The sequence below is a fragment of the Scardinius erythrophthalmus genome (genome assembly GCF_964197995.2).
Source record: "Scardinius erythrophthalmus genome assembly, chromosome: 21".
NCBI classification, from domain to species: domain Eukaryota; kingdom Metazoa; phylum Chordata; class Actinopteri; order Cypriniformes; family Leuciscidae; genus Scardinius; species Scardinius erythrophthalmus.
In genome coordinates this window covers 18,240,790-18,364,568 of record NC_138241.1, presented here as the reverse complement: position 1 = coordinate 18,364,568, position 123,779 = coordinate 18,240,790, and the positions used below count along the sequence as shown (strand labels likewise).

The 123,779-nt window shown below is 38.1% G+C and overlaps 10 protein-coding genes and 1 pseudogene across 14 annotated transcripts; 2 read left to right on the top strand and 9 right to left on the bottom strand.

Annotated features, from left to right (window-relative positions):
• The first annotated feature begins 33,932 nt into the window (after positions 1–33,932).
• Positions 33,933–37,141, top strand: cfl1l (cofilin 1 (non-muscle), like). Its single transcript, XM_081350712.1, has 4 exons — positions 33,933–34,293; positions 35,596–35,894; positions 36,449–36,525; positions 36,692–37,141. The coding sequence occupies exons 1-4, from the start codon at positions 34,291–34,293 to the stop codon at positions 36,802–36,804; spliced, it is 492 nt and encodes a 163-aa protein (XP_081206838.1). The 5' UTR covers positions 33,933–34,290; the 3' UTR covers positions 36,805–37,141.
• A 522-nt stretch (positions 37,142–37,663) lies between these two features.
• Positions 37,664–38,256, bottom strand: LOC308681633 (ribosome-binding protein 1-like). Its single transcript, XM_081350711.1, has 3 exons — positions 38,170–38,256; positions 37,857–37,994; positions 37,664–37,769 (listed from the first exon to the last, which is right to left on the bottom strand). Exons 1-3 carry the CDS (start codon positions 38,191–38,193, stop codon positions 37,698–37,700), a joined length of 234 nt encoding a protein of 77 aa, XP_081206837.1. The 5' UTR covers positions 38,194–38,256; the 3' UTR covers positions 37,664–37,697.
• An 11,017-nt stretch (positions 38,257–49,273) lies between these two features.
• Positions 49,274–72,693, bottom strand: rrbp1a (ribosome binding protein 1a). 2 transcript variants are annotated; one of them, XM_081351667.1, is made up of 29 exons: positions 72,479–72,693; positions 69,321–70,829; positions 65,881–66,035; positions 65,632–65,754; positions 63,407–63,559; positions 62,917–63,035; positions 62,048–62,201; positions 59,907–60,039; positions 59,499–59,650; positions 57,847–57,881; positions 57,542–57,617; positions 57,397–57,434; positions 57,210–57,291; positions 57,079–57,116; positions 56,902–56,977; positions 55,977–56,017; positions 55,786–55,873; positions 55,228–55,320; positions 54,465–54,557; positions 54,259–54,348; positions 54,088–54,180; positions 53,789–53,860; positions 52,615–52,710; positions 52,290–52,373; positions 52,069–52,149; positions 50,369–50,452; positions 50,190–50,285; positions 49,861–50,004; positions 49,274–49,773 (listed from the first exon to the last, which is right to left on the bottom strand). In XM_081351667.1, exons 2-29 carry the CDS (start codon positions 70,810–70,812, stop codon positions 49,735–49,737), a joined length of 4,020 nt encoding a protein of 1,339 aa, XP_081207793.1. In that variant the 5' UTR covers positions 70,813–70,829; positions 72,479–72,693; the 3' UTR covers positions 49,274–49,734. The 2 variants fall into 2 exon arrangements, with proteins under 2 accessions (XP_081207793.1, XP_081207794.1); XM_081351668.1 differs by lacking the exon at positions 52,069–52,149.
• A 4,298-nt stretch (positions 72,694–76,991) lies between these two features.
• snx5 (sorting nexin 5) lies at positions 76,992–84,357 on the bottom strand. The gene is made up of 13 exons (XM_081351450.1): positions 83,815–84,357; positions 83,040–83,144; positions 82,728–82,838; positions 82,432–82,553; positions 82,216–82,339; positions 81,563–81,658; positions 81,375–81,480; positions 81,191–81,266; positions 80,819–80,858; positions 80,631–80,717; positions 80,090–80,249; positions 79,374–79,459; positions 76,992–78,698 (listed from the first exon to the last, which is right to left on the bottom strand). The coding sequence occupies exons 1-13, from the start codon at positions 83,848–83,850 to the stop codon at positions 78,648–78,650; spliced, it is 1,200 nt and encodes a 399-aa protein (XP_081207576.1). The 5' UTR covers positions 83,851–84,357; the 3' UTR covers positions 76,992–78,647.
• On the top strand, positions 82,749–87,433 carry mgme1 (mitochondrial genome maintenance exonuclease 1). The gene is made up of 4 exons (XM_081351451.1): positions 82,749–85,147; positions 85,221–85,443; positions 85,665–85,797; positions 87,034–87,433. The coding sequence occupies exons 1-4, from the start codon at positions 84,625–84,627 to the stop codon at positions 87,163–87,165; spliced, it is 1,011 nt and encodes a 336-aa protein (XP_081207577.1). The 5' UTR covers positions 82,749–84,624; the 3' UTR covers positions 87,166–87,433.
• Positions 87,113–90,448, bottom strand: LOC308682026 (glycine N-acyltransferase-like). The gene is made up of 5 exons (XM_081351452.1): positions 90,278–90,448; positions 89,962–90,078; positions 89,763–89,871; positions 89,543–89,669; positions 87,113–87,832 (listed from the first exon to the last, which is right to left on the bottom strand). The coding sequence occupies exons 1-5, from the start codon at positions 90,395–90,397 to the stop codon at positions 87,436–87,438; spliced, it is 870 nt and encodes a 289-aa protein (XP_081207578.1). The 5' UTR covers positions 90,398–90,448; the 3' UTR covers positions 87,113–87,435.
• A 2,982-nt stretch (positions 90,449–93,430) lies between these two features.
• LOC308682027 (glycine N-acyltransferase-like protein 3) lies at positions 93,431–94,728 on the bottom strand (the record flags this gene model as incomplete). Its single annotated transcript, XM_081351453.1, has 5 exons — positions 94,593–94,728; positions 94,393–94,497; positions 94,178–94,298; positions 93,974–94,097; positions 93,431–93,830 (listed from the first exon to the last, which is right to left on the bottom strand). The coding sequence occupies exons 1-5, from the start codon at positions 94,665–94,667 to the stop codon at positions 93,431–93,433; spliced, it is 825 nt and encodes a 274-aa protein (XP_081207579.1). The 5' UTR covers positions 94,668–94,728.
• A 4,456-nt stretch (positions 94,729–99,184) lies between these two features.
• On the bottom strand, positions 99,185–102,732 carry LOC308682320 (glycine N-acyltransferase-like). Of its 2 annotated transcripts, XM_081351984.1 has the most exons (6): positions 102,550–102,720; positions 102,234–102,350; positions 102,035–102,143; positions 101,815–101,941; positions 99,727–100,101; positions 99,185–99,410 (listed from the first exon to the last, which is right to left on the bottom strand). In XM_081351984.1, exons 1-6 carry the CDS (start codon positions 102,667–102,669, stop codon positions 99,356–99,358), a joined length of 903 nt encoding a protein of 300 aa, XP_081208110.1. In that variant the 5' UTR covers positions 102,670–102,720; the 3' UTR covers positions 99,185–99,355. The 2 variants fall into 2 exon arrangements, with proteins under 2 accessions (XP_081208110.1, XP_081208109.1); XM_081351983.1 differs by lacking the exon at positions 99,185–99,410 and having other exon boundaries at positions 99,522–100,101; positions 102,550–102,732.
• Positions 102,733–104,497: 1,765 nt separating this feature from the next.
• On the bottom strand, positions 104,498–105,700 carry LOC308682113 (glycine N-acyltransferase-like protein 3; annotated as a pseudogene). Its single transcript has 5 exons — positions 105,671–105,700; positions 105,468–105,527; positions 105,259–105,379; positions 105,055–105,178; positions 104,498–104,909 (listed from the first exon to the last, which is right to left on the bottom strand). The product of its transcript is annotated as a glycine N-acyltransferase-like protein 3 (transcript).
• A 7,281-nt stretch (positions 105,701–112,981) lies between these two features.
• On the bottom strand, positions 112,982–117,468 carry LOC308682112 (glycine N-acyltransferase-like; the record flags this gene model as incomplete). The annotated part of the gene is made up of 6 exons (XM_081351603.1): positions 112,982–113,418; positions 115,134–115,260; positions 115,354–115,462; positions 115,554–115,670; positions 115,852–115,957; positions 117,434–117,468. The coding sequence occupies 6 exons, from the start codon at positions 117,466–117,468 to the stop codon at positions 113,022–113,024; spliced, it is 891 nt and encodes a 296-aa protein (XP_081207729.1). The 3' UTR covers positions 112,982–113,021.
• A 1,896-nt stretch (positions 117,469–119,364) lies between these two features.
• LOC308681625 (glycine N-acyltransferase-like protein 3) lies at positions 119,365–122,843 on the bottom strand. 2 transcript variants are annotated; one of them, XM_081350697.1, is made up of 6 exons: positions 122,740–122,843; positions 121,350–121,721; positions 121,153–121,257; positions 120,942–121,062; positions 120,732–120,861; positions 119,365–120,540 (listed from the first exon to the last, which is right to left on the bottom strand). In XM_081350697.1, the coding sequence occupies exons 2-6, from the start codon at positions 121,422–121,424 to the stop codon at positions 120,141–120,143; spliced, it is 831 nt and encodes a 276-aa protein (XP_081206823.1). In that variant the 5' UTR covers positions 121,425–121,721; positions 122,740–122,843; the 3' UTR covers positions 119,365–120,140. The 2 variants fall into 2 exon arrangements, with proteins under 2 accessions (XP_081206823.1, XP_081206822.1); XM_081350696.1 differs by lacking the exon at positions 122,740–122,843 and having other exon boundaries at positions 121,350–121,778.
• Positions 122,844–123,779: the final 936 nt, after the last annotated feature.

Below are 123,779 nucleotides of genomic sequence, written 5' to 3'. Positions count from 1 at the left end.
TTTCCAAGTCTCTTGGTGCTATTTTTGGTCTATTCGTCACACAAAAATGGCGAAAAAACAAAATGGAAAAAGGTCATAATTAACTAATATCTTACATTATGTTGGGCTGTTAACTGTTCAGTGAGTTTGAGACCACCAGATCAGTCCAATTAATGAACAAATCTTTCAGAGAAGTTTGTGAACAAGATCAACCGATTTACTGGAAAGATCAAACTCAAAACATGAATCGGACAATCTCTACCTCTCTCACCATGGAGATCTAGGGCGGATGTCAAGATATTCTTTGAATAACAACTGAAGTTTGTCCCTGACACAAATCTATTGTAGACTTTTCAAAGATGCATTTATTTTTAAGATACTTGACAGCCTCAGTACTTAATCACTTTCGATAAACAGAAAAAAGAAAGATTGATATTTGGAATGACATAAGGGTGACTAAATAATGACCGAATTTTCATTTTTTGATGAATTATCCCTTTTAGACTGTTAAGAAAAAAGGTTTACTTTTTCTATTATTGTTATTGAAAATAACCGTCTTTGGGAATTGGTACTCGTAGTCCAGACAGTAAAAGAGTATTCTGACTGATACATTCTCATTCAGCTTTTGATAGGTGAATTTATAGCTCATTTTTTGTTCTTTAACATGACAGCCATATAAACAGAACAGTCAAAGTGTAAAATTGAGGGCCACTTCACTCAACGCACTATTGTGTTGTCCCAAAACACTTGGCCTTTTGGTCACACAGTATGGGAAAATTATTTTAGTTCTTTAATTACAAAGAGATATAGACAAAATAGACAAAATATGCATATGTACATATGTAAATAGTGAAAAAACACAGCTGTGTATATTTGAGTTTAGTAAGTTATGTGACCTTTTTATTATTGTCATTCTTAGAATTATTACTTTTTCTTATTCTCTCCTTCAGTCGCTCTCTTTTTCAACAATGTCATTCCTTTTATTTATGTTGGTCAGAAAATGTTTTATATATAAATATGTAAAATGGCCACAGGCTGTAAGTCTGTGGGGACTTTTTAAGAAATACTCTAAACATTACATGATCTGTCTTCATCTTAGAATAGATTATCTGTTATTTTTTGTGACTTTCCTAATGAATGTCAACTAGGGATTGGACACATTGACCATGCTGAAAGTAAAAATCACTACTTCTGAAGGTCTAAAGTACTTCATTGGAGAAAGATATGCTGCGTGTCCGAGTGGCACTCGTCTCCTTGGAGAAGTCCAACACCTGCATTTTCAAGCCAATGTCAGTCATGATATAATTATGTGTTTCTATTAGTGTCCCAGACTGTCTGGTTTTTAAGTTGGATATTGGAAGACTTTGAAAGATGTTTCATTATTATTATTCTTAAATGTTTGCAGAACATCATTGCTTGGTATTATGCTACAATTCAAACTGAACCACAAACGGACCAGAGTCTCTTCATGAAATGACCCAAGTCAAGAACTTAAAACACTTGAGTTTTAAGTGTATCTTCTGTCTAAGTATAGTGTTGAATATCAGATTTTATATTAAAAAAATGGTACTATAATACCATTTTACAAAAGAATACTATGAGTAAAGATTTAATTATGTTTTCTGAAATCCTCCCTTGTTTTGAGGTAGCTGGGGTAATTTTTTTCCTCCTTTATTTATGAGCTGTTCTGTTAAATTTGATTGGGCTCAAATCAAATACAATTATTCAAGCTTCAAGGTTTCTGGAAGGTCAGGAAATTTGTATCAGTGCATGTTGCTGTGGCTGAATGAAGGGAATTTTTTTTTTTTTCATTTGGTGTCTTTAGTGCAGAGAAAATATTACAGATGAATATAGAAATAATTGGATAATGCAAAATGTGACCGTAATTCAGATTTATTCACGTTTTGAATCATGCTACTCCTTAAAGGGTTTGTTCACCCAAAAATGAAAATTCTGTCATTAATTACTCACCCTTATGTCGTAGCAAACCCATAAGACCTTTATTCATCTTTGCAACACAAATTAAGATATTAATTAAGATATTAATTTGTAGGCTGCAACATATACTATCAAGGCCCAGGCCCTTTCAAGCCCCAGAAAGGTAGTAAAGACATTGTTAAAATAGTCCATGTGACAGTAGTTCAACCTTAATTTTATGAGGCGACGAGAATACTATCAGTCTCTGACGCTGTTCAGGTTGTAAACACAGTGCAGCGATTCCATGTCAGAACGCCGGCTCAGAGTCAGTAATGGCTCCTTATTGGCCGGCTCCTGCATCAGCATCACACGCGTGCATCGTGGTGCTCACGTGAACAGCGTCGGAGACTGACACGGAGAAGAATTTGTTGAATTAAGACTTTTTGGGGTAATTTGGTGCTCAAAAAGTATTCTCATTGCTTCATAACATTAAGGTTGAATCACTGTAGTCACATGGACTATTTTAACGATGTCTTTACTACCTTTCTGGGCATTGAAAGTGGAAATAACTTTGCAGTCTAAGTTGGGTCAGAAAGCTCTCGGATTTCATCAAAAATATCTTAATTTGTGTACCGAAGATGAACGACATGAGGGTGAGTATAACGACATTATTAACGAAGTTTCATTATTGTTTAAAAAACCTCCAAAAATCCATTACATTACTGGCTGTGATTATTCTACATGCACTGATGCTCATACTGAATCTGAATTTGTTACATCTGTTTGATTTTCCCAACAAGTATTTATTAAAGAATTTTGTACCTATGAGGTTTACACTTTCATTTCAATTGTAGAATTTTTCCATTTCCAGACCCAAAATTCAAGCTTAGGTCTCATCTGTCAGCTGCTGACATCATGCATGAGAGTGAAATCCAAAGCTGGAGAAGAATCCTCAAAGTTGAAGAGGCTGATAACAAGAGTTTTGTTTTGACTCAGTCAGAGTAACGATGTGTATCACCTCTTTTAAAGATTAACCTGCTCTAACTCATCCTAGGACTCGTGGCTTTAATTTCCAAGAAAAAAGAAGAAGTGGGACACACCCACATTTCTTTTCAGAAACCTTGCCCTCGGATTATCAAATCCTTCTGGAGGATGAAGATGTAAAGGGGGACTTCAAAGATTTGGAATATGTAGCATTAGGAGTTATGATTCAGAAAATCCGTAAAGATACACCATTTAAAGGCTCAGAAAGGATGTATTAAATCAATCAAAAGTGACAGTAAAGACTTTAACATTGTTTTAAAATATTTTATTTTAAAACAATTTGATTTTAATTAAATATTGTTCATTTCAACTTTATATTCTTCAAAGAATCCTGAAAAAAATAAATATATCAGTTTTTCAACACTGAAGACTGGATCTGCTGAAAAAAAAACGCTTTGCCATTGCATGGATAAATTACATAGGCTATTAACATAAAAATTCCATATAGTTTTTAACTGTATATTTCTTGAATAAATGTGCAGCCTTCGTGAGCATAAGAGACTTTCTTTCAAAAACATTACAAATTTGAATGACCAACTTTTGAATGGTAGTTCACCCAAAAAAAATTTATTTTGCCATTTACTCACCCTCATATTGTTTCTATATGATCTCTTCCATGGGGAAAATGAAGTTGTTTATGCTAGTTTATATAATGAAAGGAACTGGGGTGGTTGAAAGTTGAGAGCTATTTTAATTTTGGAGCCTGTATTGGGAAACAGCATGTTTCAGCTCAGACATTTGTTTGTTTTTATTAATTAAATTATATTTATATTTTATTTTCCTTTAACTCTTAATGGACAGTCAGAGTGTTTAGATTATACCCACTTACAAAGTAGACCCTCAAACCCTTGAAAATCTCATTCTTATTTTTATTTCCAATTTACCAATAATCCTCTACATCAAGGCTTTTAAACCCCAGTCCTGGAGGGCCAGTGTCTTTCTGAGTTTAGCTCGGACCCTAACCAAACACAGCCCAAAAAGTTGATCAAAGTGTTCAGAATGGATTGCAAATTACAGACAGGTGGGTTAAATTGAGATATTAAAGTCTGCAGGACACTGGCTCTCCAGGACTGGAGTTGAAGAGCCCTGCTCTATAAATCTATGATATCAAACACCACAAATGGCTACAATCAACCATTCAGTAGTTAATCAAAAGACCCTTGGTCTGAACTCTGGGAGTGTTTTTCTCTGTGTACTTTATTGGGAGAGCAGGTGCTGGTAAGCTTACTGTATGGTGGGACAGTAAGTGTACTTGACTTCTAATGTCAACAGTAGTAGGTTTACGTGTACTATACGTAGCCTACTTCGGCGTTACTTGTGCATTATTTCAGCGAGCTTTGATTTGTTGGATGCTTGCTCCGTGCTAAGCTGTTGTAGCCTATTATTGCTGAGTCAGCAGTGGTATCAGATTCACAATCCGAGCTGCATGCACAGACATAAAGAAAAGAATTTAGCGAACAAATTTGTTCTGCCAACAGAGGAAGCTGCCAACAGGCATCTGGCAGCTCGGACTTCAGTACGTGAAACCTGAGGTAAACCTCACATTCTGGTTTTATAAGCAGAGACAATGACAGAGAGAGAAAAAAAGAGTAAAAAGTGATCTTGCTCTTTTAGTTGTCTGCACTGCAATGAATTTCAATATTAAACAGTCAGTGAAGTTGTTGAGAGAACATGAATGATAAGCTTCAGAGTCAACGGATCTAAAAGGCTACAAAGGAGGAGAAACACTGCATATTTAACTTATTTATACAGTAGGCTACACTGTAAAAATTCAACATTATGCATTCAGATGTTTAAGTTCTCTTAGCCTAATTGTTGTCTTAAAGGGTTAGTTCAAAATATCAAAAATAAAAATAGTTCAAAAATAAAAATGGTCCTATAATTTACTCGCCCTCAAGCCATCCAAGGTGTATATGTTCTAGATGTTTCTTCTTTCAGCCAAACACAATCGGAGGAATATTAAAAAATATCCTGGCTCATCCAAGCTTTATAGGAATTGGAGTGAATGGTACCCAGTTTGAAGCCCAAAAAAGCGCATCCATTCATCATTAAAGTAATCCATACAGATCCAGGGGGTTAATAAAGGCCTTCTGAAGTGGACCGGTAACGTCTGTCAGCGCGTTAAAAAGAATCGAGGTCCTGCATATGATGTAGGATAGGAGTATCGTAAGCTTAGGTGAGAGTAGACGTCTCTCATGGTTCAAAGGGCAGGGCAACAAACTCAAGCTCCTTCGACATTTCTTTTTAAAAATTCTAATTTTTGACTTCTAATTAGTGAACGATGTTTTGTTTTGCTCTATCCTCTGCGTTTCTGTGTTCGTCAATACATCATGCGTCGGGTCAGGGGTTACTCTTCAGCGGAACTAGACTCGCATTATGGTCGTTACTAAGGCCCCGTCCACACTACTGCGTTTTAGTTTAAAAACGGAGACCTTTTGCTACGTTTGCACCTCCCGTCCACACTAAAACCGCAAAAACGGAGACCCAAAACGGAGAAGTTTAGAAACGCTGCCGACCCGTTTTTCGTTTTGAATCTCCGGAGGGCGTTTTAGTGTGGACGGGTCAAAACGGACGACTTTAGAAACGATGACGTAGTAGAGGCTCACGCTCGGCTCTATGATTGGGTGTCATCAGTCATGGAGTAGCCTACACAGGTAATATTCAGTAAACTTCACCCGCTGGAACAGTTTCTTACAGTAATAAACTGCCGCGTCTCAGGCGCGGCTCGCGGGGTAAACGCGTGCATATGTTATAAATAGAACCGACGCCTATTTTTCATGCGATACGTGTTGGAAGCGTTTCCAGGCAAAATAGAATAGGAAAATATGTAATTTTGACACAAATACATATTAATAAATGACATTTTGATGTTTGAAAGCATTTTTTTACAGTCTATGTCTGAAAGTCTCTATGTTTACACTGGCACGCGCATGCCCAGTGTTGGTGAATAGTCACGTGATCCGCGTTTTCAGTCGTTTTAATGTGGACGGAGATCAATTCTAATACGCAGCTAAAACGCTGGTGTGGACGGAGATCGTATTCGTTTTAATTCTCCGTTTCTAAACGAAAACGCAGTAGTGTGGACGGGGCCTAAGCCAGTGATTATAGTTTAAAAATTATAAATATGGATATTTTTCTTTAAAAAATGCATCGCTTCGTCTAAAAGGGCCTTTATTAACCCCTTGGAGCCGTAGGCTATGGATTATTTTTTATGATGGATCGGTTGCCTTTTTTGGGCTTCAAAATCTCAGGCTCTACTCATTCCATTTAACTTCCAAAGTTTAGAAGAGCCAGGATATTTTTAATATAAGTCCGATTGTGTTTTTCTGAAAGAAGAAAGTAATATAGACCTATGGCTTGAGACTGAGTAAATTATGGGATCATTTACATTTATTTCATTTCTTCTAAATGAAATTCTTTAAGACTAACTGTATGTTTGACTAGTTGGGACAACATTTTGGCAAATTCTGTACGTCTAACAGGGTTTTTCATAGTTTCAAATAATTCATGTTTCTTGTTTGTGACTCAAAAGGTCCCATATGCTGGAAAATGTGTTGTTTACTGTGTACAAAAAACTTGAACCACCTCTAAAAATGGTGTTGCCATATTTGTATATGTTGAAATTGTTTAGTTTACAGGCATGCAATCTTTTTTATTTTATGGCTAATCCTAACCTAGTCTGCTGCATTTAATATAATAAAAAAAATGTATATAAAACACAAATACATAGTACATAAACATTTCACATCAAGTCAGTGCAAATCTCTGTAAGTGGAAGGAACCGATCACCTTTTACAGAGTACTTTTATCAGTTGAGGCTGTTAAAATGTTGGACGTTTTACATGCAGACGAGTTCATGAAACACCAAGGGATCCATGCTTGGATTTCCAATGGGAGACTAAAGATGTGTCAAAGCCTGTACTTCACTTATCTCAATACCTTAATTGTTTGTGGGAACAGCTGCTGAAGACCCTCTGTGGGTTTAAGACTTCGTGCTGGCATTGAGCACATCCCAGAATTCCTCTTGGTCTCAAATGAACTTCATTCATTTAGTGCTGGCAAAAAAACTACAGCAGCTGCCAATCGAAACTCTTCTTGTCCTAAAACGTTCATTCCTATCTGTGGTGTAAAACCACATGATGAAACACTGCAAAACTTTTGAATATCATCCCCCCCAAAAAACAAAACACTATTTGCTTCAAGCACAAATAGTTGGGCATTTTAAGGCGTGAGTTTCTGAGAAACTGAATGGACAATGATTGTATTATTATGCTGATTAATCATTAAATTCCTGCTCTGCATTCTTGGGCATGTTTTGATCTGCCCTCTTAACTTGTGCCATATATGAAGAGCTGTGCGGGTCTACATTAAACATGATTTAGGACTATTAGAGAAGACACTACCAACATTTCTACCATATCTCATCACTTTATCATGTCACAGAGTTCAGAGATTTACAAGCGGCCCAAGCCGCTGGCAAAAAGCAAGACATACTGTATGAAAGTTTTAGATTTACAGAACGGGTGCACACACTCAGATCTCGAAATATAGAGATATCTTAAAACCGAATAACAGCATCTGTGAATTAAATCTTTCAAACCTCAAAGGTTTTATCAGGTTGAGATATGAGCTTAAACTTAGCAAACGCATCTGAGAATGTGTGTGTGTTCAGATGATCTCTGCTTACAAAAGTCATGTAGCAGCATGGATCACATTTTACACAGGCACACACATACACGCCCCACCCAAAATTAAATCTCTATTTGGGAAAAAGGCTGCTGGAGTGATTTTCATTTGATGTTAGGACAAGAAAAGACCTGTGTTATTCCAGGCCCTGACACAGAGGGTGTTACGTTTACCGCTCTACTGACGCGATTAAGATCTCATGTCCAGTGTTATCCCAGATAATAAATATGAGCTAAGCAACTCTTCCTTTCCTTTTCTCCATTTTAGGGTGGAACCATGTTTACGGTAATGAAGAAAAGAAAAGCCAGGTAAACAGTATGCTATTTGACACTTATGTGCGCGCCCACACACACACACACACACACACACACACACACACACACACACACACACACACACACACACACACACACACACACACACACACACACACACACACACACACACACACACACACACACACACACACACACACACACACACACACTTTTACCGACTTGGCTATTCCTCCATCTCTTTTTCAAGGAGAAATTTTTCTGAACCTGCAACCAATTTTGGAAACAGGATATGATGTCACATTCTTGGGATTTTAAAGTACCGTCTAATCCACTTTCTTGCAAGACTGCCAAATGCAGCTTTATATTCTTTGTAGACGTAACCTGCGATACTTTGAGCCTCCATTGGACAAACGTTGTTTCGCTATGTATAAATATGTATGTATATAAATCAGCAAACTTTTAAATGTAGCAAAAGCCATTTATTTAAATGTATGCATAACCTGGTCGGCCACTTACCTAAACACCATCTTCAACCAGTCGAGACCATCATGCAGGTATTTTCAATAGTATTAATAACAGAATAGAAACGAAATCCTAACATAATTGGACATCTTGCTCAAAAACATAAAACAACACATGGTAAACATTTGCACTCCCTATCAAGAAGTCCCATGCAAAGCATGCTGGGAACTAGAAATCCCCAACCTAGTTTCAACCACAAACGTTATTAATGTAGTCCCATAATTAAGTAGATTGAACACAATGAAATGAAATGTGACAAATGATCATAAAAGTAAATTGAACAACCATCATTTGTGTACCATCTCTGGCCCTGCTTATCTCCACTTGTCTCCACATAATTACTTTGAGTGCTGATAGCACAACTACAACAGAGTCTCCAACACAGGTCATTTCCATCAAAGGTCACTTACTAAATGAGGCCTGCACAGTTGCCATTTGTGTAATGGAGAAGATTAGCTACATAATGGGAAAAACTGATCCAAGATCAGCTCTTAATTGAAGGTCTACTCATAACAGATTGTTCAACATAGACCACTGTATCTTCACTCTATCAGCGGGCTGTGTCTGAATCTGTGTGATTCAAGGCCAGGTGTAGAAGTTACTCACAGATGATGTTGTGTAGTGGGTAACGCTCAAGGTTGGTGATATTTATGGAACATGCCCTTGTCCCGAGAACACAATTCAAACTATCAGATAAAGCCTATCTTTAGTATACACTGTTCAATGTAATAATATTGTCTCAATATTTGCATTAGCCTAGCTATTGTTCATTAGGTCAAGCAACATCACCACAGTTGTCATTCATGTAGCCACTCAGAACCTAAACACAAGCTGCACACTTCAGCACAATGGTAACTAAACAAATAAATGAATCCAACATACAGTAAACTCTACTAAATCTCCAACAAACCTGCACATTCAACTCTAGCATGTCTTTCCCCTTTACTCATAAGAACATAAAATAACACTTAACTTTGACATTTACTATCCAAATGCCTTATTGTATGATAAGGTGCATGTTTGTTTTTGTAAACCCAACGCAGTAAAAAGCAGCGTGTGTCCATGAGCACATACATGTGTCTGAGCGATCGTTCAGCTGTCTTTCCTAACGCAGCTGTCCGTTGTCATACAGGCAGCTGCCACCGTCCACCTATCAATGAATCATTACTCCTTTACATAAACAAACCATGGGAGTGTGTGCTTTTTCAAATACAAGTATTGTGTTACAGCAAATGTTAAGATTGCCTGTTCTCCTTCCTTTGGTCTATGTGTCTGTATGCGAGTTAGTTGAACATATTTATGGATAATGATGGATGCATTGTAGTGTAACTGTGTATGGGCTGCAGGGTCAGTGTCAAAAATGAGTTTGAGAAGCTATCCTGCATCTCAATTGCCTTTGTGAGAAGTACTGAACTACTGAATCCTTTTAGTGTCAAGTGTGAAGCAGGGTGGATGGTTTCTCGCAGATACAAGGTGCTCGGGGACACTTTGCACTTGCCTTTGTGTAAACTGAATTCACCAGAAAAGAGACAGACCAGTGATTTAATCAGTGGTACATCTCATTACACACTAGCAGCTTTGCCTTTGTGCACCTACTGTGCACGCACAAGCATCTGTGGTAAGAGGTCTCTCTGAAACTGAAATCAGATGCGTACAGTAACCCCACCAATGCTGAACATTTTGCTTCGGCCTTGAAGCCGTAACTGTGCTGTTCTAATAAGATATTTGAAATTAAGAAAATATATTTTCAAAATAAGTGTGCATGTTGTAGATCTATAACCTTACAGTGTCATATTTAAGTGTGTAGTGTTAGTGTTCTCTCATATCTCTGGCGATAGTTAAGTTGCAGCTGTTACTCTCAGATGAGTCCAGTCATTCCTCAGCTGTCCCACTTCAGATCACTGGACATGTGCATGTGTCCGTTTCTTCAAAGGAAACTCACTAACCTCACTAAACCACTGAAATGTAGGTAAAGTTACATTACGTAACTGATATTACAGAAACATTATGTTTATTCTACACACTCAAGCAGGTTCCATATAGTGTCAAGCTGATTGCCCACTATATGGAATAGATTGTTCTGGGGGAAAAATGGGTATGTTTGATTGTATGTGTCTGTATGTGCCATGCACTGTGATTAGAACAAATTACTACAAAACATTTTTTTTTTTTTGAAATGTTGCCTAACTGAAACCAAATAAGTTAAAGTACTAAAATGACTAAAACTTAAAGCCAATGGAAATATTAATTTTAAATATTATTTGAAAAATTACTTATGAAATAAATTTTACTGTAATTAAAACTAAATGGAAGCAAAAGTAAATATTTAAAAACAATAATAATAATAAAATATGCAAAAGTACATAACAGATTTTCCAAAACTTAAAAATAACATTTAAAATGTGCAAAGTTGTACAGTTCAATGAACCCACATTGAAGGTAGTAGAATCATATCAAACACTGTACAATCTAATGTGTGCATGCAGACACACACACACTCCACTGATACTGAATCCACTTCAGTGATGTCATAGTTTACACAATATATTTTTCCCTGCAGTCGTGGAAGTGTGTGGAAGGCGTGTGATTGTGCATCTCAGATGAGAGTATTATAGTGGTTTATTGATTTATTGTGAGTCTTCAGTTAGTCAAGTCTTTATTAGGGTCTGTCATTAACCAGCTTCTGTAAGATGGAAACACACTGGCAGAGTCTGGGAACTGGCCCTAGGCTGTGGGGTGTAGCCTGGGATTGTGTGTGTGTGTGTGTGTGTGTGTGTGTGTGTGTGTGTGTGTGTGTGTGTGTGTGTGTGTGTGTGTGTGTGTGTGTGTGTGTGTGTGTGTGTGTGTGTGTCTGTTAATGGGTGTGGCAGACTACTGTCTCCCTCAATGAGACGCAGACTTTTCTCAGCCTTGGTAATGGAGCCAGTCCTAAAATAAACCATCCAACACACACAGATAAACACACACTGCAGCGTGCATTATTACTAGTAACTGCAGAATGCGTCACCTGAGACTGGATCCTTAGAGGACACAGATCAGTTCAAAGGAAACTGACCCATTAAAGTGACCACTAATGGTTGGCCACTGTGACATTAATATAGTGTCACACTGACTGTTCCATCTGAAATGTTGCCACTCCTCACTTGTGTCTGTTACGTTTTACAATGCCACATTTTGCCATCCAATAAACATTTAGCTAACTAAAATAAGAAAACGAGCATCGTGTGAACATTGCGTGCAATATATATGCCCATGCAAATGTTTGGGGGTCATGGACAATACATTTTCAGCACACATCGGAGATCACTGCCAAGGACATAAACTAACCCCACTCGACAAGTCACCAAGACAATTCATTCATTGTTCCCAGAGGGTGCGAAGAAAGTTGGTAAGGCCATTAACTCAGCAGGGGGTTAAGCTGGCGGTCAACAACTGACAGATGTGATAGCACACACCATCATCATTTTTCAAAAGGATCATGTAAATGAGGCTAATGACTGAAGATGCATAAAAAAATGTGTTATCTTAATTTAAATTAAAGCTATTAATTTGTGACTCATTGTCCATATTCTAAGACTAATACAAAAAATAACAAAAGACATTTGTGATTTTGTAAACACTTTGCTTGCAAGTGGGGAGTGTATGAGACAGAGAACAAGCGTGTTTTTATTTATAATGCGTCATGAGAGGAACTTTACCTTAAGATGACTGGTACTCAAGGGTGTGACGTTCCATCGGAACTGTATTCATGACAATAAGTGAGAGACGGCAAATAAATAGGGGTTATGAATGCATCTATAAAATAAAAAAACAAGATAAGGAATTTTATTAAATATGTTCACCAAACAAATAAAACAGAATAATAAAGAAAACTGTATTTGATTCAAAAGTTAAATAACACAAATGTATGTTTTCTCTAGCTGTGGGAAAATACTTAAAGGGACACTTCACCTCTGGAAAGATGAATGTGTATTTAAAATAGGTCATTTATGTAGAAGAAATGTGAAGGACTGTTTTAATTTGGAGCTTTCTAGACTGAGAAAAACAAGAAAATGTATTTTTGGCTTATGTGGATGAAAGACAACAACTCCCAGAATGCGCTTGCTTCGCTGCCCTAGGAGGCCACGCCTACCGGTTAGAGAGCGCAGTTGAAAACAACAAGGTTAGGCTACCAGTGAGTCTCCGTGACGAGTCTGCCTGGGATTTCGAGATCGCCCAAAATGTCCGGGATTCGGCTTTTGCGTTCTACAGTCGCCATTCATCATGTTTACTGTGGCGAGCAGGACGAGGCTGACGGCCGCGGGAGAACGGCGCGAGGCCGGTGGCGTCATTACTGAGACGCGCCGGTCTCGTATCTCTCTCGGAGGTGCGGGAATTTTCTTAGCAATGTTAAAACGCACATCAATCGATCACTTGTTTAGCGTTCATTTAAACACTACATTCAGATTCACCAATCGGAATGAATTCAGTTAGATTGAAACAAGAGGTGTGCATGTAAACAATGATTGGCGACCGCGGAAAGCAAAAGCTGAATCCCGGACATTTTGAACGATCTCGCCCGCCAGACAAGTCCGGGAAAAGGAGGATGGTAACCCCTACTACTCAGCTTTCTCCTACTACTCAGCTTTCTCCTACTACTCAGCTTTCTTCACAGAACAAGAGCCTGCTAGCTTAGCTTCCAAAGAAAGACGGCTGACTGTGTGTACATTATGTGAGTGAGATCCCACCCTCTATGGGCGGGTTGAACACATGCGGGACAGCCCCTACTACTGGCTGTAGTCTTTAGCCTCTGGCCAGAAAATCCTCAGATGACGCAAAATGACGATTTTTGCGTCATCTGAGGTTTTTTTTCCAGACAAAAAATACATAAATCTCTCCTCTCAGAGGGATATGAGGGTGGAAAGCACGGTAATTCGAAAATACTACAGGTTTTCTACTAATACAAAGCTTAATGCTAAATCCTGAAGTATCCCTTTAATTCAGAGAGCATTTACAATTAGCCCAATATATAAACATTAAACTCAAGCTCCTTCAAGCAACAGTGAAGTGAGCAACATAAATCTGGACCTAGCAATACAATAGCAATGTTTTCTGATTTGTTCCTTTTGCCATGAGGAAGGGCAAGGATTATCCCTTCAGACTAATGCAGTCTTTGGCAATGAGCCGATCATCAAGACTAAAACATGACATTGATGAATTTCACTGCTTAGGTTTTCAAATCAGCACCTGATATTATCAAAGAATGCATTGATTCTTTCATTCCCTTCCAGTTTTTTTCAGAGAACTATGCAACTTGAAAAACATGCATATTTAAGTAGAAATGTTTAGTTGGTTGGAAGGCTCACATGTGCATCCTTCACAGTGCAGGGTGAGTTTTTGGTGAAATTGCTGCAAAGTCAATGTGGCTTTTGTCTACTTGAGGGGTCTTTTTATATTTAAAAGCAGAGGGATCTATCATGCCTCACCAGCATTCAGATTATGTGTGTTGTACTGCTTTGCATTATAAAGTATGAGAAAATGGGTTTGACGTGACTCATATGGCTGTATTATCACAATACTTGAATCTAATCAAGAATTGTGTCATACCATAATCCATATGCATAACCCTTCCTGTCAATTCCCACCCACCGTGAGTCTTACCACTGCATAAACGGCAGCATAAAGCTTTTTTACATCAGCAACTGCTGGATCGTTTTCTTTGAGATCGACCCAAGCACAAAACACCTGGAGTCTTTCAAAGAGCTATGCACTCTCATCTCAAATCCATTCAATATGACCGAGGGCTTCTTTAGAGCCCTCAAAATATCTATTTGTATCTAGGGCACATCTGCAATGCAGCTGTGATGATGCTTCATTCAACACTAGTCTATTGGATAAATCTAGAAAAGCAGGTGACAGTTGGTCGGACATCACTGAAAGACTGACTGACACGAACACTGACCTTTTGCCGTTTGGATTTACACATTCCATATTTTCATAGTCCTCCCCACCCACAGCCTGGCCAGTAATATTTTTCAGGCATTGTTTCTCAGTGCTCTAGGTTCGGTAGATCATTAGCTGCAAAATAGTATAAGGGCAGAATGTCAGTATATCTTTTTTTCTTCTCTCTTTTTACATCTTACAGTTTTCTTTTTACGTACAGTACTTGATGGGTTTCTAGGCAAACTTAAGCACTAACCTCGGGCTTAACCTTTATATTGCCTCAATCCGACCAACATGCATCTACTGTAGCTGTAAAAATTTGCCGACAAGTTTAGTTTTTACTAGGCCTACAGAAGTGAATAGATAATGGGCTGACAGCTGTCAGATTGATAGTCTATAAAATGTTCATGTAACACTATAATTGCATAATTAGACGTTTTAATATTGACTAACTTACATTACAGAAACAGTATTTCCAGTTTATGTTCCCTCTGTCAACGAAAATAGCTCCAAACGAAGCTGCGACCGCTGAACATGTGTCAGTTGTGTTTCCTTTCAGAATAAATCAGTGTTGTTAAACGGATCGGTCGAGTAAAGATTCAATGATTGACTTGCAAATACAGACGCTTGAGACAGTCCGGCATAGCTCGGCAATGTAAACTGTGGAAGTCATTGACAAATCCCCACCACTATGCATGGAAAGTTTAGTGTTAACTAAAAGTTCATTTAAAAATATATATGTATACATTAAATTAACTTTAAAATCATTTTAAGTTTACTAAAGCACTAAATTGACTAAAACTGAAATAAAAATATACTAAAGGTAAATCGGATAAAAAAAAAAAAACGGTAATTCTTTTTAAAGGTAATTCAAAATATTAGTAAATACTATAATTATTATAGTAAAGAATGAATACTATAATAACACTGGTGGAGGGAGACAAACAGTGAAAAGTATGTACTAAAGATCAAACAGACCAGAACTACTTGGCATTATGCGTAGCATAATTGAGGCTAGTTGACACAATGAAGTTGTCGCAAGGTTTTGATTCTACTTACTCAAATATTTGTTTTCTAATCAGATGTTAAAGAAATTCTAATTTCAGATGTAAAAGAAATGGATGCTTTATTCACTCAAATCAAACCATTTCTCATGTCAGTTAATACAGAAAATTCTATGTGAATCTCTGCATGAATTAGTAAGTGTGCAATTATTTGAAAATGTTTTTTAAATGTTTGAAAATAATTTGCCGTTTTTTTAATATAATGTCCTGAACATTGCTGGATCTATTTATAACTGCAATACAACTAGACCATGTTGTACACTCACTCACTCACACACACACACACACACACACACACACACACACACACACACACACACACACACACACACACTCATACTCGGTTTCGCTATCTTTGTGGGGACTCTCCATAGGCGTAATCATTTTTATACTGTACAAACTGTATATTCTATCCCGTAACTGTGTGTGTGTGTGTGTGTGTGTGTGTGTGTGTGTGTGTGTGTGTGTGTGTGTGTGTGTGTGTATGTGTGTGTGTGTGTGTGTGTGTGTGTGTGTGTGTGTGTGTGTGTGTGTGTGTGTGTGTGTCAATTACAGAGAAATAAAGAAATAGAGGGGTTGTGTAGACCTCTTCTCATGGTCAACTTTAACCCCTTCTCAAACAAGCAGCAGAACCCTAAAATAATAGATGGCAGAGACAGACAGAGATAATTACACCTTTACTGATTACTACTGTAACGATTCAGTAGCTACTGAAAACTCTGAGAGATGTGTGTGTTTGTGTGTGGCCTGGTAAACCCTACATAATGGGGACAAAATGTCCCCACAAAGATGGCAATATTCGAACAATATTGTCCTTGTGGAGACATTTTTGGTCCCCATGAGGAAAACAGCTTATAAATCATACTAAGTGTTATTTTTTGAAAATGTAATGCAGAAAGTTTTCTGTAATGGGTATAGGGGTAGGGTTAGTGTAAAGATGGGGATAGAATATACTGTATACGGAGTGTTGAAGTGTAAAAAATCATTATGTCTATGGAAACTTCCCATAAAACATGAAACTCCTCATAAAACGTCTTTGTGTGTGTGTGTGTGTGTGTGTGTGTGTGTGTGTGTGTGTGTGTGTGTGTGTGTGTGTGTGTGTGTGTGCGCGCGTGTGCGTGTGTGTGTGTTTGTGTGTTTGTGTGTGTGTGTGTGTGTGTGTGTGTGTGTGTGTCAACAGCTGTTTTCAGCAGTTGCTTGTCACTTTGTCTTTGTTTTGTTTTTTATAGTGATTTTCTCTCAGGACCGTGACCATGAATATGACACACAAGCAGTCACTTCACACAACTATAAAAACACTAACTGCATGTGTGTGTACAGCATACATAAACTGAAGTTCCTGTTTAGCAATTCCTCTGTAAAAAATTAATCTAATGAAACACGTTGTGACCTAAAGACTCACAATACTCATGTTTATGCTGGTTTTAAATGAGCATATATATATATATACTGTATATATATATTTATCACTCACCATAGTCATGTGCAAAGAGTGACAACCTACAATTTTTATTCAGTGATAATTTTACCATTTTTGGTTACCACCAGTGTGGCTTTTTTCACTCCACTCTGGAAATTTTAAGGCCTTATGGTTCAAACGAGTCTTGACCAATTGTTTTTAACAATCCTGTCACTAATGATGGATTGCTTTATATTTTATTTTATGTCTAATTATTATTACTATTATGTAATTATATTTGTTTATACATTTTAATACCATTGGGGCAAAAAAAAAAAAAAAATGGTGCAGATGCAAAATGGAGACTTTTTGGAATATCACTCCATTTGCTTTCACCAAATCAGCTTTACTTGTCCTGAATTGTTCTGTTGAATCACATTTCTGCTTTTAATAATGCCGCAAGGTTGAAACAACTTTCCAGTGAATCAAAAGACATATCCGCTTTGTGTTTCATGCATTCCTTGAGATTTCTGACCTGGGTCAGCCAGCAAGTCTGGACATGCACTTCTTCTCAGATCACACAAGCGCACACACATGTATGCACTTACACTAAAAGCACCCATAAAAAAGAAGTACCTGTCCTTTGCCTGTTTCCTGCACATGAACCCTGCAGGTGACCAATCAGAGTCTATATGGGCTCCTTCGGTGAAATTTATGTGAATATAAAACATCAGGAAAATCCCATCAAGCACATCTGCGTGGGGAACACAGAGCCTGCATGGAGTTTTAGAAATGTGTTTTCTAATTGGTCATTGCATTAGGTTGCTTTGTTTCCTCTGTTTGTATCTTTATCTTTAAATGTACACCCTGTGATATACGGGATTGGATCAGTGTTTCTTAGCCAGTGTGAATCCATGCATGATCTCTCTCTCTGGGAACTCTTCAGTCTGTGTGTGTTCGTGACTGTCTGCCCGTCTGCACTCTGTTAAGGTATATTGTAATGGAAGCTTGGCCATTAATCTGAGTCTCAGACACTCTGTCATAAACACGTATTACTTAGCCAGAGGCTATACTTATTGAATGGGCAGTGTGTACAAATGTGTATCTGCATGAGAGTGTGTGTGTGTGTGTATGTGTGTCACGCCCAGTCATAAACTCTGACTTTGGGTGCCTTCAGGCTATGCTTTTTTGTCTTTTTAATCCCAGTGTGGCGTCTTCTTGTTATTCCCTGCGTCTGCACCTGCACAATTTCTCTGGCAACACTGCCTCCCGCTGGACAGGAGGGGTTTGAACGGCCTTTGCTTAATGAGATTACTTATCCCATTAGACCCCGGGCCTCACAACACTGGCACGTTAAAGGACACAGACATCTTATACACCTGTTGTGTGGTCCCAGGGAGAAGTTGGCTTGGTTTATTTATTTTACTCATGGCCAGACGAACGAGTGTCGCACATGTGTGCCTGTGTCCATACAGAAGTGCTCTCTGTTTCTAAATGATTTCCGATCCACACAGCTGTCTAAAGACGGCTCTAAAATCTCAAGAATTTATTATCAACTTCTAATGCACATTAGGGGTCCTGCAGGGGATAATGTTTATCTGCTGTATTTATTCACTTTTGTATTTGCTGCTGTCCAGTAAATTCAGTTCTTGAGTGAATGTTATTGAGGTTGTTTATAACATGTATGTTTTTTTTGGGGTTTTTTTGTGCTGAGATAAAATATTAAGGTGACTCCATGGAAAAATTGCCAGTAAAAAGGTATGATAACCTGTCAGCGCCAATGGACTCGTGGTCAGTGCGCCAACATGTAGCGCCTTTGCGCTCGGGTGGCCCGAGTTTGAGTCCCGGCTCGTGGACTTTTCCCAGTCCCATCCCCCGTCTCTCTCCCACCTTGTTTCCTGTCATCTCTCTACTGTCCTGTCCCAATAAAAGGAAGATCACCAAAAAAAAAACAATATACAAAAAAAAAAAAACCTACTCTTCTGAAGGTTTCATGTTCCCCAACATCATTGTTCACTCAGAACTCACAAGGAGTCTTTTGTCTTCAATAAAAGCTGAATGGTTTGGTGTAGTCTCTATAGCCAACCCATAAGAGACAGTAGAACACAGAACTCTGTTTTGTCGCAGAGTAACAGGGTGGGGATGCAAAATTCAGTCCGACATGTACCGAAGGAACAAATCCTCAGAAGGGGAACTATGTCGCTTACAAGAATCCCCACAATGCATCAGTCAACGGAGGCCGCCACACTCTGAAATGATCTCCTGCTATCAAGATAAGATTTTAATTTTAAGATGCACTATTTTAGAGTTTTGTTTGCACTGCCAGTGAGCGATGGTGTTTGATAAACAGTTTACAGTATTTTTCAAATGGATTTATGCATTATTGGATGCACGGAATTATATAATCTATCATTCTCGCCAAACATTTTTTAAATTGTATAACCTTCTAAATATAAAATAGGGGTTAGGGTTATGCTTCTTTTATTTTTGTCTATGTTTTTGCAATGCATTTCCTATTTTTTACATGATAAATGTTTTATTCTTTTTGTGATTTATATAATTTTAATACAGTTTTTCTCGATTGCTTAAACACTATAACCAGGCTTTTGAACTAAAATTTCAAAACCATAACGCCATTTATCAAAAAGCACACCCATTTCACTAAACTATAAACACTATTCCCTGTTTTGACACGAGTCAGATTTGACGAACTTTCACTGCAAAACTCTACACACAAATCCCTTAATTTCTCATTGCCTTGACCATGTTGTCATGTATAAAGCACTAGCATTCAATATTGTTCACTCAAGTCAGCACAGCTTCAGCTCAGTTAGCACACAATTACCCAGGTGGAAACACTAAGAGTCAAAATTTAACACACATCAATCAGAACCTTCAATAGATAAAAGGGCCCAAATCAGTTTATTGCGTTTTGGAACAATGGATCCAGAAAGACATGAAGGAAGAGGGATAAGAATGAGGAGGAGGAAGGGCAAGGACAAGAAGACAAGCAGTCTCAGATGAAATTCAAGCCACTCTAGTTGCCCATGTCTTTATCAATGGTTTGACTATGAGGGAGGCTGGGCTACGAGTAAGGCCAAATTTGAGTCGCTTTACCGTCGCCTCGAGAGCCTTCAGGGAGGAGTGGTGGCAAACAAAATCACTGAATAAGAGACAAACATTTCCAATAGTCTTTGATGAGGTGTATTTTCTTGCAAAAAAAGGCCAGCAGTCGTACAGTCACACAGAGTGGCTGCAGAGTGTGACAGTGAAGGGAGGGCATCCTTTCTCCTTTATAGTCTTGACTACAAGAATGTTATCTTTCTAGGCAAATGATGGTATTTCAACCATATGTGGAACATTCTTAGACGTGTTCATCATATTGTATCCTTGAGTGGAGGCCCTCCTGTCACGTCCAACACTCTTTACCAGTCCAAAACAATTCGAATTCCATATTAGAATATGGTTTGTGTGTGCTCTTTTACTGTCATATGTTGGTCACACACATCTTACTGTAAGTAAATATAAATAAAAAAAATAGAGGAGAGAGTAAAAAAAAGAGTAAAAAAAAAAAAAAAAGAGTAAACCAGTAAAAAAAAATATTTTTGTGTGTGTGTTTTCTGTGTATGAATAAAAATGTGCCAATGTATCCACTGGTTGTGTCTTTTGTGTTCATCATGTGAAAAGGTTTGTGAGGGGGGAACCACAAGCAACATAACTTACCAGTTTTGGAAATGTTGTTTTGAATTTATTGCACCAGTGTGTTAGACTATGTTGTAGTGTGTGTGATTTTGAGGGCTTGTGTGTCCTGTCTGAGGGCAAAGTTTGGTTTTTCAGCAAGAGTGAATGGTTTTGAGTGTAGAGCTTCATTTTGACCTGAAAATAGGATGTTTGGGGAATTGGGTGAGACGTTATGGATTTGTGTTTATAGTTTTGAGAATACGAGGCATAGTTTCAAGAAATGTGTTTAAGCAATCGAGAAAAACTGTAATATCATTGAAAACTTTATACATAGCCCTCAAAACCAAACTATGTGGCACAGTTGCATGATTTATTAATGCCTTGCTGTGTTGAATCGCTATGTATGCATTCAACTGAAAAAAAATAAGAGCTTTAAAAGAGCTTCAGATGGTAAATGAGATTATGCCATCACTGGAAAATTGACAGTACCGGAAAAAGAGGAAAGAGATGTGACAGAAACGTAGCCATAAAAAGCGTCAGGTTATTTTATGAAGATCTATGATACTCAGCACAGCACTCAGATCTCTGAAGCTGTACAGGATGCATGTAAAGATCCCCATGCTTTGCCCTCATCCTTTCTGTGTGTATATATGTGTGTGTTTATATCCTGGGGGCTTGTTACCACATCAAGGTTCAGGAACAATGGACCCAGAGCGGATATCCTCCATATGGACAGGTGTGGTGAGAAAAACCTCATACCCTCTTTTTCTCTCTTCCTCTTTCGGTCTTTCTATCCATCTTTCCCTTTTGTATCTCTTTATTTCTCAGTGCATCATATCTTGCCTAATAGTCCTTTATCACTCATGTCCGACCAGCAATTCTGTACGCCCTTTTGCTAAAGTGGCCTTATTAGGATCAATGTGTTTTATTATTCTATTTGTTCAATAATCTACTTGTGGAAGACTAAGGGAGGGGTAAGACAGAGCCGGTGGACAGAGTTTGATTTTGAAGTCAGACAGGTGGGATGTAAACTGATATTTTTGTGCCCTCAACTGCTCTCAACAGTTTCTTATCAGTTGCTGTTTTGTGGGGGAGAGGAGTGTGTGTGAGCACATTTGCATGAAATAAAGGAGAATGTGTTTGGCTTACTCAGAAGTCTGAGGGCAATTTTGTGAGTTAAATCTGATGCAACTTCCTTTGGGAATTGAAATGGTTGATTTAGATATACGATTAGGGTAACTTTTAATAGTTCCAGTCCTCCTCGAGTATTGTTAGGTAACATAATTAGACCAGTAGATGGTAACTAAATGATCTTCTTAATTTCATTAATTTAACTGATTCTTTCAAAAACACTGACCCATTCTGGAACTAAACAAGACTGTTCTCATGAGTAAATCATTGAATCAATCTCTCATCCGATTGGTACAACCAAATCCCATGAAAAACCCATGTGTTGTTTTAACCCACACTATTTTCCCAAACCAGGCTGTTCATCTCAAGACGACTTTTGTAAATTTTTATGTCACTCTGCATCAAAATGATTTGATTTAAAGCTTTGTGAACTGCTTTCATTGGCAACTAGGATGTTTTCACCTTGAAAAGAGCTGACTGGTGAACTCCAACATTATTACAGACCTTTATAACAACATTTAAAAGGACCACTGATTTTATACTCACAGAGTTTATTTTCAAAATCTTTATTTATAGAGTTAGAAGTGAAAGAAGAAAAGAACGAGAGAGAGAGAGAGAGAGAGAGAGAGAGAGAGAGAGAGAGAGAGAGAGAGAGAGAGAGAGAGAGAGAAAGAAGTGGAATTACTTGGGGTTCATAGGTGGCACCAGCGTCCCTTCATTTTGTTTTCCATGACACTCTTTAATCAGCTCTCTGTTCTCCTTTTATGAAGTCATAAATGATTATCTGACTGCAGAGAAATAATGTCACCGCCTTTCTGCTTTGTAACCATAGCAGCTGGTCAATAAACTGCAACTTAAACACACTGTGTGTGTGTGTGTGTGTGTGTGTGTGTGTGTGTGTGTGTGTGTGTGTGTGTGTGTGTGTGTGTGTGTGTGTGTATTCTTCATGGCAACTTGAGATTCACTCATTCACAGCTTTAAAAGTGAGGCTGTTTTTCCTTTTAACAACCTAAATTCAAATGCGTGCAGCATTAATAATATATGCTTGGATTTAGAGGCTGAAAGTTACTCATGCAGACTCATTCTGTGTAATCTTCATCTTCAAAACTGACATTGTTAAACAACACTGCCATTTCATTTAGGGATTTTCAGCCACAAGACTGACTTCATATAACCACAACCACCAAAGAATGTGTAAGCACTGCCATTTTCAGAATAATACCATAACATAATACAGTTACAGTGTGTACACTGTAGGGGGGAGATGTTTCCAAAGCCATCTGAAGCCAGAAATGTTCTCAAAAGGGCCTGGATATTTGTCATCATCTTTAGTTGTTGCATGTGTTGGAAATGATTTGGGAGGGGCAAAAACAGTTGTGTTGAAATAACCTTTAACCTCTTCTCCCCTAGCTCAGGTTATGGGGTTCATAGAAGCAGATCTGTCCATAAACACACACACACACACACACACACACACACACACACACACACACACACACACACACACACACACACACACACACACACACACACACACACACACAGACACAGACACATATATACACACACACAGAGAGAGAGAGAGAGAGAGAGAATGAAATGAATGTACAGAGCTGAGGTCGATTTTGCTGGCAGATTAACTCACACATGCACACACTAGTACACATAGGAACTTTTGATTTGGAAAATGTGGTGGTCATGTCCAGTAGGACCCAGTGGACATCAAGCCTGTTGTGTAAGCTCACAAGAGACCCCTGAACTAACAGGGTTCAAAGAGAACATCTCTTTCTGCTCCAGATGAGTAACCGCCCCCTTCTCAGCAGCCAATCAGACATCGACTATCTCTTTTGTACCAACGATCCAAACGCTTCTACACAGTCTTTTGAGCAATCGCTACGCTTGCTTCATCAGCACGCTGTGTGTAATTCTATTTTAACAGTCACTTCGGCACAGATCTACAGAGCAACGGTTCCGTAACATAAAGACATTTTAAATTAGCATTGCAAAACTGCATAACCACACACTTACATAAGTGCACAACTGGAGAACAATTACAGTGCTGAAACTTTGGCATGATGCACAGCAAAAAAGGATTGCTTGATAGTAAACTCAAAAACAGTTTACAACGGGTTTCTCTGAAATAAGTTTCTCTGTCCATGTTTACATGCATATAATTTTTTGATTAAGGTTCATATTCTGGTTAAACCTCTATCATGAAAAATACTTCATGCTCCACATGTGTACTAAGCATAATCCACAGAAACAGACTTGTCTTTTCTTGCTATCCTGTTTCAGAAGTGATTGCTTTTGCCATTTATTTATTCATTTTTAGTAATTTTGCACAGCAAATCATTTCTGACTCTGACAACAGCCCACAAAAACAAATTATTTGCAAAAGGACGTGGTGCTTACGGTGATTCACCGAGTAGGACATTTTCCTGGATCAACATCCTTGTTCCAAACAACCAACCAGATCTGAGGGACAAGTTTACAGTTAATGTCAAGTTTAGCCTTTCAACAAGGGTTAGGTGTAGGGATGAGCGAGTACAGCATTATCTGTATCTTTAAACCATATGAATTATCTGTATCTGTATCTGTACTCGGACTGGGCGGGGCCTAACCCGGAAGTGAGTTGGGTTTTCTTGAAATGGGCGGGGCTTTAACCGGTATGTTATTTTAAAGGGGTGGTTCGGGATTTTTGACATCTGACCTCATTTTTAAGTCAGCCTGGTTGTTATTCATCAGTGGAGACATTTTAAAAAAAAAATTATCCAGTCCTTATATTTGGATAGTTAGCCGATGCTAGGCTAGCGCGAGTCAATGGGTATATGTTAGCCAGCCATTAAAAACCGTTTTACCCACTCCACAGTGCACCAAATGCAAATCAATTATAACACTAGACTATCGATGTATATGTCCGTTGAGAGAATAATGTTAGAAATCAAACATTACCTTTCATCTCAATGATCCCAAAGGAACTAGTTTCTCAGCAACTGCGGAATTTTACTATGCTCCGGTTAGTAATGCGGCAAAAAGTAAACACACAGTGTGCCTGCGGCAGGTAAATGCCGGTACTCTTGCATCATGTGTGGACCGGCTCACTCGGTTGCCTAGGTAATCAATATAACTCCGCTGCTGCTGTAGACAAAGGCTTATGATTACAGGGAACAAATTATAACTAATGCAATATGATGAAAGGCAAGTTTGATTTCTAACATTATTCTCTCAACGGACATATACATCGATAGTCTAGTGTTATAATTGATTTGCGTTTGGTGCACTGTGGAGTGGGTAAAACGGTTTTTAATGGCTGGCTAACATATACCTATTGACTCGCGCTAGCCTAGCATCGGCTAACTATCCAAATATAAGGACTGGATAATTTTTTAAAAAAATGTCTCCACTGATATATAACAACCAGGCTGACTTAAAAATGAGGTCCGATGTCAAAAATCCCGAACCACCCCTTTAAGCATGTTATTTGAAACATGGAAACTGCTCCTGGTGAATAGAATGAAAATCATACCTTCATTACTTTTATTTCGTGTAATTTACAACGTAACGGTGTTGCATGCTCGTAGTTTCTTTTGCTCTTTATATACAGTGAGGCGATACACAGCGCGCCCCGCCGCATTTGCGCGTGCAATTGAGTGTGCGCTACGACTACAGTATAACGGCTGACAGGACAAGAAAGTCCGTTTTTCTGAGGTGAAAGAAAAAAACTTTTTTCCGTTTTTCAAACAGTTTTTTTCCGTTTTTCGAGCAGTGCAGAGAGCTCCGGGTCAGCTTGCTTGGAGCAAGGATCACAGCGCAAATTTGAACTATATGCGATATGGTCTAATTCCAAAAAATATATATATAATATAGTCTATTTATATATATATATATATATATATATATATATATATATATATATATATATATATATATATTCTTTATATCGATATATCGCCCAGCCCTAATCTCAACATAACTTTTTTTTTTTTTTTTATCCGAGCACAGATATTGACTCGTATTACTCGTATAATACTCGTACTCGACAAAAGTGCTTTATCCGTACCGGATACTCGTTTCAGCCGAGTAGTTAGGGTTAGTTTAGGGGTAGGGATAGGGTTAGGGCTATGTTTTTGAACAGGAATGTCATTCCAGGATCAACAAAAGATGTTAATCCAGGAGCTAAATCAAGGCGACTGGTGTTTACACCAATCATATATTCACTTCTTCTAATGTTTGATATGAGAAATGAGAAATTAGTTTCTTCAATAGATTGAGTCTACACAACTGCCTGTATAACATATAATTGCTTGAAAATACAGAGATATAAATAAATATTGTTACAGTGGATATTCCAAATATCAAAACATCTGATTAATACAGATATAGACCACCAATTCTAAATTTAAATCTACCCTGCTGAAAAATCCAACATTGGTCACCAGGTATGTTTTGCATGCACAATGATGGCAATATCCAAAATCCTTGCCCTTTTTGGGACACATTTTTTTGGTGATGTTATTTGAAAATATAAAAATACAGAAAGTTTTCTGTGATGGGTAGAGATAGGGTTAGGGGACAGAATATAGTTTGTACTGTATACAAATCATAGTGCCTATATGGAATGTCCCCATTAAACAAAAACCCATGTGTGTGTGTGTTCAGGTTGTCTGACCATATGTCCCCACAAGTATAAAACCTGCGATCACCAACATTGTGGGGGCCAGCCAGCGGTCCCCATGAGGGAAATGGATTAATAAACATTTAATAATGGATTTTTTTGTTTTTTTGTTGAAAATGTAAAAATGCTAACATTTTCCTGTGATGGGTAGGTTTAGGGATAGGAGATAGAATATACAGTTTGTACAGTATAAAAATTATTACGCCTATGGAGAGTCCCCACAAAGATAGTGAAACAGAGGATGAGTGTGTGTGCGTGTACACTGGAATCCCTCTGTACAACACTGATGTTATGGTTTCACACTTCTTGTCTCCTGTTTCTATCTCTCCCCCTCTTTTTTATTTGCATTTATCTTTTCCTTCAGTGGCTGACCTAATACCATTTTATTGGTCTCTTGGGTAACCTCAAGAAAATCCCTGTCACGGTGGGTTGCCAGAAGGCAGACCAAGAAGATAATTTCCAATACAATGCTTTAATAATCCAGAAGACAGGTAAACAGGCTGAGCAACACAAACACTTACAAATAACGAAGATCGGACAAAGACAGAGTGAACAGGAGGAACTAAATAGCAAACACAGATGATGGTAATTAATAGCACACAGGTGATACAGATGAACTAATGATGGTAACCAGGGAGACAGACTAGTGGCGGGAAACTGAAAAAAGGAACATGTGACAAATGACAACTAACTGAAAAGTCCATGAACACAGTGGTGACAGAACACCCCCTCCCACAAGGCGCGGCCTTGCGCCGTAATAGAGACACGCAGGGAGGAAAAAGAGGAGGGATGGTGGCAGGATGAGGCAAAGGGATGGTGATGGTAGGACGACTGGATACTGGTGTGGTAAAGACCGGATGGTGAGACACCGGGATGGTGATGATGGGACGACAATCCCCTGGCGGCGATGGTGCTTGGCCGATGACACAGACCCAGAGCTCCCCAGTGCAGACAGCCCACGGAGGAGACGAGGGAGGGAGGAGTCCAGGTGGTGACGAGGCTGGCAACAGCTGGGGAACGACCGACAGAGGCGTGGTAGATGGATCCGCAGGCGCAGACGGAGAGCCGATGAACTCCAGCGGCATCGCTGGCTCTGGAGATCTCGGTGATGTCGTGGCAACGACCGTCGAAGGCGGAGCCAGAGTACCCGAGGGCAGAGCTGGAGCCGGTGTGATGGAGGACAGGGGTGGGGAAGGGGACGATGAGGGGAAGGAGGAACCCGCTGCAGTTGTAGGGGTGGAGGGACAGAGTGCAGTGGACAGACCGCAAGTCCGTGACGGAAGTGGTGTTACAACTGACCAAGGGGGGGCCGGCAGGACGAGGGAGCACGGTGGAACCGCAAGTCCAAGGGTCTCCGCTGGAGCTGAAGTTGGGAGGAGCCAATACGGAGCCGACAGGCTGAGATGGAGCGAAGAGGTCGAAGGCGGGAGCCGTAGGATCCTCTCGCACTGATGCTGCTGGTGGTAACAGGACCTGCGGCTCGACGTCATAGCAGGGCTGGAAGCAGGGCTGGGCATAGATGACACAGGGCTGTTGACATCCGGCAGCGGCTAGGCTGGAGGACTGACTGAGTTCTGGGGTGATGGAGGTGGTAAGGACCTTGACGGAATGACGGTGAGTAATACACAGTCTGTAGAGTCATTATTACTGTTCAGGAACAGTGATGATGAAGATACCGGGTGGGATAGGGTGGGAGTTGTTAATTCCTCACTGAAGTTGATCAGCCAGTCCTCATTCGCCTTATTCATGACTCCCTCGTCCGCTGTTGTCGTTGGCTCACACCCCTGGTCGCGATATTTTTTTTCCCAGGATGGTAGGGGAAGACTCGTGAATATTCATTAGGGAAGTCATCCCTGATTGGTCTGATGACCTACCCCTAAACCTACCTACCTACCCACCCCTAACCCCGCCCTAAACCTGCCCGTCACTGGGGTTAAGACCAATCAGGGATGACTTCCCTAATGAATATTCATGAGTCTTCCCCTACCATCCTGGGAAAAAAAATATCGCCCCCTGGTCCGACTTGCCATGAGGCTCCACTTCTGGGGCGAGGGTCTGCTCTGTCCTCTTCTCCTCAGGCTCTGGCTGACTTGTCACGGCGAGTGGTAGCTCTCCGTCTGCAGGGGGCATGCATGAGTACTCCGCGGTCGAAGGTGAAATTGGCTCTGGGTCTGGCTGTGTTCTGAATTGGGGCGCGACGCTCTCCAGGCACCTGATGACGGTCTCTTTCCAGTCCAATCCTGTGGTGTCTGGGAGGTCGATATGGAGGTGGAACGTTGCCCCGATCCAGAACAGGGTCCTTAGGGTTTCGCTGTCCAGGGAGCTGGTGGCGGCAAGACACATAAAGTCCTAAACAAAAGAAAAAAGGTTAGGGATCTCCTGAGCCAGGATGATCATTAGTGATGTGACGTTCGGCACCGAGGCTTCGAAGCTTGTATCAAAAAACAAAACATCACACATTGAAGCAGTGTATCGGAGCTTGATTTGTTTTGCCATAACCACGAGATCTGTGACGTCCGAAGTTTCGTTTCCACACACATGACTGTGTGTCACGTGACTGCTTCGGATTCAGATTCAAAAATAGCGCGAACCCCTTGAGCAGGTTTCAAATGTCATACCCTTCGGTAGTAGTAAAATAAAAGAAATAGACTTAGCCTTCACACTGTTGAACAAGTCCTGTTCCTTAATAAAACACATTAATTTATTAAATTACCCACAAAATAAAATGTCAGCTCTCCAGTTCACAAGCACTTTCACTACCCAGTTCACAAGCACGTCACCATTCCACAATTTTTATTTTATTTTGATTATATATGCCTACATGAGCCTTGCCTATGAACTCGTAGGATTAGGACTGAGGCAAAAGTTTATGTGAATAAGGCTGCATTTGTAGATCAAAGCAGATTCATAAGAATTGTTTCTGTACAAGTGAATTAGTCCCATTTATTATTATTATTTTTTCATAAATTCAGTTGTTTGTTCATACATTGTATAAGAACTACATCAACACTAACACTTGAATTACGAGGATTAATTGTATTGCTTTGTGGTTTACAGAGCAGAAAGTGATTTATTAAACTAAAATAAAAAGAAAAGAAAAAGGTCTTCTGGGACAGAAAGGCAGCTTTTCCACCTTTTGACCACAAGATGTCGTTAGTGTGCAACGTGTTGAAAAGCTTCGAGTAATGGACCATTTTAGATACAGTCGAGGAGGAAAGCCCCAGTCTTCACAAAGCTTCATTTCACCATCACTAATGATCATTCTTGCCCTATTGTCCATATTGGGCAGTCTGATGTTCTGTCTCGGTGGGTTGCAGGAAGGCAGACAAAGAAGAAAATTTCCAATACAATGTTTTAATAATGATCCAGAAGACAAACAGGCTGAGCAACACAATCTTTCAAATAACAGAAATCAGACAAAGACAGAATGAACAGGAGGAACTAAATAGCAACACAGATGATGGTAATTAATAAGACACAGGTGATACAGATGAACTAATGATGGTAACCAGGAGACAAACTAGTGGCGGGAAACTGAACAAAGGAACATGTGACAAATGACAACTAACTGAAAAGTCCATGAACACAGTGGTGACAATCCCTTGGTACAATCTGGTATTATAGGTCAATAATTCTGAATTAAATTCCCAGTGAAGTACCTTGAAAAGCACAGCGTTTCGTTCACGTCACTAGGCAAAGCTGCATTTGACAGTTTGTGAAAGCCATAGTTGTATTAAAAATACAGTCTAATAGATACCATTCATTCAACTTTAGATTTAATATGAAACTGTTATTTATAAAACAAGATTATTTTAGTAAAGGTGATTATGTGTCATTTGAAAAGCTTGTAATTTATATCGGTGCATTATATCTTGTGTTTGATCTCCTCCATAACGCTTTAAAATACATTATTTTGTGTAGATTTCGAATAAGTCTACTATTCGTTGTGCTCTGTGCCAACTCACGCATATATGATCCACTTTCTGTGCTTCTGTCTCTGCTGAGATTCGTGTGGCACTGCCGCAAAACCTTAGCCTGGAAATCCAGACCTAAATCTAAAAGATTAATGGTCTGGCGTCGACTAATGAAAATCGCTCAGCTCGAGGGGCGGCACCAAGCATGCATTTGAAAATCTCACTGCACGCAATTGGACAACACTCTACGACCAATCACAACAATAAACCCAGTACGCTTAGCTACCAGCGGAGCTAACTGGTAGATTATACTCTTACCGTATCCGGTCGGCAAAACAGCAAAAACGCTGTTTCAAAAAAGCCGTTTCAAACAAATGGTATTCATCCATAGCCATCTTGCAATGTTTACTAATGACTTCGATGTCACAGCGCTGTCGTCATCTGTTTAGCTCGCCTCTGGCCCGCCTATATCAGATAACCCAATGTGATTGGTGCACCTCAGATCGAGGGGCATATTTAATGAGCATCATTACTCCACACCAGAGTAACTCGCTGAGCAAATTCAACTTGTGCTCTCGTGAGAACTCTGGATTACCAGGGTAGCAATACCTGGTTTTGTTCACCCAAACTGAAAGCATATTTACACTGCTTCAATCATTCACTGTTGCCTATATAGTGCACTGCCATTCAGAAAATAGAAAACAGTAAAAAATGTAGGGGGTTGGATGCTTTAGATTCAATAGAGTATTTGATTGGACAGAAAATCTGATGAAAAGCTGAGGTGTGGAAGTGGAATGATGTAATCAAAATCGTTTATCCGTATTGGTGGCAGAGAGAAACTGCGTATATCTTTCAAATGCAAATTTTGTCATTGTTTTGGAGCACACTATTATACACTAGATAACATTAAGGCTAACATAATCAAACTAACAGCCAAAAACTTCCATTTTTATTTCATGGGGACTTTAATGCACTGCAATTAAAGGCTTATTGGGTAGGCTACACTGTTCTATTCTAACTATGTGTCATAATTTCCCCCCACATTCAAAAGACATGCAGCATAGGTGACTTGGACACAGTAGATTGTCTGTGTAATAGATAGGTAATTGAAGAGAAACCAGTTCAATGCCGTTTTTATGGCGGTGTAATAGCGCCATCTAGTGAATAAAACTTTACTATTGATTTTTATTATTAATTTGAGTGACTTTCCATGTACCTATTGCCAAACGGTTAACGTCATCACTGTCTGTATCCCCTGAAAAGTTTCCCAAAGAAAATGCTGATATCAAATCTCAGTAGTAACATGCATTAACAATATCAGAAAAAGCTATTGTCACATAGATATTTTCAACCAGCTACTGACATCTGCATTTCCATACAGCATGAAGTATCACAACTTACTGAGTGTAATTTAATCAGACTACATCTCAAGAGCAAGAGTGCTGTATAGGCCTAATAAAAAGCAGCATGGATGTGAATCACCAGTAAACAAGAGGCTGCAGAGAGGAGCGATACAAGAAGTCTCAGTGCAGTAATTCTATATCAGCCATGCTGTTTCTCCAATCAAATTAGATAAATAGAGCTAACATGTTATAATAAATGTAATATTAGTTAATGTGCACCTTTACAGCAAGAGTGTAGAGAATATGTCTTTATCAGGACTGCACATGCATACACATTCCTCCATGAGCAGAGAACCTGTCCCATCATGCTCAGCTGGACCAACGGAGCTTCCAACTTTAAAACAATAATAGGTGTGCCGTAAGTTACTCTAAACTTACAGAGCAAAAGTGTCTACTAATGAAATACAGGCTATATCCAATGAGTGAAAAATGAATGAATGTCCACACTTTGTCAAAATGGAACAACAGATAAATAATGCAACAAAACAGACACGTTTTCTTAAAAGGTTTAAAGTGAAAGTGAAATAATCATGGATTATAATAAAACATAAAACCAAAGAAAAGCAAGACAGCACTGAGTGCAATTTTCCAACAATAGGCATATTATTCTTCAGTTGGGTAAACTTGGGTTTGGGGGGGACTAATTATTCTATAAAAAACTTTTAAAGTCATTCTATTTTTAAAGAATAGATTCTCTAATTATGTTTCTCAATTTTGAGTGTTGAAATCACTATTTTGGCCTCTTCCTCTCCAACATAAATAAATGAATGCATTAATCAATGAATCCTCCAAACGGCTTCATTCTTTACAGGAATGCAGGAGCAGCATCTTGGGCCACTGGCACAAGAAACACCCTGGAGAGATGGCCAGTTCATTGCAGGGCTCATACAAAGATGCACACATTCACAACAACATGCAGTTTAGTGTTCAGTGTCTCCAATTCACCATCTAATTGCATGTCTTTTGGTTGAGGAAAACAGATAAGGAAACCCAGAACAACACAGAGAGAACATTCAAACTCATCAAACCAAGGACCTTCTTGCGGTCAGGCAACTGTGCCACCCTTAGATAGATAGATAGATAGATAGATAGATAGATAGATAGATAGATAGATAGATAGATAGATAGATAGATAGATAGATAGATAGATAGATAGATAGATAGATAGATAGATAGATAGATAGATAGATAGATAGATAGATCTTATTTATATGTACAATTTGTTTGCTGTTTATCTATCTATTTTTTATCCTTTTTTTATCATGCAAACTTTTGCAAACTGCTATGTAATTTTTATTTGGGCCCATTTGAAAAATATAACTTTTAATTGTTAAGGATTAAGGAGTTAGCAATGTTCTAAGCAAGAAAAATAGGCTGCTGTTTGTTTGTGGTGCTCGTTGACTGTCTGTCTACAACTCTGTATAGCCTTATGGAACGTGCTGATGTGGATGTGGTGTGATACCTGTGCGAGCAGGTGCGTGGAGGTATGGAAATACATACACTGACAGGCAGGACATGACCGAATGCAATAATTGGATGAAAAAAAAATTTGTCCTGAGACTTTCACAGATGAGATATGTTTTTTTATGATATATATATATATTATATATATAGACCACTTCTGTGATTGATTGCTATCAGGATGGTCAGGGTGAAGAAAAATAAAATGAGGACTCTCATGAAATATTTAGCTGAAAAGGGAAAAACTAACCAATTTATACATTCAAAAATGGTTTCAAAACTTTCAGTGTCAGGCAGAAAATGTTGTTTTTGGTCTTTTGACTATGGGTGTTACACTGTTATTCATAACTCAATGTCAACTCTTGTGTCATAGTTGTGTCATAGGCATACCGGTAGTTGTGTCATAACTAACATTCTTACTACATGACATTTCAAAGCATTTCATTTATTTTTAAAGCTATATACAGACGAAATTACATTTGTTGACTATAAATTTGACCTAATTTGTCTATAACAAAGTTGAATTTTTCCCCTGAAATCTTTTATATCTTACAGGTTTAAGATCAGCAAATATTGTAAATTTAAAGTGTTCTATGAGTTTTGATGTATAAATAGTTAAATATAAACTTGGCAATTCTGGAATGGGCCATATATGGTTAAAAAAAACATCACTGCCCCTGAAGAATCACGCCATGAGTAACTACGCAGAAATAAACTCAATCATTAACATGAAACATTAAAAACAATTAGCTGGTCTATAATAATCATCGTGATTATCCTACGTCAAGTGTGCATTTTTACACCTGGATCCTCTCATCAATGCAAATGTAATATTTGTGCCCCTCTCGCCAAATAAGGGGTTTTGTCAGGCTTTCTGTCAAGATTCTGTCTTCCTTATAAGGGCGTTTTGTTCAGTCTCCACCTTCAAACTGCTCTGACTCACCTGAAATCTTTCATGTCATAAACATATCACTTTTATGTGACTTTCTTATCACAGCTACAAAATATAAATAACAGGACCGAACAGGATATATCACAACACAATCATTTTGTAATTAAAGGTGTTTGCATTTGCAGACAACAGGTGGAAAGTCAGAAGTCATTCAGGACTGATCTGTTGCTGCTCTGAAGAGGGCGTGTTCATATCCGAGTCGCTTCCTTGATGTTTAGGCAACTACGCACTTCTCTCTACCATCTCAGAACAAGCGGCAGGAATGGTAAGTCTTCACACCGGGACAGTTTTCTTTCAGTATGCGTTTTGCATGTCGTTAAACCATTTGGTAAAAACGGTCTCGCGTTGATGCAATGCAGTTATTTGAATTGCAACTGTTCAAAACCGTAGGCTACATGTGCTACAGTGTGATAGCCTGCTAAACTCAATCTATAACTATTTGAAACTGCATTCTGCTAATTCCTGCTTGTGATTTTCATGGTCTCTCATTGATTAACGAACTACATGGAATATTTATTTATTTACTGAAAAACCTAATCTGAACGAACTAGTGAATGAAAAGTGATGCTTTATAAATTAATTTTTTAGTTAATAACAATAATAACTTATTGGCATGTTGGTGAAACTGGGTGGAAAAGTCATTTCTATAGGCTGATTTTCTTGTATTTATTTGTTGATTGTAATGATTCTATAGAGAATTATTTGGAGAGGACAGAAATTATTGGGCCACACCTAACATCAAGGTGTTCATATGTCATAAGGTCTGAGTAATGCTTGTGAATTACTTGCAAGACCTACTTAATGTGTTGTTATTTTGTGATTGAGCAGATTAGAATTACATATTATTGCTATTATTAGTGTTTTCAACAAGGGGTCTGTGGTCCCTTGGGTGTCCACCAAGTTACTCCACTGGGCCTGTGGAGAAGATATAGCATACAGATATTAAGATTTCATGACATTTAGAACTATATCCTGACTTTCAAACTAGTAATCATTTGACCATTATATAATGTAGTAATAATGGTAGTTAAAGAAAGTTGATTATATTTATACTAGTGGTTGGTTCCTGGGTGAGCTGAAAGTCTGACTGGGTCTAGTAAGGTGGAAAACTTGTACTATTGTTGTATATAAAATTATAGACATGGACACTGTAATGGAAAGTGTTTCCAAAATAATATTCAGATACATTCCTGAGTTTACTTAACCCACAGCGTCTTGAGGTGTAACTCGGCTTCTTGTTTCAACTTGTTTGTAAAGGAATGGAATGTGAAGGCCGCAAACTGGTTCAGATCTCATACCTTAAACTAAAGCATATATAAAGATAAAGGGTAATGCCTATGGAATGAAGATTAAAAAGAATAAAAATTGTTTAGTTGTAGTCCTGTGTCTGCCTAATCTAATACAGACCATTTTATGAGGTTCATACAATGATCTGCTATGTGTTTGAATTGTGTCTTCCTCAAAGTCATCTGGAAGGAAATGCCATCTTACTTAATAGTGCATAGTTCAGTTGTATAGTTATCATTTCTACATGTTTTATCATTATTCTTTCCCTTATTTCACCCAGGCCTCAGGTGTAGCCATCAGTGATGAGGTGGTAACCCACTATGAAGCAATCAAGGTGCGCTTCCAAGGTGCCAACGAGAAAGAAAGGTTTAAATTAGTAATCATGCGTTTGAGTGAAGACCAAAAGAGCATCATAGTGGACCACGAAAACTGCCTGAGAGTCAAAGATGTGGAGAACACAGGGGACGTCTTTAAGACAGTCATCAGTAAGCTTCCTTCCAAAGAGTGCCGCTACGCCCTGTACGACTGCACCTATATGAACAAGGAGAGTGTGAAGGAGGACCTGGTCTTCATCTTTTCGTAAGAGGCACTTGTAACTCTCTGATTATTCTACTTTTGCAGGCTTGTGTTCTGTGTGGCTGTTTGCTTGTGATATTAATATTAGTGATATTAGTAAGAATAGTTAATCATGCCACTTATCTTACAATAAGTGCACATATTTTGGCTGTAACTTTGTCAGGTGTCAAGAATGTCTCTTATTGTTGACATTTGAAAGTGAGTTTTGGTGGGAACTTGAGCACCCAGCTGAAAAACAGAAATATAACATCAGCTCATAGGGGCCTTTTACACAGAATGGCTGAATTAGTTTTTTGCTTTTAAAACGATGAGCCCCTGCTCAATTGTATTAAACTGCTAATTATATGAAAGTAAGTCTGAGTTTTTAAATATATTTAAATATATAAAATGTAGGGCTGGTGCGGGACATCTATTTAGCACATGTTTTTATATAAAAACAATAAAAAAGCAACAGTGGAACACCGTGCATTTGGTATGAAGCAGCCATAAGGACAGCACATTTTCCTAACTTTTTACGAATTTTCACCATCTTGTTTTTGTGTCTCTTTATTGTACAGCGCCCCTGAGGACGCCCCCATGAGGAATAAAATGGTCTATGCGAGTTCAAAGTCTGCTGTCAAGGCCAAAATGCCAGGTTGGTTATTGTCCTTTTAATGTTATAATTAATATTTCAGTTTATTTTATATTAATATTTCAGTAAGTGTTTCTTACCGTACACATGGTTCCAAAGCAGTTTTACAGAAAAAGGAAAACTAAAAAGTTTAAAATAACATATGGTGTTTTTTTTTTTCTCTCCACAGGTTTGAAATTTGAGTGGCAAATTAATGACCACGCAGACAAAGAAGCATCAAGTCTTGTGGAGAAACTTGGTGGGCGGGATGTAGTAAAGTCTTTGGAGGGGAAAAGTGTGTAAAATTTCACCAATGAGACCACTGACCCAACACCCCACTAACAGCCTTTTGGTCAAAACGAAAGATTTTTACGAAAGAAATGTGTTTTTGGGTTATAATTAATAATAAACTTTGTATTTCATTGGAACCAGTATTTGTATGTCATTTGATCAAGTAAGAAAAACCCATATTTATCCATTTACATTTATGATCATTATTAAAAAAATAACACTGTTTACAGTAACAAACCATCAAATATAGTATAGTGACATCCAAAATCCCATGCCTGAAATTACAATAGGACTGTTACCTAAAGCAGCAATGTGTACTTGAAAAATAAAATCAAGTGATTTTCAAAAACTTTGAATGTGTGTCTCAACTCATAATGTTTTACAAAAGATACCAAAAACTTTAACACAGTTTGTGTCATATTGGGCATTATAAAATATTAATCCAAAGTATTTTTTGAATTCTAAATCCAGATGCATCTTTGCAGAAATGAACAGCCTTTTTGAAACATTGAGAGCCAGATTGCTGTTTATTTATTAATTATCAAACTTATACAGTGGTGTTGAAGCCAGCTACAGAGAGGGCATTCCAAATGCTGTTCCCATGTACCATACAACTATGCATACTCATTCACTTACAAGTAATTAATTGCACTAGTTGATGTACATACAACGTACATACAGTTTCCCTTCTAACACTGACATCAGGAGGAGATGCGAGAACACTAAAAAATATCAGGCAGTTGATGAATCATTTCTGACATAGAAGGTTTAAACTGGAATGTAAATGTGAAAATAGTTCCAGCACACGTCCTAAATAAAAATGTTTGCACAAGTTAGATTTCTCGAAAGTCTTCATACAATTTCTACCAAGGCAAAAAAACAAATTCAGGAATGCTTCATTTTGGTCATCTTAAGGCAATTTTTTGCAAAAAGTTTTTGCAAACAGAAGTGCCTTGCTTCATCTCCCCATCACCCTCCTGGAAATCGAAGCACATAAACAACATTAACAAAGACATGCAGCTATTCATGCTACTATATAAACTTTTTATGTATAATGTTTTTACCTTGTCTTGCAATTTATCCTGCAGGGTTCTGACTTTCTCTTTGGCAAGTTGGTCCTGACTGTTTCTCAGCAGCTGCTGGAGTTTGGTGGCTGCCTGGCCCAAATCTTTGGTCATCTTTCGCTCCTTCTCTAGACACTCCTAAGACACAAAGTCACGAGAATTATTGTCATGTCAGCATTGAAGGCTATATTCAAAATTAAATCGTTCCATCCTTTGAGAGTGATTTCACATGCAACATCAAATTCTAGAACTTGTGAACATAAAAAAGGCACAACAAACTGATCATACTGTTTATCATCTAGTCAAAATGTACCTTCAGCTGAACAACATCACCCATGAAGTGTCTTCAGCTGCCTTCATCTGTTCTAGATGGCTCTAAAGCTGTTTTTTGATGGCCTCCTGAGCCTAAAAAGGATGGAATTAAAGAATAATGGGCTTTTTAAAATGATTTCTGAAGGATCATGTGACACTAAAGACTAGAGTAATGACTGATGAAAATTCAGCTTTGCATCACAGAAATAAATAATATTTTAAAGTACATTAAATAGAAAAACATTATTTTAAATTGTAATAATATTTCACAATATTACTGTTTCCATGTATTTTTGATCAAATAAACTGATAGTCCTCTGCTTCAGGCTTCCCATTCTCCGCCACTCCCTGAGCTCACTTTGTCACGTCACTCAGTTGCTGCCTGACCTGGAAAACTTTTATCTTCGGCAAAGCCTCATGTCTGGCACAGGATTGTGAGTAAACAAAGTAAAAAACCCTCCTGTTCGCAGGAGGGATGAGATACTTAGTAGACTGTGCTCACTCAATGGCTGGCTGTCTAAATGGTGTCCGCAAAATAATATAGGGTAAACGTACCTATTAAGCTCAAGTACCCATTAAGCACACTACCATCTTGGAGCTCAGATTATAAAAAGAAACAGCAATGTATTATCCTATTTGATGTATTAACCAATTGATGTGTTTGTTACTATATACCTCCTGTAATTTTAAACCAATCAGACCATTGCACACTGAGATATGTGTGTCCATGTGTTCACACTGTCTGGCGGCTATTTTCAAAGCTGTCTGAAAACTTTCACCAGAAGAGGAGCCCCTCAGATGTGCATTTTTTATATGTTTAAGCCTTTATTTTGAAGAAGTACATCTTCTTATTGCAAAATTAAGAGATTAATGTTTAGACTTTTGAATATTATAACCTGGAACCTGGATGTGGGAAATAATTACAGTTAGATCTAAAAGATAGTTTTAGCAACATAGCCCAGATGCTACGAACATAGCTAGCTTACTAGCTGTATAAGATTGTGTGCTACATTAATATATTACTTCACAGGAATTAATGGCTTGTACTTTTAAATCCATAATATTATAATTTTACATTTTATTGATAGTCTGTGGTTTTAAACTGCTGTAATTTTTAAAGAATTCATATTATTGTTAGGTGAGCTTAAAGGGTGCACTACTATGACAATCACACAGCTTCAGTGTGACATCAATTAGAAAAAGCATAATTTCATAGATATTGTCTATAATAGTTGTTCATATTAAAATTGGTATAAACTTAATACATTACCTAGATTATTAATTTAGCTAAATATTTTCCTTTAAATTTTAATTTAATATTTATTAATTAAAAAATGTTTTTGCTCCAATTAAGCACAGTGTGTGCTCCCTTTAAGCTCACCCACATTAAACGTCTATGTAAATACTTAATAATCAGAATTTAAATATTAACTGATGGTTGTCACTATGTTAATCTTCAAAAAAATGATTAATAAACTTATTTTCACAGTCTTAAGATGACAAAAGCTAGACGAAACTATAGTGTATGCCCAAAGATGAAAGAGGCATGTCATACAAAGAAGGAGCCATCAGAAACCTGTCGTATCTGTCCAAGAAGTTTGGAGTAGACAGGAAAGCTCTGACCCAGAGAGTTAAAGGGATACTCCACTTTTTTTGAAATAAGCTCATTTTACAACTCCCCCAGAGTTAAACAGTTGAGTTTTACCGTTTTCGAATCCATTCAGCCGATCTCCGGGTCTGGCGGTACCACTTTTAGCATAGCTTAGCAAATGAATTGAACCGGACAAGACCATTAGCATCTCTCTCAAAAAAATTACCAAAGAGTTTCGATATTTTTCCTATTTAAAACTTGACTCTTCTGTAGTTACATCGTGTACTAAGACGGACGGAAAATGAAAAGGTGCGATTTTGAGAGTATAGTTCCTAGCCATATCAGCCTAGAAAATTTAAACTTTACATTTTCTGTCGGTCTTATTACACGATGTAACTACAGAAGAGTCGAGTTTTAAATAGGAAAAATATCGAAACTCTTTGGTCATTTTTTTGAGAGAGATGCTAATGGTCTTGTCCGGTTCAATTCATTATGCTAAGCTATGCTAAAAGTGGTACCGCCAGACCCGGAGATCGGCTGAATGGATTCGAAAACGGTAAAACTCAACTGTTTAACTCTGGGGGAGTTGTAAAATGAGCCTATTTCCAAAAAAAGTGGAGTATCCCTTTAAGGAGCACATTGGTTTGTTTTGTTATTTGATTTTTCAATATGGGTTACATAGCTGAACGTGGACTAGTCTAGATGTTGCAATGAGTTTGAATGACACATCACTATGAATAGGATAGGCTACCTGATCAAATTGAATGCCTTGTTGCTTGATTTTAGTGTTCTGTTTTTTTGTGATTGACTCTGTACCTTCAAATAAAACTTTTTTCAATTATTCCTTAAAAAGGTTGTTTAAAATAAACAAGATTTTTTAATAAAACTTGTTGTGAGCTTATTGGGAACAGGGGTGTGCTTAAAGGGTACAAAATGTACCCATTAAGCACAGCCAGACTTTTTATATTTAATGATGTACATCTTAATTGAAATACTTTTGTCATTTAAAATAAAATGAAATATTATAGTGTGAGAGATTAATATTTTATTTTAAAATAACTTCTTGTACTAAAACCAATATCTTGTGCACTAAAAATGTCTCAATGTAGATTTTGGTGAGCTTAATAGGTACGTTTACCCTACAATTCATAGACAATTGGAAAAGTTTTTGGGGCAGACCAGACCTGTTGGTCTGACCTCCCAGGACGGTGCTGCTCTTCCCTTTAGTAATATGGCTCATAGTCTTAGAGCTCAAACATGAACTGGGGCTGAGGTCAGGAAGCAGACAGACTGGCTAAACCGACCATCTGCTAGCTGTCTCACATCACTGAGGTCAGATAAATCTCATCACATAAAGACTCTTTCTCCTAGATATCATCATATAGAGACTGTGTCTGTTCCCTGAATTAGGACATACAAAAAACTCCTAAACCCATTTAAGGGAAAAAATGTAATTGATGTTCAACAAATAAAGCATATATAATATGGATAAACAATTTCACATCTCATGGAAAGAGCACGATTGTGTACAGAGGCCTTAAAAGCTGCTAGATCTGTTTATTTTTCAACCCTATTAGAAGAAAATAAACAAAACCCTAGGTATTGATTTGAAACAGTGGCTAAATTAAAGAAAAATAAAGCTTCAGCCCCAGACGTTTCCAAGCAGCACAGCAGTAATGACTTTATGAACTTCTTTACTTACAAGATTGATAATATCAGGGAGAAAATTATAACTATGCAACCGTCTACTACAGTATCGCATCAGGCAGTGCATTGTAGTCTCCCTGAGGAAAAATTAGATTCATTCATTGCTATAGGAGAGGAAGAATTTTCTAAACTTTCTTGTTAAATCATCTAAATCAACAACATGTATGTTAGACCCTATACCGACTAAGCTATAGAAAGAGATGCTTCCAGAGGTCATAGATCCTCTTCTTCATATCATTAATTCATCTTTGTCATTAGGATCCGTACCAAAAACTTTTAAGCTGGCTATGATTAAACAGCTTATTAAAAAAACACAACTTGATCCAGCAGAATTAGTCAATTACAGGCAGATCTCGAATCTGCCTTTTCTGTCAAAGATACTAGAAAAGGCAGTATCCTCACAACTTGGTTTCTTTTTAGAATTACATTTAGGTATCTGCAAGGATTTTCAGTCAGGATTTAGATCGTACCATAGTACTGAGACAGCTCTCATTAGAGTCACAAATGACTTGCTCTTATCATCCGATCGTGGTTGTATCTCTCTATTAGTGTTACTTGATTTTAGTGCTGCATTTGATACCATTAATCAGAACATTCTTTTAAATAGACTCTAAAATTATGTTGGCATTAGTGGAATTGCATTAGCATGGTTTAAATCATACTTATCTGACCATTATCAGTTTGTAGCAGTAAATGAAGAGATGTCTTTTCAAAAGTTCAGTATGGCGTACCACAAGGCTCAGTACTAGGACTGTTGCTGTTCACTCTGTACATGCTATCCTTAGGAGATATCATTTGGAAGTATGGCATTAGTTTTCAATGTTATGCTGATGATACTCAGCTCTATGTTTCTTCACGCCCAGACGAAACTTACCAATTCACAAAATTAACGGAATGCATAGCTGATATAAAAAATTGGATGACTAATAATTTCCTATTACTTAATTCAGAAAAAACAGAGATTCTAATTATTGGACAAAAAAACTTCCTCACGTAATAATCTAGAATACTGTCTAACACTTGATGGCTGCTCTGTCAAGTCTTCGTCGTCGTTTAGGAACCTGGGTGTGCTCTTTGATACCAATCTTTCATTTGAAAGTCACGTGTCTAGTATCTGTAAAACCGCATTTTCCATCTTAAAAATATATCTAAATGACATCATATGCTCTCAATGACAAATGCGGAACAGTTAGTTCATGCGTTCATGACATCAAGACTAGATTATTGTAATGCGTTTATGGGTAGTTGCCCTGCACGCTTACTAAACAAACTACAGCTGGTTCAAAGCGCAGCAGCTCGAGTTCTTACCAGAACCAGGAAGTATGACCATATTAGCCCAGTTCTGTCAACACTGCATTGGCTCCCTATTAAACATCGTATACATTTTAAAATATTGCTGATTACGTACAAAGAACTAAATGGTTTAGCTCCCCAGTACTTGAGCAAGCTCTTAACACATTATAGTCTGTCACGTCTATTGCGATCTCAAAATTCCGGCCAGTTGATAATACCTAGAATATCAAAATTGACTGCTGGCGGTAGATCCTTTTCCCATTTAGCACCAAAACTTTGGAACAGTCTTCCTAACATTGTTTGTCCGGGAAACAGACACACTCTGTCAGTTCAAATCTCGACTAAAAACACATTTCTTTGACCTAGCATAAACATAACACTTTATAGACTTCTATAATTCATAGTTAGGCTGCATAGATTAGCTCAGCCGGAACCGGGAACACTTCCCATAAATCCTGATGTACTTGTTACATCATAAGAAGGCGTCTACGCTAATATTAGTCTCTCTGTTTATCCCGAGGTTTACCGCAGTCCGTCAGATCCAGGCCGTATCCGATCTGATGTAGGACCTGCGCCTGGACACGACAACAATGCGGTCCTGAAGTGTCAACTAGTCTCTCCCCTGTGAAGGCCTCCTTCCCTTCCCTTTACCTCTGTACAGATAAAACGTTTGTCGGGATATTTCCAGTTCACGTGGCTACGTGGAAGTGATACAAAAATTCTGTATTATAAATTTTTCAAGGCTTGTACCTTGGATCCTATTTCATAATTTGCGTTCTCGAGCCATCAGGCACTGTTTTGTGCAAATGAGTGGCCGGATCGCATTAAGGGTTTTCTGTTAGAACGGTGTCGCGTTAGCGGACCCTAAGTTAATAACTAATGATCGTTGCGATGGAAGTGAATCAATCAAAACTACCTTAAGATGGACAATAACTTTATTCTAGAGCTGCTATAAAGTCAAAACAATCTCTGTTACTTCTATTACCTATTATACCTATTTCTTTCCTATTATCAATGTAAAGCTGCTTTGAAACAATCTATATTGTTAAAAGTGCTATATAAATTATGGTGACTTGACTTGATAAAGGATAATGGGTGTAAACCCTTAGCAAATGGAAACCAACTTGTGAAAGTTCCTCATCATGTGTTACGTATCAGAAGCTCAAGACCTATTCACGTCAGATGAAATTAAACTGCATGCATATCAACCCATCAAACTCTTATTTATAAAACATTTAATAATGGATTGAATGACTAAGATGGCTTTGTTTTGCTTTTGTATCTCATATTGTGTTTTAGTGAATAGGCCTTTAGGCAGGAGTGTGCGCTCACATGCGTCATCTCTTCAGATTGGCTCTGACTGTCAGTGGAAGCTGACTGCAGCTGTTTCTCCACCTGGGCCTCAAGCAGCGTTATGATGTGACCTACGACGTTATCACAAGTGCAACAACTTCAAAGATATGAGCGACGGGTTTAACTCATCTAACTTATCTGTAATATCTATTGATGAAACTTGCTCATTGTGGTCGTGTTGAAGAAACAGCTGCCCATTTATTTTGTGATTGTAGTATAACCAATAAATTATGGGTTGATTTTAAGTTTTTAACCCACAGTTTTATCCTTAAGATAAGATATATACCCTAATACCCTAAGACAGTGGTTCCCAAACCTGTCCTGAAGGACCCCCAACACTGCACGTTTTCTTTGTCTCCCTAATCAAACACACCTGATTCAACTCATCAGCTCATTAACCTATGTGTGGCGACGCGACAAAGTTGAGAAATGTTTAACTTTATGCAAATGAAGAGCGACTTTCGCGAGCGACAACCAATAGGAGTGAAGTCAGTGGAGCAAACGTGATCCGTCAAGCCGCTTGTCCACCAGCGTCTCGATTTCTGACGCGACGCCAAAGCCCATTCATTTCCTATGGAACTACGTCAGGCAGCAAAAACGCCCCCGCAAAGCATGATGGGTCGGGTCGCGTCGCGTCGATTTGGTCAACAGCGGTGCTGCAAAAAAGTATCTCGGTGGATACTTTATGCAAATGAGAGCGTCAAAACGCGGGGCAGCAGCCAATGGAAACTCGGCGGCGAGAATTTGTGTATGGGCGTTGCTATGGTTTCATATTTAAGCAAGCAGCGAAAACGTCACAGGCGTCGCGTCGGAACAAAAATTGATCGGACGCTGGTGGACAAGCGGCTTCACTCTTCAGTGCAGCGTCTGACCGAGGCAAGATGAATGAGAAGTTTATTTTAGCAGTCAGAAACTGTCCAATAGTTTATGATATGTCTCTGTGTACATACAGTGGTACTCGCCGTGCTGACTCCGAGCCCGAATGGTTTTGTGAACTCAGAAAGACCAGTATTTGCCCATTTTCTGCAGTTAAATAGCCGCGATAGCACAGGGCACTCGCTGTTTCTCATTCATCTTTAATATTATGCATTATGTACTGATTCCATTTATATTTAGACTTTTTCCTTCCAAAATGTTAGCTTGTAGCGGCAAGAAAACAGATTTGTTGTCTACAACACGTAACATCCGTGAATGTCACTCACAAACATTACTAGGCAACCAGAAGTGAGAACGCCCACTAACGACCTCACCGCCAGCCACTGGCGACATGCAGCGATAAAGTCGCTTGTAGTGTGAACGGGGCTTGAGTCGTGTCGCAAAAGTGGATCCGTACCGTAACGAAATGTGTTTTTAAAACATTTGCTCGAAACCAACCTAACTTCTTCCCTCTCGAATTGTGAAATTTGGAGGGAAAAGTGATGTGCATAAATATGAATTTCGTTGAGCAGTAACGAATCAAAACCAGAGAGGGATCATTGTAGCTGCTCTGCTCTACCTCCGGAGGAAGAAGCTACGTCGTCTCGCCACTGGGTTTACCCTATCCGGAGTGAAGTTGTTGCCCGGCGAGAGACTTCCCCTGGTCTCCATCTGCTCTTCTTCTCTTGGATAGTCGCATTCAACTGATTCATTTGCATAAAGATGGGCATCGGCCAGCTTTTTGAAGCGCAGTGCCGCCTTCCCGGGATGCTTTGCGGGCACGTTAAAGTTGCTTGATGTCACCCATAGGAATAAAGTGAAGTGCGGCACAACAGAAGTGTTGCACAGACAAGTGGATCCGTAAACACGGAGAGCTCTCAACAAAGTGACGGCGAGTCGTGCCCCTCACACTAGTGTTTACTGTGCGTCAAAGATTCATTGGTTCGTTTCACTGGGATGAACTAAAACAGTGCGCTTTACGGACTGCTTGACAGAGCGAAACTCAAGCGCTAGTGAAAATATATGTCTGTACCAGTTCCAGATTGTAGAGGTATTCCTCATTTAGCGATAAACTCCGGCTCAGCTTGACAGCTTCATGTCCGCCTTCCGCTATAGTTGTTTTCACTTTGCACACGAGCTGTGAATGGGTCCCAAACAGAAATACGTCATCAGTGCGGCTTTACCATTGTTATCGCGGGAAGACTAATTCTTATCGTGAGGACAATTTTTACCGGTATAAATCGCAAACGTCTCCAGTTACTATCGAAACCTCGGTTCCCTGAGAGGCGGGAGCGAAACATTGCATCAGCTATGACACTGTGGGAACTCTTCCTTTCTGCACTTTTGGCTAGTTTGGCCACTTTTGGCTAACACCAGCTTGGAACAGCTGGCCAATTGTCGCGAAGTATGTAAATACTGATAGGCTCGCGGGCAGTATAAAATGCATGGGCGTGACAATTGGCCTATCGGTAAGCCCCACCCACCTTAGTTATTGTTGCGAACTCGGACAAACAAACGGAGTTGCTAACTGTCTTACAATGACAGCCGTCAGTGTGAAAACCTTGTCCCAATATGTTTTTGATACATTTTGGACACAGAAGGACCACCTCTCGTTAAGGAGATTTCAAATGGGACTTAAATATGCCATGGAGGGATATAATGTATATAAAATATTTTATAAAGAGTAAAAAGATTAATTTGGAAGCGAGGGTTTACATATCACAATGCAAGTGGGAGAAGCCGCATGTTACGGTCATCACGATCGCAGATGACAACATCCAGGATCAACACTGTTCATGTGCCATTGAATGTCTTTATTTGGATTGGGGTTGAATCCTTAGGGAAACAGGTTACTGCGCCCACATCAGTGGTAAATTAACATGGCTTCAGTTGCAGATAGTTCGTCCATTCGCGCAAATCTTATCACACTTTTGAAAGGCGCTGGTGAACGTGCGCGCAGTACGGTAATTAAAACATGAATACCCATACCCATCCTCTCAGGATACCTGGAATCAGTGTTACAAGTACCCCAGACACCTTGTTTTACCATTTTTGTAGCATAAACAATCAAAACGATAAAAGCATCAGATCTTCCAATGTTTCTCTATGGCGCTAGAACCTAAAGTTGTCAGAGTTCCGGTCCCCTTGCAACTGTTACTTAACTGCCATTGGCTCATCTGTGTTCGAGGGGAGGAGCTTACCGACAGGTCAATTTCGTCGGAATCACGACTGAGCGCTTGCACAGCTTATCGAACAGCGAACACGGCGGCTAATGCAATGTCTCGTTCCCGCCTCTCAGGGAATGAGAGGTAACCGGTGACGGTTCCCTTTCGAGAGCGGTAACTCAACATTGCGTCAGCTATGACGCTGTGGGAACTGTATTAAATCCCGCCGTGAGAGTAGTGAAGATAAGCACGAAGAAAATGGGGCCAAGCTACACCAGCCAAGAAAGAAAACAACAGTCGCCAATAGCCGCACCGCTAGGAGTGTTCTCAACTGAGAGGCGAAGCTAGACCAGTGAAACATCAGCTCCGACCCCATCAAACTTTGCATATCCAACACAATGAAAGTGAAGGCTGCTCTGAAACCAGGGCAGACACAACACAATTAGCACTCAATGTAGAGTTCTCAACGGGTCGGGAACAGAATCGGGAACAGAATCCATCCTGCCGTGCGAGAGCTGAGGATCAGGCCGAAGATACCGGGCTAAGGCTACACCAATCACAGAGTAGAACAACAGCCAAAAACATCGTTCCTCTAGGAGTGCTCACAACTGATAGGCAGGGCCAGACCAATGAGTAGCACAGCTCAAGTACACCAGAACGTGGTGGTGGTGGTGTGGGGGGGGGGGGGTCTTTCCTCCTGAAGACCCATCAACCGAGCTTGTGAAGTGCTCGGTTGATGGGTCTTAGGTCCAGTATCGGATTGAGTCCTCAATCCCTCTTGGGCACCACGAAATAGCAGCTGTAAAACTACTCTCCTGCTGTGAACTTCCTGTCTCAGAACAGGGTGTTTTGAGGCAAAGTAAGTGACGGACCCATGCCTGAAGCGGGGTGGTCTGCGTCTGAACTGAAGAGAATACCCGTGTTGAATTATCCCCAGCAGCCACGGTGAAATGCCCGGAATAGCCCTCCACGCGTCTAGAAAATGAAACAGCGGCTGTAATAATTCTATGGCCGCTGTTGCCAGTGGCGATGTGTGTAGACTGGAGCCTTGCCCCAGCGAGGCTAAACGCACTGGCGGCGGGACGGCATGTGAAGGGCAGGCTGGCTGCCAAACAGGCACGAGCGGTGACGTGCACTGTGGGGGAACATTGGCACTCTTGTGTTTTTCCATCGGGAGGCCACTATAGGCATGGACTGCGACTCCGCACTGCTCTGGGGCAGGGCGGGTGACACAGTGTTGAGTGTACGAGGAGGAAAAGGCTCTTTGTGTGAAGGGATGTGTGTTTTAATTGTGGAACTCACACAAACATTGGAAATGTTGCCTGCAGGAACAGAGGGGACATGACGCAGAAAAAGGCGCTTGGGGGCAGGGCCTTCAACGAACTCTCCACCCCCTTTTGGATGGTCCGTAGGACGAAGGCTTGGCAGCAGAGGACGGCGTGCCATAGCGATGCGGACTTCTCCTCAGTCCGTGACACTTCTTTTCCGGTCCCGCCCACTGCCTACAGCGAACAGCCACAACGCCGCCATCCAGGGACCGCAGAAGCTTTGCCACTTCGCCTGCAGAAGCATAGGCCTCGTCAGCCAGATGAGCTGTGAACTTTCACGGTTTGGACGGCAGGCTGAGATCCGCGCCCAGAGACGAAAAGTATGGGCACAGGTGCACGGCGGCGGTCTCCTCAACGAAGGGTATGCGCACATAGCCGTGGGCTTCCGCCCTGTCCATGTGGAAGAAGATGGCCTGGGTGGAAGCATGGACGCGCAGCGATTGGTGTGCAGATCACGACTTCACCACGTGCTCGTGGACGTCGAGGAAGAATGGAGTCCTCCTCCTTTAAGCAGCCTGGCAGCGGCCCGACTGGAGATTCCTGGGAGGAGTTCCTGCAGTGTCATGTTGAGTTACCAAAATGTTGATTCTCAAAAACATTGAATGTGTCTCAACTTGTAATTTTTTACAAAAGATACCAAAAACTTTAACACAGTTTGTGTCATGTTGGACATTATAAAACGTTTATCCAAAGTATTTTTTGAATTCTAAATCCAGATGCATCTTTGCAGAAATGAACAGCCTTTTTGAAACATTGAAAGCCATATTGCTGTTTATTTATTAATTATCAAACTTATACAGTGGTGTTGAAGCCAGCTACAGAGAGGGCATTCCAAATGCTGTTCCCATGTACCATACAATTATGCATACTCATTCACTTACAAGTAATTAATTGCACTAGTTGATGTACGAATAACGTACATACAGTTTCCCTTTTAACACTGACATCAGGAGGAGATGCAAGAACACTAAGAATATATAAGGCAGTTGATGAATCATTTCTGACATAGTCAGAAGGTTTAAACTGGAATGTAAAGTGAAAATAGTTCCAGCACACCTCCTAAATAAAAGTTTTTGCACTAGTTAGATTTCTCGAAAGTCTTCATACAATTTCTACCAAGACTATAGACCAAGGAAAAGAAGAAAAAAAAAATCAGGAATGCTTCATTTTGGTCATCTTAAGGCAATTTTTGGCAAAACGTTTTGTTTTCCACCTCAAACAGAAGTGCCTTGCTTCATCTCTCCATCACCCTCCTGGAAATCAAAGCACATAAACAACATTAACAAAGACATGCAGCTATTCATGCTACTATATCAACTTTTTATGTATAATGTTTTTACCTTGTCTTGCAATTTATCCTGCAGGGTTCTGACTTTCTCTTTCTCTTTGGCAAGTTGGTCCTGACTGTTTCTCAGCAGCTGCTGGAGTTTGGTGGCTGCCTGGCCCAAATCTTTGGTCATCTTTCGCTCCTTCTCTAGACACTCCTAAGACACAAAGTCACGAGCATTATTGTCATGTCAGCATTAAAGGCTATATTAAAAATTTAAAAAACACTAAATCGTTCCACCCTTTGAGAGTGATCTCACATGCAACATCAAATTCTAGAACTTGTGAACATAAAAAAGGTACAAAAACTGAGCATACTGTTTATCATCTAGTCAAAATGTACCTTCAGCTGAACAACATCACCCATGGCTGCAGTGTCTTCAGTTGCCTTCATCTGTTCTAGATGGCTCTGAAGCTGTCTTTTGAGGGCCTCCTGAGCCTAAAAAGGATGGAATTAAAGAGTTTAATGAATAATGGGCTTTTAAAAATCAAGAAGAAACAAGGTCATGGACACTGTTGTACCTGCTCCACTTCTGCAGAGAGCTGCTGGTTTAGAGTCTGTTCACCCTGCAGTTTTTCCAATGTCTGTTCCAGCTGAGCCTGGACCTGACCAAGCAAACAAAACAGTACCACATCAGCTATAAGAGCTACTGCAAAACCTTTCTATCCCATCCAACACAAGAGCTGCATTAGTGCACTCAACTGCATTGCACACACTGCATTCAAAATACAAGCATAAAAAAGAAGTGCGAGTTTCAAATACAAAATACACATGTTAGTGGTTAAAAAGGTGAATATGAGAGAAAATCCAAGAGTGGATGAGATATTCAGAGGTGAAAACAGGCACCTAGGTTAACAGAAGCCGCTGAAACAAAAATTCTGAAATATGAACGGTTAGAATTATGAGAAAAAGGTCTCCTCATTGGCAGCACTGGATAAGGAAAAAAAGATGTGTATGGTACATAATTATGGCCTCTAATATAGGAAATTATCCTCAAAAAATAAAATTAATATATGGTCAAGTAATTTAAACAAAATATGACCAAATTTAAGACATTGTAACACTGACTTTTTTTGTAAATAATAACAATAGTATATCCAGTCAAAAGTTTGGAAACATTATTTTATTTTTTTGAAAGAAGTCTCTTATGCTCATAAAGCCTGCATTTATTTAAATCAAAAATACAGTAAAAACAGTATTATTGTGAAATATTACTACAATTTAAAATAATGTTTTTTTATTTTAATATACTTTAAAATATAGATATAAAAATAAATATTTCAGCATCATTACTCCAGTCTTCAGTGTCACATGATCCTTCAGAAATCATTCTTTTATGCTGATTTATCATCAATGTTCGAAACAGTTGTGCTGCTTAATATTTTTTTATAACCTGTAATACTTTATTTAGGATTCTTTGAAGAATAAAAAGTTAAAAAAGAACAGCATTTAATTAAAATAGAAATCTTTGGTAACAATATACACTACCGTTCAAAAGCTTGGGGTCAGGATTTTTTTTTTAAAAGAAATTAATACTTTTATTCAGCAAGGATGAGATAAATTGATCAAAATTTATAGTAAATATTTATATTGTTAGAAAATATTTATATTTTGAATATTCTGTTCTTTTTAACTTTTGTATCAATAAATCCTTAAAAAAAGTACCACAGGTTCCAAAAATATTAAGCAGCACAACTGTTTCCAACACTGATTATAACCGAGTATCAAATAAGCATATTAAAATGATTTCTGAAGGATCATGTGACACTGAAGACTAGAGTAATGGCTGATGAAAATTCAGCTTTGCATCACAAAAATAAATAATATTTTAAAGTATATTTTAAAGTCAAATGTAAAAGATATTTCACAATATTACTGTTTTCATTGTATTTTTGTTCTAATAAATGCAGGCTTGATGAGCATAAGCAACTCCTTTCAAAAACATTAAAAATAGTAATTTTCCAAAATTTGACCGGTACTGTATGTATGTGTGTATATATATGTATATATATGTGTATATATATATGTATATATATATATTTGGCAATTAATACAGACTGTCTCAAAACTTAGTCGGCAAATCATTTTTTGTCAGCAACCATTTTTTTCAAAGACTTCTTCTGTATACAATGCTTCGCTTTGAGACACAGCCATAGTGCTAAATAATCTATCTAATGCTGCCAAGTGAGATGCAGGGTGCCTTTCTGCGTCGCACCCTAACCTGACACTCCTCTGCTTCAGGCTGCCCATTCTCCGCCACTCCCTGAGCTCGCTTTGTCACGTCACTCAGTTGCTGCCTGACCTGGAAAAGGAAGCTGTCACTCAACAAACCCAACAACTTTTTTCTTTGGCAAAGCCTCATGTCTGGCACAGGATTGAGAGTAAACAAAGGATAATGGGTGTAAACCCTTAGCAAATGTTTGGATTTCAAAGGAAACCAACCTGTGAAAGTTCCTCCCTCTGTTTCTGTGCCTCCATCATGGCCACACTCAGCTGACTTTCAGATTCTGCTAAAACCTGCTTCAACTGAAAACAAACAAACCAACTGTTAAATGGCAGAGCAGAACGAGCCACAAGTAAGTCATGTGTTACGTATCAGAAGCTCAAGACCTATTCACAACATCAGATGAAATAAAACTGCATGTATGTCAACCCATCAAACTCTTATTTATAAGATATTTTATAATGGATTGAATGACTTTGTTTTGCTTTTGTATCTCATATTGTGTTTTAGTGAATAGGCCTTTAGGCAGGAGTGTGCGCTCACATGCGTCATCTCTTCAGATTGGCTCTGACTGTCAGTGGAAGCTGACTGCAGCTGTTTCTCCACCTGGGCCTCAAGCAGCAACACTTTCTCCTCCAGCTGCACTCAGGGAAAAACCATGGAAAGATAAGGGAACAGATTCACTGAGAAATATTGAGAGCTGTCATAAATGTAATTCTTTACATACACTTGGTTCAAACTACTTAAGAAGAATGAAACAAAACATTAGCTTGTTGTGTATAAATGCAGGTTATCTGAAGTGTTTTTCAAATCAAATTTACCAGCACAAATAAAATACCATTTGTCCATCCAGAACAAACCGATACATTTCAAAATAAATCATGCATCTCAGTATCATGTAATCCTATAAGGACGTAATGCTGCTTATCAAAAAAGGGTAACTGCAGTTTTAAAATACTAAATATCAATTTTGTATTGATATTGGTTTATGTACTAATATAACAATACATACAAATTAGTGATATTAGATTTTGCTGATACAATAATAATGTTTTTTTTTAAAAAGACACCAAACATTATTGTGCTTATACTAGTTAAATCTATATGCTAAATTTGTTAAAAAAGTTCTTAGTCTAAGTCGAATAGGGTGGCCTTGAAGCTACAAGAGTTTATGTTGAATTAAATAACAGATTAAGTTTGTGTGTAACCAAAATACCAATAATAACCAGGATAAAGAAGATTTTATGCATGATGCTGGACTTTTAATTCTAAACAAGCCTGAAATTCACTGAGGCTATTTTAAATGTCTAAGCTTCACTACTCATTTACTACTCATTCAAATAGATGAGGGAGATAAAATATGCACTCTTACAACCATCTTCAACATATTACAATGTAAACACCATAATGTAAACAATGTCAAAAGTCATCAACAGTAGATCATAAGAAATCGCTTTGCATTAATGTGTGGTATTCACCGATTGTGAACTGCACTGAAGCCGCGAGCCTGTAGAATGTGCAACAGCGACGCAATGTTATTTTGTAAAGTGCAGTGCTCACATTTAATTCAATCATAAAATTCTGAAGATTAATAATCAAGTTTTACATTAAATAGGCTGTATCGTGCCAGGATTTCTTAATATGATTAAGATACTCATCTTTTGTATTCTTAGTGTCCTACAGTGCAAAAACTAATTTCCACTGATGAAATCTATACCTGTTGGGTGCTCTGGTTTGCCGCTCTCAAGCTCTCTGTTGTCTCTTCTACTTCCTGCACCTTTTTGAGTGCCTATGAAAACACATTATGACAGATTGAAACTTTCACACTGTTCCTTGGTGGTAGTGATCTTCCAAATTTCACCCAAAAAGTCATCCATAAACACAGCTTGTCCAAAAAAACTTGAATAACAAAACCATAACCAAATCTAAAAGATATTTTCTATAATCAAAGAAAACACTTTTTCTATGTGTCTGCAGGAATGTATGTGTGTGTGTGTTAACAGTGTATAGACCCACCATCTTCAGTTTGTCCTCTGACTCTATTATCTGGGTCCTCCACACCGTCTCTTCCTCCTCTACACTCTTCTGAAGTGTTTTCAGCATCCCCTCCTACAGAATAAGATTAAACATATATGGCTCAATGTCATTCCCATTCAAATGTAACAGATTATTAGTGTATAATCTCACCGTCTCAGCCAGTACGCTCCTGTACTGTTCACACTCGGACTGTAGTGTGCACTGACTCTCCTGGGCTGCCTGTAGTTTCCCCATTAACTCCTATATGATAAAACGACATTGTAATAACTACAAATATGCCTTCCATGCCCACTAGGGAGCGATGAAGAGCCACAAAGATAATAATAGCACAAGGCCAGAAACTGCAGCATGCTCACATCCATCTCTGTGCTTTGCTGGGATTCTTGGCTCTGTTGCTTCTGATTTAGCACCTCTTGTGCATTCACAGCAAAGTCCTGAAGCCATTTGGTCTGAAGGAAAACAAAGAGAGACTCCGAAAGATTAGACCGCATTTAAGGATGTGAATAGAGGAAGTGATGGAAGATATATGTACATCCATTTATTAATAAAGTGACTCCATTTAATATTCGTGACAATATCAAGTACACTACCATTTGGGGTAACTAAGATTTTTTTGTTAGAAATACTTTAAGCAACGATGCATTTAATTGCTCAAAAGTGACAGTAAAGACATTAATGACATTACATATTTCTAATGTAAATAAATACTGAAACAAAAAATGTATCATGGTTTCCACAAAATATATTAACGTTGATAAGAAATGCTTCTTGAGCACCAAATCAGAATATTTGAATTATTTCTGAAAGATCATGTGACTGGAGTAATTGTGGTTAAAATTAATTTGTCATCAAAGGAATAGATTACATTTTAAAAGATATTAAAATAGAAAACCGTAATTTTAAATTGTAATAATATTTCACATGACCGTTTTTACTGTATTTTGATCAAATAAATGCAGCCTTGGTGAGCATAAGAGACTTTCAAAAACATTTTTGTAGTGTACGTATAGAGGGACTGATGTTACATGTATTTGCATTTCAGAAACAAGCCAACATTACAAGTGAATCCAAAAACAAAACTGAGAAATGAAAATACAAGAAAACTGAAATCCTAGACACCTGTGCTGTCTCTATGTTGATGTGTGGGAAAAGAGAGTGAAGAACTTCTTTGGTCTCGGCCTGGAAAGATTTCAGCATGCCCTCCAAACTCTCCTGTAATGACATTATATGCTCAGAGACAATTGAACACACTATTTACACATTAACAGCACAAAACCTCTTAAACTTGACATTCTATTTTCTGTCTTAGGTAATAGCTGAGACTCTTAGCACAACTAAACACAGACTAATCCAAAAGAAACTTTCAAATAGTGAAACAAAGTGAAAAAAAGATTTGAGTAAGATTTGAGAACTGCAGCGTAAAATAACACTTCCTTGATCCTTGATATGGTGTCACCATTTTCAATACCAGTAGTACCGGTCACATTTTACACACACAGAAAGACCTAAATGGTTTCTTTATATCAACACTCCTGAAATGGAAATGCAAGAGCTCTGCAAAATCTGCATTTTACAGCAACGCCATTTACCCAGCTAACATGATGATGTGTGCTGCCTACACATATTTTTATGAATCACTGTGTGCATGCAAGATCCACAATTGTCTCGGCTACTTACGTAACTCTTGCCTTGTGACTGATTTAGTTCCTTGAGCTGCTGCACTTCCTGTTGTAGTGATGTCACAAGGCTCTCTTTTTCAGATACACTGAAAAACATCACGAAAAATCACTCAACAAAGAAAGATCTTAATGTGGGTGGCTGACAGGAACATAAAAATGCAGTGGCCTTCAGTAGTACTGAATATGTACCTTTTATGTAGTGACTCCAGTTTGGCGGTGCTGTCTTCCAGCTGTAAATGAAGAGTGCATTTATAGAAATGGTCCAAAACACTTTTTTTAAAGGGGACCCATTATGCCCTTAAGTCTTGATTTAGTTTTTGGGGTCTACTAGAATAGGTTTTTATGCTTGAATGTTCAAAAAATAAATTTACATTGTTACAGCACCTCGCTTCCCAGTCTATCTGTAACGCTCTGGCTGCATCTGAAATCGCATTCTCTTGAGCAAGTTCTTAAAAAAAAGTATGTTATATATAGTATGAATGCGTGTATTATGAATGTAATCTGGACGCACTACATTCACCATGTTGACTATGTAATGTGACCTACCAGGGTCAGTTATGTTGCTTCACTGCCATTCACAAATCCTCTCCTGTGGCCTCATGGGATAGTAGTGTTCATCATATGCACACTTCAGAATCTCGCCAGAAGTAGTAAGTCATCTGGGTACTTTGACTACTCTTTTATGAGTACTGTGAATTTGTACGTACTTCTTTCGTCACATTGTTTTTCGCCTTCTATATAGTAGGGAAGTATGTGATTTAGGATGTAGCCTTTGCTTAGTTCCAGTCTCTATGAAGCCCATCCTTCCAAAAGCAAAATGTGCTCTGATTGGTCGGTTGGACCAGTGTGCTGTGATTGGACCACCGCTTCGAGTGCGTTTTGGAAATGTTTCAGGGAGTTCAGAAACAGTGCTTACTGATATAGAAGATAACTCTCTTTGAAATGGACTTTGTGCTTTGTAACTTTGCAGAGTGGTAACTTTTTCTTATTCAAACAGAAACATTGCGCACTAAAGAAAGTTGAAAATATAAAAAAGCATAATAGGACCCCCTTTAAACAAACAAATTATACACTTTAGCTTTAAAAAAACTGAATAATAACAGCAAAGTCTCACTTTAGTGTTGTACTGTTCTTTACACTGCCTTATCTCTTCTTCAAACGAAACCACCTGAGACTCTTTTTCTTTCAAACTACAAGAACAGGAAAGAGAGAACACGTGGCATTAAATAGCAGAATGTGAAAAAAAAAACATGAATTTGAAGCTGTTACTTGGATCACAAATGACGCATACCTGTTTTGTAGCTTTTCCAGCATTTCTGTGTTTTCAAGCTATAAATAATACATAAATAAAAACGGCATAAATGGTTAAGAATGAATTTAATTGTTGTTTGAGGTTTGCAAGTTTGCATATGATAAACTTACTGCGTTGAGGTCTGAACTTTTTTCTTTAACCTGTTGGAGTTCTCCCTGAAGAGTTGCAATTTGCTCATCCTTTTCTTTTATGCTTTAATTCAAATGAAGAGATAAAATAAACAAATTAAAATCATTCAAATGATCTAAGCACTACTGAACTATACTAGTAAAGCAGCAGAAAACATCCTCATTGTACCTGTGCTGCAGTTGCTGCATCTCTGTTGTGTTATCCACCTGAAGAGGACATGTGATTGGTTCAAATAAGGTAGTACAATAAAAAAAAAAATAAAAAAAAAAACGTGTTACACACTACAAGTTAAATTTAGTAATGAAACTGGCACCTGATTGGCGATGGTGTTTTTGAGTTGGGTCAGCTCTTCTTCAAGAGTTGAAACTCTACTTTCTTTCTCTTTCAGGCTAGAGATTAAACAGTTAATGCAAATTCATGGTCAACAAACGTTGAGAGTGCAAAGCTGTTTCAAATGTATTAATGTACAAAAATATTGTGAAGTTTATGCTAAATACAAGAATACTGCATCTCAAGTAAATGTCCTGTTTTAAGTTAAAGTCATGTTTTAAGGATATATAGATATTTTCATTGGAAAACATAAAAAAAAACGCAGCATACAGAAACAGTAGATCGTACCTGTTTTTTGCTTGCTCCAGTTCAGCCATGAAAGCCTGTAATGACGATAAATGCAAATGCTTATGAAATTACTGCTCCACCATATATTATGTTCATACATTTGTATCTCACTTGTTGTATACCCCATCTGTAAGTTGCTTTAGATCAGGGGTGTCCAAACTTGTCCTGGGGGGCGACTGTCCTGAAGAGTTTAGCTCCAACTTGCCTTAAAGGTTTCTAGTATGCCTAGTAATACCTTGATTAGCTAGATGTGTTTAATTAGGGTTGGAGATAAACTTTGCAGGACAGTGGCCCTCCAGAGGCAGGGACACCCCAGCTTTAGATAAAAGCCTCTGATAAATTAATCAATGTAAATGAAAATGTATAGACTGATACAGATTAACAGTTATTTTAAGGAATATGGGTGTAAATCAGACAGTTCATCACAATACGATAAAATATCGACTCTCTCAGCCAGCGATACGATATTTGCCGATACCTCAAAAAATTCTGCGATACATTTACGGTTCGATATTTAGATATTATGTGCCTAGTTTACACAACCAGTTTCGTTTATTAACTCACAAATGCAACCAAAATAAATAACACGAATGTTTAATTAAACTCTTTGAAAATTGCACACCCTCTTTCAATTGGGACATTTACAACACAAGAGTTCATTTGCAAAAACAGATTACTCCGTTCTTGTTCATTTTCATAAATCATGTTTTTTTTGTGCATTCCAAGTAATATCAATCAAAATGCAGCTGGGTTGTTTTGATTAAGTAATAACTCAAAATATACAGGTAACTTACAAAATGAAAGTACATTGAAAGTATGTTTTTTATATATTAAAAGTATTATTTTGTGTTTTTAGCAAAAGCAGATTAACTCCACGTTTCATGTATCAGAGTTAAACAAAACCAAGTTATTGCTATGATACATAATATAACACTCGGTTAATCTTTGTAACGTTAATCTCCTCAGCTGACATAGATGCCTGACAAACTTTATTGTTGTGATTACATGCAATACAGGGAGCTTTTCCCTTACCACTAACTTTAGCAAGGTTGCGTGAAAAAGTTTCAGCTTTTAGATATCACAGGTTCATCACTTTTAGTCACTGACTTTGTCAGCTTTGATGAAACTGCTCTTAGCTAGTGCGTCTTTTCGAAGTGACTAACAGCCTTGTCACCTGACCTGAATACTGTGCGCTGATTTGCTAAAACTGATTTTTCGGGTTGTGTTCACAACCGCAAGCAAAGGGTGCTTGTCGGGTTCTGCTGTAAAACATGAACTCACGATGCCTTGACAGTGGACAATACCGGCTTTTGTAACAAAACGTGTTTGGGTTCAGTCAATCTTGTCAGGCGTCTATTTCAGCTGAGAAAAGTGAGGGTGTGGAGAGTCAAAATAAAGGTTATTGATATTTTATGTGGCATCGATCCAAACCGATGTATTGTTACACGCCTAATTAGGAATGTAAAAAGTTAACATGCAAATAAATGTTTAATAAACTTCAACCCATTTATTCAATTTGACAGCTACAAATTATTTTATGAGACTTTTATATAAGGTGAAATTGAATGGTTGATACACACATAACATATAATTCATGACTATTATTATGTGACACAGATCAATGTATTGGGACATAGAAAGTGGAGTCTCACCTCTGAATTGTGGTTTTGTTCTTTGTTCTGACTCGCCTCCAGTTGCTGCTCTCTCTCTGCCAGTATATATTTCAGCTGGCTTTGCAGACTCTCCAACTGTTCGTTCCGCTCTTTTAATTCCGCTTCCACACTGGCCACACGAGCTTGAGCCTCTGAAACAGTGCAGTAAGGAAGAGAACACTTATTTCTTATTATTAATTCATCATATAAGTGATCTTTTGTCCAAAGCAACACAAGCAACCTGAGGTTAAGTGTTTTGCTCAAGGGCACTTTCTTGCAGGATTTAAAGCCCACATTAAACCATTATCTTGCTTTCCCCATTATACAGAAATGATTTGAAGCAATCTGGATCCACCTTGTGATTCTACAATGTGCTTCCTTGCACAAGTGAACCAAGTGAGTGCTGACCTGCATGAGCAGTGGTGTCTTTCTGCTCAAGTTGTGTCTGAAAGCTGTTTCTGCTGCTCTGGGTCTGTCTGAGCTCCTCACTCACTTCCTCCAGATGCTTCTGCAGGGCCTGTTCGCTGCTTATCCAGTTCGCCTACAGGGGACAAACCATAACACAGAAAACACCTGTCAAGTTTGATAGCGCAACTTCGCTGAATTCAAAGTCTTAATGAACAAAGCAAGTTTGAACATGTTAAAATCCCACTAAGTGGATCCACAAAAATGTTAGTACATTTACATTACATTTTATAACAAAACATCAAACCAAGACGTGAAATCTGGGTCATTCCTTGTCAACTCAACCAAAGGTCCATGGCTAAAATTTTTGATTTATTTCTGGTGAAAGCAATACATAAATTAAAAAGAAAGCCAAATATTAAATGTAATGGATGTATATTTACTGAGTAATCCACTAATTTGTAGAGGGGGGTAAAAATGACAATTGTGTTGATAGAAAAAAGTTGATAGCAAGATACATTTCTGGTTTTAATATTATTTGTTCTTCAGATATTCCTATTTAAAAGAAAGGGGGGAAAAAGTGTCAGATGTATGCAAAGTGACCCACATTTGGTGTTTGACCACTGAAAATGTGTACAAATTACCAATTTCCTCATGGAGCCACATTGAGATCCCCATATCTCTGGGAATGAACCATATTGGGTCTTAAATTAAGATATCAAAAGAAAAGTTTGTTAAGAATCAGAATCTAAAAGGATATTAAGAGACCTTTAATACTTCTTGAGTTACAGGCATGCAAACTTGGGGCAAAAACACAAGTGCTTTTTTGAAGTGTCATTGTTGGTATAAAATGCAACAAAGATGGCTAAAGTCAACAGACTGTACTAATAGACCTACCAATCTCTGTAAAAATAAAATAATGATGCTGCCATCTTTAAGATTTAAGTCATAAGTCATTTTTACCACCCTGTAAGTTGGTTCCAATGTCATTTTGAACCCCCTCTACAAAATAGTGGATTACTCAGTCAATATACATACATAACATTTAATATTTTGGCTTTCTTCTTCATTTATATTTGTCTTTCTTCAGAAAAAAATATTATCAAAATTTAAAATTTGACCTGGATAAATGTCCAAAAGTTGGTTGATTTTACATGCAATGACCCATCTGCAAACAAATGATCCTAATATTTTTATTCTAATAAAATAAGAAAAAAACATTATATACATCTTTTTAAATGTAAAATGTAAGTTGGTAATATAATATATACAATGCAATTTGATATTTTGATATATTGTGAAAAAGGCATTCATATAGTTTTAAGGGTGGCTTAGACATCCAATTACTTTTTGGAGCCACTGTACATTAAATTCATTTATTTTAGGTCCTGATGTTCATTTAGACTAAATTCTAAACAAGGACTATGCAAACGTAACATGGGAGCATTGACTCTCCAGACATTACTCATGTCCCTGACATGCAGTACACCATCTAGATGCTCAAAATGAGCTCAGTAAACACTTCAACAAAAGGCAGCTTTCTATCCGGTGGCCTTTTATTTGTAGCAGTGGATCAGCGAGTTTGTTCTCAAAGCTAAAGCCATTTGATCTGGGCTTCCAGTATGAATAATCAGATACTTCTGTCTGAAACTGTACTACTTAGGCAGGCTCACATTCCAAATTGCTCGAAGAAGCACTTTCTTGTAGCTCTGGCCATGTTCCAACTCACGGAGCACTGCTGAGCGATCAAACTGGCAATCAAATGTTCTGCCAGCATGTGAAAAATCCCATTAGTAGAGGCACCAGCACTGGGGGGTCAAAGTCTGAGCTGAGCTTTACCAGCAAGCCTAATCAAGCTTCTTTAATACACACACAGATTGCAAGAAACTATGCTTCATACCTGCCGATGTGCAAGGCTAAACAGCACAGCAAGTGGTAGCAGAATGCTCTAATGAGGCTGGTGCTCATGCTGGGAGAGGTTTTATAAGAATTAGAGTGGCATTTTGAACTCTTTCATAAGAAGCACTGCTTGGGCTATTGTTGTTCAGCTCTTTGGTACAAAACTAACTACAATTCAGCAAACTATACAATAATGATTGGTGTCTGTGGTGCACAGAATGGTTTAAGAAGGATGTGCTTCTGACCTGCAGCTGGGTCAGCTGTTTCTCAGCTGTGGCAGCTTTAGATTCCAGATTTTTCCTGAGTTGTTCTTCAGCCTGCAAGGCATCATTCTTCTCTACCAGTTCCTTATTCAGCCGAATGCAGTCCTGATGCAGTTTGGCCAATTCAGCATTTTGTCTGATGCACCAAAAAATAATAATAACAATTAAATGGAGAGAAAAAAACAAACAAAAAAAAAACATTCTGAACACACCAGTGTAGTATTAAAGTCAACATGACACACCATTCGCAACACATTTTGCTATTGTAATTTATATACATCCAAGTGAAATTCAATTGAAAATCTGCTTTCCATCTTAATGTATGTTACGTATCAGAATGGTGCCAGGGGATGTAAAAACTAAAAAAAAAAAAAAAAAAAAAAAAAAAAAAATAAAGAAGAAAAGAAAAGAATTTTTTTTTTAATATTAATCACTGAAGAATCCCGTTAAAAAAAAAATCTGGAACACAAGCAAAAATAAATAAATAAATAAATAAATAAAACAGTTTGGCCTATTCACCGTTTTGTCTGGACCAGTAAAGAAACAAACAAATAAAAAATTTAAATGGAGGCAGAATGTCATTATATTTGATAAATTATGAAGACAATAAAAAAAAATTGTCATGAAGAATCGTGCACACAAAGATCAGGAATGTGCAAGTTTAAAATAAAAAGAACTCAATTTTGTATTAGGCAACCACAGTTCCTTGGTTCCTATATTTGATATGTCATGCTAGTAAGTCTGTTGCAATGTCACTGGGCAAAGGTTTTGAACGTCAAGGTGTGGTCTCTGAAAAAGATAATTAAGCAAGCAAGACATTTTTGGGTTTGGCAGGAGCTGTAGGTTCATACTTGCTCTCCGTCTGACTGGTGGCTTGGTTAAGCGCATCTCTGAGGATGGAGTTCTCTTGCTGTAGACGAGCCAGCTGAGCATTAGGGCCTTTCTCCAACTGGTCCTGGAGAGCCGAGATCTAAGAATGAACAGAAAGGGCTTAGGCATGTTACGTAAATATTAAGGCTGCCAAAGCTCACTAATGTGATTAATTAAAAGCATCTAATCCTGTTAAATTGAATACATTTACCTAATTTGACATTACAACTAATATTAATGACAAAACCATCGCTGGTACAATCTACTACAAATAATAAAAAAAATTGACTTAGTCATACTTAAGCCAATTCATAATTTGAAGTTAATCATATTAATTACCATGCAATTATTATTTTAATTTACTGTCTTAATAAATATTTTTTTTGCCTGATGTCCTTGCAATTTCATAACTTTTCATATAGTCTTGCTACCATTCAGGTGTACAGTCGAGAATCTGTGCTGGTTTCTCACTTTGGCATTGAGCTGCTGAGACTCAGCGAGGTGGTCTTGATAACTGGCCTGCATGCGTGCTTGCAGGGCGATAATGTCCTGCTCTCGCTTGCTCAGCTGAGAGCTCAACCTGGTCTCTACAGATGCCACCTTTGATTTCTCCACAGACAGCTCCTACACAAACAAACCAAACACAGGTCATGATCTGGCATGAAAATAGGCCATCACAATACTTGTGGCTTCTTGTTCAAGTGCTGTGTGGTGCTTAAACATCTGAGCTGCAAAACAAACATTTGTACACTACTGTTCAAAAGTATGGGGTCGCTATGATATACATATATTTTTAAGAAATTAATACTTTTTTCAGCTAGGACATATTTAAATTGATCAAAATAATCTTATAATGGTACAAAATAAATGTAACATTTCCTGACAAGAATCCTAAAAAATGTATCAGGGTTTCCATAAAAATATTAAATAGCACATTTGTTTTCAACATTATTTATAAGAGCAGCGCCGCCGCTCCCACCACGCGCATCACGCGCTGTGCGTAGGGCACCAAGTGCTGAGGGGGCACCAAAAATAGCCTAATTAAAAAATATATATAATGCCGATATTATTTCATTAGCTAATAATATAGAAATATTATTAGGCACATTTTAGCCATGTATATGTAACAAAAAAGGGGGAACAAGATCATTTAATTGCTCTAGTCTAGAAAGTACCGCCCCCCGCTTTGGATGGTCCGTGCCGTTTGTTCGCGCAGGCGCCTTTGCGAAGGACGAACGCGAACGAAGTTTGACAGACAGACAGTAGGCAACTTTTTTGGAAATGGCCCCTAAAAGACAGCAGAAGTTAGGATGAGAAAAGAAACAAGAAGAAACTGCGAGATGATGCCCGTGCATCACTTGCAGGTAAGTCCATGTTTAATCATTCTTAAATAAGGGAAATGTGCTGCTGCCTACGCGCCTCGAACTTGCTGACGTTAATGTTAGCAAACTATGTTATTATAACTTATAACTTCGGTGCAAGCTAAATTGAGATTTTACTGTTAAACACTACCCGTTTTACAAATAACTGACGCCAGCTAGCTGTTACTTTCTTTACTATCTTTCTTTAGATATTGAGCAGTAGTTTATGGTTTATTTTGACGTGACGGTGGTTAATACTTTCTCAGTAACAGTTAACGTTAGCAGTCAGTGCAGTGCACATGGTAGGCTAACAATTCCTGTTAAATATATAAAAAAATATAAAATGTCAATATGAATGATGTAAAGCAAACAATACTGTTTAATTGTGTGCATTATTGCACCTCATTCTATTATGCTTTTATATTATATTATATTTATCAAATAGTTGATAAATAAGGAATAAAGGGGGAGAACTCCTTGGCTGCCATGCTTTCAGTTTTAAATGTTTATAATTTTTTTCTCGTATGAGATTCTTTGTTTGAATATTTTGTCTAATAAATGTAATTTATTCAAAGTGACATTGAATTTGGGAAAAACATGTCTGGATTATTTTGATAGTTTTTTTTTATTTTGCTATTCTGTTTACTGAAAAAAAGTTTGCACTTTCAAATGTGTAGTGTGTGTTGGCTATTCTACATATGTTTACAAAGTCAGCAAAGCTGTGAAGATTTTACTTTCTCTTTTTAGTGTTCTTAAATTTTATACTGTGGTGCTGCCATTGTGTTATTGGTATTGAGTTATATGTTTGGTAATAAAAAGTCAAACTGGCAAAAACAAACGTTTTTTTTCTCGGGGTCGGGGTGGGGGGCATCATAAAGGAATTATGCTTAGGGCACCAAAATGGCTAGCAGCGGCACTGTATAAGAGCACCAAATCATCATATTAGAATGTTTTCTAAAAGATCATGTGACAATAAAGCCTGCAGTAACAGCCGCTCAAATTCAGCATTAGCATCACTGGAATAAATTACATTTTAAAATAGATTGAAATAGAAAATAGCTGTGAATATTTCACAATATTACTGTTTTTTACCTATTTACATAAATGAGTGAGAATAAGAGACTTCCTTCAAAAACATTACAAAATCTTACCGAACCCCAAACTTTTGAATGGTATCATAGGTTCAAACCTGGCAACTGGCAATATCAGACTAAAGCAGAACATTTAATTAAAAGTCAAATTTTCACCTTATAGAGTCCATAATGATAGAGTACTTATGATGCATATCAAACTTTTCTTAATGTTTTATACTAGCTTGAGTGTTTCAGGTCTTACTTTAGTCAAATCCCTCAGTCTGCTTTTAGCAGCTGCTGAGTCCTCCTGCTCAGCTGCCAGCTGCTTGTCTCGTTCCTCCAGCTGTTTCTTCAGCACAACCACAGGATCACCCTTCTGTGTGGCCTATAAACATGCACGAAAAACTGTTTAGACAAACCTTTACATGAGTTTTAATAAAGTAATGATGGGTATAATAATACTCACTTAAAATATAAAACAAGAAACATAACTTTAGGGAGATGGCCATACCTTGTGCCATGTGTCTTGAATAATGCCAGTCTTATCAGACAGAATCTCAATGAGCTTCTGGGCCTCTACTTCAGTGAACTCCATATTCCTCACCGTGGAAAGCAGAGCCTTATAGGGCAGGTACAGTGGGCTGTCTGCGGAGTCTGCAGCCACCGCTAGAGAGGGAGAAAGAGACAAAAAACAGATCAATTATTAAGGTTATGCACGAGTAAAAGGGACACAAATCACAAAAATCACAGAGATAACTGGCATCCACAGAGCAGATACAGTTGCCCCCTTTTGTAGTGCCAGCGTTGTTTTGACACCGAATCAGAAAGCTAAGAAGTGCTTTGCAGCAGATCAGTCTCTGGCCCAGCACAGTGTATACTAAACTCTTTGCGTTTAAGAGTGAATTTTCCAACCCATTTGTTACACTCCTAAACACCCACAGCATAATCAGCATCCAATTCAGATCAGCAGAGTAATAAAATCAAATCAGCCCTGTTGAAGTGCAGCTTCAAGGGAATGAAGTGTACGATATAGTTAACTGGACTCGTACAGTGGTGTGTGCATGTGCTGCTATCATGTCCTTTATTGACTCACTTTGTTATTTAGACAGTGCCAGCATGGCACCAGTGTGTGGCACCAGGGTGAGATGGCACCCAGAACTGGCAATAAACTCCTATTGTCCAGTCACTAAAGGCCTTTGTGTCCTCCCCTAATGGAGCAGCTGAGGCAAAAGTATTGTTTGAACAGGGCCAAGAGGGCTGAACTTCGTAGAGAGGAGTGGAATTCTGAGTGTATTTGGAAACCCACCTGCACGCTGGCGCAAAACTCTCTGCATTTTCCCATGGTCAAAGCAGTGCAATACCTCATCACAAGTGAGTGGTATTACATATATAGGAGATAGAGACTTATTTTAGTTTCATTAATATAATATTACAGTATTTATAATTTTTTAAAATGTTTTTATTATATTATATTTTCCATTTTCATTTTACTTCAAGTTTTAGTTATTTAGTTTTTTGTTGATCATTTTCTTTATTTTAGTTTTAGTATTTTTAGTACTTCAACTTAAAGTGAAACAAAAATTAGAAATGTTGCCTTGCAAATAACTGAAATAAATGCATTTAATTTATATTATATATATATATATATATATATATATATATAAAATATATAAATATATATAAAATATATATTTTATATAATATATATATATATATATATATATATTTTTTTTTTTTTTTTGTGTGGTATTGCTTTATGCCAACTTTAACCATATGTGGTTTTGCACATTTGTGCAAAATAGAAACAAAGTAAAGCCAAACTTCAAGGACATGTTGAATGACTATGAAACTCAAACTATCTCATGTGCCTAATAGCCTGTGTACTAGCAGAAGAATGCAGCTCACTGCCTCTATTCCCCTGTGAGTAGCACTTCAGACATAAACCCACTCTGAGCTCTCTGCAACCAATCAGAGCCAACATCAGCAAATAAGGACTAGTGCTATTCCAACACACCGCCCACAAAGGAAATAGAGCATTTCAGCGATATTTGTCAGAAGAGACAATCCAGACGGTACTCTGAATTAGATGAATGACATCAGGAAGTAACACGCATATAAACCCCTGAGTCAGCCACTTCACATACACCATATATTCAGGTTTTCCAGGCTCAGCTTGGAGGTTTATTACATGTAAATGTCATCTGTGCGGTCTAGCCAAAACAGTTTTATCTCTGTGTATTTAGGGTCTGGCAAACCAATCAGAAGTATCCTGTTATTGCATACTGAAGCCAAACTTCCTTTAAGACATACCTGGGTCCTACACAAACATTTGGACTGGCTTTTTTCATTTTCCGGGTCTAATATTAGTGTCTACTACATCAACCTGATGATGACAATAATGATACTGATAAAAAAAAAATTTTTAAATAAAAAAAAAAAAAGTTATTTTAATCAATTAAAATTATAAATAAATGTTAACCTAAGGTCCCTAGGTTAAAGTGTTGAAGAGATGCTGCACATGAAGATGCATAATATGATTTATATGCTTTAATAGTCCACATTCAAGTATTTCATTCAATGGACTTAAAGAGCTTGCCCTTTTCCAGCAGATTTAGTTCACAGTCGTGACCTAAATAGGATTTTCATTAACAGCAATAATCCTAAAATTCAGCATTAGTAATTAGTAACTTAAGCTCCAAGGATCTCTCATGCTTGGCTCATTTGGTGCATCTGGCAAGTCAGACTTGTGAATTCAGAGAATTGTTAAGTGATGCAGACCGGTCCAATTGATGAATGAATTGTTCAGTGCGATTTGCAAGCTGATTTAACATGTTATATGAAAATAATCAGCTTGTTTTATGAATCGGACACTGCCATTGTGTTTCTTCAGTACAAAATAACGAGGAACAACGTAATTATGAAATGCAGTGGGATGTTATGCTTTGGAATGTAGAAGGTTTCCAAAATAAAAATACTAACATAAAAAGTACACACTTGAAAAACTTACTTAAAAAAAAAAAAAAAAAAACTTTATTAGTGTCCACCTCTGATCGATCGCCATTTAAATGATTAATCGCTACTGCAAAATGCATCTACTGCAGTGGTATAAAGCTATCACGACAGGGTGTGCAGATGCCACTCAAAACAGCAGTTTCCTCACAAATTCAATGTTTTTTACTCTAAATAGTAGGCTAGTTGTACAAGCTTTGTGCACATGTATTTTTCCATGTGCATGTCTGTACTGTATGTGTGTGCATTTGTATGGGAGATACATGTGAGCAAATGGGTTGTTCTGCTATTATAAGTGTTATTTTCTTCCCAAATGTGCATAGGATATTGTGCATATTACAGAAATTTTTTAGTTATATACGAAAAAGAGTACTTTTATTCAAGCTCCATAACGTTTTGTTTTGCTTGAATTATATCAGAGCCTTTAGAATACTGAGATATTTTCCTTGATTTATAAATGATCTTCCTGGGTAGTTCTTAATATATATTGATATTTTAATAATTCTTCACAATAAACATTTTCATTCAATGACAAAACATATAGGATTCTTCATGAACACAGACTATAACCGTCCCAGTGATATCCCATAACGCTATAGCCTTGTTTAGCTTCATTAACTACAGCACAGTCGCTTAATTTTTCCTTGTGTGTCTGATGCACTTGTTTTGCTTATGAGCCGTCATGCACCTCAAATCTACGCACTGAAATGATGACCATGTGTAATCGACCATTAATGCGTTTTTACCAACTAAAACGACAATTAATCAATCATCGATTAATCATTAGCATCCCTAATGCTAATTGAGTGAAATGTCTTGTTACAAATTTGAGTTTCAACAAGAACCAGGAGGGGGCAGCCTTACATCAGCAGGTCTGTGTATCTCTGCCTAGTAATTATCTGACCATTTAATATGTTTGTTTTTGTTGAGATAACAGCATACCTGGCTCTGCCTTCTTCTTGGATCCTGCTTTTTTCTTGGGTGGAGCATCCTGTTTGGGCTCTTCTGCTTTGGCCGGCAAAGCAGTCACTGCGGCAGCTTTTGGAGTGCCCACTGGAGGCACTGCCATAACAGGAACCTTTTTGGTAACCATCTCCAATGGAGCCACTGATTTGGGCTGAACCTCAGTAGCAGCAGACTCTGCTTTGACTTTCCTTTTCCTCTTCTCCTTAGGAGATGGGGCAGGTTGGGCATCTTCAGGAGTAGGATGGGATGCAGTAGCACCTGTAGCAGCCTTTTGGGAAGGGGCCAGGGCAGGTGTACTGGGTTTTTGTTCAGGTGGAGTAGATTTCTGGGTTTGGGTGGGTGGAGCAGCATTCTGGGCCGGTGGAGAAGATTTCAGGGCTGGGGAATTTGAAGCAGACTTCTGGGATGGAGCAGGTAGAGAGGATTTCTGAGCTGGAGCATTTGCAACAGCCTTTTGGGCTTGTGCGGATTTTTGTGCGGGGACAGGTGGGGCAGCTTTCTGGGCTGGAGCATTTGAAGCAGACTTCTGTGAAGGGGCAGCTGGAACGGATTTTTGGGCTGGGGCAGGTGAAGCGGATTTCTGGGCAGGAGGAGCTGGAGAGGATTTCTGGGCAGGAGGAGCTGGAGAGGATTTCTGGGCAGGAGGAGCTGGAGAGGATTTCTGGGCAGGAGGAGCTGGAGAGGATTTCTGGGCAGGAGGAGCTGGAGAGGATTTCTGGGCAGGAGGAGCTGGAGAGGGTTTCTGAGCAGGAGGAGCTGGAGAGGACTTCTGGGCAGGAGGAGCTTGAGAGGGTTTCTGAGCAGCAGGAGCTTGAGAGGGTTTCTGAGCAGGAGGAGCTGGAGAGGACTTCTGGGCAGGAGGAGCTTGAGAGGGTTTCTGAGCAGCAGGAGCTTGAGAGGGTTTCTGAGCAGCAGGAGCTTGAGAGGGTTTCTGAGCAGCAGGAGCTGGAGATGATTTCTGAGCAGCAGGAGCTGGAGAGGACTTCTGAGCAGGAGGAGCTGGAGAAGACTTTTGGGCAGGTGGAGCTGACTTCTGGGCTGGTGGAGCTGACTTCTGGGCTGGTGGAGCGGGCTTTTGAGAAAAGTTGGATTGGGGAGACTGAGCTGGGGCATCTTGTTTAGGTGCCGGTGCAGCAACTTGTTCAGGGGCTGGAAGAATTAGAGGACTGGGCTCGGCTGGTACTTCTGTGACCTCAGGGGTGGCCTCTGACACCAGGAGCTTCCCGTTGGGCTTATCATCCTTTTTCTTACCACGAATTTTCTTCTCTGCTACCTTGTCTTTTTTCTTTTTGTCTGATCGTTGATTGGATTGGGTCTTCCCTTGCTCCTTCCGCTGCTTGGCTATAGCTTCTTCGTAGGAGGTCTCCTTCATGGAAAATGTTGAGACCAGTGCAATCCCAATAGCTGAGAACATCATGAAGCCACCAAACACCACTATTCCAAGGGTCTGAGGATCATAGATGTCCATGACTGCTAGTGTCCTTTCTAAAAAATAAAAAATAAATAGAAGAAGGAAAAAAGGGTGAGGTTTGTGGTATTTTTATGTCAATATTATCATGTTTTATTCAGTTAATGTTCCACATAAAGGCTTTTTAAACACAAGAGTGGCACCTTAAGCGTTAGCAATGTCCCAGTAAGCTGAGGCCATCTTACCTTATAGGATTTCCTAGATTTCCTTTATCAAACACATATTTATCGCTTTACTATTTAACAATTTATTCTAAGGACATAAAAGCTGGCTTTTGAATGTCGGCCTGGAGGCAAGAAAGTAAGTCTAAAATTTTACACTGCATAATAGACATTCCCTGTTCCAGAAGCATCTAGTTTATTCATTTGGAAAGGAGGTCCATTCAACCAAAAAACAAGTTTATACAGAACCTTACAAGTAGAAAAAAATATAGCCTACCCAAGCATGCTACCCTCAACTTCTATTACAAATTTTTAACAAAAGCTTCCACCATACAATATGCAAACAATGCATTTAGTAGAAGAGGATCATGCAACCAAAAAAAAGTTTTCTACAGAAACTTGTGAGTAGGAAAAGACATCCAAGTATGCTAGCCTCAACTTCTACTATATACTTTGAAGAAAAAGCTACATCTATACAGTATGCAAAAACTACTTAGTAGAAGACAGTTATGCAACAGAGTTTTCCATTCCACCATACACTGCTTTCTGCCAAAGCCAATTTCTCAGTCCTCTTGTGCTGCTTCCATGGGATTCTTGCCATACCAATCTCACACTTCAAATGTGCACCAAAGCATGAATGCATGGTGGCAAAAAAATAAAAAAAATAAAAAATCATATTCTAGAAACAAGAACAATCTAGACAGCCTTCAGCGCACAATACATACAATAATTGTGGTTTAGTGGCAATCTGTAACTTGTACGTAGGAATGCTACATTTCTGGGGAAACAGATGCACTTAGACTGCTCCATTTCGCATAGCCCTTGACTATGTTAGATATAGCCTATTACACACACAGAAGACTTAAATTGATGAAAAAGCCAAATCAATATTAGGTCAAACAAACATGTAGTATGCTAATACCATGACATCCATTTATAATAAACCTGATTACTAAAAGTAAAATGGGGGGGGGGGGGGGGGGCGGGGGGGGCTAAAAAGGCTGATAAATATTAGTTGGAAAAGTGTTTGTTTATACTCCATGCTCGCTTTTGACACCTATTCAAAAGGTAGCTGTTGAATGAATATACAATAAGAAATGAAGAGTGAGACAACTCAACAGCTGTAGCTACTTTTCTCCCTGAAACGTGACAACCAGAATTATGTTTAAACAGTTTTCGGATAATTCTTACAGACATTAAAGCAGTTATAGGAGCTGAAATGTGTATTTAATAGACAGTTTTCATTTGCTAGGTCACAAAGTAAAAGCTGATATTAACTGTCTGCCTACAACGGAGCATCACCCAAAATCAAAATGTGAAACCACTTATTATAGTCATGCCATTCGCTTCGTGACTACTATAAGATGTCTTTAACCCACCTGAGTAACGAGATAGTTAAAGAGGAGAGTAAATAAATGGGACAGATCAAAGTTTACGTCTAATTGCTACTGAAAACCTTTTAAGCTTTTAATGAATAACGCCATAACAAAAGCTTTAAATCTCACCTCCTCTCGCGGCAGATTTCCGTTGGATGAATAACTTCAGGAAGAGATTAAACAGAAATGATTATCTCGTGCCTTACCACGCCAGCAAAAAATTAACAAAACAAAAAAAACAAAAAAAAATCTTATTCCCAGCTTGAGGAGTCAGTCGATGTCTGTGTGGAGTCGTGGCACTTTCTCGCGCTGGCATTACGCCGGCAGTGGCCCACATTCCGTCCATCCAGGAGACAGCTGATTGGCTAGAGTAGAGTCAGTCAAACCGTTGTGAACCAATCGAATTTTGCTATCGTAAAAAAAGGCTGGTCTTTTAGACTCGACTGGGAGTTGTAGTTTTTAGTCACTCGTTTTTTAACAAGGGTTTCAAAAATTAACGTCACGGACTTCATTTGACTACCAACCTATTCATTTTAACAACCTTTTAAGCCACCAGTCTGATTGCTTGCCTGTATGCATTTTAATCATTCCTTTTATTTATTTATTTATTTATTTATTTATTTATTTATTTATTTATTTATTTATTTATTTATTTATTTATTTATTTATTTATTTATTTATTTATTTATTTATTTATTTAAAGCCTATTTAAATAGGCCTATTCCGAAACATAGGCCTACATTAATTTATTATTTTCAGATAGAATATGAATGAATTACATTTTCTTCAAATACAGTTTTGTTTTTCCCCATTTGTATCTCCCATGAAAATAACATGGTGTGGAAAATTAAGAAATAATACATTGCTGAATATTTATATAATATTAAAATCCAACTTCATGGGGACTGGGACTTCATGAACTACCATTTTTATCATTATTATGAGACCTAAAGGAAAGGTATAGTCAAAAGACCTGAAGTTAAAGGTAGGCTGTAGGCTACTAAGTGTAAAGCAAGGTGTGAATTATTTATTGCTAAAAGTGAATGTCCTTACAGATCAATATAGGATCAGTCTTTATTTATCTTTGCCTTAAGCTTATACCAAGACACTCAGTTATGGAGCTGTTTACTGAACGGAGAAAAAAATCTTAATATACTTTTGAAAGGTTAGTCTTTGGTGTGGTTGTGTGTGTGGCACATTCGTTGAGCAACATTTGTTTAGCAACGGGTGTGGTTTCCATCTGCAAGAATGTGGCATATTAGTAGAACTGTTTTAAAACCTTTCAAATTGTACATATTATTTTATATTATAAACACAACATTATTTAATTATAATTAAGAAATTCTGTACAATTCACAGCAGGAAAAAATATGAGGACAGATTCATATGCACTGAACAAAATTTTAAGGATTGGATGCACATTCCACATTAATTTCTTTATTGTGCGGTAACATACTCACAACATCAAATTGAACAAGAGGGCGTTAAAAGAACAAAACAGAGTATAGCAGATTTACCTGAATGTAAGTCCAAACCTTTTTATGCCTATCCTGAAAAACACCTCTCAAGTAATTTCCAACATGCTTTATATTTAATTATTTCATAGATCAAATGTTTCTTTTTCTCTTTGCAGCGCATACTTCTATATAAGCATTTTCTCAATAGGGACAAAAATATGCACTGCCTTATTCAGACTTGGTTCCCTTCTAATCCTCTGAGACTGTTGCCCCTACAGTTATTACAGATCACACATGCTTGAAAATCTTATACTGCGAGATCTAAGATAAATACATTATCCTTAAAAATCAAATAAATACCCTAAAATTTCCAAATGTTTATTCACCCTTAGGTAAAAAAACAACAACTGTGCCCACAAAATGCTTCATAATTGGTTCATAATCATCTTGAGTTTTACAACAGGTCCCATATGCATGCAAATGTTAGAAATGGCATGGAACTAATTGACTCACAGATTTATCGGTCAGCCATTCGAGGTCATGTCAACGTGGTCTGTTTGCTTAGTGAGTGAGAGAGTAAGAGCTGCAAGTAGCACATGGCCTAGAAAAATATGTCATAGGAGTATTTTTATTCATTGCTTGTTTAATAATGCCTAACCTTAATGGTACATGCATAGAAATACGAAAGAATATTAACATTAAATGTTACCATTATTTAAATATTTTCAATTCAGAAATCAAGTTGGAAGCCATACTGTAATATAGGCTGATGAATATTCAGGGGAAAAATAAGACGTTTTTGCATTTAAACAAAACAAACAGTCTGCAATTTAAACGTCTTGTGCATTTTTCTCTATAGAGCACAGATGGAGCCTTATTACCTATACCTATAAATGACTGCATGGCAGTGTTCAGCTGTTACTCTATGTTTGATGTCTGTTCAGAGTAAACAAAACCGCTTCTCTATATCTTCATCAAGAGAAGTACGTGACAACTGATCTGCTTATTGAAGATAGGCCTATTTGCTGCTGTGCCTTACGCATGCTAACTTCTACCAAGAGAGCACTCGTACCTAACCACCACTTCTGTCTTAATGGACTGAGAGTCCAGAACAGATGCCCTCCATTGACTTTAGAGAACATCATGGAATACTTCAATGCACTTTAAGCAACTGAGTGCTGTCTGGTTTACAGCATATTTTGTCTGTTAGTGTGAACGCTCTTATGAGTTGGTTTGTAGTGTCTCACTATAGCCCCGCACATTATGAAATCCCACTGGTCTAAAAACACGCTCCTTATTGTTCAGGGAATATGTAGCCAAATAGACATATAGCCTACTCATAAATATCTTATTTTTTCGCTGTGATTGTGAAACGCAGCAGATTCGCATTTATGTATCAACTTCACTGTTGTTTCTTTTGTTCATTTCAAGATCTAATTTCAGTCCACTTAAAAAAGTAAAATATTAAACTGCTATAGCCTATAACATCAACTTTACCTGAGGCTATTTTTAAGTGATTCATTGCCCCCCCCCCCCCCATCTCTCTCTCTCTCTCTCTCTCTCTCTCTCTCTCTCTCTCTCACGCTATCAAAAGTCATTGAGGTAGGGCCGGGGAACCCATTTTGGCCCTTGCTGTCTCCAATTTTGTGCAGGTGCCGTAATTTTGACACAGGACAAGACACTCTGACCCAGAATTCTGACATGTGATTGGGAAATAAGGACAACATTGAAATTCTGTAGAAAAGTAGGTCCTTAAAATGATTTTTAGATTGTGGTTAAAAGAAAACTGGGACAAGTAGCCTATATAAAGATTTAATGGTATCGTAAGTGCACAATGAAAGTCTAGTATGACTGGAAAGTGGGTGGAATTGTATTGGATGACCCAATTAACATCTTATATTTCTTTCAGCTGTATTGTATATGTAAGGAAGAATGTACACTCAGTCTGTGCACTTCCTTTCAGGGTCCCGAACTCCCTGTAGGGGATTGCTTTGTTATAACATCAAAAGACTGACATTATTTCATTTTATCAAATAAACAAATAAATGGATATTCAATTTCTGTTATTTTATTTCTGAAATTCCTTTATTATGTGTTGACTGCTAAATGACATGAAATACATTAAACTACCACATAAGTTAGTTTAGGGACATGATACAAAATGATTTGAGCACCGAACATCATTTTGTTTTGTTATATCAGAATCAAGATTCTGTACTCCAGACAGGCTTTTAACTATGCATATTATTTAAGATCCAAACTAAATTTATATAAAACATCAGATTTAATTATAGGAGTAGATGTGGTCTGGGGGAAAAAGCAAAGGGTTGGTCTTTCATTTATTTGGTGTTTAAAGTTTCAAGGGTCAAAGCACAACATAGTGGATAGTAAAAAAAGACCATAAAAACTGCTAGTGCTACTAGGTTGTTTATCATTGAATTTCACATCTGATCTAATAGTCACTGGATAGCTTCCAGATATACAAATGATGAGGAACTCTACACTTATGTACAACAATTCAAATGCAAAACCACAAAATTTCCACCTCAACTGCTGACATCAACCATATCTATTGTGTGTTTTGGAAGAGCTGACCCACATCCTGACTGAAATGAAAACATTTTCCCACTTGTTTGAAAGTCCAGCTTCCCTCTTCATTGATTTAACAAATTAAGCTTTTTGTTTTTTGGCAGAGCATGGCACAGTGGTCTGCCCCTCCCCTATAATTATATAATATTAATTAGCTAAATACTTTCATCGTGAGGCAACTACTTTTTCTTTTTTCTTTTACAAATATTTAAGTCATTGTGTCTCTGGTAACATTAGCTGACATCCAAAAATAGTGAGCCATGAAGTCTAAATTAAGGCATGAAGACCTATAGTTCAGAGGCCAATGACAGGGAAACAATCCCATAATGCAGAAGTAACCAGTTCCTCTTCTCATCGACAGAAAAACATGAATCAGTGGATAATGTAATGAGCCCTACAGCCCAAAAGTGGACTCCAGCAACTCCAGATCTAAATGCAAGGAACGAGGAAGACACCGAGGGAGGCAAAAGGGAATGAGGAAGACAATGCAGTAATTGTGTCTGGTAATACCATTAATTGATCTCCAGCTGTGGTGGTATCTATAAAATATAATAAAGCCTCCTCCAAAGCCATTGGTAAGGAGCTTTTGTTTTTTTAGCTGCTAGAGTGTGTCCTAACTTTTTTTTAATCTCAGCTCTGATGTCTTATATTTAGCATTTCTCACAGGAAGCAACAGTAAAGTGACACGTCATTGAAATACATAAGCACTGACACCCTCTGGTGGAAAAAAGGGCTAAATTAAAACATTCATAACTGATGTTTAAAATACCAAATGTCATTCAATGAACAATGAGACTAAATGTGAGAATATGTAGGTTTGTAATCATATAACCTTAAGGTAAAGCTTCACGTTGAAATTTCGACCACTCAACATCTACATCTCATATATAAAAACTCACATTTACATCATCATAAAAAAGGAGGAATGAAAAGACATAAAAAGACACAAAATGGGAAAGCAGGGCATATTCATTTTCATTATTGCAAGTTTTCATAAAAATGATGATACTCCATATGAAAACACTTTTTTCATCGATACAATCATTTATAAAATTTGTCGTCTGAGTTTGCACATCATTATAATAGTGCTTTTACAAAACAATCTCCATAATAAGAACAGCACAGTTACATATTTTTGTGGCTTCACATAAAATCAAACTTTACACATATATTGGTCCACTCAATTTAAATGTAGCAAGTCTTAAACTGTTAGTAACAACATCGAGAGAAAACATTTAGTCAAGTAAAAAAATACATTTGAATAAAGAATGCTGATTTATATTTGATAGAGAAAGGGTGTGGATGCAAACTATTAAACTAAATTAACTCATTTAAACTTAAATCAGAAGCATTTTTCACATGACTCATTAGGATCTGACTTCAGTCATCAAAAAAGTATAAGTTCAGGGAAAACATGCAGCTTGAAGGAAAACATATATGGAAGCACCATCTTATTCATGGCTGCATCACCTTTACCATAAAAACCTACTAATAGTCACAAAACAAAGAAAGTTGTGAAATTCTCCCACACAAACCAAGAGGACATCAGAGTCAGTCTGCAATTTCACAGTCCGTCCTTTACGTTTAACATAAAAATAACCAAATGCAATACAAAAAGTGCTGTTTTTGACCCTGACAGAGTGTAATTTGACAGAATTTGAATGTAAATTAATGTCAACATTCCCATGGCGCTAATATTTTTGTCTAGTAATCTATGACAAATTGGGTCGTGTCTTTAAATGAGTCTCAATTGAAGAGAAAAATGTTATGAAGATATCTGAAGAAATCCACACTTCTGAGATTTATACTGCTCTGTCATCACATGGCAAGTTTTATGTAGTAGTTTTTGATTAGTATGCATCAGCTTTCCAGTGTGACAGCAAAAACCAGATTAATCCCATTTAAAGGTACAAAATTGCAATCAAATACAAAAGAAAATCATGTTGTGTGCTTTTGTTTCTTCTGCATAATCTGAGCTAAAACATCTCAGCCAATGCTTGTCATGTTGGTGATGTCATGTTCACTGCCCTCAGTTTGGTGGCAACTTCAGGCAGTAAAAACGGGCATGAGAAAAACATATAGATATAGTGTAAACATGGAAGAGACATTGCTGGTGGTGGCTCTTTTTTGTGTTTTAGAGTGATTATTGAACCACATTAAGGACATTTGAAGTAGGTGCATCCAGGTTCCCCTCTATTGGGTTGGTAACAATGCTAGGAGCTCAAGATGGTCCAGTGACCTCATCGTGTGGGTCAGTTGCCTTTGAGCATCTCAATGCTGCCTTGCAGAAGGGACACACTGTTCTGTAGTGAGTGTAGAGAACAGAGAACATGACAGAGTAAAAGAGGGAGAGAGAACAGATGGAAGAAAGTCAACATGATGGGCCAAACCATGTTAAAAATCAAGGTTCTCACACCTACTGATTAACAGATCCTCATGAGTTTCCAAGTCGATCATATTACTATATTTACTATACACCTTACTCTATTTTAAGTTTTTTTTTTAAATGATAAACATTCATACATTCATTCATGTTATAGCTGAATATATCTAGGTTTAAAGGTTTACAGTAAAAAAAATAATAACGGTTTTCTATATTAATATATTTACTGTGTTGGCAAAGCTGAATTTTGCAGCAGCATCATCATCTTCAGTGTCACATGAAGATTTCTTATTTTTAATAATATTAATTATCGTTGAAAACAGCTGTGCTGCTTAATATTTTGTTTTAGGAAACTGTAATACTTTTTTTTCAGTACTCTTTGATGAAAAGAAAGTTCAAAGGAATAGCATTTATTTGAAATATAAAACTTTCGTTTAATAGAGTATTGTTCAAATGTTTGGGGGCAGTAAGAATATTCCTTGCTGAATAAAAGTATTTATTTCTTTTAAACGGTAGTATATAATTACAACTTTAAAATTCTGATTTACCAGGAACATTTGTGCCAACTGGACACATGACACTTCATCATCCTCACCTTGGCATGTTTTATTTCCAGCTCAGTCATCTCGATCAAGTTCTTCCGAAAGGCTATAACACGCCTTGCCTTGAAGCTGGTGAGCTCTACAAACACATGAAATCAATGTAGTAGGTAATTACTCACTTAACTGAACTTCACCTAAAACAGAACCTCTTGTATGATAACTTTTTAGATACTTTCTAGTTTCTCAACAATATTCTACCAACTTTTCAGCTTTTCAATAGTTCATAGAGATCACTCCTTGCAGAATTCAAACCTACATTCAATTGGCTACCTGCCTGGATCTATAAACACCATATTAACTCTCAAACTCAGACCATCAGAGTAATAAGAGTAATAAATAAAAAGAGGTTTTAAACAAAAGAAAAACTCCAAGGCACTCTCCTGGAATATTAAAAATGCCTTTATTTTATGGCATAGTCAAAAAAGACTTTTAAAATGACTCCAAGGTGTTTCAGCACACTGGCCTTCGTTGATTCCCTGACGAAGGCCAGTGTGCTGAAACGCGTTGGAGTCATTTTAAAAGTTTTTTTTTGACTATGCCATAAAATAAAGGCATTTTTAATATTCCAGGAGAGTGCCTTGGAGTTTTTCTTTTGTTTAAAATCTACTCTACCTCTTCCAAAGAGCACCTCTACCAAGATAAGTGAATCCGGGAAGCGCTCCTGATCTACATGTTTTAAATAAAAAGAGGTTTTGATTGTAAAACACACCTTTCCTGCCAGACTCGGAGAGCTTGTCAAACTTTTGCAGACACTGCTTCTGGTTCTCCTCAGCCTGCGCGATGTCCTTACCCTTCAGACGAGCCTTGTCAAGAGCTTTATTGGAATTCTCGTAATCAGCAAGTGCCCGTGCACGTCTATACAAAAGGTCCTTTAGGAAGCAATGGCATACATTATTGATAAACTCATAATTCGGATAAATCAACTTATTTGAGTGTTAGTGAACAATGACCCAGGGTGGTCAGCCAAGTGTGGGTTCTCTTTACACAGTGGCAGCCAGGCGAGCTACAGTATTAGATTGATCAGATTAAAAAGAAATTCTGTTGCTGTTAGAACCAAAGATGTGCACTTGAGGAACACAACGATGTGCATGTCGAACAGACTGGCAAAAAAAACAAGGCAGGTCTGGTGGGCAAAAATGAGTTTCCACCCTACAATGAACACATTCTGGAAATAACTATAAAAAATACAATCCAATATGCTTGGTTGAATTATACAATCCATAAAATATACAACTGAGGGAAAGTTTCACCTTAGCAGCCTGGATGTCCCTTGTGTAGTATCTTAACAATTCTGTCAGCTTGAGCTCTTGATCTGATGCCACCCTGTCCTCCACTTTCTTCAAAACACATACATGACATAGCATGTTACTTATGATCTTCCGAACATGGCAGCAGTCGGTTTGTAAGTTGGTAAGATAAATCATACAGAGATACTCACTCGAAGCTTTTCAAACACGTCAGCACATTTTTCTAAGTGCCTGGAAGGAGAACAAAGATGAAGTAAAAATGAAAAATCTTACTTCATCAAGCTTCAACACTTGTTTAAGTGGAATGTATTTGTTGTTGTAAATTCAGCTGCTTTAAATATTTAAATGTAAATAATATAAACATAACATGTTTACATTTTTTGCGATGGTGCAAGTGAACAATTTGTCAGGGTAAGTGAAAAAAACCCTCTAATAAATGCAACTACTAACTTTACTAGTTTTACTTGCATATCAGTTAATTATGCTATGCTGCTTAATGTAGGAAACATTTGTTGCTGTTCTTTGCTGTTTTTATGGCAAGCAAGATGAAATACACTTCTCACTTTTTAAAGGCAGGGTTGTTGTCTGCAGCAGTGCTGTTTAGAGCCCCAGAAATGTGGTTATAATCATCAGCAACATCTAAAAAAAAAGAAAGACAATCATTTTGTAAATATGAATATCTCTTAGCATAAACAAATAGCCAAAACGTTTGCAGCCAGATGATTTGTTTGGATGAAATGGTCTCACTTTTATGTGAACGGGTCATTTTCTCAGCCTTAGCAGCGGAATCTTTGATCTTAACGGAATAATCCAACAGAAAAGTCTTCTCCTGTTCAAAAAACTCATCAACCTCCTGCAAAAAGAAAAGAATAAAAAAATTGGCCTATCATGACATGAGACAGAACACTGCTGCCTGTTGTGATTGACACACTGACCTTGACCCCTGAGATGAGGACCTCATCAGCGGTCTTTACCATGTTCTTAAAGAACCCACCAAACATTTCCTTGGCATTTTTCCTCCTTACGGTGAGCTAAACAAATGAAAAGAGAATTCCAAAGTCAAGCACAATATGAACCAATCAGAAGGCAGAACCATAGTGTGCACTCTTTATCGCCACTGGCTGAGATCCAAGAAGGTCATCCGTGTTTTTGTTATCATAACTGACACTTATCAGTGCAATACAAGACTTACAGAGTTTTAAGAGACTTTCTCTCTCTCTCTCTCTCTCTCTTTCACACTCTCTCTATTAATTATTATATATAATATTATATATACAGCTGTTGTTTGCTGATTCATATATATATATATATATATATATATATATATATATATATATATATATATATGAATCAGCAAAAAACAGCTGTCCAGTCAGAGATAGTTTTTGTGCTAAACTAAGCAGGAAGTGGCCCTCCTCCCCTCCCACTTTATCTTCTGCACTCATACTCCAACCTCTCTCCATGTCTGTGTAAATTGCCAGCATTGCAACTTCTCAGGAAATTAACAATGCCAGCAGTCCCTCTCACTGTCTCTCTGTTTCCTGGTCTGGGAAGAACAGGACTGGCTTAGACAAAGCGGAAGACTCACATCCTGGTCGTATTCCAAGAATATCTGGAAGTTTCTGTCCTTGCTGAAGACGGGGTGGGAGGAGAGTCGCTGAAGAAAAACTTCATGAACCTGCACGGTCTTCTTAAAAACAGCGAGATATTCTCTGAAACGATAATTATACACATTCAAATGTCAGTAATGCCACAACCTATGTGCAAAAAAATATATAAATTTATAATGTAGAATTTGACTCACGCCTCAAGTTCCTGCTTCATTTTGGCATATTCTTCCTTTGTCATGCTTGATTCCCCCTCTCCCAATTTATGCATCTTCTCCCGGGGACCCTCAAAGTCAGGTTTTGGTGGGGCGGGAGGAATCTAAGGAATATCAACAAGGGAGGAAGGAAGAAAATACACTGTAAAAGCAAGCCAATTCAATATGAGGCTACTTGGTCAATATAGAAACTCTTGGTTTGCATGTTGGCCAACAGTTGCCTTCTGTTGCTGGTGATGAGCATTCATAAATCTAGACGATACGGGTTTTAAACTTACAATGAGGCCAGCATAATCCTCAGTCTCCACAATTGTGTCATGGAGCCAGATGAAATCTTCGTGCTGTCGTGGCACAGAAAATTCTGGCTTCTGAAAGGAACTAAGTGTGGTCTGAGAGGAAGTGAAGAGCAAATTGACAGTATGAGTCAGAGTTGACCTAAAACTACATCAATAGTATTTGACAAAACAATCACTGACAGACAGTCAAACTACAATAGATCATGGTAAGTTACACTAAATAATACATAACGCATGCAAGCTACTCAAGCACTGACTTATTTGAATGGCTGCAAATTTGATCTGTTGGCTCACCTTGGTGTGGACGGTAAATTTGACTTTGTCACGCTCACAGAGGGCATCAGGAATATCGATGAGGAGTGATGCATCGTGGTTCAAGTCGACTGATACAGAACGCACCTATATAAAAAAAAGATTTGTTAAAAACTCAATCTGACAAATCAAGAAGAGCGCTTTAAATAAAGACTGAGAACTGTAGTTATGTCTTGTCTCCTGAATAGATGGGGGGGGGTGCAAATAAATTAAAAATGTATAATTTACTACTCTGTCTATGCCATAGATTGTAATATATATACATATGCTTATGAAACCATGTTGGTAAAGACATTTTTTTTATTCAGTCACCTATTCAACAAAACAGCAGTTAAAAAAAGCAGTTAGAGAGACTTCCTCAAATAATTTCTACAGAAAAGAGACTGTAGAATAATAATATACATCATTCGACGACTCGTTTTTACCTATTGACAAAACAAACACAACTAATGACGCATTGGCCAATATCACAACAATATAATTACTACTGCCAGCTAAAATATTATCAGACAGACGGACGGACGATAGATAGCTAGATAACGTTAGATAGACTATGACACGAAGACGGCTTTAAAACTGTGTTGACGTTGTTATTGGGGAACACAGCTAGAAAAGAGTCAAAGCTATTAGTGAGAGACAAACGAGCGATTACTCACTATAAAGTACAAAACAGAGCTGGGCGGTTATTAAGCAACCGAGCAAGACGAGTGCTTAAAAGAGTCTTCACTCTATAATAGAGAGATATGGCAACACTTACCTTCTCCTTATCACTGTCCTCTGATATAGAAGTCATGTTCAGAAGATATTTCACTTATTTTATCGTCTCAGGGTTGTACATTAAACTGTACTTTTAACTTTCCAACTGCTGCTCGTGCTCCTCACTTTCCACTCTCGCCTGTCACTGTGGACATCCGGCTCGAATATTTTCTAGCAACACGTCAAAATAAAAGTCTTTCAAACTTTCTGTTGTCAATGTTGTGACTTGTTTGTGTTTCTACAGCTGCTTCTCACAAGTCACATATCGTCGTGAAAAGAGAGAGAAAAAAAACATATTACATATCCAATTTACTGAACAATAATTTTCATAACTTCATTAACAACATGTCATGTGACTTGTGAGAGGCTGCTGTAGAAGATGTAAAGTGGACGTGTAGTAACCGTAGTAACGTGTTAAAAAGCTTCGAGTAATTTCAATACAATTGTTTATTGAATTTCTACTTCAGAACGTTGAGTCTGTACACATAGAACGTATGCGTTTGCTGTCAATTAAATACAAAAAATACTTTCAAATCCTATTCCTAAAAGTTGCATTGTGGGAAATGCTGTTTTATGGGAACGTGTTCAACGTACGTTCGATGAAGTTTAAACTACAATTACCATACAACTACCATAATTCCCCAGCAGATCCAGTTCAAACTGCGCTCCATTTGAATCTGAAATGTAGTAACAGCGTGATCGCTAACTTTTTTTTGTTTATTTATTTTAATCTATCTATCAATTTTCAAAAGCACGGGAAAGTAGATGTAAACATCCCCATAGAAACCGGATAAGAACATTAACGTTACGTATGGCGATAACAATGCAAGTACTGAAGCTATTGATACAATGCAAGTGTGCGAGATCAATGGGCTTCCCCTCTGGTCAGTTCTCGCGTGTGGACAACTTTTCAACCAGCTGTCAATGGCGAGCACGCAAAAAGGTCAGTCAATACAGCACAGTGGACACAGAACGCTACTCGTCTCTGGTGCGCGCGGTGTTGTCCTCAAAAACCAGCTCCCAGACTCCTGCGAGCATCGAGGATGAGGACTGTCAGCTGTACGGACCTGTAATAAGGTCCAGACCGCCTTCACAACAGCCCAAAGTACCTAAAAACCTGCATCCACTGTTAAATGAGGCCAAAGGTCAGTCGGAATATGTGCCGGGACCTTTGGCTCGTATAACATTACAGAGGGACTCTAATACGACATCACCTAGTGTGACCCGAATCCTACAGAAGACCATGCCACCTGACCAAGCCTTTTACCTGGAGAGGTGGAAGAGAAGGATGATTGCTGAACTCGGAGAGGAAGGATTTAAAGAATACAGCTTGAGTAAAAATATTTATTTTCTTTAATTGAGTATTAAAATAACTACTCCTTCTAATTAATATGTGTTGTGTTTTAGACATTTTCAGACAAGGACATCTGTTCCATTCTGCCATTGAGGACCATTTCACCCAGGAAACCCCTTCTAAAGAGGACCCTGAGCGCCCATTGGAGGTGTCTGGATTTGTAGAGAGTGCGTCTCATGTGCTGAATGATATAACAGGAGTGAGAGCTATTGAGAGTGCTGTGCATCATTCTACTTTACAGTACGTGGGGATTGTAGATTGTATTGCCCAGTACAGGTGAGATGAATTCCTTTGAATCAAAAAGTTATATAAGAATTCAAAATCAGATTCCTCATCCACTTTTTAATGTATTTGAATCCTTGATTTTTTTTTATAGAATCATGTAGGCCTATTTTTGATGCTTTCTTGCACATATTGACATTGTTATTCATTCCTTTTTTATATGTTGGTCATGTTGAATTGTCCTCTAAAACTAAAGTTCATCTGCTTTCACACAGAGGTTCATTGTGTGTCATTGACTGGAAGACCTCTGAAAAGCCTAAGCCCTTGCTTCGCCATACTTATGACAATCCATTACAAGTAGCTGCATACATTGGAGCCTTGAACAGTGACAACAACTACAGCTACCAGGTAAACATTTCTATGACCCCATTTACACCTGGTATTGAGATCTGAAACAAATATATGTTAGTTAGGCCAGCAGGGGGTCCTAATGCCCCAGTATAATGATGCAGACACTATACTGTTACACAAAAAAAAAAAAAGCACAGTCCTTCAGATGAGACGTTAAACTGAGGTCCTGACTCTCTGTGGTCGTAAAAAATCCCAGGATGTCCTTCGGAAAAGAGTAGGGGTTTAACCCTGGAATCCTGGCCAAATTTTCCCATTGGCCTCTGTCCATCATGGCATCCTAATCATCCCCTTATAAATACTGATTAGCTTCATCACCCTAGCTCCTCTCCACCAATAAGCTGGTGTGTGGTGGGCGTTCTGGCACAGTATGGCTGCCACTTCACATTGGTGGTGGTTGAGGAGATTCCTTCCTTCCATATGTAAAGCGATTTGAGTGCAAAGAAAAGCACTATATAAATGTAACAAATTATTATATGCACAAGACATCACAGAACTACATTTTGCCTGATGTCAACATGCAATAACAGATGAATTAATGCAGGTACTTGAATGAGAATTCAGCTTGAACTATCAATTTTGTGCTAGGATTGAAAAAAAAGCCTGCTTAGAAAGAAGCGAAATGATAAACAGATGACATAATGCGCCAACTGTCGGCACTTTACATGTTTTTTTTTTCTCCTTATCCGTGCTTACATGCTGTATTTTAATACAATACATAGTCGGATATCAAAAAAAAAAAACTGTTCTCATTTACAAATTTTCTGTCAAAATATGAAAGATTATGATATAGTGACTGACTACATGTTAACCAGCAGTCCAAAAAGTCACTAGATTTGTCGCTTTTCATTAAAAAAAAGGTAAAGGGGTCTAAAAGTCACTAAAGTAGAAAACAGTTATTTTGAATTGTAATTATTTCACAAAATTTAACTGTATTTTTTATCAAATAAATACTGCTTTGATGAGCATAAGAGACTTCCTGAAGCATTTAAAAAAAATCTTACCTACACTAAACCTTTGAATATGTACCATGTATACTATGTAGTCATAAAATCGCTCCCCTCACAATCTATTTGAAAGTGGTCACATGTTAATACCCTGTGTAAACACTCTTGTCTGACCACTAATGAACATCTTATTGCCAGGTATATACAGGGCCTAAAGGCGTTTACTCTCTTTAAATGACTTGAAGTTTTCCATTGGAGTCTTCCATCATGTTCTGTTGTTTACACATAGGTACAAAACGGTTTAATTGTGGTGGCCTACAAAGATGGATCACCCGCACACGCTCACTTCTTGAACTCACAGCAGATTAGGCCATTCTGGGAGAAATGGCTGCTTCGACTAGAAGAGTATGCAGAAAAATAAAACAGCTTACAAATCAAGCTGATGCTACACAATGTGTAGTTTAACTGTAAATGTTTGTTTTACATGTGATATAAAGAATAAATAGTTGTGTTGTACACATTTCATTGATGTAATGGATTCCTTATTTAAATAAATCAATTGTTTTGGTTGTTGATGTAGATTTTGTTTTTAAAGGTGTAGTACATTTTATCAGAAAACAGCTTTTACATAATACATAGCATTTCAGAAAGAAGCTAAACAATTCTGATTGGTTGTTCTGATTTGGCCCAATTAAAAATCATTAAATACAAACCAGGCTGCCTTGTAATCCGGTTCCTGTGTGAAACCCAGACTTGTAAAGAGCCTGTAGGATAACTGGTTCTCCTCCTCTATAAAACAGTACACTGGATAGCCTTGAGAGTGGAGTCTCTTTGACATAACGGTGACCAGTGCTTTTGCATAGCCTTTTCCTCTGTGTTCTGGAACCGTGTACAACATTCCCATAGCACAGGAGGGATAAGTTAATATCCATGCTACTGGTCGATCATCCTCGTCCAGGACACAACAAGAGGGAAAGTTCAAAATCATATTCTTAATCATTACTTTGCTGTGTTCACAGCCAAACTTCCAGGTACTGTTGACTAGTGCAAGATGAGACTCGTTGAGAGAAGACAGCTTCAGTGATAAACTGCAAGAAAAAGAAAACAAATTTTAGTTCAACCTGATATTCGTCACTAAAGGCAGGCTCACACTACAGAACTGAGGCTACGTGAATTGCCACAGTACTCACACTACACAACAATTTATCTTGTCGTCTTCTTGTTTTAGTAGCGCTCATACGAAACAACACAACGCCGAAATGGTGCACAAACTACAAGATCTTTGGCCAAGCGGCAACCCCGACCAACAACGAAAAATCTTTTTCTCACATGAATACATGCGAGACATTAGAGAGCCACTCATGCTCGCTGCCCAAGTCATATGTACAGAAAAAAAGATCATACAAAAAAGAAATTTGGCCAGAAATAAACGCAGGTTGGAGGTCCATGTCTATTCAGCAAAAACTGATGGTAAATAAAATATATCATAATGTTAAGTATAGAGCAAAAAACACTTATTTACATTTTGTAAATATATTTTTTGTTAGATTCTTAGTATAAAACAATTATGATCAAATTGTCGCCTTGTATTCATGTAGGCCTACGTTTAGGTGCATGATATCACGCAGTTTACCACGTTGTTTCATCACTCGCACTACAAGATCACTTGGCGATAATATCAAACAGGTTCGAAAATTTCGCAACGTGTGTGACTGCTGGAGACAGACTCAGATCAGGTCGCTGACATGCTCATATTTGACAAGCTTCAGCGACAGCAACGAGCACCGATTTGGCGGCGGTCCAGGGGTTTTGTCACAGAGCTTGGAAATCTGTCTGCGACAGCAAAATCCAGCCCAAAGTCCTGTAGTGTGAGTGTGAGCCTGCCTTTAGGGGTCACACTTGTGAACCTTGGTGGTCAATACAGACCAAAGAAAATAAGGGTAATGTTTGTTTTTAATAAATTATTGCAGTATATTTTGTTTAATATGTTGTATTTTTAGGGGGGTTTATGGTACTAAACAACATAACCTCTAAATTATACACTAAAATAACAAATATGAGAAAAACTAGATTAAAATGTTTGAGACAAACTTTATGTTGGCCATCCAGAAAGTTTTAAGTTGTTTAAAAAGCTTTAAGTTTTAAGTAGTTTTAGTTTGTTAAAAAGGTTTTTATAAATCCAATGCCTGGAAGGCAGGTTGGTGTCATCTAGTGGGAAACATAAAGAAAATCACATGCAATACCATTGTGCACTAGATGCAAATATATTCTTATAGGCTACTTAGTTACTTATAAAAATGTTTTCAGGCATTATCCCTTACTTTTATTAGGTTTTGCATTGGATATACACATTTTAGACATTATCAAAGAAGACTACTTCATTGTGGCTTATTTGTAGACTGTCCTCAAAAATTGCTTTGTATTTTCAAATTTCCCATTCACATCCAATGGCATTCATTTTTGACTGTTAAAATCATATGTCCATCATAAGACCATTTAACCTTTTCTGATCATGTCTACAATTTTTTGTGTTCATATGTGGCACAAGTTTCGTACCATTTCAATGAAGTAAATTTTTTTTTTGAAAATTCAAAACATAAACTTTTCATTCTAAAATTACTGAAGACCAACAGAGGTTTAAGAGTGAGATACAATGATGATGACATCAATCTAAGAGTCATTAAAAGGTTACAGTGCTTGTACTCAGTGACAAATTACTGCAACATAGCTTGAACTATGAACTGCCATAAAATTGTGTCTGAAGTGTGGTGTTAATGATTACAGCGGATGTACTTCACCTATCAATTTGTGAACACTTTGATGGCTCACGAAGAACCAACTTGTGGCACACTAATTCTTTCTTCATGGGTACGCCTCTGTTTATAGCCACAAATTCCAGCATCTTTTCATGATGAAGCTCAGCAGCTTGAGACAAAAATTTCAATGGAAAAAGAGTTTGAGACCATTTCCGTGATTTATACTAATGTAGAAAAGACATGCAAAAAGAAATACAAGTACCTAAGGCAATATACATTTTCCAGTCAATGACATCTGTCTGTGCCAGCAGGTCTCTGAGGTAGACATCATTTTTTGAAAACACAGTCAAGTTTTTGAAAAGGTCTCCTGTCTGTAGAAAAAAGGAAACGGGTTGTTGAACCTATCTTAAGTATTGCAAAATTTCCAACCAATCACTTAAATTTTGCAATATTCCTTATACCTCACGAATTTCTGGTTTAATGAGTACAACTCTGAAGTCTGGCCACAGGTCAACAAACACACTAACAGGATCAGCGCTCTGTCCAGTTCTGCTGAGTTGAACAATACATCCATATACCTATATGTATCCAGGACAAAATACAATATTATATATACAAAGTTTACTGCTAACGCTGACAGTTGAGATGCATGTAGACCATAAAGCATTCTTTGAATTTTAGTAATTTTTTGTCATAAGTTTGGTAGCAAACTTATGCTGATGACATGATAATTTGAAGGTAAGCTACTTTATTAGCTCAATAAATGCTTTTTCAAACCTGCAGCGACTGTGGAAAGTAGTTTTTAAGTTCTACTTCCAGGGTCTTCAGATCCTCTGTAGTCAACTGACGCATTGTGAGGGGTGTCAGCGTGTCTACTGTATTGCTCGCGCAGTGCATTTAAAAGCCTCCGAACCATAGAGCAGACCAGGTTCCAGGGTTGCCAAGTCCGCTGTTTTTCCCGGAAATGGGCTACTTTTGAACTGTTGCCGCGGGTTGTTTTTTCTTCGCCGCGGATTAAAGTTTTGACATATTGCATAAATTGTGTTTGACTAAAATGCTTGTAATGAAATATTTTATATTTCACCATTGATAAAACTGTGCTAGATTTGAAGTTTTGTTGGTCACTGGTAGGCTATAGAGCCTTGAGCTGTGTTTATTATAGCCATAGTGCTTTAATTTTATATAGGCCTACCACTGACCATAAAATGTGTATTTTAGGTATGGGAATGAATGGCACAGACAGGCCTAGTTTGATTTTTGGTACGCATTTTAACGCAGAATTGGCAACCCTGCCCAGTAGGCTACGTAGCCTACTACCAGGAAGGGATTGCTTTTTATGGGTTTGTAAAAGTTAAAGTTGAGAGTTCACAAGTGCTCACGCAACTCAACTCAAGCGCCCAACGTGGAATCGTTCCCGGATCGGGACCTTTATTTATTTCCTTTGTGAACAAAATTTAATTAGAATAGTTTTATGAAATATATATACACACACATATATGTTTAAAATGCAGAGGTGGACGAAGTACACAACTTCCTTACTTGAGTGAAAGTATAGATACTACAGGTCAAATATTACTCCGTTACAAGTAAAAGTTTTAAAGACCTATTTTTACTTAAGTAAAAGTACAGAAGTAGCCTACTCATTTTTAAAAATACTTAAGTATCAGAAGTAAAAAGTAAATGTCAATGCATTGTTTTATTATTGTTGCATTGTTGTATGTAATACTTAAAGTACCGTATGCCTCTGAATCTATGCCTGCCTACCCTCATATCAATATCAAATTTATTTCTAGAACACAGTTCCAGTAGTGGGATTGAATGTGAGATTGAATAAGTGCCCTCAATAACGTCCACAATGGTTTCGGACACCCAAATGGCTGTTCCCTCAAATATTGCCCTATTTAAAGTTTTTGGGCTTTTAGTATGCATATGTTAGCCTTGCTGTTATCTATAAGCTAGTGTGCTCCAAAAAAGTGACAAAAGTCGCATTTAGAAAACCAAACCCAACGTTGAAAATGAAAATCAGGTTTATGTCAGAATCCAATGTCAGATTGACGTTAATCTCCAACGTTGGACAGACGTTGTATTGTGGTTGAAAATGAAAATCGGGTTGACGTCAGAAACCAACATCAGTCGTGTTCTGACGTCAGCCCGACTTTTATTTTCAATCAAATCCAACGTCAGTCTGACGTCGGGTTCTGATGTCAATCGGATGCAGGGTTCTGACGTCAACCCGACTTTCATTTCCAACCAAAATGCAACCCCTGCAACCAAAATCATCCACTGACTGATGTTACTTTCTACTCAAGGACCTTGACAGAATTGTAGTGGAGTAAAAAGTACGATATTTGTCTTTCAAATGTAGTGAAGTTAAAGTAAAAAGTTTCCAGAAAAAATAATACTCAAGTAAAGTACAGATACTCAAAAAGTGTACTTAAGTACAGTACTCAAGTAAATGTACTTTGTTACTGTCCACCTCTGTTAAAATGCCTGTAATTGAGAGATGTATATGGGAAAAGTTTTAATTTTGTACGTCTTCTACATGACAGATAAAATGCATTCTTTGTCAGAGCAATTTTAAAAATAAAACTTCAACTAGGCTGGTTTTATCAAAATACTTAAGACAATTCACAAAACCACACACCCAAACTGCAAAATACCTCATATATCCTGCAAACTTTTGCTCGAAATGGCACACACTTCATTCATATTACCAGAATTTTGTCAAATCAACTACACACTGTTTGGCAAAATGAAAAGCACTCATCTTTAGTATGCTTTGCCATGATACTAAAATAGTTCAAATTGTAGAAAATTCTTCAGATTGTTCACATGCACAGAAATATTTGCAGATACACACACATGCTGTTAAAACATTTTTACTTTTCACCAAACAAGTCAGTGCAACATATGCACAGCAGATATCTTTACATGGACTAAACAAAAATATGCTCACAAAAACCCAACAAGTTAACTCAACTCAAACTGATTGAGGAAACTGATTGCGGCAAACCATTTGAGTTTAAAAATAAATACATATGAGTATTGTGAACTTATATATATTGAGTCATATATGTAATATCAATATATATAAGTTCACAATACTCATATGTATTTATTTTTAAACTTAAATGGTTTGCCGCAATCAGTTTGCTCAATCGGTTTGAGTTGAGTTAACTTGTTGGGTTTTACAGTGAGGTGTTTGGCCAGGTGGCACATGTATTGGCCAAGTAGTGTCATTTTGAATGGCAGTGCTTTGAAATGGCGTGTTAATTTATGTCAGATTGTTGTGTCTTATGCAGAGAACCGTGTTCAGGGCATTTAAAAAGTGCCATTTTTAATTGCAAAATGTGTGCAAAACAGAAAATGTGGTTAGACTTTTGGAGACTTGAGAAGAGGTTTTGCTCTATGTGTGTCAGTTTAAACAATTGTGGTGTACATGTCATTTTAGTGTGTTAGCAATTGGAAAAAAACTGTAATACTTGACATGACACAGATTTCCCCTACAGAGGCAAGTCATTACCCTATGTGTGCGTAATTGTCAATTCTGAATGATGTTCAAATATAAGTTTGGTGGTTTACCTTCTTTCATAAAACATATTTAGTGAACGTTCTAGAACACAATGTCATCATCAAAATGTGTAGAAAATGTTACAACTGTGTATAAAATAGATATTTTTATCATGACTGCACCTTTATGTAATCAGAGTTGCAAGGGGAGGAAAAGTCAATGTTTTTGATTAAAGATTACAGGTGCATATGAATTAAAAAAATAATGAGGTGCACGAATAAATCATTTATAATAAACAATGCCGTTTTTATACTAAACACTTCCATTAAAAAATGACAATTGTCAGGTTTTTTTTTTCATGCTGACATTCAAGGAGGGTTTTTTTCAGTCACATATAGGAGTAATAGTGAGTATTCATTCTAACAAATGAATTGGTACCAGGCAGCCCTATAAGAGCAGTCCTCTGTAAAACCAAGGCTTGTAAAAAGTTTGTAGGAAAGCTGATTGCATTCTTCAATGAAACAGTAAACAGGATAGCCCTGAGAATGGAGCTTCTTTGCCATTGTAGTGACCAGGGTTTTGGCATATCCCTTCCCACGGTGCTCTGGTAGAGTGTATAAAATTCCAAGTGCACAGTAATCATACAACAGTACCCAGGACACAGGCTGGTTGTTCTCATCTGTAATGCAGCATGTGGGGAAATGGCTGATGAGATTCAGGATGTTCCTGTAACCTTCGTCATTCCCACCAAATTTCCAAGTCTTGTTAACTACATCGGCATGCGACTCATTCAGGACAGACACTCTGGTCTCAAGGTCACTGAGGAAGGACACAAAGATTTTTAAGGGAAAATTTAAAGCATTATCAATCTTTTATTTAAATGCATATAATGCAACACAAATCGATACTTACGAGTTCATGACATAACCTTTTAAAACAGAATAATAGAGGGACCATCTTACCTGGTATCAGGCAAATGACTGGAATCAGATAATATCATAAGGTGCGCTAAGGAGAAACCTTTCATATTGACACCCCGAGAAGCAGCAATTTCCTTTAGCATTGGCGAATGACGTGTATCACATCCTAGAATTAATGTAATTAAAATAACCAGAAGTCGCATTAATGATATAATATATAATATAAAATTGGAGGAAAAGACATACCTCCTATTAAGAAGTATGTGCTCCAGTCAACTGCATTTTCCACAGTCAGCATTCTTCTCAGGACTTCTTCATCTGTACTGTAAAGAGTCACCTTCTTCACAAAGTCCTTTGCTCGATTATTCTAATGATTTCAGACGAACATTAGTGATGTTGACTATAAAGTGGTTTAGATTGACAAAGTTTTTGGATAGTTATTATAAACAACACAATCTCACATTTGGATCTGGTCGAACAATGATAGTGGTAAAAGCTGGCCACTTATCCACCAATACTTCCAAAGTGTGTGGTTTCCTGTTCATAGCAAAAACAAACCCATAAACCTAAAAAAAGAAAGAAAAAGATTAAATGTGACAGTAAAATCATTCGCGGATTACTGTGACATAAAATAAACATAGTAGCCTATAGGCCTTCTTACCTTTATGGATTTAGGCAGATGCGCATATAAAGTAGTCTCTGCTATTTTTAACTCATCTGAATTTAAAAATTTCATGTTTCATAGTAAAATCAGTCAATTCTTTAAAGTGAAACTTTTTTTGTCAGAGGTGGCAAATATGTCTTATCCAGACCAGACCAACAGGCTTGTTTGAGATGCGCCTTGCCTCGCCTTAAATATATGCGAGAGTAGACGGCTGCAGCGAGGGGAGGAGTGAAAAAAGTGCAGGCAAGACGGACAGATCTCTCTTCTCGCAGTGGATCTGACACCTGTGAGAATTAGGCGGATATCGCGGGATTCATGGGGAACATATAAAACCCCCGCCGTGTGGAAGTTGGCCCAGCTCGATCGAGCCCCTATAGAGCACAAGCACTAAGCAGGGTACCGGACCTGGTTGAAACACCCAATGTATTCTGGCACAGAGCCAACTCGGCGTCAACATCATCAGAATCTCCCCAAACCCAGTTAAGCAACACTCAGTGCTGGCCCGAGCCTTTTGGGGGCCCTAAGCAGAATTTGATTTGGGGGCCCCCTCCCACCATGCGGGGTCACCTGTTTGACAATTATTGACACAAATGTCACGCTATAATGTTACATTATAAATTAATACAATGAGGTTATGTATTAATACAAAACAAATACTAAAAATAGATAGGCCTACTTAAATAAAAAGTTTTAACTTTTTCTTTACTCTTTTACTAACTCTTTGAAACTTCTGAAAACAAACTGTCACGAACACATTAAATAAATTATTTGCAAAATATCCTCCAACGTTTTGCAACACTTTGCAGCTTGAATGATGTCTTGTATGAACATGACGGAGTATGTTTTTGTTTCCACTGTTCTATCGCGCCCGCGCCGTTACACACACACACGCACACACACACACACATACAACATACAACATATTCCAGCATTGTAATCTTGACATCGCAGCCTGTTCATTATAGCCGTAATAAAATAGTCAACCTAACATAAAAATTACGCTGCTCTGTTTAAATAGTCAGTAGGCTAATACATAGGCGTCACTAGGCCCTTTTTAGGGGGGCTTCAGCCCCCCTAAACTTCTGCCCAGCCCCCCTAAAAAATATTTGATTAATATATTTTTTATCGCTTCAGTCCCCTTTAAAAAAACTCATTTGAAACGGCGGCAAGCTGCGTCAAGTTCCGGCTCCTCCCCTTATCTGAGTCTGTTTGGATTTAGCGCATTTTTCAATCTGCAGGGGCGCCGAGCAGAGCGAGGTGTGTCGTGAGTGCATTTATTGATAGATTGCTATGATATTACATCTGCATCGGTGCAGTTCTTTGTCATTTATGCATTGCAGTTTACATAATGTTACTGGAGCATTGGGAGCAACACGGGACGGTTCGGTTTCTCATCCAATACCAATACGTTTCGCTGCGTTCACCTCATGGTTCACCTTCAGCCCTTATCAGTGTGATAGTGGTTTTTTTCTACAAAACAAAAATGAAGCGATTAACACCCATGAAAACATACTTTAGAAAACGATCATGATTTATTTTAATTTACTTTTTAAACTTTAAAACATATTATTTTGTATTTCGTTATTACATTATGCTGCCATGCACAGAAATGATTAAAGACACACATCATTGTCTGAAAGCACTAACGTTAGATGGCCTTGAGAGAGAAACATCATGTGGAGTTATTTTGTTTTGTATTAATAAATATAGTTTTGTATATATATATAATATAATAATGTGTGTGTATATATATATATATATATATATATATATATATATATATATATATATATATATATATATAATATAATAATGTATAATAATTAATATAATATATAATAATATAATAATAAAATATAAATATAATAATGAATCAGTAGAGGTGTATACATATATTAGAGTAAGAGTAGAGTAAAGGGATTTGTGGTTTTCTTTTAAGCACTTGATTTATAGAAGTGGCAAATTGATAATTCATGTTGTTATTTTTAATAAATAGAAATAAATATAGAACAGATTAATCATATTGCCAATAGACAGTTACATTAATACACGTTTAGCTGGTTAGTTAAATGATTTGAAATTAAATAGATTTTCACGGGGTGACTTGATGAATAACCAACCGTATTGTTGATTACAAAGCTTAAAAAATAAAATAAATAATTTATATTTCATTGTAGATGGACTTAGTTACCTAGCTTTCCTGGTAGCTTTGTCTGAGAAAATGATTCATAAATCAACCTATCAGTTGACCCTATGTTTACTTTTTCACTGACAGACAAAAATTAAAAGCCTGTATCAGTCAAAGCTCAGCTTTAGGAGGGGAAAAGACAGAGCAAGATAAAAACAAAGAGAAAAAGAGTGTGATGCTGATGAGGTGAGAAAAAAAACAGCTGCCCGCACATGGTTTTAAAGCTATTGTCATCCAATTTTTTTGGCCTTCAAAACATCTTAAAATGCACATATGTAGATCAGAGAAATCAAAATTTTCTCGGGGGAGCATGCCCCCGAACCCCCCTAAATACCTCACATTCGAGACCTCAGTGATTATATAACCCTGCCATATGCATGTTACTGGATGAATGAATGAAACTACTTAATAATGAGCATTAGACCATAAACTAACTTTTTTTTTTTTTTTTTTACATCATACCCTCATTGGGGGCTGAGCCCCCCTAAAATTAAAATCCTAGAATCGCCCCTGGGCTAATACAATTTGTACCATTCAGCGAAAGCACCGCTCCACTGCGATGTTTCCAAGCACTTTTTTGCGTGTGTGAAGAGGATGATTTTTTTCCGTCGATATTGGAACACGAGTGAAGTACAAAGGCTATAATAAAGAATAGTTTACCATCCAAATACATCGCGAGTGTTGATACATTTTGATTCTAATGAGAGAGATACGTGAGCCCAACGCCGCGTACTTTCACTTTCGTTTTAAATTATTTCGTTTTGGCTTGTTTATAGTTATTTTTTTTATTTTTGTTCTGTTCTGAATATTATTAATTTAAAGGATAAATCATTGATTTAAATGTCAATCATCAATCATTGATCAAATCAAATTTTTGTGACATGGCTTAACATTACCATGACTTTGCGCACGAATTGCCTATGCACGCGAGGTTATGCGCATGACTCAAACACTGGCAGACACAGCAGCAGTTGTAGGCAGGTATATTGATCATGAAATCAGAATTTTCTTGTCTTGAATTAGTCATTAATTCATTCATGTCACTTGTTTAAGATAATTAATATGTAAAAAATAAAATAAAAATCTGAGTAAAAAAAAAAAAAAAAAAAAAACTCGATTAAGCAGCCGCTTAGTTCGCTTATACCTCGGCCGGCTCTGGCAACACTACTAACTGGTGTGATATGGGGGAAAAATGCAGCAAACTTGTTGGTACTTTGAGAACATTGCCGGCTTATGAACGCGGGCATAATAAAAGGGGCCACATGACATAGTTAATGTGAATATTATCAACCGCAGCTATTACTGCAATACTAAATTGCCGCTATACGGCCTGGTTGAAACCATGGTAGAAACACGCGCCAACCGGCGACTTAGTCACCCAATGGCTGCTCAGCTCTCTCCTCCTGCACTGACAGAACATGTGGTGCGAACGAGGGAATGTCCAGGTTATAAAATCTCCAGAACCATACCCAGGAATGTGATCGACTGGCTCTGTCAGATGGGCGAGTGAACCTGTGAAAATTGTGTCATGGGCGGGGTCCACGTTCCTATTGGCCAGTCGGGTGAGCATCGTTTTGTCTTGGGAGTCGAACCCCTAGGAGTCGAACTGAATCATTATATGTTCGGTTCACCGGCATAGATGCCGCCTCTTCCTTAGTTGAGCACGGACACTCCAATGTTTGGGTAAGATGATGAGGGCTGTAGGATGACAATCTACAGCCTCCTGGATGAGTTCAAACCAATTAGACACTGTCTTTATTTGAGAAGTGGCATTTTCTTCACTTCTCATCGTAAATCATGCGTTATCTATTACATGGTGCAAAAAAAGCACTATATAAATGTAACAAATTATTATTATATGCACAAGACATCACATAACTACATTTTGCCTGATGTCAACATACAATAACACAGAGGAATTAATGCAGGTACTTGAATGAGAATTCAGCTTGAAAAAAAGCCTGCTCAGAAAGAAGCGAAATGATAAACAGATGACATAAAGCGCCAACTGTCTGCACTTTACATGTTTTTTTTTCCTCCTAATCCGTGCTTACATATTGTATTTTAATACATAGTCGGTATTAACCAGCAGTCCAAAAAGTCACTAGATTTGTCGCTTTTCATTAAAAAAAAGGTAAAGGGGTCTAAGTCACTAAAGTAGAATTACTTATTTATACAGAATTTACTCAGTTATTTTGAATTGTAATTATTTAACTGTATTTTTGATCAAATAAATACTGCTTTGATGAGCATAAGAGACTTCCTGAAGCATTTTAAAAAATCTTACCTACACTAAACCTTTGAATATGTACCATGTATACTATGTAGTCATAAAATCGCTCCCCTCACAATCTATTTGAAAGTGGTCACATGTTAATACCCTGTGTAAACACTCTTGTCTGACCACTAATGAACATCTTATTGCCAGGTATATACAGGGCCTAAAGGCGTTTACTCTCTTTAAATGACTTGAAGTTTTCCATTGGAGTCTTCCATCATGTTCTGTTGTTTACACATAGGTACAAAACGGTTTAATTGTGGTGGCCTACAAAGATGGATCACCCGCACACGCTCACTTCTTGAACTCACAGCAGATTAGGCCATTCTGGGAGAAATGGCTGCTTCGACTAGAAGAGTATGCAGAAAAATAAAACAGCTTACAAATCAAGCTGATGCTACACAATGTGTAGTTTAACTGTAAATATTTGTTTTACATGTGATATAAAGAATAAATAGTTGTGTTGTACACATTTTATTGATGGAATGGATTCCTTATTTAAATAAATCAATTGTTTTGGTTGTTGATGTAGATTTTGTTTTTAAAGTTGTAGTACATTATATCAGAAAACAGCTTTTACATAATACATAGCATTTCAGAAAGAAGCTAAACAATTCTGATTGGTTGTTCTGATTTGGCCCAATTAAAAATCATTAAATACAAACCAGGCTGCCTTGTAATCCGGTTCCTGTGTGAAACCCAGACTTGTAAAGAGCCTGTAGGATAACTGGTTCTCCTCCTCTATAAAACAGTACACTGGATAGCCTTGAGAGTGGAGTCTCTTTGACATAACGGTGACCAGTGCTTTTGCATAGCCTTTTCCTCTGTGTTCTGGAACCGTGTACAACATTCCCATAGCACAGGAGGGATAAGTTAATATCCATGCTACTGGTCGATCATCCTCGTCCAGGACACAACAAGAGGGAAAGTTCAAAATCATATTCTTAATCATTACTTTGCTGTGTTCACAGCCAAACTTCCAGGTACTGTTGACTAGTGCAAGATGAGACTCGTTGAGAGAAGACAGCTTCAGTGATAAACTGCAAGAAAAAGAAAACAAATTTTAGTTCAACCTGATATTCGTCACTAAAGGCAGGCTCACACTACAGAACTGAGGCTACGTGAATTGCCAGAGTGCTCACACTACACAACAATTTATCTTGTCGTCTTCTTGTCTTAGTAGCGCTCATACGAAACAACACAACGCCGAAATGGTGCACAAACTACAAGATCTTTGGCCAAGCGGCAACCCCGACCAACAACGAAAAATCTTTTTCTCACATGAATACATGCGAGACATTAGAGAGCCACTCAAGCTCGCTGCCCAAGTCATATGTACAGAAAAAAAGATCATACAAAAAAGAAATTTGGCCAGAAATAAACGCAGGTTGGAGGTCCATGTCTATTCAGCAAAAACTGATGGTAAATAAAATATATCATAATGTTAAGTATAGAGCAAAAAACACTTATTTACATTTTGTAAATATATTTTTTGTTAGATTCTTAGTATAAAACAATTATGATCAAATTGTCGCCTTGTATTCATGTAGGCCTACGTTTAGGTGCATGATATCACGCAGTTTACCACGTTGTTTCATCACTCGCACTACAAGATCACTTGGCGATAATATCAAACAGGTTCGAAAATTTCGCAACGTGTGTGACTGCTGGAGACAGACTCAGATCAGGTCGCTGACATGCTCATATTTGACAAGCTTCAGCGACAGCAACGAGCACCGATTTGGCGGCGGTCCAGGGGTTTTGTCACAGAGCTTGGAAATCTGTCTGCGACAGCAAAATCCAGCCCAAAGTCCTGTAGTGTGAGTGTGAGCCTGCCTTTAGGGGTCACACTTGTGAACCTTGGTGGTCAATACAGACCAAAGAAAATAAGGGTAATGTTTGTTTTTAATAAATTATTGCAGTATATTTTGTTTAATATGTTGTATTTTTAGGGGGGTTTATGGTAGTAAACAACATAACCTCTAAATTATACACTAAAATAACAAATATGAGAAAAACTAGATTAAAATGTTTGAGACAAACTTTATGTTGGCCATCCAGAAAGTTTGTAGTTGTTTAAAAAGCTTTAAGTTTTAAGTAGTTTTAGTTTGTTAAAAAGGTTTTTATAAATCCAATGCCTGGAAGGCAGGTTGGTGTCATCTAGTGGGAAACATAAAGAAAATCACATGCAATACCATTGTGCACTAGATGCAAATATATTCTTATAGGCTACTTAGTTACTTATAAAAATGTTTTCAGGCATTATCCCTTACTTTTATTAGGTTTTGCATTGGATATACACATTTTAGACATTATCAAAGAAGACTACTTCATTGTGGCTTATTTGTAGACTGTCCTCAAAAATTGCTTTGTATTTTCAAATTTCCCATTCACATCCAATGGCATTCATTTTTGACTGTTAAAATCATATGTCCATCATAAGACCATTTAACCTTTTCTGATCATGTCTACAATTTTTTTTTGTGTTCATATGTGGCACAAGTTTCGTACCATTTCAATGAAGTAAATTTTTTTTTTGAAAATTCAAAACATAAACTTTTCATTCTAAAATTACTGAAGACCAACAGAGGTTTAAGAGTGAGATACAATGATGATGACATCAATCTAAGAGTCATTAAAAGGTTACAGTGCTTGTACTCAGTGACAAATTACTGCAACATAGCTTGAACTATGAACTGCCATAAAATTGTGTCTGAAGTGTGGTGTTAATGATTACAGCGGATGTACTTCACCTATCAATTTGTGAACACTTTGATGGCTCACGAAGAACCAACTTGTGGCACACTAATTCTTTCTTCATGGGTACGCCTCTGTTTATAGCCACAAATTCCAGCATCTTTTCATGATGAAGCTCAGCAGCTTGAGACAAAAATTTCAATGGAAAAAGAGTTTGAGACCATTTCCGTGATTTATACTAATGCAAAAAAGACATGCAAAAAGAAATACAAGTACCTAAGGCAATATACATTTTCCAGTCAATGACATCTGTCTGTGCCAGCAGGTCTCTGAGGTAGACATCATTTTTTGAAAACACAGTCAAGTTTTTGAAAAGGTCTCCTGCCTGTAGAAAAAAGGAAACGGGTTGTTGAACCTATCTTAAGTATTGCAAAATTTCCAACCAATCACTAAAATTTTGCAATATTCCTTATACCTCACGAATTTCTGGTTTAATGAGTACAACTCTGAAGTCTGGCCACAGGTCAACAAACACACTAACAGGATCAGCGCTCTGTCCAGTTCTGCTGAGTTGAACAATACATCCATATACCTATATGTATCCAGGACAAAATACAATATTATATATACAAAGTTTACTGCTAACGCTGACAGTTGAGATGCATGTAGACCATAAAGCATTCTTTGAATTTTAGTAATTTTTTGTCATAAGTTTGGTAGCAAACTTATGCTGATGACATGATAATTTGAAGGTAAGCTACTTTATTAGCTCAATAAATGCTTTTTCAAACCTGCAGCGACTGTGGAAAGTAGTTTTTAAGTTCTACTTCCAGGGTCTTCAGATCCTCTGTAGTCAACTGACGCATTGTGAGGGGTGTCAGCGTGTCTACTGTATTGCTCGCGCAGTGCATTTAAAAGCCTCCGAACCATAGAGCAGACCAGGTTCCAGGGTTGCCAAGTCCGCTGTTTTTCCCGGAAATGGGCTACTTTTGAACTGTTGCCGCGGGTTGTTTTTTCTTCGCCGCGGATTAAAGTTTTGACATATTGCATAAATTGTGTTTGACTAAAATGCTTGTAATGAAATATTTTATATTTCACCATTGATAAAACTGTGCTAGATTTGAAGTTTTGTTGGTCACTGGTAGGCTATAGAGCCTTGAGCTGTGTTTATTATAGCCATAGTGCTTTAATTTTATATAGGCCTACCACTGACCATAAAATGTGTATTTTAGGTATGGGAATGAATGGCACAGACAGGCCTAGTTTGATTTTTGGTACGCATATTAACGCAGAGCTGGCAACCCTGCCCAGTACGTAGCCTACCAGGAAGGGATTGCTTTTTATGGGTTTGTAAAAGTTAAAGTTGAGAGTTCACAAGTGCTCACGCAACTCAACTCAAGCGCCCAACGTGGAATCGTTCCCGGATCGGGACCTTTATTTATTTCCTTTGTGAACAAAATTTAATTAGAATAGTTTTATGAAATATATATACACACACATATATGTTTAAAATGCCTGTAATTGAGAGATGTATATGGGAAAAGTTTTAATTTTGTACGTCTTCTACATGACAGATAAAATGCATTCTTTGTCAGAGCAATTTTAAAAATAAAACTTCAACTAGGCTGGTTTTATCAAAATACTTAAGACAATTCACAAAACCACACACCCAAACTGCAAAATACCTCATATATCCTGCAAAATGGAGCACTGCTACCAAAACTACATAGCATTATCAAAATCAAACTTTTGCTCGAAATGGCACACACTTCATTCATATTACCAGATTTTTGTCAAATCAACTACACACTGTTTGGCAAAATGAAAAGCACTCATCTTTAGTATGCTTTGCCATGATACTAAAATAGTTCAAATTGTAGAAAATTCTTCAGATATTTGCAGATACACACACATGCTGTTAAAACATTTTTACTTTTCACCAAACAAGTCAGTGCAACATATGCACAGCAGATATCTTTACATTGGACTAAACAAAAATATGCTCACAAAAAACAGTGTTAACAATTAACCATTGAGGTGTTTGGCCAGGTGGCACATGTATTGGCCAAGTAACCCATATAGTGTCATTTTGAATGGCAGTGCTTTGAAATGGCGTGTTAATTTATGTCAGATTGTTGTGTCTTATGCAGAGAACCGTGTTCAGGGCATTTAAAAAGTGCCATTTTTAATTGCAAAATGTGTGCAAAACAGAAAATGTGGTTAGACTTTTGGAGACTTGAGAAGAGCTTTTGCTCTATGTGTGTCAGTTTAAACAATTGTGGTGTACATGTCATTTTAGTGTGTTAGCAATTGGAAAAAAACTGTAGACATGACACAGATTTCCCCTACAGAGGCAAGTCATTACCCTATGTGTGCGTAATTGTCAATTCTGATGTTCAAATATAAGTTTGGTGGTTTACCTTCATTCATAAAACATATTTAGTGAAAGTTCTAGAACACAATGTCATCATCAAAATGTGTAGAAAATGTTACAACTGTGTATAAAATAGATATTTTTGTCATGACTGCACCTTTATGTAATCAGAGTTGCAAGGGGAGGAAAAGTCAATGTTTTTGATTAAAGATTACAGGTGCATATGAATTAAAAAAATAATGAGGTGCACGAATAAATCATTTATAATAAACAATGCCGTTTTTATACTAAACACTTCCATTAAAAAATGAGAATTGTCAGTTTTTTTTTTTTTCATGCTGACATTCAAGGAGGGTTTTTTTCACTCACATATAGGAGTAATAGTGAGTATTCATTCTAACAAATGAATTGGTACCAGGCAGCCCTATAAGAGCAGTCCTCTGTAAAACCAAGGCTTGTAAAAAGTTTGTAGGAAAGCTGATTGCATTCTTCAATGAAACAGTAAACAGGATAGCCCTGAGAATGGAGCTTCTTTGCCATTGTAGTGACCAGGGTTTGGGCATATCCCTTCCCACGGTGCTCTGGTAGAGTGTATAAAATTCCAAGTGCACAGTAATCATACTGTGGTTGTTCTCATCTGTAATGCAGCATGTGGGGAAATGGCTGATGAGATTCAGGATGTTCCTGTAACCTTCGTCATTCCCACCAAATTTCCAAGTCTTGTTAACTACATCGGCATGTGACTCATTCAGGACAGACACTCTGGTCTCAAGGTCACTATAAGGAAGGACGCAAAGATTTTTAAGGGAAAATTTAAAGCATTATCAATCTTTTATTTAAATGCATATAATGCAACACAAATCGATAATTACGAGTTCATGACATAACCTTTTAAAACAGAATAATAGAGGGACCATCTTACCTGGTATCAGGCAAATGACTGGAATCAGATAATATCATAAGGTGCGCTAAGGAGAAACCTTTCATATTGACACCCCGAGAAGCAGCAATTTCCTTTAGCATTGGCGAATGACGTGTATCACATCCTAGAATTAATGTAATTAAAATAACCGGAAGTCGCATTAATGATATAATATATAATATAAAATTGGAGGAAAAGACATACCTCCTATTAAGAAGTATGTGCTCCAGTCAACTGTATTTTCTACAGTCAGCATTCTTCTCAGGACTTCTTCATCTGTACTGTAAAGAGTCACCTTCTTCACAAAGTCCTTTGCTCGATTATTCTAATGATTTCAGACGAACATTAGTGATGTTGACTATAAAGTAATTGACAAAGTTTTTGGATAGTTATTATAAACAACACAATCTCACATTTGGATCTGGTCGAACAATGATAGTGGTAAAAGCTGGCCACTTATTTGGCCACACTAACTGGTGTGATATGCGGGAAAAATGCAGCAAACTTGTTGGTACTTTGAGAACATTGCCGGCTTATGAACACGGGCATAATAAAAGGGGCCACATGACATAACAGTTAATGTGAATATTATCAACCGCAGCTATTACTGCAGTACTTTGCCGCTATACGGCCTGGTTGAAACCATGGTAGAAACACGCGCCAACCGGCACCTTAGTCACCCAATGGCTGCTCAGCTCTCTCCTCCTGCACTGACAGAACATGTGGTGCGAACAAGGGAATGTCCAGGTTATAAAATCTCCAGAACCATACCCAGGAATGTGATCGACTGGCTCTGTCAGATGGGCGAGTAGTCTGCGTCTGTGTTCTTCGAGAGCGCCTCTCGATTGAGCGTTACTAGCCAGTCGTCGAGATAGTTCAGTATGCGCATCCCACTGAGCTTCAGGGGTGCGAGCGCTGCATTTATGCACATTGTAAATACGCAGGGGGCCAGAGCCAGCCCGAACGGCAACACTTTGAATTGGTATGCAACACCTTTGAATGCAAAATTCAGAAAGCGCCTGTGATGCGGGGCTATCTGAATGTGAAAGTATGCATCCTTCAGATCTACTGCGATGAAGTAATCCCCAGGCTGAATATGCGCGAAGATTTGCTTCACCGTAATCATCTTGAACACGCATTTCGCGAGCGCTTTGTTCAGTGATCTCAGGTCTAAGATGGGGCGCATACCTCCATCCTTTTTCGAGACTAGAAAATAGCGGCTGTAAAACCCACGATTTCTCTGTTCCCCGGGCACTATCTCTACTGCTTGTTTGGCCAGGAGAGAGGAGATTTCTGCCCGTAGCAGCGGGCACTCTGTTCTGATTCTTCTGACATAATCACGCTGCTGAAGTGGGGTGGTCAGCGAATGAACTAGCCGCGTTTTACAGTGTTGATTACCCAATCTGACGCCGCTGGGAGTGTCGACCACACGCTCAGGTGGCTCAATAGAGGGGGCATTAACACATGCTGCGGCGGGGGCTGCGCGCCAGCTGCCGGCGAGCATTGACAGCTATATGAGTGGCCGGTGACTCGTCCCCGGCTCTTTGCACAGGGACACATGAAATCACATCCTCGGGTTGCCCCGGGCTTCCTCTCTGCGAAGCGTCTCCCAGAGGAGAGGCTTCGCTTCTGTCGCGGGTAATAGTCAAGGGAGGAAAAGAGCTGAGATGTAATGCTTTATGTTTATTGAAACAGAACACATCGGTTTCATAACATTGAAAACAACATTTTTGGGCTTCACTGTAGGTTGCCGAGGGAACTCTGAGTGGGAACACGCCCTTTTCGCTGCAGGTCCGTTGTCGTGCACGGCCCGTGCTCTCTTCCTCCTGGCACGAACATCAGGAACGCTGCCCCTTCTTGTCCGCCAGCCGCCCTTGGCTGCTAGAGGCCGGTTTCGTGCTGAAACGGAGCTTCCTGAATTCTATCCCGCTCGGGGATGCATGCCTGGCGTATCCAGCCGGACGCTGAGCCGAGGACGATCTAGACCTCGCTCTAGGAGGGGCTTGAGACCGTTTAGGTAGGAGATGCGGCATCATCTTTGATTGTTTCAGAGTCGTACTTCTCAGAAAAAGCCTCGACTGCAACGCCGAAAAGAACCGACGGGCTTACCGGTGCGTCCAGGAGCTGTTTCTTCTCAGAATCATGCATCTCCGTCAACGTCAGCCACAGGTGACGATGCAACACCACGAGGCTGCCCATATTACGGCCGATACCCTGCGCAACCTTTTTAGAGGCGGCCAGAGCAAGATCTGGGGCCGTGCGCAGCTTCCTGAGATACTTGGGGTCCGGGCCTTCCTCGTCCAGGGACCCCAAGAGTGGAGTTTGAAAGACCTGCAGGATTGCCATTGTGTGGAGGGCAGATGCTGCATGTCCAACTGAGATGTATGCCTTCTCGGCGATGTGGGCAGTGACTCTACATGACTTGGAAGGCAATGAGGCGGTTTTCCATCCGGGAGAAGGACACAGGTGGGCCGCGACAGCGTCCTCGACGGGAGGCAGTCCCGTGTAACCCAATTTCTCCGCCCATTCCACTGTAGTAAGTAGCTGGGTACCCTGTGCATTGGCTCGGGCAGGCTGAGTGAGGGGAGCGCCATGACCGGGTGAGCTCCTCGTGGAGCTCAGGGAAAAAGGGCGCGGGTCTCTGAGGGGCGTCCGCCTGACGGCCCGCACCGAGGAAGGACCCGTCCATCCACTTACTAGACGGCTGTTCTTTGGGGGCTGACCAGTCCAGCTCCAAGTCTGCTACTGCCTCCGTGAGAATAGCCATGAGCTCCGCATCCAGCGAGGTCGGGGCGGCTTCTGAAGGAGCCTCAGACCACGCTCCCGGGTCGGAGGCACTCGTGGACATGGCGTCGTCCTCACTATACCCGAAAGATACCATTTCCCGCGCCTCCTTCGGAGGGCGGTAACTGGCCTCAGCGTAGGTGAGAGGTTCTGATACGTGAGGGCGGCGTGGGGCCGACGCCAACTCCACGACAGAGTCCATAGACGGAGCTCTCTGCAGTCTCCCTCCTGGGAGGCAGGAGTCGGGAGGCAGGAGTCTGAGGGCCGCCGTTGCAGGTAACGGCCAGCCTTGAACGAAGGATCTTGATAGGCAGTCCCTCACAGGCTCGACAACCTGATCCTTCGAGTGCCGCCTCCACGTGGGCTCGACCCAGACACAGCACACACTGCTTGTGTGCGTCCGGGAAGTCGATAGGACCACCACACGTGCGGCAAAGAGACATTTCTTCGATTTAAAGCAAAAAAATCCTCTGGAACGCGAGAGGGGATAATCCATTTTGTCCACTCTGTTTGCGTGATTCCACGGCAAAACCAGGCTCCAGGTGAAGAAGAAAGATTCAGAGGTTTTTGGCGCCCAATGTCAACTATATTGGAGGCTGTCAGCCAATCAGGTGAGGGTGCTGGGGCCATGGGCTATTTGCAAGCAAAAGAGTTATTCAAATCAGACTTAAGCATTCGAGGAAAATGGATTTCCCCATACGTAATGTCGAGGGATCGACTCGATAAGGGAACACATTGTCAGAGAGTTTGGGAATACTCACACATAATTTATCCACATTAAAAACACGATATCAGAGTTTTAAATTCAAACATTTTAAAAGAGAACAATACATCACGGTTGTTTAAACTAATGAGCATTAAGCTGTGTCGTCAGCAAGTCGTTTCCCATTATGCTTTTGATCAGCGCAGTCGGTGGAGAGCAACTGCGCTCACCTGCAGAATTCGACACATATCCGCCATGCGATCGCGAGAGTTTTTTTGACATACGTCAGCATGACATCAGAGCAAGGCGGACCGCACTAGGACACATTTCTAACCGGCATGCATCTCGCTGATCAGTTCTGTGCAGATTTTGCTCATCTCAAACAAGCCTAAAGTCAAACACAGCCTTAAAAGACGGAAGCTTGGTGAAATGTGTAGGCTAATATTTAGCCTAGGGTGATCAGACGTCGGTCACTGGTTTCTCAGGACTCTTTTTTTTTTTTTGTGATGTCCCCGACTAGAGCTGTTCCCAGAAATCTCCACATTCGACAGGATGTACAAAACACCTAGCAAATACACTGCAAAAACTCCCGACGAACATTACCTGTTGGTTACAAGAGCAATCGTTTAGTGCTTTTTTATTTTCTCCAACAGAGGGTATGGAGATAGAATTGTCTCTTTATTACATGCGAGAAAATAAATGATCTGAGAGAATTTTCATACCAATAGCAAAAAATTATAATATTTGAGACTAAAAAAAGTTTTGAGAGAAAGTATTTTTTTATAGAACATAAAAAAATATACATTTGAAATTTTTACAATTATTTCTGAGAAAAAAAATCTCTCTCAAAATACTTTGAAAAAAACTCTCAAATATATATTTTTTGCTATTAGTGTGAAAACATTATCTCTAAAAAAAAAGTGTTTCTCTCAAAACGCTTTTCTTTGCTCTCGATGCAATTTCTTGCTCTCTGTCAGATTTTGCTTTCACTGTGAAAATTGTGTCATGGGCGGGGCCACGTTCCTATTGGCCAGTCGGGTGAGCATCGTCTTGTCTTGGGAGTCGAACCCCTAGGAGTCGAACTGAATCATTATATGTTCGGTTCACCGGCATAGATGCCGACTCTGCCTTAGTTGAGCACAGACACTCCAATGTTTGGGTAAGATGATGAGGGCTGTAGGATGACAATCTACAGCCTCCTGGATGAGTTCTAACCAATTAGACACTGTCTTTATTTGAGAGGTGGCATTTTCTTCACTTCTCATCGTAAATCATGCGTTATCTGTGATCTCCTTACTCTCCAGCTATAGCAGAGAGTACAGAGGCCACAGTTTAGACATCATTACTATTATAAGAATATGAAACATTTTACACAGATTTCAATCAAGCCATCTTTTGAATTAAGAACATACGATTGTACTGATAGAAACAAGACACACTTTCGTTCAAGCATCTAATAGTTATCACAATTACATGATGTAAGGCTGGAGCCAGTATGTCTGGTCGACCCCTAGATGGAACAAAGGCCCCCCTGGACATTAACACTTGAACTATCTCCTGCATATGTAACAGGGATTTTGAGATGCAACACACAGTGCAGTTCACACTCCACACACACTATCTCCCTTTCATCCCCCCTCCTCCTCACCTGAAATACACTGAAAAACCTATGCAATGTAAAGTATGTACAAGAAGTATCTATGTATGTTTGATATCATTTAAAGTGTCTCAGTGCGTCTGGTAAAATGGTCTCATTCTCCCAACCATAGGGAAAAGCTAAAAGATGAGAAAAGTGATGTATCCTCTAAAGGTGTTTTCCCTCCCCCAGGTCCTCCATTCAGACTGTACCTCCTGTATGTAAAACAAGAACCTATTCAAATACAAATTCTGATCTCACAGTGTGAATCCCTGAATAGGGAGCCAAAATCTAATTATAATGACAGACCCCACCATTTGGTAAGAATATTGAATTATCTGGGTATATAAGGAAAAGGTGCAGAAAGTTCGAGGAGTCTGTAGGTTGACTGCCCACACAAACGCTGTGTGTAATTTTCGTTGCCAGGTAATTTCTACAAATCATTCCATTTCTGAATTATTGTTATGTTATGATTAACTGATGATTTTATTCTTGCGAATTGGACTTTGAATTATTGCTTCATTACCTGGTCAATAAATTGTAAACGTTTGATTTTATTCTGAACGACTCTGAGATTTGTTTTTCCCAAATAAGATTAACGGATTCGTATATTGCCACAAGCTTGCGTCAGAGATTAGCGACGGCTAATAACTGATATCAGGGAGTGTGCTGGCGACTTGGGTTGGTGGTTGTGTTCCGATGTCTTCTGTTCTAATTTAATGTTACTTTAGATAAATGTACAGGCTTGATTAATTCAGAGCCAAAACCTACTAAAGTAAAACGATTGAATTAAGTTCCTGAAGGGCATCCAAGGGGGCTATGAAAAATCTCTTTGATTGTTGCGCGTGTACGGCAAAATCCTAGAGAATTAGCCAACTGCCTCAGCTCCTGATCTTCGGGACTGGCCACTTGTGTCGGAGACCTGGGTAAGGAACTCGGAGCGATATAGTCTTCCTGATCTAAGCGGGTAAAATACAAACAGAGTTTTAAGAGAATAATCAAATATTCGTTCACGTTTTAATGATGCACAGATATCATTAAAACCTTTTCATTTTTGGAGTCAGATGAAACGAGCTATTGCATGTGAGAAAATATATTGCATTTAATCTTATTGTGTTGCGTAAAAGGAAAGACAGTAATGCGCAGAGAAACCTTCCCCGTATTATTGGAGACCTCCATTGGACCAATTAGACGGGCTTACAATGACTTATATGGGATCTAAGCATATTAGACATATAGGTTGTTGACACAATATATAATTATGAAGTTGCACAATGTTTGATTATAAGTCCATCGAGAATTGCTTTGGGATGATTTTATGTATTTTTATAGGTAAAGTCTCAGTCTCTGTGGTTTTAAGAGATTTCAACCTTGGGGTCATTCAGAGTTCCTTAAGAAGGAGGAGGTCTGTTTTGTATATCTGTTGTGGGATCAAGCAACCTTTGCTGTTATCTTGATTGGGCCTTGAGCTTTGCCATCTCTGCAGAGATGGCAAAGCTCAAGGCCCAATCAAGATTGGTTCATGAACCAATCAGTCTTTTCCAAATCATCAACATTGACAACGTTCAGTTGCTTTAGTTGGCCATAAAGTTCTTAGCGTAGACTGGCTGGAGCCTGGATTTTATGGATCTGGATTGGTGATTTGGGGTCTGGAATGTTGAATTCTGTGTGAAATTATGTTTGAACAAATCACCTGGAAGATTAATTTGTGTTTGGTTCGCCCTAAAACCTTACATGGTGCAAAAAAAGCACTATATAAATGTAACAAATTATTATTATATGCACAAGACATCACATAACTACATTTTGCCTGATGTCAACATACAATAACACAGATGAATTAATGCAGGTACTTGAATGAGAATTCAGCTTGAAAAAAAGCCTGCTCAGAAAGAAGCGAAATGATAAACAGATGACATAAAGCGCCAACTGTCTGCACTTTACATGTTTTTTTTTCCTCCTAATCCGTGCTTACATATTGTATTTTAATACATAGTCGGTATTAACCAGCAGTCCAAAAAGTCACTAGATTTGTCGCTTTTCATTAAAAAAAAGGTAAAGGGGTCTAAAAGTCACTAAAGTAGAATTACTTATTTATACAGAATTTACTCAGTTATTTTGAATTGTAATTATTTAACTGTATTTTTGATCAAATAAATACTGCTTTGATGAGCATAAGAGACTTCCTGAAGCATTTTAAAAAATCTTACCTACACTAAACCTTTGAATATGTACCATGTATACTATGTAGTCATAAAATCGCTCCCCTCACAATCTATTTGAAAGTGGTCACATGTTAATACCCTGTGTAAACACTCTTGTCTGACCACTAATGAACATCTTATTGCCAGGTATATACAGGGCCTAAAGGCGTTTACTCTCTTTAAATGACTTGAAGTTTTCCATTGGAGTCTTCCATCATGTTCTGTTGTTTACACATAGGTACAAAACGGTTTAATTGTGGTGGCCTACAAAGATGGATCACCCGCACACGCTCACTTCTTGAACTCACAGCAGATTAGGCCATTCTGGGAGAAATGGCTGCTTCGACTAGAAGAGTATGCAGAAAAATAAAACAGCTTACAAATCAAGCTGATGCTACACAATGTGTAGTTTAACTGTAAATATTTGTTTTACATGTGATATAAAGAATAAATAGTTGTGTTGTACACATTTTATTGATGGAATGGATTCCTTATTTAAATAAATCAATTGTTTTGGTTGTTGATGTAGATTTTGTTTTTAAAGTTGTAGTACATTTTATCAGAAAACAGCTTTTACATAATACATAGCATTTCAGAAAGAAGCTAAACAATTCTGATTGGTTGTTCTGATTTGGCCCAATTAAAAATCATTAAATACAAACCAGGCTGCCTTGTAATCCGGTTCCTGTGTGAAACCCAGACTTGTAAAGAGCCTGTAGGATAACTGGTTCTCCTCCTCTATAAAACAGTACACTGGATAGCCTTGAGAGTGGAGTCTCTTTGACATAACGGTGACCAGTGCTTTTGCATAGCCTTTTCCTCTGTGTTCTGGAACCGTGTACAACATTCCCATAGCACAGGAGGGATAAGTTAATATCCATGCTACTGGTCGATCATCCTCGTCCAGGACACAACAAGAGGGAAAGTTCAAAATCATATTCTTAATCATTACTTTGCTGTGTTCACAGCCAAACTTCCAGGTACTGTTGACTAGTGCAAGATGAGACTCATTGAGAGAAGACAGCTTCAGTGATAAACTGCAAGAAAAAGAAAACAAATTTTAGTTCAACCTGATATTCGTCACTAAAGGCAGGCTCACACTACAGAACTGAGGCTACGTGAATTGCCACAGTACTCACACTACACAACAATTTATCTTGTCGTCTTCTTGTTTTAGTAGCGCTCATACGAAACAACACAACGCCGAAATGGTGCACAAACTACAAGATCTTTGGCCAAGCGGCAACCCCGACCAACAACGAAAAATCTTTTTCTCACATGAATACATGCGAGACATTAGAGAGCCACTCATGCTCGCTGCCCAAGTCATATGTACAGAAAAAAAGATCATACAAAAAAGAAATTTGGCCAGAAATACACGCAGGTTGGAGGTCCATGTCTATTCAGCAAAAACTGATGGTAAATAAAATATATCATAATGTTAAGTATAGAGCAAAAAACACTTATTTACATTTTGTAAATATATTTTTTGTTAGATTCTTAGTATAAAACAATTATGATCAAATTGTCGCCTTGTATTCATGTAGGCCTACGTTTAGTTGGATGATATCACGCAGTTTACCACGTTGTTTCATCACTCGCACTACAAGATCACTTGGCGATAATATCAAACAGGTTCGAAAATTTCGCAACGTGTGTGACTGCTGGAGACAGACTCAGATCAGGTCGCTGACATGCTCATATTTGACAAGCTTCAGCGACAGCAACGAGCACCGATTTGGCGGCGGTCCAGGGGTTTTGTCACAGAGCTTGGAAATCTGTCTGCGACAGCAAAATCCAGCCCAAAGTCCTGTAGTGTGAGTGTGAGCCTGCCTTTAGGGGTCACACTTGTGAACCTTGGTGGTCAATACAGACCAAAGAAAATAAGGGTAATGTTTGTTTTTAATAAATTATTGCAGTATATTTTGTTTAATATGTTGTATTTTTAGGGGGGTTTATGGTACTAAACAACATAACCTCTAAATTATACACTAAAATAACAAATATGAGAAAAACTAGATTAAAATGTTTGAGACAAACTTTATGTTGGCCATCCAGAAAGTTTGTAGTTGTTTAAAAAGCTTTAAGTTTTAAGTAGTTTTAGTTTGTTAAAAAGGTTTTTATAAATCCAGTGCCTGGAAGGCAGGTTGGTGTCATCTAGTGGGAAACATAAAGAAAATCACATGCAATACCATTGTGCACTAGATGCAAATATATTCTTATAGGCTACTTAGTTACTTATAAAAATGTTTTCAGGCATTATCCCTTACTTTTATTAGGTTTTGCATTGGATATACACATTTTAGACATTATCAAAGAAGACTACTTCATTGTGGCTTATTTGTAGACTGTCCTCAAAAATTGCTTTGTATTTTCAAATTTCCCATTCACATCCAATGGCATTCATTTTTGACTGTTAAAATCATATGTCCATCATAAGACCATTTAACCTTTTCTAATCATGTCTGCAATTTTTTGTGTTCATATGTGGCACAAGTTTCGTACCATTTCAATGAAGTAAAAAATTTTTTTTTGAAAATTTAAAACATAAACTTTTCATTCTAAAATTACTTAAGACCAACAGAGGTTTAAGAGTGAGATACAATGATGATGACATCAATCTAAGAGTCATTAAAAGGTTACAGTGCTTGTACTCGGTGACAAATTACTGCAACATAGCTTGAACTATGAACTGCCATAAAATTGTGTCTGAAGTGTGGTGTTAATGATGATTACAGCGGATGTACTTCACCTATCAATTTGTGAACACTTTGATGGCTCACGAAGAACCAACTTGTGGCACACTAATTCTTTCTTCATGGGTACGCCTCTGTTTATAGCCACAAATTCCAGCATCTTTTCATGATGAAGCTCAGCAGCTTGAGACAAAGATTTCAATGGAAAAAGAGTTTGAGACCATTTCCGTGATTTATACTAATGTAAAAAAGACATGCAAAAAGAAATACAAGTACCTAAGGCAATATACATTTTCCAGTCAATGACATCTGTCTGTGCCAGCAGGTCTCTGAGGTAGACATCATTTTTTGAAAACACAGTCAAGTCTTTGAAAAGGTCTCCTGTCTTTAGAAAAAAAGGAAACGGGTTGTTGAACCTATCTTAAGTATTGCAAAATTTCCAACCAATCACTTAAATTTTGCAATATTCCTTATACCTCACGAATTTCTGGTTTAATGAGTACAACTCTGAAGTCTGGCCACAGGTCAACAAACACACTAACAGGATCAGCGCTCTGTCCAGTTCTGCTGAGTTGAACAATACATCCATATACCTATATGTATCCAGGACAAAATACAATATACAAAGTTTACTGCTAACGCTGACAGTTGAGATGCATGTAGACCATAACGCATTCTATGAATTTTTTGTCATAAGTTTGGTAGCAAACTTATGCTGATGACATGATAATTTGAAGGTAAGCTACTTTATTAGCTCAATAAATGCTTTCAAACCTGCAGCGACTGTGGAAAGTAGTTTTTAAGGTCTACTTTCAGGGTCTTCAGATCCTCTGTAGTCAAGGGCGTAACTTTGGGTCTACCATTGGGGGGGTTAAACTCGCTGCATATTTATTAATTTATTTATTGAATAATTTTCTTGTGTAAAAGGTCATTTGCCGTTCCTGTTTTAGAAATACATTGTGATACTTTTACTGATTTAGGCTACTTAACGTAAATGCAGTTGTTCACTTGACTATTTATGCCATAATGACACAGTGTTTAAGCACTAGCCAGCAGTGGCAGCTTCCAATTAATTGATTTTTTGTGTGTTCAATATCTTATAAAAAAAAAACTAAAAAAAAAAAAAAACTTAAAGATTAATCAATTGCATCACTGTATTGGCACCTACATGCAGCAAATGTATTATGCACAATTCAACTCTCAATATTACAATATAGGGTGGCACACTGGAGTGCAGCTTGCACCTTTATTCTGAACAGATTTCACATATTGGTGGGCATCACCAAAACTCACCATCCACTAACAAAATCTTTAAGTTTATCTGTTAAAATGTATTTTATTAACATCACATTTTAAAAACTTAACATCAAATAACAGCATTAAAAACTTTCAAAGAGAGAAAATGAAAGTGCAATTATATTATCACTTTGCATGAAATAAGACTCAAAAGTAGATAAAAAAAAATTGTGTTTGCATTTAGCCTCTGATAACATCAAATTCAGAAACTGGGAAAGTGTGGACTAGTTGTGCTTTGATTCATTTTGTCACTTTGCAAACTGCAAAAAGAACAAAAAAATTATAAAAAAATAAAAATTATGATAATAATCTCAAATTGAGCCGGAGGTGGTAAATTCCTAATAATTTACGTATTTTTGTTTTTAGGTATTTTAAGATAACTTACCTAAAATACGTTGCGCATACAACTAACGCGATCGTTATAAAGGTGTTTAAACAACAAAACACATCCACTTGCACATATTTGACAATCGGAATATCAGATATATCCTGCTATAGCTAACAAATTTGTGAAATTTTGAATAAAAAGAAATAAAAGCAGATCATCAGTCATTCATTCAGCGCTATTGTGGCTGCGGTGTGACAAGCAATGAATGACGCGTCTCCATGGGAACCATAAAGTGATAGCCTAGCTACTACTTTTAAACTTACGTGTAAAAAGGTTCAGCAAGGCTTACATTTAAATGTGTCTTTGTTTTGTTTTGAGTGTATGGTCAATAAATAAAGGAATTAAAAAGATGGGCACAAAACCTGTTTGTCGCGCCCCATTTGTCATGTCTCTATTCCCCCCCAGCAGTGGGCCGCGCACGCGCCCGCGCCTCACACTTTGAGAAACGCACCTCCGTTTGGTCAGGATTTTTCCTCTTTTTGGCTGGTGTCGACCATAGACTGTAAAAAATGGTGTCGACCAACAATGAAAAATCGTTGTCTGGCTGCCTTTCAGTGTCCTTTTTCATCTTTCCATCCGTTAGCATGCACCGTCAGCTTTCTCCAACCATTCATCCCAGCGACTGCGCAATATAGTGAACAAACTTGGTAGAGAAAGCGGGTTGGGTAATACCAAGTAGTCGGCGGTGCGGTGGGCGGGAAGTACATTACAGATTATTTAAAATATGATACTATCTTTCTTGCTGGCAAATGAAATAAAGAAAACGAACAAAAGTATTCATTCGGAATATTTCATATTTATTTTAATATGTGGGGGGGGGGGGGTTATATTAGCTGGATCAGATTTTCGGGGGGGTCATAACCCCCGTAACCCCCGTGCAAATTACGCGCATGTCTGTAGTCAACTGACGCATTGTGAGGGGTGTCAGCGTGTCTACTGTATTGCTCGCGCAGTGCATTTAAAAGCCTCCGAACCATAGAGCAGACCAGGTTCCAGGGTTGCCAAGTCCGCTGTTTTTCGCGGAAATGGGCTACTTTTGAACTGTTGCCGCGGGTTGTTTTTTCTTTAAACTTTTCGGATTAAAGTTTTGACATATTGCATAAATTGTGTTTGACTGAAATGCTTGTATTGAAATATTTTATATTTCACCATTGATAAAACTATGCTAGATTTGAAGTTTTGTTAAGTAGGCCTAGGGTCACTGGTAGCCTATAGAGCCTATTAGAGCTGTGCTTATTATCACGATAGTGCTTTCATTTTATATAGGCCTACCACTGACCATAAAATGTGTATTTTAGGTATGGGAATTGATTTTTGGTACGTGTTCATTTTAACGCAAAGCTGGCAACCCTGCCCAGTACGTACTCGGTAGACCAGGAAGGGGTTGCTTTTTATGGGTTTGTAAAAGTTAAAGTTGAGAGTTCACAAGTGCTCATGCAACGCATTACATCTACAGCGCCCAACGTGGAATCGTTTCCGGATCGGGACCTTTTTATTTCCTTTGTGAACAAAATTCATGTTTTATGATATATATATATATATATATATATATATATATATATATATATATATATATATATATATATATATATATATATATATATATATATATATATATATATATATATATATATATATATATATATATATATATATATATGTTTAGAATGCCTGTAATTGAGAGATGCATATGGGAAAGTTATAATTTTGTACGTCTTCTACATGACAGATGCATTCTTTGTCCGAGCAATTTTAAAAATTAAACTTCATCCTTGTTGTTCAATTGTCAGTGTTGAACCATGTGTATTTTTTTTTTTTTTACTAAAGATTAGCTATGAAATATGACATTTTAAAATAAAATGGTTTTCCCCAAAAATGGTAACTGTGGGGTAAGGTGTGCCAGTGGGTCGATTTTAGCTTTGTCTCCAGATGCAGGAAATATAATTTCACTGGCACCATTGGGGGGAAAAAAGAAATGAGTAATCTTACGGAGCCCTAGAATTGAGAATCCCACTTAATAAATAAAATTAAAAAGAATTTCCCACACAAAAATATGTAGGCTATTAAGAATAAGATGCTACTGCAGCCGCAAGTTTGGCAACGGAAAATTTGAGTCTGGTTTATAAATATATTTGAGAAACTAAGTAATTTCCAGCAAAATACAACTCTGGATGGGATATTGTACTATTACATTTGTGTAAATGTATTTAGGTTTATTTGTTTTTTATTTAAAATGGAAATTGCTCAGGCATTCTCCAATAACTCAACGTACATTTTTTCCAATTGCTAACACAATTTTGCAAACTAGGCTGGTTTTATCAAAATACTTCACACAATTCACAAAACCACACACCCAAACTGCAAAATATGTCCTGCAAAATTAAGCACTGCAACCAAAACTACATATATCATTATCAAAATCAAACTTTTGCACGAAATGGCAAAAATTTCATTCATATTACCAGATTGTTGTCTAACCAACTACACAGTTTGGCATAATGAAAAGCACTCTCATCTTTAGTATGCTATGCCATAATACTAAAATAGTTCAAAAAGTTTTCATATTGTTCACATGCACAGAAATATTTGCAGATACACACACATGCTGTTGAAACATTTATTTATTTATTTTTAAGTAAGTGCAACATATGCACAGCAGATATATTTACACTGGACTGAACAAAAATATGCTCACAAAAAAAACAGTAAACTGAAAAAGATTGAAGTGTTAACAATTAACTATTGAGGTGTTTGGCCAGGTGTCTTATGCAGAGAACCGTGTTCAGGGCATTTAAAAAGTGCCATTTTGAATTGCAAAATGTGTGTAAAGCAGAAAATGTGTTTAGACTTTTGGTGACTTGAGAAGAGGTTTTGCTCTATGTGTGTCAGTTTAAACAATTGTGGTGTGCATGTCATTTTAGTGTGTTAGCAATTGGAAAAAAATGAACACTTGACATTACAGATTTCCCCTAACATGGCAAGTCATTACCCTATGTGTGCATAATCGTCAATTCTGATGCCCAAATATAAGTTTGGTGGTTTACCTTCATTCATAAAACATATTTAGTGAAAGTTCTAGAACACAATGTCATCATCAAAATGTGTAGAAAATGTTACAACTGTGTATAATATTTTTGTCATGACTGCACCTTTATGTAATCAGAGTTGCAGGAAAAGTCAATGTTTTTGATTAAAGATTACAAGTGCATATGAATTTACAAAAATAATGATGTGCACGAACAAATCATTTATAATAAACAATGCCATTTTTATAATAAACACTTCCATTAAAAAATGAGAATTGTCAGTTTTATTTTCATGCTGACATTCAAGGAGGGTTTTTTTCACTCACATATAGGAGTAATAGTGAGTATTCATTCTAACAAATGAATTGGTACCAGGCAGCCCTATAAGAGCAGTCCTCTGTAAAACCAAGGCTTGTAAAAAGTTTGTAGGAAAGCTGATTGCATTCTTCAATGAAACAGTAAACAGGATAGCCCTGAGAATGGAGCTTCTTTGCCATTGTAGTGACCAGGGTTTTGGCATATCCCTTCCCACGGTGCTCTGGTAGAGTGTATAAAATTCCAAGTGCACAGTAATCATACAACAGTACCCAGGACACAGGCTGGTTGTTCTCATCTGTAATGCAGCATGTGGGGAAATGGCTGATGAGATTCAGGATGTTCCTGTAACCTTCGTCATTCCCACCAAATTTCCAAGTCTTGTTAACTACATCGGCATGTGACTCATTCAGGACAGACACTCTGGTCTCAAGGTCACTAAGGAAGGACGCAAAGATTTTTAAGGGAAAATTTAAAGCATTATCAATCTTTTATTTAAATGCATATAATGCAACACAAATCGATATTAGCAATTTCAAGCTTTTATTTAAATGTAATCCAACACAAATTTATATTTATGAGTTCATGACAGAACCTTCTCAAACAGAATAATAGAGGGACCTTCTTACCTGGTAAGGAGCTCAGGTAAATGACTGGGATCAGATAATATCATAAGGTGCACTAAGGAGAAACCTTTCATATTGACACCCCGAGAAGCAGCAATTTCCTTCAGCATTGGCGAATGACGTGTATCACATCCTAGCATTAATGTAATTAAAATAACCGGAAGTCGCATTAATAATATAATATATAATATAAAATTGGAGGAAAAGACATACCTCCTATTAAGAAGTATGTGCTCCAGTCAACTGCATTTTCCACAGTCAGCATTCTTCTCAGGACTTCTTCATCTGTACTGTAAAGAGTCACCTTCTTCATAAAGTCCTTTGCTCGATTATTCTAATGATTTCAGACGAACATTAGTGATGTTGACTATAAAGTGGTTTTGACAAAGTTTTTGGATAGTTATTATAAACAGCGCAATCTCACATTTGGATCTGGTCGAACAATGATAGTGGTAAAAGCTGGCCACTTATCCACCAATACTTCCAAAGTGTGTGGTTTCCTGTTCATAGCAAAAACAAACCCATAAACCTAAAAAAAAAAAGAATATTAAATGCGACAGTAAAAGCATTCGCAGATTACCGTGACATAAAGTAAACATAGTAGCCTATAGGCCTTCTTACCTTTATGGATTTAGGCAGATGCGCATATAAAGTAGTCTCTGCTATTTTTAACTCATCTGAATTTAAAAATTTCATGTTTCATAGTAAAATCAGTCAATTATTTAAAGTGAAACTGATTTTGCCAGAGGTGGCAAATATGTCTTTTCCAGAACAAAGTCAAACACAGACTTAAAAGACGGAAGCTTGGTGAAATGTGTAGGCTAATGTTTAGCCTAGGGTGATCAGACGTCGGTCAGTGGTTTCTCGGGACAGTGCCGTTTTTTTTTTTTTTTTGTTTTTTTTGATGTCCCCGCTAGAGCTGTTCCCGGAAATGTCCACATTCGACAGCATACATACAAAACACCCAGCAAATACACTTCCGACGAACATTGCCTGTTGGTTACAAGAGCAATCGTTTAGTGCTTATTTATTTTCTCCAACAGAGGGAGCTGGAAGCTACACTGATGACTTGGTCGCTGGACGAGAGCAGAGTACGATCACCAGTCATCAAGAGACACACCATTATAGGTTTCAAGGTTTATACAGTCTATGGTTTTTTTCAAGCAAGTCACTAACTATTCGGGTTGTTAAAGTAATAGCTATAGCTGTTTGTATGTCTACATATAAACCTAAAAAATAACCATTGAAAAGTTAAAAAGTTGGAACTACTAAAATAAGATTAGAAAAAATATTTAGAGTTTTATTTAAGATATCAAATTTGCTCATATTTGTTTTATTTGAAACGTTTTATTGCCATACCAACAACCTCTATGGCTATTTTCATGGTTTCACAGTTATGTAGGCTACAGTTATGTTCAGTTTTGAGTTTGTTTTCAGTTATTTCTGTTTTCCTTAATGTCTGAGTTCATTAATTAGTATACCTATACCAATGTAGTGGGGTCTACGTTTTTTAATCATTTTATTTTGATAAACATGACACAATATAACTTCGCGACTACATGAAAAGTGTTTTTACTGATATAAAAAACAGATTTGTGAACTGTGGGGAGCAGGATGCGGCCGAGGGCCGTGAGAGAACGCGCGACGCACCTTTACCCCTCATTTACACCGCACACGTCTGCGGCGCATTACGGCTGCGACACGGCTACCGGAGCTGATCGCGCCCATTCTAGTCAATGCTGGTGTTTACACCGGCCGCGACGCGGCGCGTTTCAGAAGCTTCCCAGAAGCGGCTCTCCGCGCCGCTTCGCTAAATATAGGCGCCTAGTCTATTTTTGACGGACGCGCGTCCAAGTCGCACCGGGAATACAAAATAAAAGTAAAAAAAACATTGTCAAATTCAAAATATACACCCTGTGCAAACTCCCAAACGTATTACACACCAATATCCTTGGTAGAAACCATAGACTGTATGGTAGAAACTCAAAAATCAAGAAAAACCACGTCTGACAGGCAAATCACGTGGTCTCGCGCATCCAGTCGCTCCGCTTCTGAAATGCTCCTGGTGTGAGTTGGCACCGCGTGGAGGACGGAATAAAACCTTGTCGCAGCCATAATGTGCCGCAGGCGTGTGCAGTGTAAATGAGGGTTAGGCCGGTGACACACTGGATGCGTGGCGTGAGCGTGGCGTTTCTGTTGCGTGTCAGCTGCGTGGCGGCTGCGTCGCGTTTTCCATGTCTTTGCACACCAGAAGCGTGTCTGACGCGGCGCTGCTGCTGCTAAGTGACATATTGGTGACATGGGGAGAGAGTTGTGGAAGGCCTATATTTCATGTTAAACATAAATATATAGCAGCAAAGACAACGTCGGCAGTGTTGACGGCAATATAGACTATAGAATATTTCGTTCTGTATTGACAGGTGCGGTATTTGAAAATCGATAATATTTTTTTAAATTGCATTTATATTTGCATTTATGTCAAACCCTAGACACTTTCAAACATCAAAATGACATTTATTAATATGTATTCGTGTCAAAATGTCATATAAACATCTTTTCCTATTCAATTTTGCCTGGAAACGCTTCCAAGACGCTTGCGTGTCGCGTGACCCCTCATTTACCCCTCATTTACACTGCAAACGCCTGCGGTGCATTACGGCTGCGACAAGGTTTTATTCCGTCCTCCACGCGGTGCCAACTCACACCGGGAGCATTTCAGAAGCGGAGCAAGTGGATGCGCGAGACCACGTGATTTGCCCGTCCGACGTGTTTTTTCTTGATTTTTGGATTTCTACCATACAGTGGTTTCTACCAAGGATATTGGTGTGTAATACGTTTGGGAGTTTGCACAGGGTGTATATTTTGAATTTGACAATGTTTTCTTTTACTTTTAATTTGTATTTCCGGTGCGACTTGGACGCGCGTCCGTCAAAAATAGACTAGGCGCCTATATTTAGCGAAGCGGCGCGGAGAGCCGCTTCTGGGAAGCTTCTGAAACGCGCCGCGTCGCGGCCGGTGTAAACACAAGCATTGACTAGAATGGGCGCGATC

Excerpts from the sequence above, each read along its gene's own strand:
- rrbp1a (XM_081351667.1), bottom strand. The coding sequence starts at position 70,812 with ATGGACATCTATGATCCTCAGACCCTTGGAATAGTGGTGTTTGGTGGC. Across the intron at positions 56,978-57,078 it reads CTGGAAAAGCTACAAAACAG|TTTGAAAGAAAAAGAGTCTC; the intron begins GTATGCGTCATT and ends CTGTTCTTGTAG. Across the intron at positions 49,774-49,860 it reads AGGATAAATTGCAAGACAAG|GAGGGTGATGGAGAGATGAA; the intron begins GTAAAAACATTA and ends TTTGATTTCCAG.
- snx5 (XM_081351450.1), bottom strand. The coding sequence starts at position 83,850 with ATGACTTCTATATCAGAGGACAGTGATAAGGAGAAG. Across the intron at positions 82,554-82,727 it reads AGGATTATGCTGGCCTCATT|ATTCCTCCCGCCCCACCAAA; the intron begins GTAAGTTTAAAA and ends GATATTCCTTAG. Across the intron at positions 81,659-82,215 it reads TCTTGGAATACGACCAGGAT|CTCACCGTAAGGAGGAAAAA; the intron begins GTGAGTCTTCCG and ends TCATTTGTTTAG.
- cfl1l (XM_081350712.1), top strand. Across the intron at positions 35,895-36,448 it reads GACCTGGTCTTCATCTTTTC|CGCCCCTGAGGACGCCCCCA; the intron begins GTAAGAGGCACT and ends TTTATTGTACAG. Across the intron at positions 36,526-36,691 it reads TGTCAAGGCCAAAATGCCAG|GTTTGAAATTTGAGTGGCAA; the intron begins GTTGGTTATTGT and ends TTCTCTCCACAG.
- LOC308682026 (XM_081351452.1), bottom strand. The coding sequence starts at position 90,397 with ATGCACTGCGCGAGCAATACAGTAGACACGCTGACACCCCTCACAATG. Across the intron at positions 89,872-89,961 it reads TTAAACCAGAAATTCGTGAG|ACAGGAGACCTTTTCAAAAA; the intron begins GTATAAGGAATA and ends TTTTTTCTACAG. Across the intron at positions 89,670-89,762 it reads GAAAATGTATATTGCCTTAG|CTGCTGAGCTTCATCATGAA; the intron begins GTACTTGTATTT and ends TTTTGTCTCAAG.
- LOC308681633 (XM_081350711.1), bottom strand. The coding sequence starts at position 38,193 with ATGGGTGATGTTGTTCAGCTGAAG. Across the intron at positions 37,995-38,169 it reads GTGATGTTGTTCAGCTGAAG|GAGTGTCTAGAGAAGGAGCG; the intron begins GTACATTTTGAC and ends TTTGTGTCTTAG. Across the intron at positions 37,770-37,856 it reads AGGATAAATTGCAAGACAAG|GAGGGTGATGGGGAGATGAA; the intron begins GTAAAAACATTA and ends TTCGATTTCCAG.
- LOC308682320 (XM_081351984.1), bottom strand. The coding sequence starts at position 102,669 with ATGCACTGCGCGAGCAATACAGTAGACACGCTGACACCCCTCACAATG. Across the intron at positions 101,942-102,034 it reads GAAAATGTATATTGCCTTAG|CTGCTGAGCTTCATCATGAA; the intron begins GTACTTGTATTT and ends TTTTGTCTCAAG. Across the intron at positions 100,102-101,814 it reads AAGTGTTCACAAATTGATAG|TTTATCACTGAAGCTGTCTT; the intron begins GTGAAGTACATC and ends TTTTTCTTGCAG.
- mgme1 (XM_081351451.1), top strand. The coding sequence starts at position 84,625 with ATGGCGATAACAATGCAAGTACTGAAGCTATTGATACAATGCAAGTGT. Across the intron at positions 85,148-85,220 it reads ATTTAAAGAATACAGCTTGA|ACATTTTCAGACAAGGACAT; the intron begins GTAAAAATATTT and ends GTTGTGTTTTAG. Across the intron at positions 85,798-87,033 it reads ACAACAACTACAGCTACCAG|GTACAAAACGGTTTAATTGT; the intron begins GTAAACATTTCT and ends GTTTACACATAG.
- LOC308681625 (XM_081350697.1), bottom strand. The coding sequence starts at position 121,424 with ATGAAATTTTTAAATTCAGATGAGTTAAAAATAGCAGAGACTACTTTA. Across the intron at positions 121,258-121,349 it reads ATCTGCCTAAATCCATAAAG|GTTTATGGGTTTGTTTTTGC; the intron begins GTAAGAAGGCCT and ends TTTTTTTTTTAG. Across the intron at positions 120,862-120,941 it reads CACATACTTCTTAATAGGAG|GATGTGATACACGTCATTCG; the intron begins GTATGTCTTTTC and ends CATTAATGCTAG.